The following is a 144,179-nucleotide window of genomic DNA, read 5'->3' as shown; positions in this document are numbered from 1 at the left end:
AGCGCGTTCACCTGTTTTCCTCCCAGTCCTTCTCCCTGCCGCCCAGCAGGTGCTGCGGTGGGGGCTGAGACAGCGCTGGGAAGACGGGGCGTGTCTGACTGTACCAGTTAGTAACTCAGCTCTCTCGGGGACACGCTAGTGACATGGCATCGCCTGGCTCTGGCTCCCGGCCGGGACTTCTGCCCACAGACCCCACAAAGGGGAGGGCAGTCAGGCTAATCCCCAGTCCCTGCTCGTCCCGTCTTCCCCGCCCCCAAAGGCGGCAGCCTGGCTGCTCCGTGTGGGCGGTGGCTCCGTCCTCCAGAGGCCTGGGGCCAGGTGAGCCAGGCCAGGACTCACAGCAGGGCCAGCTGCCAACAACCTCAGCTGCTGCTGGGCCCTCTGGAGGGGCCTCCGGCCCAGGCCTCAGCCCAGGGTGGCTGTCCCCTCACCGCTACCCTCTTTCCTGCCAGTGAGCCCACAACTCCCTGAGCTCCGCACGGCGTGGCCAGAGATTAGCTCCTGCTTGTGTGCTGCGCCCCCTGGTGGCGACATGCACACTTCTGGTGATAGGGGAGTTAGGATCACAAACCTGCCCCAGGCCAGAGGGTAAGGGACCTCAGTGATGGCAAGGCCTGACCCTTATTTGGTTGGCTGGTTTGTTTGTTTATTTGTTTAGTATATTTTTATTGATTTCGGAGAGGAAGAGAGAGGGAGAGAGAGAGAGAAACAGCAGTGATGAGAGAATCACTGAGGGCTGCCTCCCGCACGCCCCCCACAGGGGATCCAGCCAGCGGTTCCCAGCTCTGCTGACAGTTCCAGCCCCAGCGTAACCTTCATCCCTCCACACACGCCCGGGGTGCGGGGCCGGGCCGGGCCGGGGCCTTACTTTGAGATGCGTTCCTTTCCGCGGGCCTTTGTCCAGCTTGGGCTTCTCCACGTACAGAGGGTTTTGGAGCAAGGTCTGGGCTCTGGGTTCGAACTGTACCGACCAGTCCCACACGGTGAGCAGGTGCAGAGGCGCGCTGGGCGCATCCCGGCCTTCCCCGCCCTGCCGAAAAGCACAGGTCAGGCCGCTCCGGGCAGGCGGGGCGGGGCGGGGGGGGGGGGGGCAGGGGGGCGCGGACCCAGGCGGCGGGCGCGGGAAGGCTCCTGCCGGGACCAGCACCCACGCGCCTCGCTTCCCAGGCTCCTGCTCTAGGCTGTGGGTGGGGGAGGGGAGAGGGCACGTGCCAGTCACTGTCCTGGCACTTCCACAACCACCTGTGAAGTCCATTATTTTTGCAATTTTACATTTGAGGAAACGGAGGCTCAGAAGACTAAGTGCCTGTCTGAGGTCACGAAGCTGGGGCGGCAGGGCTGTGCCCACTTCACCGTGGGATCTGGCAAAACCCTCCTGGAGGGCGGGCTGGAGGGAACCCCGGGCCGCAGAAGGCTGCCAGAGCTACACCCCGCGGCACGGCTCGGACACTAGGGAGGCCCAAGCCTCGCTGCCTGGCGCTGCCCGGTCTCCGTTCCCCACAGGGGCTCCCCACATCGCGCGAGTGGGAGACGGCTCGGTCTGGCCGTGTCACGAAGGACGGCGTTTACTTTGGTTCACTCCCAGCTGCAGCGTGTGCTCCCGCTCCGTCCTCCTGTGCGACGAGGCGAGCGACGGCTCCTCTCTGCGCCCCCTCGGGGACCACAGGGACAGCCCAGGTGCCGGGGTGCCACCAACTCCCAGCAGGCACTCCGCGCAGCTCGCACTGTCGTGTGAGTCCGCAGTCTCCTCGCGAGACAGATCCTCCCACGGCGCCTAGGAGGGACTCTTACCACATTCGTTTCCTTCTGATGAGGCGAGTTGAAGAGGAAGGTGCTGAAGATGGGGATGTACAGGCTGTCGGACAGGACCGTCAGGTACGTCTCCGTGAACTCGAACGCGGGGGGATGCTGGTGCACCAGCTGCCAGACACAGTCCAAGAAAAGCAGGAACACGGGGACCTACGTGAACACAAGACACGCGTTACTGAGCGGCACGAAGGGCCAGAGCCGGCCGGCCAAGCGCAGGGGCAGCCCTCCCGACGGCTGCGGAGTAACCGCTCTGAGCACCGTCTGCAGGCAACAGGGCTCCGTGCCACGCGAGCGGGAGGCGCTCAGCTCAGTCGCAGGCCCGACGGGCTCACCCCGCAGTGCGCCCTGTGGCAGGCGGAGCCGCCCTGTGCGGAGCCTCACGGCGCTCAGCGTTAGCGGAGGAGCGTCCGCAGTCGTTCTGAGGACGGAAACACTGACTGACCGAACCCTGACCAAGTGAAACGTTACTTCCCCTGGAAGAATCCCATTCTTCTCCTTAGTCTTAGCTTTTATTTAAAAAACTGTATTTAGTTATTTTGAATTTTGATAATCCTCCTTCTCCACCCCCACAATGAGAACCCAGAAGAGAGAGAACGGGAGAAGGTAGAGGCAGCAAAAAGAGTTTCTATTTTTCATAATTATATTTTTTTAACTGACGGCCTCCTTTATTAGCAACCGAGAGGCAAGCCCACTATTAGCAGATAGTAGTGTCCAAGGGTCTCGTCACCCACCCGTGCTCATTCTGAGCCACCTGTGCCGCAGGTGGGCAAGACAGGCCATCGACAGCCTCTCCCTCTCAGGGGCTGGCCCATGTCTCTCACAGCTCACGGGAGACGTGAGTGTGGAACCACTCAGCTCACGGGAGACGTGCGTGTGGAACCGCACAGCTCACGGGAGACGTGAGTGTGGAACCGCACAGCTCACGGGAGACGTGAGTGTGGACCCGCTCAGCTCACAGGAGACGTGAGTGTGGAACCACTCAGCTCACGGGAGACGTGAGTGTGGAACCACACAGCTCACGGGAGACGTGATTGTGGAACCGCACAGCTCACGGGAGACGTGAGTGTGGAACCACACAGCTCACGGGAGACGTGAGTGTGGAACCGCTCAGCTCACGGGAGACGTGAGTGTGGAACCACACAGCTCACGGGAGACGTGCGTGTGGACCCACTCAGCTCACGGGAGACGTGCGTGTGGAACCACTCAGCTCACGGGAGACGTGCGTGTGGACCCGCTCAGCTCACAGGAGACGTGAGTGTGGAACCACACAGCTCACGGGAGACGTGAGTGTGGACCCGCTCAGCTCACGGGAGACGTGAGTGTGGAACCACACAGCTCACGGGAGACGTGAGTGTGGAACCGCTCAGCTCACGGGAGACGTGAGTGTGGACCCGCTCAGCTCACAGGAGACGTACGTGTGGATCCGCTCAGCTCACGGGAGACGTGAGTGTGGAATCCAACATGTGAATCCAAGCCCAGCGCTGTGCCTTTTATATCACAAACAGACCACCCAGTTTTCCTTTAAAACTTGAATACGTCCACGTTGAGATGCTGAGAAACCATTATATTGCACTTTTATTTCACACCTCATTTTATGCTCCTGACCATTAACCAGATGCAGACTACCTGACCTTGCGTGCGCTCAGGACCTGGGTCAGAAAGCACGGGGCCTGCGCCCAGGGCTGCGTGAGCGGATCAGAATTCTCTGGGGCTTTTTCTCCACTGGGCACGGTGCCTGTCGGTCCTCTCTTCTCAGACACGAACACTCTTCCCCCAGTCTCAGCTCTCTTGCCCATCATATTATTTGAGTCCCATAAGCTTTCAAACTAATTTCCCAGAGAGGCAAACTCCACTCCAAGAATGAAGACAGTGATCTCCATTCGGCTCAGTGAGACCCAGCCCAGGCCTGAAAGGAAGGAACTCCGGGCCCAGTGAGAGGCCCGGCCCCGGGAACACGGTGCACGCAGACAGACATGCTTGTTATCTGGAGTGAGAAAAACCACGAGGCATGCTACTAGCATCTGGCAGCTCTGCAGGCGATTCAGTTCAAGAAAGGACCCATTTCCATTTTTCCTTCCGTAATCATTAATCATACCGCCACGGGCTGTCCCGCAGCAGCGAGACAAGGAGAACCAAACTCTAATGCTGACGCTCCCGCACTGCCCTGCACTGGAGCAATGCACAGGGCCAGGGGCAGAGGCCGGGGCCACTCACAGACACACCACCAGGGCCCTGGCAGCAGGTGGCGCTAGCGTCACCCTCTGCTTTACTCTGGACAGGTTTACATGCAAGGAAAATGGATCCTGTGTCACGTGTTTTCTACAGGAAGCTTACACCTGAGTATCCATCATTTTGCAAAAACCAACTTGGCAGGAATGATAGGAGTCTCTCTCACTGAGCCAACTTTTATTTAAGTCTTACACATCAGTATTCCTCCCACCATGAAATACCTATGCACCCTCAGTGTACACCCTTCAGCGCTCGCTAACATTAACACCTCTTTCCTCTGGGAAGGGCTTCAATGTTGTTTAAGCCTTCCGAGACACCACACGGCGAGCCACGCACAGCATTCCCGCTGAGCGGCCCAGTGCGCGTCCGCACACAGCACCCCGCCCTGACGGGAACGAGGGCCCCGCGGACACTCACCTCCTCCTTGTCGCTCTGCCGCAGGTGGTTGCAGCGATCCAGGAAGCAGTGGCCGCCCACGACCCACTCCTTCTGGACGAGGCTCTGGAAGCCGGCCCTGGTTCTGCAGTGCGGGTCCATCATCACTTGCACCAGGGAGGAGACGAGGCAGCAGAGGTCGGAAGCGTTCTCCTCTGGGAGCCAGGAAGGAGGGGGCAGTGTTAGCCTCCAGAGCACTCGCACTCGCGTGCAGGAGCAGGTCCCCAACACCCAGGCCCGCCATGGACAGCCCAGCTCTCATGCCTCAGAACAAGGGCAACAGCAAACAGCGACGTTCAGAGAGCCAGAGGGCGGCTTCGCCGGCCAGCAGGGCCCCGCACACACTGGCACTGAGCACGCTGTGCTCGCTGAAGGAGTGGACGCAGCACTGCAGACCCCGGAGCATGTGGGCACCCCGTGGCCGCCTGGGAGGCTGGATCACACACGCAATGGTGACCTGCTGGGCTCTGCAGACCAAGCTCACCACCCGGGGTGCGTGTCCACGTCCCCGTCACTGAACCCACTGCTCCCAGGAGCTGCTCTCGGACCCGCCCCAGAACTCCCTTCCGGCCCCAGCCCCTCCGGCCTCTGCTCGGAGGACGTGAGTTACCGGACTGCGCCCAGTGCCCACGCTCGTGTGTCTACGGGGTGGAGGGCCTGCGCTCCCTGCCTGGCCGGGATGGCTCCCCGTGGCCGAGTCCCCCGGCCCAGCCCTGAAGGGCGCTGCACAAAGCCCACTCCATGACAACTCCACGCAAACATGTGCTTACACTCACGGCCCACAGCCAATAGAAACACATCTGCATCTGTGCGTTTGTCTTGGAGTGCTTTAAAATATTGAAAGTCAGGGTCTAACACCCCAGGGTTTCCTCTCCATAAAGAGAAGAAGTGCAATTCCAGTTGCTGTTTTAAAATGTCCCACGAAGACGATGGCGCTGGCATTAGGGGTCAGAGACAGTAAGAAGGCACTGAGAGCAGGGAGAGCAGTCTGGCCTGGGACCTCCACCTCAGACCCGCCTTCACCCCACCTCCTTGCCGCCGTCAGGACTGCTCTGTCGCTGTTGGGTAGGTCTTTTTCAGGAACGTGCTCCCCCAGTGGCTGTAAGCTCCTCAAAGGCAGAAGCATGGAGCTCTGCACGTGGAAGGTGCTCAGTAAATGTATTAGAACCCAGGCCAGCGAGCCAGCGTCACACGGGGTGGAAGCCACAGGCAGACACTTCTCCCAACCGGCCCATAAACGCTAACGCTCAGCCGCCAGCAGCGTCAGAGAAACGGTAGGAGCTTGAGGGCAGGAAAGCATGAGGCGACCTACGCAATGTGAGATGTAGGCGCTGTGAGACCCCAGTGTTCTCAGCAGCAGACCGTGCGTGGCTCGGGCCTCACCAGTCCCAGCAAGACGCCGTGTGGCGGCTCACACCTGCTCTCACACACGTTGAATGCCTAGGCCTGTCCTACACACAGCAGGCTAACCCCTGAGGCACAGGAAATCATGCGCCACAAAGTTCCTGTGGCAACTGCACAAGGTTGTTGAACAGAAACATATAAAGACAATAATTAAACCTTCCCTGGGTCTCTTTTTATAAAAGGGATTACCCAAAGGTTGTAACTTTACCCAAGACGAGTTAATATAAAACAAAACCCCAAACATCAGAAAGCGAGCTCTGGGAAAGACCCGGAACGATTCCATGCTGGGCTGCGAACAGCTCTGCCAAGCTCCGGTGAAGGAGTTCATGTTTAGCTGACCACGGAAGCCGCGCCCAGGACCGCCAGGCCAGGCGGAGAGCGGGCAGATGCCCGCGCTGGTCGTTCCTTCCAGGCGCAAGGGCTGTGCCCACAGAACCGAGCCTCAAGGAAGGAAGGAACTGGAGGCCAGGCTCATACCTACGAGGAGGACGTTGGTGTTCTGTGCGTCCAGGCACTCTGTGACCTCGATCGCCTTCTTCAGGCAGCGTCTGCGTGAAGAGACGAGGAGAGAGGCATTCGTTCTGGGCTTGGTATCGAAACAGGAAGATTTAGAGACAGTCCACGCTGATCTTCAGTTTTCTGTCTTACTCACTTTTGCTAAAACCCTCCAAAAGAAACAGGTCCTGCAAGACACTCGTTTGCCTATTAGAAACGTAAACTTTTCGGAAGGGAATCTCAAGATGGATGTGAAAATACTCCAGGTGATTTCTAAACCAGAAATCCTCAGTGAGAACTCGGACAGAGGCTGCCGGAGGGTCCCGGTGAGACCTGCCAGGCACCCCCCACCCCCCCATGCTGCACACACGCCCACCCGCTTCATTCCAGGTCACTGCCCGGGGTCAGTGTGCGAACCGCTCCACCACGCCCAGAGGTCTGCGTGTCTCCAGATGCACCATTCCCTCCGCGACGGCGGCCGCTGCGGGCAGCTTTGCCTTTCCTCATCCCCAGGGCTTCCCGTAGGCCAGTGGTCGGCAAACTGCGGCTCGCGAGCCATATGGGGCTCTTTGGCCCCTTGAGTGTGGCTCTTCCACAAAATACCACGGCCTGGGCGAGTCTATTTTGAAGAAGTGGCATTAGAAGAAGTTTAAGTTTAAAAAATTGGGCTCTCAAAAGAAATTTCAGCCGTTGTACTGTTGATATTTGGCTCTGTTGACTGATGAGTTTGCCGACCACGGACGTAGGCGGTCCCCTGCCCAGCGGCACTGCCCCACCCCGCCCTTCATCGGCTGGCGGACACGCACCCTCCCCTGGCCACAGAAAGAGAGGCCTTGCTGACACGTGTCGCTGCCGGCAAGAACACACTCCAAGTCTGAGACATGCAGCCCGCGCTTCGGACCGGACCTGTTAGAGCGTGGGAAGGAGGCTCCGCCCACAATGCGTGGCCCGGCTGAGAGGACGGCGGCTCTTGCCCACGCTCAGCCCGGGATCAGAGCAAGGTGTGCAGTGCACCATCAGCACCCCTTCCCCGCCCCCCCCCCCAGGCCGGCACTGCCGCCGCCGCAGGATTCTGGCTGCCTCGCCCGTCGCTTCTCTCAAGGCCTAGTCCACAGTGGAGAGTCTGCCTCCTGGGGAGCAGGCAGCATGTCTGCACATTCTGATCCAATGTGCACAGATATAATGAATAACAAGTGTAAAACGTTTAACTGTGAAATATAAAACACGTCAACTACCTGTCAATTTGCTTTACGACAGTTAGAGAACTATCAAATCACGAGCAAAACAATGGCTTCAAATACCTGATTATGTCGAGCCAGCTGCTACTTTCCAGCAGAGAAAACCATTTGATATCCGTGTCCCAAAACTCAGCGCTGTTGTCTGGGGGAGAGTAGAGAAGTCAGGTGGCTCACTCACGCCGGCCACAGAGCCTACGCGGCTCCCACGCTGCTCGCGGCGCCCAGGCACCGGTCTCCGTGTCCCAACGGCGCCCCCAGGCTTCAGCTGGCACGGCCCTGAGCTGAGGCCCTGGAGCGTGTGGCAGTCACACCGGGCGCAGTGCCGAAGGAGAAGGTGCCGGCCATACCCAGAGCCACGCCCGCCCGGCGCGCAGGAAGGAGCACGGCTTGCTCTGGTGGACACGGCTGATGCCTGGGAGGTGTCCTCCCACTTCCCCTCACCTGCGACCGGGGAAGCACCACAGGCTGCTGCTCCTAGAAGCGGGTACATCTGGTGCCAGGAGGGCCCAAGGGGGAGACCCGGCCTCCACTGGAACCCTGAACACACCCATACGGTCACCTCGCACACCACTAGCCCTTGCCCAGCCCACCTGACTAGAGCCCCGCATTCCACAGGCGTCTGTCTACTGCTTCAAAGCTGCAAATGCAATCAAAGGCTGAGGCCCGGCAGGCCCCGGACGGGTAAGCTCTAGTGGACACGCGCAGTCCTGCATCGGCGAGGGCAAGGCCCCGGGACAAGGCAGCACCTCCCACCTGACCCGCCGGGGGTCTTTCCTCCGGGACAGACGCCTTTCCCAGCATGCCTCTCACCTATCAGAAACAGCTGTTTAAACTTCGAGTACGCAGTCTGGATGTCCGGCAGGGACAGGAAGTTGCTTGACAGGTCTTCAGTTTTGACCATTTCGTAGGGTGGCCTGTGGATGACCCTGTAAACTCTAGGTGTCAAAAGTAACGCGTGATCAGAAAGGCAGACATGGACTGAAGGGGCGGATGTGTCCCGGGCACTGACTCCGGCCGAGACCTGTGTGAGCGCTCTGCAGGTGCCCGCCCACGTGACCCTCACCTGCGAGCGAGGCAGGCACCCAGGCCCCAGTGCCAGGCAGTGCGCATGGAAATGAGGTGTGTGCGGGCAGCTTCCGGCCCGGGATTATGCCGTTTAGACACTGATCGAGCCATGGTTTGAACTAAGGCCACTTAACTCCCAAGTCTATGTCTTTTCTGCGTTGTTTTGTTTTTCAGCTTTATTGAGATATAACGTACACACAACACTGTCTGAGGAGTGCAGAACCTGACCTACAGCTACTATGAAATGACTACACGATAACGTCCATTATCTCAAAACGTTCTTTTTTCTTTCCATTTTGTTTTGTATTGGTTTCAGGTGTACAGCTTAGTGGTCAGACAATCATATACTCTACATAATGTTCCTCTTGATATTTCCAATATTCACCTGGAACCATATAGATGTACTGCAATATTATTGATTATATTCCCTCTGCTTTACCTATGTCAACGTGACTATTCTATAACTATCAATTTGTGCTTCTTAATCCATGTACTTTGGGTTTTAACTTTATTTTGAAAATTTCAAACAGTGACGTGCGGTGTGACCTCAACTGGACAGCTGTGAAGAGCAGACACCCCGCCACTGCCCCCTAGTGCTCAGCGTGCGTCATTAAGATGGCCACTGAGGTTGCACCCGGCAGCGCCACGCTCTCTGAGGTAAACAGATACGGAGACACTGCTGGGAACTGTCCCTTGCCTCTCGGAAAACAAGAACAGAGCTGAACAATCACAAAACGCTGAGCAGCACTCACCCGTCCAGGAAGCTCCTGTGGGTTTGCAGAATGCCATCGTCCTGTTCCTTGGGCAGCGCTGACATTTTCAAAAGGGCACATCCATTGTGGTAGGACCAGCACCATATCTGCAGAGGGAAGGGAAGGTTTTCTAAAATAATACTCCGACCAACAGGGAACAGGTAAGCTTAGCCTTTAAATTCAGTCAGGGAAAAATGTATAAGTTCAATACGAAATGGCTGGATATATCCAACTTTGCTAAGTTAAGGAAGAGCTACAACGAAAAAGACTGACTGGCTTAGAAAACAAGAAGGTCCAGGTGGACACGCGCAGACCTGCTTGTGGTCTGACACACACCTCCGACCGGGCCTTCGCGCTGGAAGCTAGAGGATGGCGACACCATCGCTGTGATTACTGCGGTGCGGCTCCTGCTGGAGCGAGCTGGCTGCCAGGACGGCACCTGAGTCAGCGCACTCAGTCCTCGCACTGGGGCAGGTAGGACTCTCCATGATCAGCTCAGTCCTGGCACTGGGGCAGGTAGGACTCTACATGATCAGCTCAGTCCTGGCACTGGGGCAGGTCTGATTATCATCCCCGTTAACAAGAAGAAACTGAGGCTTGCAGACCAACTAACTTCCCAAAGTCGCACGGACGGCCACAGCAGCCTGGCGGTGAGGGGTGTGCTCTGGCAGGAGGGGCAGCTGCTGTCAGCAGAGAAAGCTCGCACTAGAGAGAATGGCAAGTTGGCCATTTAACAGACATGGATACGAGACCTGCATGTGCAAGACACGGACTGAGGTTGCGAGAGGATGCACAGGGGGCTGAGACACTGGCTACCAGCACGGAGCTCACCCTCTAAAGCAGGGGTCCTCAAACTGTTTAAACGGGGGGCCAGTTCACTGTCCCTCAGACCGTTGGAGGGCCGGACTATAGTTTAAAAAAAACAACTATGAACAAATTCCTATGCACAGTGCACATATCTTATTTTGAAGTAAAAAAACAAAACGGCAAAAACACCCGGCGGGCCGGATAAATGTCCTCGGCGGGCCGCATGTGGCCCACGGGCCGTAGTTTGAGGACACCTGCTCTAAAGGGACAGGAGGGGGAGATCCAAGATGGCGGCGTAGGTAAACATCTGGGCTGCTGCCGTCCACAACAATTTCCAAAACTACAACTAAAAGACAGAACATCCATCACCCAGAACCACGGGAAAGCTGGCTGAGTGGAACCTCTACAACTAGACCGAAAGAGACAGGCGCAATCAGGGCACAAACGCTGAGAAACTGAGGTACAGGGGAGGGCGCGCGCGATACGGGCTGGCGGCGGAACCCAGCTGGCGGCGGCGTTGCTTTCTTCAATCCGAAGAGAGACAAGCCCCCAATCTCTCTGAAATCCAGTTTCTGGGGAGAGACTGGGCTGTCTGCCATCGGGTTGGAGAGTGAGGGTGGCTTGCTAGCAGAGCTGCGTGGAGGTACAATTGTTGGCTGCGCTGGGGCACGAGACGCAGGGACGCGGTTGGAGGCGGCTCACTGCCAGTCATCGCTGTATGCCACGGCCTAGCCTAGTGACGCCCTGAGACTCCACCCCGCACAATCTACAAACACACCCAAGCTCCTAGCATCGGTTTTTGCATATGAATGGCCTTCTCTATTGTAGTTTAAACTAGTAAACTTGCAACCTGGTGCAGACAGCTCCAAAGCCTCCAAGCTCCAAGCAGGGAGAAGAGGATGGCAGTTCTCGCTGTAGCTCCTGCAGGGTGGCCTCAGACAGTAGCTGAACTGCACCCCATTGGAGATCCAGAAGCCAGTGTACCTAGTGGTCAGTGTGAGACACCAGATTTCAACTCCTCACATCCATAAGTGACACATTCGGGAGGCGGACTCAGTGAGCACCAAAGCCCCAATGAAACAAGGCCTGCACCATAAGTGTGTCTCCAGCGCAACAGTGCTTCCATTATAGACACAGCGGGTCCTCACAGCCAATTGGCCTGGAGGTCAATTCCTCCCAGTGTACCAACAGCAATCAAGGCTTAACTACACCAAGACTTTGCACTCAGCCCACAAAGGGGTGTACCAAGAGCGACCACCTAGGGCAGTGATGGGCAACCTTTTGAGCTTGGTGTGTCAAACTTCGCCAAAAAACTGAGCATAACTCGGGTAGTGTGTCACTTTGAGGAAAAAACTAACTCCAAGACTCTAGTCGCAAATGTTTCATCCTCAGGAGCAGCAAATGTTTCATCCTCGGCATGCGGCCGCGTGTCATCAGAAATGGCTACACGTGTCAGTGCTGACACGCGTGTCATAGGTTCGCCATCACTGACCTAGGGTGATTGGGGAAGCTGAGCTACCAGCCCCTATAGGTCACTGACCACACAAAGCCACTTCATCAACACAGGGAGGCAACCAAAATGCGGAGACACTGAAGCATGTCACGAATAGGAGAGATGGAGGAAAGTAAACTACTGGATGACACAGTGTTCAGAACCACATTTATAAGGTTACTCAAGAATCCTCTAAAAACCGCTGAGAAACTTGAAGAGACCTCCGAGTAACTTAGTGAAACCTTCAAGGACCTTAATGAGAATGCCAAAAAAATGGAAAAGGACCAGTTAGAAATTAAGTATACACTGTCTGAAATAAAGAATATACAGAAACTCAACTGTAGATCACCGTACCCCAAGAGTCAAATCAAAGATCTGGAATATGAGGAAGCAAAAAACAACCCAACCAGAGAGGCAGAAAGAAAGAAGAATCCAAAAGTGTGAGGATAGCGTAAGGAGCCTCTGGGACAGCTTTAAGCATACCAACATCCGAATTTTTGGGGTGCCAGAAGAAGAGAGAGAGCAAGATACTGAAAACCTATTTAAAGAAATAATGACAGAAAACTTCCCCCACCTGGTGAAAGAAATAGACTTACAAGTCCAGGAAGCTCACAGAACCCCAAACAAGAGGAATCCAAAGAGGACCACACCAAGACACATCATAATTAAAATACCAAGGGCAAAAGACAAAGAGAGAATCTTGAAAGCAGCAAGAGAAAAACAGTTAGTTACCTACAAAGGAGTACCCATACGACTGTCAGCTGATTTCTCAATAGAAACTATGCAGGCCAGACGGGAGTGGCAAGAAATATTCAAAGTGATGAACAGCAAGAAACTACAACCAAGATTACTCTACCCAGCAAAGCTATCATTTAGAATTGAAGGTCAGACGAAGAGCTTCACAGACAAGAAAAAGCTAAAGGAGTTCATCACCACCAAACCAGGATTACATGAAATGCTGAAGGGTATTCTTTAAGAAGAGGAAGAAGAAGAAAAAGGTAAAGGTAAAAATTATGAACAACAAAAAGATATCAAATACCTACCTACCAACAAGTAATCTAAACATCAAGTGAATAAAAAATCTGAAGAACAGAATGGACTGGTGAATATAATAGAATCAGGGACATAGAAAGGGAGTGGACTGACAATTCTCAGGGGGTAGGGGGTCTGAGGGGTGCAGGAAGAGATTGGACAAAAATCTTACACCTATGGATGAAGACAGTGGTGGGGGGTAAGGGCATGGGGTGGGGTGGGGAATCAGGTGGAGGGGAGCTATGGGGGGGGGGGAAAAGAGGAACACCTGTAATAATCTGAACAATAAAGATTTATTATTAAAAAATAAATAAATAAAGGGACAGGAGTTTACCAACGTAAGGTAGGATGCGGTCACCCCAGGAGAGAACGCCAGGACCAACAAAGGGAGGGAGGGTAGAGAGGGGGAAGTCCTGTGAGCAACCAGGGACAGTCTCCTGTTGTTCTGGACACGCCGCCATTCTCCTTGGCTGGTTGGTCTGCTGTTTTGCAGGAGCAAAAGCAGATCAGCAGTGCTCGGGGCACTGATCTGCCAGGAGGGCCTGGGAGGGAGGCAGGCGAGGCCGGTTGGGGCCACTGAGTCCATGCATGGGCTTTGTGCCTGGTACACGGCCTGGCTCAGGGTTCGAAGTGGCTAAAGCCCAACCTCTGCTCTGCTGCCCGGCATCGGGCCCGGGCTCACAGGTAGGCCTGGAGGGTTCCAGCTGCCACTCCTCTGCGACACTCTAGGCATGCCTGGTGACGGGTTCTAAGGAACCGAGTGCTCTTCGTCCTTTTCCTCTCCGCTCCTGCAGCAGAAAGGCTGGCTCCCGGCGAGTCACCGTCACTCGTTTTCTGCTGGGGCACAACCACGCTCTAGCTCAGCTGAGGCGCTAAGACGCAATTCCCTGACTCTCCTCTACTCGAAACAGTAAATGAAAACAAGCATATTCCTGGACACAGCGACTTCTCAGGAATTTAGCAAAAAAGCACGCCCTCCCCCATTGTAATGTGTACTATTTCTGCCTGGGAAAGGGCTACAGGGTTCTTAGTGTGAATGACTTGTTAATCCTGTTTACCTAAAAAAAGGAAGGGGAAATTCTTATTTCATACATCTTACAGGGGCTCTCTTAACAGGGCCAAAACCAGAGTTTTAGGGGCCCAGTTGGAGGCCAGAAAGCAGGGTGAGGAAGGAAAGGAACTATTGAGGAGGTCAGAGGACCAAGACAGCACGGTGTTCCCAGAGCCACGGCAGGAATTGAAAAGGGAGACGTGCGCAGTGCCAACGCTGCCGAGAGGGCGTGGGGCGTGGGGCCCGGGGCGGGGCACGTGCCTTCCGGGGTGAGTGGCGGTGTGGGAGCAGGGAGGCAGCAGGGAGTGAGCTCAGACTCGCCCTCTGCTGGCAGCCGTGGAAGGAGAGTGGGACAGGAGCCTGGCTCTGCAGGAAGAGCCGCTGCGGTGGGGGGGGCCGGGAGGCCTCACTGAGAGCAGGCACCGCGGAAGGGTTACAGGGATGGGAAGACTGGGGCGCAGGTCCCAGCCGAGCCAGGGCAGGAGACCCAGAGCCCAGGCAGAGGCCTGGGTTCGAGATGAAGGAAAGGAGCACATAGAAGCAGGAGCAGGAGAGAAGGAAGCTGAGGGAGGTGCGGTGATTGCCGTCCAAGAGCCCGCTGAAGGAGGGCAGCGTCCCCGAGAGTCAGAGTTCAGAATGTGTCAGACACTCAGAGAATGAAACACGCTGACCGCAGCCCAGGCAAGAGTGTAGGCACCAGGAGGCGTTAATCGACAGACTAGACGGCTGAGCAGAACGAGGACCCATCCAAGGCAAGGCGAGTTCTCTGTATCCCATCGAGAGTGCTGTGCTGTTGGCTGTGAATGATCTATAGCCCACAGGAAAAAAAGGAAAGGAAATACTCTGGTTGGAGGCCAGACTCCAGAATGGCGGCAAGAGAATGACTGAAATACAAACCATGGAGGCCTCCCTGAGAGGAAGTGAAGGCAGGAAAGACGACGGGGAAGTCAGGGAGAAGCAGCGGAACGGGATGGTGGTGATGGTTATAGAGACTGTGAATGTACTAAGTGTCCCCATGGTACAGTTCTGTCATGTGTACTGAGCGCTGTGTCCCCCGATTCCATGTGTCAATTCCATCTGGGTCATGCTTTGCTGTCCATTCGTGCTCTCAGGACTGGCGACCTGTGTGGCACTGGCACTGCTGGCGAGTGAGGCTGCCGGGCCCGGCACCAGTGGAGGCCTGGCCCCAAAAGGCCCTGCCCCCTAAGCTCGTCACTGCCACGTGCTGGCAGAGAACACACTCGGTTTCCCCGGACAGCGTCCTTGATGAGGGACTGAAGTCATTAACATGAGATGGAATACGAGGCAAGCACCACAGTACAATGCCTGTCGCAAGGAAAAGTGCTTATGCGACTGAGCTGAGAACCCAGCGAGCTGCTTTTCCATGGAATTGAAAGAACGTCTGATTGGCAAACTAGGGGTGTTCAGACTTTGGTAACGGGCAGACAGCCGTTCTTTTAAAAATAAATAAATAAATAAAGGGAGTTTATCACTTCAGGGAAAATAACTGACAACTTGTCGCCAATGGCTAAAAATTGAACTTTCAAGTAAAAATTAAGATTCTGGAAAAACTAGTCTCTGCCTTTTTAGCTGGGCAGCTTCCAATAGTTAAAGATTTTGCTGATGAAATGGGGTGATATTAATGAGTGTGGTTTTTATAGTCTATAAGAAAATGTCACTATCTGGACAATCTATATTACCTAGTGAGCCAACATTTCCCAGATGAACAAGTTTCATTCAAAGTACAAGACAGACCAATGAGTTTTAATTTAGAGAATGAAAAGTTTGATTATGTTTTCATCAGATTCCTTATTGCAATTAACCTTTATGAAACTACCACTGATCATTCTTTGGTGTACCATCAAAGAACAATATTCTCAATTATGAGAAAAGGCTATTAACTACGCCTCCCTTTTCCAAATACAGATGTACTAGGCTGGATTTTCCTTCATGTCCTTCAACCACAGCCTCACATACACAGCAGACTAAATGAAAGGAGCATACGGAAGAACACGGCTGTCTTCTATTTTCTTTTCTTTTTCTAATATGTTTTTTTGGGTTTCAGACAGAGGAAGGGAGACGGATCTCCCTATTGGAGACCCAGCCGCAACCTGGGCATGTGCCCTGATTGGGAATCGAACCTTTACCTCCTGGTTCGTAGGTCGATGCTCCAATGCTGAGCCACGCTGGCCAGGCTTCTATTTTCAAAAATGTAAAACTGCTTTTTTAAATTTTGGACAATATCGCTATTTTTTCATAGAAATGTGTTATTTCCATTAGCAGATAATGAGTTTATTACTAACATAACAATGTTATTGAGATTTTTAAAAATTTTTTTATTGATTTCAGAGAGAAAGGGAAAGGGAGAGGGAGAGAGAGAAACATCGATAGGAGAGAGAAACATTAATCGGTTGCCTCCTGCATGCCCTCTACTGGGGATCGAGCCCGCAACCCGGGCATGTGCCCCTTGACTGGAATGGAATCCGGGACCCTTCAGTCTATCCAATGAGCCATACCAGCTAGGACACAATGTTTTAATGTTTCAGTTTTATATTTTTAAAAATATGTTACTGATTTTAGAAAGAGAGGAAAGGAGAGGGAAAGAGAGAGAAGCATCAATGTGAGAGAGAAACATCGATTGGTTGCCTCCCATATGCACATCCAACAGGATCAAAACTGCAACCTGGGTGTGTTCTTGACTGGAAATCAAACCAGCAACCTTTCGGTGCATGGGACGATGCTCAAACAACTGAGACACCCTGGCCTGGGCCAGTTTTAGTCTTTAATATGGCAAATATCAGTACATGCAACCACAGAAACCAAGACTTTTTTGAGATCCTCACTAATTTTTAAGAGTGTAAAAAGTCCCAAGACCAGGAAGTCTGAGAATTGCTGCTCTAAATTTAAGGTTGCAAATTGGTGGGACATGAACCAACTCGGGCCCAAAGACAAGTTTTTTAAACCTTCGAGTCAGACGCGTACATTTAGAAATCAGGAAAACGCACACAGAGATCCCTACCTGCGCTTTCTCCTGAGGAGTCAGAGCACTGGCAACACCAGGCCCTACTCCCCCGGCACAGCCCGGCTGGCACGAGCAGCACCCTGGCCCACGGTCAGGCCACACTCATGACGCCCGGCCTGCACGTGCCTCTGGGCAGGGCAGCCCAGCGTCCACACCCACCTCCCCCACAGGAGAGAGTGGCCTTTCTGGTGAGGCAGCCATGCACACAGCAGAGCACTTACTTGCACTTCTCATTCCTCACAAATTCCTGCAGGCCTGGCCACTCCCAACCGCCCATTAGAAACGAGAGTCACTGCCAGAGTCTGGCTTTCCTTGATCAGTGAGACTTTAAATATGGCTCCCATCCCAGTCGTTCTGCGAACACTCAGTAAGCTCTTCATGTTGTCTCTGGGGAAAAGACGCCCGCCCCGTCAAGATGAGTGGTGGGAGCCCAGGAGGATCTCAGGCTCAGCCTCAGGTTACTTAGGTGTCGCATCAGGCCGTCTTTCGTAGCGCTTCCTTTACAGCCCTAAGAGCTTTCGAGGGCGTCTGCTGAGCACGCCGTGCAGCTGGGAGGACTGCAGAACCCCGTCCCGGGAGCCTCAGGCCTAAGACACTGCCCTAGGGAGTCGCTAAGCTATTTCTGGATCACTCTTGGACTGAAGACAAACTCTTTGGTACTAAAGCCAAAGGCTTCAGGCGAACAATCTGCCAAGACGGACCGATGAGCAACCGCCGGCTGTCAGGGTTTCTGGATGCACTTACCGGGACGCCGTGGCCCTGGAAGCGCGACACGCTCTCTTCAGGAAGAGGGGCGGGGACGACGAAGTACGCCGGCAGCCTGGGGGAGAGACGGCGTCAGTGTTAGTGCTGAGTTAGTTCCCCACATCTGAAAGCTCCACTTCAATGAGCACAGGAGGCTAAGCTGAGGTAGGAAGTGGGACCTATTCCCTGTGAAGAATCAGCGCAGATGAACTCTCCAGTCAGATCCATCAGGAACCTAAGTTCAAAGCCGAGCTCTGCCCGAGTCTGTCACCGCAGGTCAATGACCCACCTTCTGGGCCCGAGTCTGTCACCGCAGGTCAATGACCTACCTTCTGGGCCTGAGTCTGTCACTGCAGGTCAATGACCCACCTTCTGGGCCTGAGTCTGTGTCACTGCAGGTCAATGACCCACCTTCTGGGCCTGAGTCTGTGTCACTGCAGGTCAATGACCCACCTTCTGGGCCTGAGTCTGTGTCACTGCAGGTCAATGACCCACCTTCTGGGCCTGAGTCTGTGTCACTGCAGGTCAATGACCCACCTTCTGGGCCCGAGTCTGTGTCACTGCAGGTCAATGACCCACCTTCTGGGCCTGAGTCTGTGTCACTGCAGGTCAATGACCCACCTTCTGGGCCCGAGTCTGTCACCGCAGGTCAATGACCTACCTTCTGGGCCTGAGTCTGTCACTGCAGGTCAATGACCCACCTTCTGGGCCTGAGTCTGTGTCACTGCAGGTCAATGACCCACCTTCTGGGCCTGAGTCTGTGTCACTGCAGGTCAATGACCCACCTTCTGGGCCTGAGTCTGTGTCACTGCAGGTCAATGACCCACCTTCTGGGCCTGAGTCTGTGTCACTGCAGGTCAATGACCCACCTTCTGGGCCCGAGTCTGTGTCACTGCAGGTCAATGACCCACCTTCTGGGCCTGAGTCTGTGTCACTGCAGGTCAATGACCCACCTTCTGGGCCCGAGTCTGTGTCACTGCAGGTCAATGACCCACCTTCTGGGCCCGAGTCTGTCACTGCAGGTCAATGACCCACCTCTGGGCCAGTTCTCACCCACAGAATGAGGGACTGGAATTTGTGATCTCTACAAGTGCACAAATGCCGAAATTGGGAGTGATCTTTGTCATCACATTCTGACAATATAGGCAATTATGTTGCTTTCAGTCAGATTAATATGAAACCAGCAATTACGATGACTACTGCCCATTTTACCAAGGGCTCTCACAACACCTAAGTGCTCTCCCTATGCCAGGCTCTCTTCTAATTACCGAACATGAATTATTTATTTCATCTTCCCAATAGCACGATGAGGCATGTACTATGGTTATTTCCATTTGGCAGATAAAGAAACTGAGACAGCACGGCTAGGGCCTTCCCAGGCTACACAGAAGTGAGCATCAGCGGAGCTAGGACCTGACCCCAGCACCATGACTCCAGTTCCCACGGGAGAAAGTCTACAACTAACACACCTGCTGGGAAGGGACGTGGGAAAGAGGGTTCAGAGGGGCAGAGCGCAGAGCTCCGCGGGCTCCAGGCCTCCCGTCAGCAGGGGCAGCTTCTTCTAACGAGGCTGCCCACGGGCTACGGCCCTTGGGCTACGACCCTCGGGCTACGACCCACGGGCTATGACCCACTGGGCTATGACCCACGGGGCTACGACCCACAGGCTACGACCCTCGGGCTACGACCCTCGGGCTACGACCCTCGGGCTATGACCCTCGGGCTACGACCCCCGGGGCTACGACCCTCGGGCTATGGCCATGGAGCTGGAAGCTCTTTCGCTCAGAGCTGGAGAGAAAGCCTCCCGGGGGCAGGCAGGCTGGGGGGAGGGACCCAGGGCGACACCCCAGAGCAGCAGTGTGGCCGGGGCGTCTGTTCCCAGGCTCCTGCTCTACGTGTCCTACGGGGCCAAGGCCGCCGACACCCTCCTGGGAGGGGACGAGAAAGCTGAGGGGAAGCAGCAGGCTGTGGTGCTGGAACAGCCAGCTCTGACTGACGGGAGTCCCTCTCACCACCGGGGCCTTCATTAACGTACCCCCCCCCCTCTCCTCCCTCCGCAGGCGCCCTTCAAGCCAGGCCCTGCGCGGCTCCGAGGGCCTGCGGGTGGGGCAGAGGCCGGCCGCAGGCCACGCGGTCCCCCCTGAGCTCTCCCGCCCTGCGCGCTCCTCTCTAAGGGAGCCCTGACGGCTTCTCCGCACGGACTGCGGCGGCATCACCGCTCCGCACTGAGGCCATGTCTGAGGAGGAAGGGCACTGTGACTCCACGACAGGCAGTCTGAGAACCGGATGGCTGTGAGGGCAGGGGCGTCTGCGGCAGGGCACGCGGGACAGGGGCGGCGTGAGTCACATCCTGGGTGGGACGCAGTCGAACAGCATGCGGTTCCTCCATGCTGCTCAGAACAGCACCCGACTTCACTCTTACGAATTGTTTATTTCTGGAATTTTCCATGTAATGTTTTGGCCTGCAGCTGACCACAGGTAACTAAAACCATGGAAAGCAAAACTGTGGGTGAGGGGAGACGACTGTACCAATTTTATGCAACTGTCAGCAGAGTGCTGGGCGCTACGTTCCAAAATGATAAGATGCAAGTTTCTAAGAGAGAATTATGCAGAGTCATCCCTTAAATGTAGGTCAGAGCACATCCCGCCTCCGCTCAGACTCCTCCTCACTGAACTACAAACCTCGGAAGCCTCCCGGGCAGTCCCCGCCAGCCGCTCCCTCCTCCCGACCTCACCGCCTGCTGCTCTGGCCCTGCTCACTCCTCTCCAGTCCGACAAGAGTGTCCCGCAGGCCTGGTTCCTGCTGACCGCCCTCCCTGCCCACCTCCAGCGCTCCCTCACCTGCCCTACCCTCAGCTCCCTGCCAATGCCCGCCCACTCCGCCACCTCTCCTCCCCGCAATGGCAGCTCCCGAGGCGGGATCTTTAGCCGCTCCCTGCTGTCTTCAGGGACCAGGACACTGCCTGGCACAGAGGAGGCACTCAGAGATTTTATTGAGTGAATAAATAAATTGAAATGTTTGGTAAGAGGAAAGCAAATACACAATATAAATTTAGAGATGCCTCTAAAACTTGTACACTTCGATTACAGATACAATAATGGGGAAAAAGACACAAATTTGCATTTGAATGTTTTAAGGGACACTTCAAGGGTATTAGTGTGGAGAAAGGGGAACCCTTTGATGGGAATGTAAAATGGAGTAGTCGCTGTGGGAAACAGAGTGGCAGTTCCTCAAAAAGGTCAACTTAGAGTCGCTACCTGGCCTAGCAATTCCACTCCCAGGTATTTACCCAAGAGAAATGGAAATATACATCCACACAAAACCTGGACTCAAATGTTCACTGCAGCATTATTCATAACTAGAGGCCCGATGCACGAAATTTGTGCAAGGGGCTTGGCCCCCACCACCATGGCTTCATCGAGAAGGTCATCTGGAAGGATGTCAGAAGGACATCCGGCCTAATTAGCATATTATGCTTTTATTATTATAGATAGCCAAAGAGTGACAATAACCCAAATGCCCATCCACTAATGAATGGGTAAATAAAATGTGGTTTACACATCCATTCCATGAAACACTATTCAGCAATAAAAAAGCATGACATACTAATGCATGCTACAACATGGATGAGCCATAATAACATTATGCCAAGTGAAAGAAGCCAGGCATAAAGACCACGTGCTACATGATTCCATTATATGAAATGTCCAGAGCAGGCAAGTCTACAGAGACAGCGAGTAGCTGAGTGGCTGCCTGGGGCCGGAGGTGTGGTGAGGATGTAGGGAGAGAGTCCTAATGAGGATGGAGTTCCCTGGGGACCGATGAAAACTGACTGGAGTCATGGATGCACAACTTGTGAATATATCTGAAGACACTGTATGTTTCAAACAGGTGAACTGTGTGGCATGTGAATTAAATCTCCAAAAGCTGTTTCTCCAAAGCGCGGCGCTGAATGCTTACCTCTCACAGACTTTGTAGCCTTCGTTGACGCTCACTGCCTTGTACTTCATGTTGCCTTTGGTCCGCTCCAGTTCCCAGCACCAGTCCTCCCGTGTGTCAAACATTACAGTATGGTTTTGGGGATTGGTGGCTAGCAAAATAAATTTAAAAGACAATACACTCTTAGCATGAAGCACTAGTACGTTCATGATGTGAAAGTGAATCCTCAGCTCCCAATTTCCTCTACTACGCCCGTTATTATCCAAGCAGAATGATGCACTGCTTAATCCTAACCTTGTTCCTCCTTTTTGTCATTATTCCAAAATGATGACTGAGGCTTTTTTTTAATCCTCATCTGAGGACATGCTTAGAGAGATGAAGGGAGAGAAAGGAAGGAGGGGGGGGGGGGGAGAGAGAGAGAGAGAGAGAGATAGAGAGAGAGAGAGAGACACTGATGTGAGAAACACAGATTGGTTGCCTTCCGTACTTGCGCCCCAACTGGGGATCAAACCTGCAACCCAGGCATGTGCTCTGACCGGAAATCGAACTGGCAACCCTTCAGTGCATGCGTCAATCAACTGAGCCGTTGCAGCCGGGTGAGGCTCTCTGTCTTTTTATACTGTAACAAAGGACTTGTTCTCATTCCTTTCCTTGCAAAAGTCATTACAGCTCCATTTTCAGTCATCTGGCCGTGAGATAATTTATGTGACATAAAAAGATCCTGAGAGACGGGGCGCAGCACAAATGCTAAAACAGTGTCTTTAGCCCTACCAATATGTGCACAGGATGCAAACTCATCTGATAGCACGCCAGGTTCCTGGGTGTAAATCCTCCTTCACTTTGAAGACACCTTGCTCCTGAAGGCCACAAACAACTCAGCCAAGGCCGGCCTGCCAGCAACAGCTGCGTCCCGGTGACGACACCTCCGCCCCTGCCCTGCCCTGCCCTGCCCTGCGACCGCCTGCGGGCAGGCACGCCCAGGAGCACTGCTTCCATAGCTCAGCCCGTGTCCCTGGCCCCGCCCAGGCCACAGCACTGCTGGTTGGGGGAAACGCACTACAACAGTTTGGGGTATTTACACAATCGGTTAGTTTAAGCCTTTACACATCTAAAAAACGAGCATTCTGGGGAAAATAAAGTGTTTGATAAAACTCCCACCTGCTCTTTTTAATAAAACCAGATCATTGTACAAAGGATAACAAGAAAAATGATTTTAAAAACACAGTAGTTAAGTATATAGCACTTGTATGTGCTAGGCACTGTTGTGAGCATACTACATGAATGAACTAAATCCTAATAACCCTACATGTTAGGTGACATTATTTCTTCCAGTTTACAGATGCAGCACAGAAAGGTCAAATAACTTGCCCAAGGTCACAGAGCTAGGCAATGGCAGAACTGTAACTGAAACCTAGGCAAATATTTTTTAAAAGTCCATAAAATAATAAATGCAAAACAATTTCCCCATGGACATAAACAATAACACTCCAATTCAAGCATAACAGATCATTTCCTCCACAATATAGATAGGTCCTCCCCCAAATGCCATCATAAGAATTTAGGAGTACCTTCCAGCCAAGCACACTGATGAATTATTCAGCCTGAGAATAGTTAACGGTGTTCAGATTGCAAAGCAGCCAGCTCTCCACACCCCTACTCAGTGAAAAGGCTAACTGGTCAAGTCACAATTATCTGTTATAATCTTTACTTATCAAAAATGTGGGGTTAGAAGGAGGAGAAAAGAAGCTGGAATTAAAATAGAGTAAAAGATGCCTCGGACCCTGGGCCTCTGGCACAACAAGTCACCACAAGGTACCGAAACTGCCGGGGCTTCAGCACACAGCTGGCATGTGCTCGCCAGCTGAGAAACTGCCCTGCGCTAGGTCCGGACCAAGAGTCAGGTATGAGGAAGAAGCCAAACTCCTAAACACAGAGGAGGGTTTTTCACGTGTAAACCCAATACAGGTTTATCTAAATTATAGTAATCAACAATACCTTATATTGCAACCAGCAGTTGTAAGCCAGCACCTAATCAGCACTTGTACATACATCTAAAGTGAAAAGATGGCCCCAGCTGGTGTGGCTCAGTGGATAGAGCGTCAGCTTGAGGACTGAAGGGTCCTGGGTTCAATTTCTGGTCAGGGCACATGTCCAGGTTGGGTGCTCGGTCCCCAGTGGGGGGCATGCATGAGGCAGCCGTTCAATGATTCTCTCTCATCATTGATGTTTCTCTCGCTCTCTCCCTTCCTCTCTAAGATCAATTTTAAAAATATTTTTTTTAAAGTGAAAAGATGAACTTATTGAATGAAGAAAAATTTTATGTTCAGCCTAATAGTCGTGCTAACTACATTTTATGTCAACGTAGTTCTCTGAACATAACCCGTCCTGTATAATATGCATTATACTCTCATTGAGCCCTCATTTAATCACCGTCCCCCGTGTCGCACACTTAATATTTATAATCTCACACTTCAAAGGAGGCATTAACACTATTGGTTTTAAAATGAGGAAACAGAGGCCCCAGGCCCCACAGCTTCTAAGCAGCTGAGCAAGGATGTGAGCTCGAGTGGGACAGACCCCGAGTCATGCCTTTCCACTACATCACCACAGTTCCCTCAACGCCACCTGCTCTCCCAGCTATCTGCAGCTCTGCCCGCCCCTCTGGGCCACCACACACTCCCACGTCCTCCGTCAGCTCAGGCACAGCCTGTGCCCTCGGGCAGCCTCCCCTGCGCCCTCCCCAGGTGGTCGGGCGTCCTCCTGCTCCTCGGCCCCTTCCAACAGAGGCCACACCCTCAGCTGCTCCCGACGCGATGCTCTTGGGCCAGGGGCTTAGTCCTGTTCACCCCCAGAGCCCCTTGCCTGCCCCTCAGCAAGCACTGCACAAGTGACAAGCACTCTGCGTTCAGAAAGCCTGAGACGGCGTTAAGCTAACATGCCACGCCCCTGACGAGAGGCACGGAGCACGGGGACCACCAAACATCGATCTCCCGTTAGGAGCAAGGGGCGGAGCGAGGGCACCGACGGAGGGAGAGCCCGGGAGCAGGAAGACAGCCGTGTGGGAAACGCGACAGCGCGGGCGGGGCCTTACTAATAGCTAATTCAGACGACCCAACTTTCTGAGTTAAACGACCGCTCTCTTTTCCAGGGAGCTGAATGGAAAATATTTAAGTTTTCTAACCAAGCTGGTTTTCTGATGTGTTCTTTTAATAATGCCAACTGCAAACCTTCTGAGTACTTCACCTATATTCCCTAACTTAATCTGCCAAACATCTCAGTGAGGTAGATACTATTATTATCTCCATTTTACAGATGAAGAAACTGAGACACAGAAAATGTAAGTGATTTGCTCAAGATCACGCAGCTAGCAACTGGTGGACTTGGGATTCAAACCCAGGCATCCTGGGCCGATGTCGACACTGCCTCCCGAGCTATTCCATGAGCCTTCTGGCTGTCGCCCGATGTGTTCTTTTATGTACAGCTGTCCGCTCCCCCTCAGGTGTCTGCTATCAAGCATGTTCTGGTTGTTTAAAAACTTTCAGCTCTGGCTAGTGTGGCTCAGTTGGTGTGCCTACCAGATAGTCCCACATCGACCAAAAGGGGGTGGGTTCGGTTCCCGGCCACGGTGTATACCCAGGTTGCAAGTTCAATCCCTGGTTGGGGCACTTTTAGGAGACAACCAATCAATGTTTCTTTCTCTTTCTCTCTCCCTTCCTCTCTAAAGTCAATAAAGACATATCCTCAGGTAAGGATTAAAAAATATAAATATTTTTAAAAACTTTCTAGAATGCAAGGCATCCTCTAGAGTCTTATGAAATGAAACCAAGTGTATTAAAGTGGAAAAAAGAATCCAGGGACAAACAGGACAATTTTAAACTTGTCTCAATTTTCTTTCTCTATAGTCTCACATCCCCAGTTAAAATATATTGATTTTATCTTTCATAAGAAACAATCAAACCAATAATCCTTCACAAAATGACAGCAAACCTAAAAGATGAGTTAAAGCAACAGAGATCACAGGAAAAAAAACAGAAACTTTTTTTATTTAAAGAATCCTGCAAGTGTCATCCCAGCAAAGGTGACCAATTGCTAGAGCAGAGGAGAAAACGCCCCACGGATGGGTTTGCTCCCACCGGTTTCAGGCAGAAACTGGAAGCTCCGCCCCCTACAAACTACGGCCCACAAGACACTCACGTGTGTTGCTGTGCACAGCGGCTGCATAGGAGAAGAGAAACAATCGCTTCAGCCGTTTAGGAGCCAGGGTGTGATGGATGATGCCACTGACAATCTGGAAAAGAAACAAGCAATGGAGGCAGTCATGTCTTTGGCAGAAAGCAGAGTTATCTAAGTTTTCAGTCCCGCTAATAGGCACCTCGGGCAGCATGCGACAACGTGCTGAGGTCTGCTTCCAGAATGCTATCCTATCTAATAAGGAGGGAATATGCTAATTGACCATCATGCCCTCACAAGATGGCAGTGCCCACAGCCAATAAAGAAGGAATATGCTAATTGACTATCATGCCCTCACAAGATGGTGGCGCCCACAGCAACAAGATGGCGGCGCTCAGTCCCCTCAGTCCTGCCTCATCCAGCCAGAGTCCCCCAGTCCTCTCAGCCACACAGGGGAAGGCAGTTGGGGGTGATCAGACTGGCAGGGGAGCAGTTAGGCATCAATCAGGCCAGCAGGGGAGCAGTTAGGGGGCAATCAGGCAGGCAGGCAAGTGGTTAGGAGCCAGCAGTCCTGGGATCAGGCCTAAACCGGCAGTCGGACATCCCCCAAGGGGTCCCAGATTGGAGAGGGTGCAGGCTGGGCTGAGGGACACCCCCCCCTCTGTGCACGAATTTCGTGCACCGGGCCTCTAGGCTCTTATAATAAACCCCAACAAACAAAGGCTAACCATTCTTTCGGGTTTTCTAAGAGCTTTGAATTTCTAGGGAAATTTTTTAAACACAGTCAAATTTCTCAAAAACTAAGTGATAAGAAACCTCAAGGGCCATATTTAGATACTCTAAAAATCTGACATTAACAACATATGGCTGATATCAGATAATAAACAACACACGGAGTTATCCTGACCCATTTCTGGCCTTTAGGACTTCCTTCTAGAAGATCAGAAGACATCAACCAATTGTGCTTTTTTGTTCGAGGTTCCCAGCCAAAGTAAGTTTGGGTAGATGACTAAATTGTTGTTCAGAGCGAGTTTCGGCTTCTCAGGGAACTTTCCGTGTCTACATCACTCTTCGGCTCGGAGAGATCCTGGGGCCCTGTTCTCTAGTCTGACGGAGAGAATATCAAGGACTTGCCTGTCAGTGTGCATAACTCAGGGGCCAGAGACAAAGATGAACTGGGTCTCGCCTGGCTGCCCTGGTGCATGTGGTCAGGAGTGGCAAGTCTGACCCCTTCAATATCTCAGTAAGAGAGAGCTTAGAAGTCACAATGACCACTGTAACCAGTTGACCCCGTTATTCACCTTATTTTGCTGTGGCAACTAGATGGAGTCTACTACAGTGTCCCAAAGCACAGGGTCACCCGGTGACTCGGCTTTGCTCATCTGACCTGTGGCCTCCTCCTCTCTTCCCAGATAGACGCTCATCTACCCAGGAGCTGGGGTCCCTGCTACTGCCTCCCGGAAGGCTGTCGGGGGCCAGGTGAGAGGGCTGCTTTAGCTGTTCCCCTTCCCTTTCCCTGACTGCCTCCTGACCCCTGCAGAGGCTCCAGGAATAAAAACATTATGGACTAAAGAACTAAGGTGGCATGTGCCAGGATAATACACAGGCACGCTTTACCAAACGTCTCTCAATTCTGATCAAAGCCTATGGGATTATAACCAAGTTCAACTTCGCAGAGTAAAAGGCACCCCCCAACCTTCATGCAACGTAAGCAAACAGGAGTGGGAAAACCTGGTGGGAAATACAGCCCGGAACACAGGCAGCTAGTTACCCTTTTGACTTCCTCTTCCTTTGTGTACCTCAGACAGAAGTGGAATACCCGGAGGTCTTTACAGTGGATGATGAGCTTCTCAGGGTATTTCTTCAGTTGTCCAAAGAGGATTTTTTTTTTCTCATCAAACACTGCACATATGATAAGTCAGGAAAGGAAATGATGTTATAAGGCAACAAGCTAATGCCAAAGAAACAAGATGTACTACTGACTTATTGAGTAGCAGCCAGCAGGGTCCCCACTCGCACCCCCGCAGGGCCTGGCTCTGAGACGCTCAGGGCCCCTCATTCCTCTGGAGGGAGCACTAGATTCAAGGGAGCGGCCACTGTCGGGAGAGCAGCCTCCACCGACCAGCAGAAAACCCAGCTCCGAAAGCTGAGATTACAAACGACAGACGGGAGGCCCTAGCGACAAGGTTTCAGGACAGTCAACTCCTGGCGTGTGGCTGGGCCCTCTGCCGCCTCCCTGCCTGTCCCAGAGTTTGACTGCGCAGCTCCTACTGCTGTCAGAAGCATCACAAATGACTGCTGCATGGTTTCTGGAAAAGCCCTGCTCACAGAAATAGAGGAGTGGAGCCGAGAGGCTTGACAGCCACACGCAGGACACGGCCCTTCCCCAGATTCCCCTTTACAGTAAAACCTACGCTAACGGCGACAGCCAAAACCTACACAGTGGCACTGTGGGTACTGGAAAGATCGGGTTCTAAGGTCAAGTCCGAGCTCCTCCAGCTAAGTGACCCCAAACAACCACTTCATATCTCAATTTTATCAACCACAGCACTGATTTAAACAAGATAAACATGTGAAGAAATTTTAGTAAACTATAGATGACCATAAAAACATTATCAGCTACATTTTCAGAAGCCGGCAATCTCCCGGGGAAAACAGATACTTACCTCCATAAATCTGATCAACACAGTGGAGTGTAATGTCATTTTCTCCTATGATCTTATTCTTAAATTGGGTTTCCTAAAGGATTCAAAAGGGAACAACTGTGACTCCTTTCTATGCACTGCTAGACATTAACATGGAGCAACTCGCTGTTCTCCATGTGCACGTTAACAAACACAGGGAAACGCAGCCACATGCCTGGGAAGGGGACAATAAAACGTGTGAGAAGAGCTGCGATCCCTGGTTTGTCAGACCCAGGCCGAACGTGCCGCTCCTGGGCCGCTCGTGGGCAAGCGCACAGGAGCACCGTGAGCGGTGCTGGAAGTGGCACGCAGGTCACGATCGGTCCACACAAATGCAAGTAGGGGAGAGAGCTGCAGGACGAAAACATCGCAGGCTCGTTTCTGTAAACGCTCTTTCACAGGACTGGGACCAGCCTGCGATGGCCACGGAGCTGCTGCCCACGCAGAGGGCGGCCGGGACGGTGTGGCGCTCTCCGAGCGGCGTGGCCAGTCCTCTCACTGCGCTGCTCATTCAAGACACCACCCCTCGGTGCAGAGTCAGCCCAAACCCAGGCTGCCCTGGGCATGTTTCATAAGTGAGCTTAGTCCCGAACTTAAGGAAGAGCTCAGTAGAGAACACCGGGGGGGGGGGCGGCGGACCGCATATTGGGGAGACGGGATTCCGGTGAGTTGTTCACTGCGGTGACATAGAGAAGAAAATAAGAGAGAGCGTCAGCCTCCAAAGTCAAACGCAAGCCCGCATGCAGGAGGCCCGAGCGGGAGGTCCAGGAGACCTCCCCAGGGGACACCTGAAGGACAGAGAGCGGAGTGGTGAGCAGGGCCCTGTCGCTGTGTTGTACGTGCTGGGGGTGCAGGGGCTGGGGAGCCGGGAACAAAGACTTTGGGGCCCCGACTGCACTGCCCCCTCAGCCAAAGGCGGCGCGGACATACATCACTGTCCAGCGCAGACTCGTCGTCGCCCAGGAACGCGATCTTGAAGTCCGTGCAGACAAGCCTCCCATAGACGCCTCGCTGGCACGAGTCTTCCTGGACGCACTTCAGGACCGTGCTGGCTTCGCAGAGCAGCTGCTCCCCTGGGGACACCAGACCAGTCCTCTTAGTCCCCGGGAGCATCCAGCTCGCCGGCAGCCAACGCTCCCCGGCCTGCCCTGTAGAGACCAGCACTCGCACCCGCAGCCCTCACACGCCTACCCTCCGACAGCAGCTGCCCAACGGGAAGCAGACGAGGCCGAGGGGGGGCCCCTGAGGAGTGAGCTAAACGCTCAGACACCCCTTCACACAGGCGCCCCTCTGTCTCCTATGAATCCTGGACGTTTCCCCGGGGGGAGGGATGACCTCAGCTACACTCGCAAGCTAAGGTCTCGGTGTTTCCTTGCTTGGCCCGAGCAGAGGCTCCACGAGCAACACCCTCCTGAGCGACGGCACAAGGCTTGCCCCCCGCGGTCCCCGCTCCACTGGGACGCAGACCGCCCAGACCCCGGGCCAGGGGCTGCTGCTCGCTCCGGAGCTGCGACAGGAGTGGCGTCCCCCTGGCCGCAGGCTTGCCGGCAGCTTCCTCTGCTGCAGCGGCTGCAGCAGGACCGCACTCAGCCTGCCCCGCAGCCCAGGACGGGAGGAAGAGGGAGGTCAGCGGTTTGTGGGAAAGAACGGCTTCCTCTCTTTCTTCGCTGAGATTACTTCCTCCCGGTGTGTCACCTTTCCTGCTCTATCTGCAGGCACCGCCCGCCGGGAAAGCTGCACTTCCTGGAGCCAGAGCAGTTCTCTGACAGTCAGAAAGGTGAGGGTGTAGGGGTAACGGTCTCTGCTCCCACAGAAGCCCATCAGGGCTGGGTGTCTGGCTGAGGGCAGGAAAAGAGAAGGTTATGGGGGAATGAAGTGTAAACACTTTGCAACAAAAAGGAGAAGGAAATTCTTCTCCCCCATCAGTAACCCCCAGAATCGCCCTCTGGATACTTCCTTCAATGCCTTGAAATGTACTGTTTGGCTCGAAATTCATTTAGCCTAACCTTCAACCTGTGCACGGAAAAGTTACAGACACTGAGGCGATCAAGGGACTCACTGGTATGGCTTTCGCCTTCCAGGGGCTAATTACTAAGGAGACACTGGAAGATGCTCAGTCAGGTCCGCCTCCAGCCGGACCACAGAGCTTGAAGAAAACAGTGAAGTCAGGGCCGTTAGGGTTTAAATAGTCCCAGAAAAGAGTGCCTCGTAAGTCCGCGGTGGAAGACCTGTGAGCAAGGCTCCCTGAGCTCTCGGCTCCTGGGGTGGGCCTCCCCCAGACCAGGCGCCACAGCCTGCCGTCGTGCACCGGAGACTGGACACTGGACGAGTGGCCGGCAGCACCGGTGAGGCTGTGCAAGCACGGCACGCAGCGCGCGGCGCCACCGTGTCAGCCTGTGCGTGCAGAGGGTCTCGGGTGGTGGGAGCTGGACAGGATCTTAGTCTATCTCAGAAACGGGGGGACTCAGAGCAGTCAGCTGTGAGCTCTCAGCCGCTCACCCAGAAGAGACCAGCAGGTAAGCAGGGGATGGGAGAATGCATGTAACACTCAGCTTAAAATAAAGTATTTTTCAGAACCTACAATCCAAGAAAAGGAAAGACTACAGGGTATATGGATTAAGATTTAGGCCATTATTATGGGAAAAAGCCTTTGAAACTTAAAAGCATTTTTTTAAAAAGTTATAAAATTCCAACATATTTACCAAATAAGGCAGACCAGCCAGAAACCTGTGCACACTCACATACTCCCAATAAAATGTAATATAATAGAAAGTACCAGAACAAGCCCCTATTGTTTTGGGAAAATGCACCTTTAAACACTTATTTTAAAAAGCTATTTGGGTTTAAAAAAGAAAGCGGAAGAACTGAATGCACAGCTTGCTGGGCAGCCCCACACATGAAGAGGACACGCCATCAAGGAGTTTCTGGTTCTGAATTCAGAACTGACGAAGGCTTGACTCAAGTTACAGAGTCACTCTCCCTATCTCAAAAATACCCACCAGCCCTGGCAATGTGGCTCAGTGGCTGGAGCACTGGCCCATGCACTGAAGGGTCCCAGGTTTGATTCACTTTGGGCTCGATCCCTGGCCCTGGTCAGGGCACATGCAGGAGGCAACCAATCGATGTGTCTCTCTCACACCTATTTTTCTCTCTGTGTGTCTCTCCCCCTCCCTTCCACTCTCTCTGACAATCAATGGAAAAAATATCCTTGGGTGAGGATTAGCAACAACAAAAAACACCCAACCAACCCCTGCTCCTTGGTGATGACCAGAGGCAAGTCCTGGTAGCCCTGGTGGCCTGGGATGGTGCGGGTAAGCCACAGCTCACCTGGCACTGGTGCTCACATGACCAAGCAGAGACAACAGGTGAGGCCACTCCCCAACGCCTGCCTGGGGAAGCCCCGGCAGCTACACTAGGTAAGGGCAGCTACACTCGGTAAGGGCAGCTACACTCGGTAAGGGCAGCTACACTCGGTAAGGGCAGCTACACTCGGTAAGGGCAGCTACACTCGGTAAGGGCAGCTACGCTAGGTAAGGGCAGCTACACTCGGTAAGGGCAGCTACACTCGGTAAGGGCAGCTACACGTGGGCAGCAGGCAGAGAGAGTGGGCAGGAGGGCTTTGTGGGGGACCAGGGCTGTCCTGACCGAGGACCGGCCCAGTGAGGCGACCTGACAAAGGCCCCCTGTGCCTGTGGAAGAGATGAGAACTTCCAGGTTTACCTTTATCTGCATGGGGGGGAGGGGGGGGAGGAAAAGAAGAAAACCTTTACACTGCTGTAATACTCACACCCAGGTGAGTAACTACGGAACTAAAGACCTTGATGTTTTGTCCAGCTCACAGCTGTTACATTTTGTCTGGACGGAAACAAAGGTACAGATAGTGACAGAAGGAATGACATGACTTGTCACTGGCTTTGAGCTGTACATGATGCTAACATGACTGTTACCTGGCAACAAGTGAAGCGTTACTTCCTTCTCTGCTGCTTCCTTTTCGTTTGTGTGAATTTCCTAAAGACAAGAGCAAAGGGGAATATTTTTATTTGTTTAGGGCTCAAAATGAGTAACATAAAGCCATGCTTTCAGAAAATTCATGAAAACATATACCCGCAGGAATTTTTTGTTTATTTGACAAGCTAATTATTTTTTTAAGTATTTTATAACTAAAGGATGACAGAAAATTCCAACAAATTAGTTCAATGCATTAAAATCATTATTTAGGACTGACAACTATTCGTCGCCCGGAGCGAGCGAGCGGAGCGGAGGGACGGGGAGGGGCATTCGCTATCTAAGGATCAAATGTCCCAGAAAGCAAGGCATCCCACAGAATGACCCCCCTCCAGGGGAAGCAAGGGTGAAAGGCAAACGATGGCTGTCCTGGAGGGCGTAACGGTAAGACAGGAAAATATGAATGTGTCAAGTCAATACTCCGATTGTAAAAAAATAAAACAGCAAAAACTCAAACAAGCCAATGCTAATGCAGCGGCTCTGTGGCACCGCAGGACCAGGAAAGACAGCTGGGGACGCCAATGCCCCTTCTAATTACCCAAGACCCCAAGACAGTGCACCGTGTCACTGTTTCTCAATGAGAACGTCTTCAAATGCCTCCCTGTTGGGCTCAGTGTTTACTGAAAATTCCAAGATAATCAGCAATCCTTAATGAATTAATGGACCAAAGCAAGTCATACATGGCTGTTACCTAACAAGAGAGGCCTGGGGGGCCTCCTAATGCAGCCTCCCACACCACCCATGAAGCAGTCCTGCCAAACAGCTCGTCTCCGTCTGCGTGAGCATCTACGTTAACCCACCCACTCATAAGAAACACGGGGGCAGAGAAACGTGTTCAGTGACAGCACGCGGATGCCGTCAGTCAAATCCTGACTCTGAAAAGTTCTGCGACACACAACCAGTTTGTCAGCAAATACAACTGGAATTTGTTTCGTTTCGTTTTGTTTTTGACAGAGGTTCTGGGTAGTTTTCTGAAGTTGTTAATCCCGATTGAATTAGAAGAAACTTGTACAGCTGAGACAGGGAGAGGCGAGACAGCCCACTGAGGCTCAAGTAGAAAATCGTGGCTGTCTCAGAGAACCCACTTTGAGCGAGCTAGTTACTTTTGTTGGTCTGATTTTAAACAGAGGTTAAGCCCTGGCCAGTGTGGCTCGGTTGGTTGGCAACGTCCTGAGCACCGAAAGGCTGCCCGTTGGATTCCGGTCAGGGCCCATGCCCAGGGTGTGGGCTCCATCCCCACTGGGGGCCTTGCAATGTTTCACTCTCACATCATGTTTCTCTCTCTTCCTCCCTTTCCGTTCCTCTCTCTCTAAAAATCAATTTTAAAATCCTTTGAAAAGCCCTAGCCACTTTGGCTCAGTGGATAGAGCATCAGCCTGTGGACTGAAGGGTCTCAGGTTCGATTCTTGTTCAAGGGCAAGTACCGTGGTTGTGGGCACATCCCCAGTAGGGGGTGTGCAGGAGGCAGCTGATCGATGTTTCTCTCTCATTGATGTTTCTAACTCTCTATTCCTCTCCCTTCTTCTCTGTAAAAAAATCAATAAAATATATTTTTAAAAATCCTTAAAAAAAAAGAGGACAAGCCCTGGCCGGGTAGTTCAGTTGGTTGGAGCACTGTCCTGATATGCCAGGGCTGTGGGTTCAATCCCTGGTCAGGGCACATACAAGACTCAACCAATGAATCCTATCTAATAAAAGAGTAATATGCAAATTGACTGTCACTTCAATACACAAGATGGCTGCCCCCATGTGGTCAAAGATGGCTGCCCCCATATGGACACAAGATGGCCACCACAAGATGGCCAGCAGGGGAGGGCAGTAGGGAGGGACCAGGCCTGCAAGGGAGGGCAGTTGTGGGCGATCAGGCCAGCAGGGGAGGGCAGTTGGGAAGGACCAGGCCTGCAAGGGAGGGCAGTTGTGGGCGATCAGGCCAGCAGGGGAGGGCAGTTGGGAAGGACCAGGCCTGCAAGGGAGGGCAGTTGAGGGCGATCAAGCCTGCAGGGGAGGGCAGTTAGGGGTGACCAGGCCAGCAGAGGAGGGAAGTTGGGGGTGACCGGGCCTGCAGGGAAGGTCAGTTGGGGGGGACTCAGGCCTGCAGGGGAGGGCAGTTAGGGGCAATCAGGCTGGCAGGGGAGCAGTTAGGCATCAATCAGGCTGGCAGGGGAGTGGTTAGGGGGTGATCAGGCTGGCAGGCAGAAGCGGTTAGGTGCAATCAGGAAGGCAGGCAGGCAAGCAGTCCTGGATTGTGAGAGGGATGTCCAACTGCCCATTTAGGCCCAATCCCAGTAGGATTGGGCCTAAATGGGCAGTTGGACATCCCTCGAGGGGTCCCAGATTGGAGAGGGTGCAGGCTGGGCTGAGGGACACACACTCCCATGCACGAATTTCGTGCACTGGGCCTCTAGTACATAAATAAGTGGAACAGCAAAGCAATGTGTCTCTCTCACTCTACTTCTCTCTCTCAACTCATAAGTAAAAAAATTTAAAGAGGATAAGGGCATGAGAAACAAGTCCTCCAGTTTCCACGTTTTACCTCACAGATCACAAGGAACAACATCTCTTCCTGCTCCCACTGCTAATATCAACAATCCCCAGGGCCCCACAGCTGCCACTGCCACCCATTATCTAAGAATCTCACCCAAAGGCTACGCCTGACAAGAGGTGAGACTGTCACACGTTCCTCAGCAAGCTTATGGCCAACGGAGACCACTCCTGGGACCACCTCCCACAGCTGGCCCAGCCTTACAAGCTGCTGATCTGCCGGCTCCTCGGAAATAGGGTTCTGAGAAAGGGTGTGCCCAAAGCACAGGGCTCCGATGAACCCGAGGAGCGGAACCCGTGAGTCAACACTCAAGCTGTATGCTTGGTTACTCACAGCTGACCCATCTCTAATAGAGACCAATTCATTCCAGCAAACAGCTCCCGACTCCCCTAAATATCAAATGCTGAGGATAAAAAGACGTAAGAACTGACTTCTGCCCTCAGGAAGCGCAGACATACAAACATAATTGGAACACTGGGTGATCAGGCACTAACTACTAGAGCCTGCAAAAGATGACTTCTCGACTCATCATCTCATTTAGTCCTCAAACCTTAACTGCCATCACTGTCCTCCTTCTGGAGACGAGGAGATGAAGCTGGCCCTGGTTAAGTGAAGTGGGACTCGAGCCTCAGTTTACCTGGCCGGTCATACTCTTGACTACCACACAACCTGCCTGTCCCTGCTGGCCACATCCTCCCCGGCTTTCACACTGAACTGCCACTGCACATGCACCGCTAACCCAGCACCGCAGGCCCAGGAGGGAGCCCAGCACGGAGCTGCGCCCCCCAGAGTGCCGGAGCCACGCAGGGCAGCGCCGATGAAGACCGGGCCACGCGCTCTGCCCGCGGAAGGCCAGGCTCTGATGGGAACGCAGCATCGCGGAGCTGCAGTCAGAGGGCAGGGAGGCTGCCCCTCAGGAGGGTCACTCATCCTGAGACTTGAAAATGAGCAGAAATGAGCGACAGGCCAAACAACAGACACTCTCCGGCTGCTCTCCTCAAGTCTCCTTCTGGCGGGGTCTGTGCTCCCTGGGTGGGCTCTCCCACTCACAGCACTGCCAACAACAGACGCTGATGACCCCAAATGGCTCTTCCCTCCAGCTCTCTCTTCAGAGACCTGGGCATCCCAACAGCCTCCGGGCCACCTGCACTGGAATGTCCCTCAGATCCTCCCAATGCACATTTCACAGCCAGTTGTCACCTCCCCCCTGTACCTCACCAAACCAGTTCATCCTCCTGGACTCTGGCTCAGTAGATGGCCCCGCCATCCACCCAGTTAGCCACACAAACACCCAAGAGTCATCCTAACCACTAGTACTTTCTGCCCTTCACGTTCCGTTTGCTCCGCTTTAACAGCCCAGAACTCATCCACATCTGCCCATCCCTCTTGCTGCTCTCTTACTTCAGGCTACCGTTAGCTCTACCTTGCATGCTTCGGGATTACGGTTGCACTGCGCCCATCTAGCCCCCAGTGCACCTCTGGGGACACCAGTCCACTGTCCCCCATCCAATGCGACAGAGAAGCAGCCTGTCCTGGCAGATAGGAAATTGTCAATAAGAGTCTACCGAAAGAATGAATAAATGAAAGCATGCAAAGAGACAAATAATTTTTGATCCTGGTGCTATTCTTTAATCCTAACAGTTAAGACAGAAACAACTGTATTACCTAAGTGTATGATGAGTGCCAGGTGTTACGGAACTTCTGTAGACCTCCTCAGTTGGCTTTCTGAAATGCCCTCTAGCCCAGCGGTCACCAACCTTTCGGACCTCACGGACCCCCGGTTGGTGACCGCTGCTCTAGTCTCACCAAGGGGGTAGGGGCATTCTCAAAGCCAGACTCCAAATCTGAAGCCTTAGCACTGAGCACAGGGACTAGGGACTCAGTGACTCTATCACTGTCCAGGTCCAGGAAGCTAGAAATCAGAACAGGATCTGTTTCCTGGAACTGACTCCTGGGCCGCTGGCTCCCTGCTCCTGGGCCGAGGGCTTCGCTCCCTTCCCAGCCGGCATGACCAGCAGGCTCACGCCCCTCTGAGAGCATGACCAGCTCGCCTCAACGCGACCCACTGGGCACTGGCTCTGGCAATTACTGCAACAGTTCCTCTGCCGATGAACAAGCAAACAGCATCTGAAGCCAGGGAAGCAGACATGCAGTCCGAGGCGAACCGAACCCTGTCTGCGCTCCAGGTGCCAGGCCGCAGCCTGCGCTTGAAGGACTCTGCTATTTGCCCAGCACGCAAACCAGTTCTCAGCCACCGCAAGTGCTCATTTCACAGGGAACGCGCACGAGCATTTGGGACTAAGCATTTATTATCCACAAAAACATATGTCTAACTTCAACACGCAAATGTGTAATCTGCAGGAGGCTTTACTATGTCCACTTTCACAGGCCCTATGTCTTTACCCTGACAGCAATCCTGTAAGGTACTCCCACCCCCCACCCCCACCCCCTTTCCAGGTAAGGCCAATGGAGCTCCATGAGGGTAAGCACTGGGCCTGGGCTCACACAGCTACACACGTGTGACCAAGTTCAGTGCTCTTGATGCAGGCTTCGTTTTTGTACCAGTTTATTAAGACATACTAGTAGTTCGCATAAGACACAAGTCACCTGAAGTGTACAATTCAATGGTGTTTAGTATATTCCCAGAGTTGTCAAACCATGACCACAATCAATTTTAGAACATTTCATCATGCCTAAGAGAAACCCTATACCCGGCCCTGTGGGCGGTGGCTCAGTTGGTTGGAGCACTGACCAGTACACCAAAAGGTTGCAGGTTCGATTCTAGTCGTGTGCGTACAGGAGACAACCCGATCAATGTCTCTCTCTCCTCTCTCTCTCTCTCTCTCTCTCTCTCTCTCTCTAACAACAAAAGAAACCCTGTACCCATTAGCATTCATCCCCTCATTCTGCTTATCCACCCCCCCCACCCCTAGCCCTAGGCAACTACCAATCATAAACTTGGTTCCGATTATAACACTACACCGTGGCGTGTCCTTTCAGCTGTAACCAGGCTTCGGCAGAGAGGAGCAGGCAGCACCCTTGGATGGTGCGCTACCCTAGCAGCTGAGCAATACCTACTCGCGTGTCCATTTTTCACATTTAGACTGCTTTTCCCCTTATCTCAGATCCTTTCTCTTTTTAAGGAAGGAAGGAACTGCTCACTAAGACCCAAACCAGAGCCCTCACCGTTCTGACAGCTCAGCACTTACTGAGGGCAGTGAAAGTATTACTCAGTCAAGCTTCTTAGCAAGGATCGCTCTTACCAGACATCCCCTGGCCTTGAACAATCCAGACGCTTTATCACACTCTCCCTCGGAAGACGCTCAAGCTACAGAAGAAATGTGAAGACCCAAATGCCAGTGGAGCCTCCGAACCACAGATCTGCCCTCACCGAACAGTTAGCCGGCTCGATTCCAACTCAGAGGGCTGCTCCCCCGACGGACTGGGAAGCTGGCTGAGGAAGCAGACAGAAGCGGGACACCACAGAGAACAACGGCTTCAGGCATCCAGGCCAAGTCCCCGGCTTAACACACTACAAACCCTGGTGACAGTGAAAAGGAGTATTTTAGGGCGAAGCACCTCATGCCAAAGCCGCCGCTTGGGGCAGAAAGACAGAGTAGTCAGCGATCACACGGAAGGCCTCGTACAGTTCTGAACCCCAGCCTCCGGACCACGGCGGAGGAGACACTCGAGAAGACCTGAGTGATGCTCTCATCAGCCACCTCCGAGCCCCGCTGGGACGGCCCAGGATGCAGTTCCCTCTGCCCCACCTGAGCCCCACCAAGCCCCACTGAACGGCGCCCCGGCCCTGCCCGCACCGAGCTGCCGGCCCTGCTGGAGAAACAAGAGCGCAGGCACAGAGCAATCACACACCGGGAAGCCAGAGCTGCCGGCCCTGCTGGAGAAACAGGAGCGCAGGCACAGAGCAATCACACACGGGAAGCCAGAGCCGCGGCGGCCTGCCACACTGGCCCGGCAGAGACAGGGCGGGTGTCGGTGAGTGCAGACGAGAATGGAAGAGGCTGTGACAAGGGCTTTCGAGACTGCCTGGCCAGTGCTTTTCAAACTAAACCCGCACCCTTTCTCCGCTTTCCTCTCTCTGTTCTTGGGGTTCCGCTGATTCCACGGGAACAGCCGTCTCAACAAGCACGGGGATCACGGCGCCCGGAAGAGAGGCCGAGTCCCACCGCGGGGCCCCTCCCGCCCTAAGGCATCCGCGAAGCCCTAAAGCAGGACGGGGAACAGTGTGGTTTTAAAAGGTCCCCCACACAACCATGTTGTTTAAAAACAAAATAAAATAGAAGTTCCTTGCACAAAGCAGATTTAAAAACACTCCCCTGACCCAAGTCCTTAATTCAGGAAGTGAGAGCCACTCAGAAAGGGAAGGGCCGCAGGCCGGGCCGCCCTGAGCCAAACTCACGCTCTCAACAAGCCGGAGGCAGAGTGCAGGGGCCTGCGAGGGGGTCCAGACTGGGACCGGGAAGGGCCGGAGTGAGAACTCCAACGGCAGCGGCGCACGGAGCCTGCCCCCGGCCTGGCCCTGGTGCCCGGGACTCGGGGCGCCGCAGAAGGGAGTGTGGTGTGCGGTCCCCGGCTCAGAGGAGATGCTAGCAGAGATGGCGATGGACATGAAGACAGACCCCCTCCCAAAGGGCCCCCGGGACCACGCCTGGTGTGGGCATGGCGCCGGGGAAGGGGCCGCTGCCGGTCCTGCTGGAGGCCTGAGACAGGAGACAACATCGTTCAGGAGGACAGAGGAGGCCCAGGAAACGCTCACTGAGAAGGGAAACGGCGGGAGGCAGGCCCTCCAGGTAGATGGACGGGTGCCTGTTGGCATGGCAGAGTCCCACAGACGGACAGCACCCCGGCTCCAGACACAGCCCCTGCGAGCGCCAGGGAGAACAGGGCTGGAAGGGACTTGAGAATTTAGGTCCAGTCTTGCCTCTATTGGGACCTGCACTGGTGACCCAAAGAACATGTGAACATAGACACACACACACACACACACACACACACACACACACACACACACGGCTGCAGCTTCTGGGAGGAGTAACAGCCACTACAGCTCACGTTTAGTAAGTGTTGACTGCGTGCCAGGTACGTGAGAACAACTGCCCAGGATGCCTTACTGAACCAACAACAATCTTAAGGGCTACATACTACTATTTTCATTCCCATTTCACAGGTCAGGAAACTGAGGCTCAGAGAGTTCAACGCCCAGCCCAAACCCACAGCTGGCCGGCAGCAGAGCTCTAACTCCAAAGCCACGCTCTTGGCCACGTTAGTTTACAGAGGCAGCGCTGGGCTGTGAACAAGTGCCCAGGGAAAGGGGCAGGCGGCAGCGATGGGCGGTCGGGGTCTCACCATTCCAGCTGACTGATGGACCAACAGCAGCTGCAGAGACACATGGCCTTGCCTTGTGGCCGCCCTGCCCCTCCAGGATGGCTCCAGAAGCCCCGCGTCAGCTGGAGAGCTGTGGGAGCCAAGCCTGGCAGCAGGAGCTGTCCAAGGGCTCGGTGCGAGAGGAGCCGGGGGCCAGGCCGACCGAATGGGAAGCAGCCTCCAGAGAGGAAGACGGCCCTGCCCGTCCTCGCGGCGGCGCCCGGGGTTCCACTCTTGAGGACTTCTCTGCCTTGCACCCCACGCACATGCCTTACGTAGGGGATGAGGACAGATGCTCCAGCCACCTGGTCCCAATGCGCCCAGGAGCCTTCCGAGTCGTCCCTCTGGCCTGCCAGCTACAGCAGCCCCCTCCCCGCCAGAGCCCCTCTAGCGCCGCCCTCTCCAAGTCCTTCCCGCACCGCCTGCGGCCGAGGCTGTGCTGCAGCAGCCTCCTGAGCTCCTTGGAACCCTCCTCCCCTCAGCAGGCAGCACCCACTCCGAGACAGAGCCACTGGCAGAGCAGAGCCATCTGCTGACTGGCCGTCTCTTCAACAGAATGTGCACATGCTGCGTGCTCAGGCTGGTTTTCTGCCTTCCTAATTCTAGCAAATGGTAGGCATGCAATCAAGAATTCTTCCGAGGCGTCATTATTAACAACCACAGCATCCAGCCCGTGTTGAGTGTCCACCGTACGTCAGGTCCTGAGCCGGGTAGACATGGTATTTCTTCTCATGCTCCAAATAAGCCTGCAGGGCAGACGGCCATCCGAGGGTACAGGTGAGGAAAGGAGGTCAGAAAGCCCAAGTCCCAATGGGAAACGGATCTCATGGATGGAAGCAGAACAGGAACTCAATTTTACGTCTGGAGAAAAGGTGGGAACAGTGGACTTTTCCTCTGAAACACTGGCTCCTTTCCTTCGAGGTCTCTCAGGAATTCTAAAACTCTCCTAGCCAAAACAAAAGCCTCAGCAGCGCAGGGCCACTGTCTGGAGCCGGGCTGGCATTCTGTCACCGGGAGAGGCAGGCTCAAGACATCTCTCCACTGCGGCCTGGGCTTCCAGACACGTCTGGCTTTTCTTGTGGCTCCACCTCTCCCTCCCCAAAAGCACAGGCGTGAGGCCGTGCAAGCAACGAGGACAGGAGGGGGAGGGACGGTATTATTTTAGGAAAAGCATTTACATATGAAATCAAAACAGCAGGGTCTAGCAACTGCCTGTGAAATCGTTATTAGTCCCAGAGGTCATTTGATTTTACTTACCCAGATCTTATGTGAACCACTGACCGGACGTGATAAATGGACAGAATCTGCCCTGTGACAGACAGACGTAGAAGCGAGGAGAACGAGAGAGAAATAAGCACACGGACTGAAACTAGCAAAATGTCAAAGGCCAAATGTGAACAATGGAAAAAGTCAACTACTAAGTGTTCCCATTCGGCTGGAATTTTAGATGTAATCACACCATTCTCAAATATGAAGGAACAAAGAAAGAGGAAAAGGAACTCTTAGAGATAGTGAAAAATACTGTACGAGTTACCACAGTGGACTTTCCTGGCAGGATGCCATGGCAACCACCACCACAACCACCACTCGGCTTTCATTGAGACCCCAGCTGGGGAAGATTGCTGTGTCCTGAGATTAATGGTCAAGCACTTTCTGAAACCACCCAGGTGGCTCTGACCCACAGCTCCTGAAGGCTGACCACGCGCCTGGACCCTGCGAAGGGCTCTCCCTGCAAATCACATTTACTATTCATAAACACTCACACACACTTCAGGTAAAAGGAGTTATTATGATTCCCGTGTTTCATGTAGCGATGCAACTGAGACACAGAGAGCGAGCACGGGAGAGCGACTGGCTGCTGGCTTCCTGGAGCTGCGCACGCCAGGCAGGCAGGCAGGCAGAGGGGACTCCAGGGCCGGCCGACCCTGCAGCGCTTCCTGCAGCTTCACTCCCTCCTCCCGTCCCACCCCACCCCCACCTCCTCTCCTCCTCCCTCAAAACAACAGAGGATTAGAGGTTACCTAAGAATTAGTCCAGTTCCATCCTACTTCCCAACCTATCTTACAAAGTGTTTTTAAATGATACATTAAACTGCAAACCTACTGGCCTTATGGTCTTAAAAAATAGCACATCAGAAGTCAGGAGCGGAATGTGAAGAGAAACTGAGGGTGTTTTCCTGCTGGAGAAACAACTCCCAGTATAAGCTCTCCTGACACAGACCAGCAGTACCACGGTCCAACCTGACAACCACACGCAGGTTATAATTTGTACACATATGATCGCAACCATGTAAGATAGACACACACACACAAAGCCTGGGCAGGCTAGAAAACAAGTGCTTTCGTTAGGGTAGCATAACTAAGGGTGACTTTATTTTTCTAACTTGTAAAGTCTGCAACTTTATTACACTGTCTTTACCATAAAAATAGGGTGTACATCTCTTATAGTGATAAAAACATTGTGGCCCCCCAAAATCTAGGTTTCTCTAAAGTACGCTACCATACAGGATGGTTTAATGTGGAAGTAGCCCAAGACCATTAAACGTCCTGTTGAGGATATTGAGAGAAAAATCTAGAACTTTAGATTTGTAAGCCCGGGTTCCCCAGAGCCCAAGACTCTGACGGCAGTCAGCGCCGGAAGGCGGTCCAGAGGCGTGTGTGGCCCTGGCGGCGGCGGCTGTCCGGGTGGCCGCGGTGGTCAGGAAGCGCTGCCTGGCACAGCCTCAGGGCGCGTCCTGGCGCTCCCTCCGCAGAGGCACAGGCAGAGTCCGCAGGAAGCACATGCAGGAGGGAAAAAGCGGAAGCCTGGGCCAGATCATCAGGCTAAAGCCACAGCTAAGAAAGTGATCATTTCAGGAAGAACTGGTAATGTCCTTTAGTGGCCTGTTAAACCATTAGCAATGACCTCTACAAAAGGAAAAAATTCTGCCATTAACAAAGTCATTTGGAAAAAGAAAAAGTTATAATCGTTAAAAAAAAGGTAATGGATCTAGATTTTGCTTTTAACGGTAATTTTATTGCTAGGACTGGGGAAGTAGAGCTATTTTAGGATAAAACAATCTCTTCTTGTCATCGATCCATCAGAGTCATCAAAATTAGTGGTCCAATACAGTAGTATTTTACCACAAAATAATCTCAAATATTTCATCTGTTTGTATCCCCAGTGTTTAGAATAGTGCCTGGTACTAGAAGGTGCTGAGTAAATACCTGACGAACAAATTAACTGTGTCTCCATGGAGCCTGTATCCCCTCGGTCACCTGGTGGGTAACCTCACAAAAGCCAAGGAAGAAACTGCCACCGAGAACACGCGTGAGAAAGCACTGTGTGTGTGCGTGCTTCCCGGACAATCTGCCCCGCGTTCACAAACAGAGGCTGAAGAAGGGCCCGCCACCCTTCGCCAGCTGGGACCCTGACGACTCAACTCCTCTGGGCCTGACTTTCCGCCTCTAACCACAAAAAGGGAGGTAACAGTAGCCGGGGTCCACTACCGAAGACAGTGGGAAGGAGGAAACAAGGCAAGTGCAGTTCCTGGAACACAGAAGTACCTAATACCTATCAGTAATCATTGGGTTTTTTAACTTTGATCTATACCCACAGTCCCATCTCTGGGAAGAATACAGGACCACAGGTTTACCTCTCCCCACCAAAAGAAATAACCTTAAATGAGGACTAAGCAATGGAATGGATTCTTTTCCCTAAGAGATAAATGGAAAAAAAAAAAAAAAAGTCAGCTCTTGAGTCTGGATTTTTGTTCTGACCCTCCCGTCTCCCTCTCTCTTCCTGCCTTTTCTCCCCACGCCTTCCTACAGCCCTCCCTGCGCCCCTGTGGCCCTGGCCTGGCCACGGCCACGGCTGGCTTAGGCGACAGTGCCTAGCGCTGCTCCGCAAGAGTGCTGCAGCTGCAGGGAGGACACTGAGCCCGCCCGCGGGCCTCACTCACACATCTGGGTAACAGAGGGGCACCGGATCAACCGGATGATCTTCAAATTCTCTTCCAAATCTACATCTCCACAAAGACGACGTTGACAACTATTATTACTAGTGCACTCAAGTCAAACACTGGCCTAAATTCTACTGGAAAGTACATTTTGGCTGTATCTGGAATATTGCACAAATATGGGCACAAGTACAGCAAACTCTAAACACACAAGTTCCCCGAAGTTTCTATTCCACTTCCTTACCACAATGGAACGGACTATTATTAAATCCCAACTTTCTCTTAGGACCTCTTAATGCTCCTTTACTTATAAGCTTCTGGTTACAGACACTAAGATTTCTTTTTTTTTAAATTACATGTATATTTTTTTAAATATATTTTTATTAATTTCAGAGAGGAAGGGAGAGGGAGAGAGAAATAGAAACATCAATGATGAGAATCATTGACCAGCTGCCTCCTGCACGCCCCCTACTGGAGATTGAGCCTGCAACCTGGGCACATGCCCTGACGGGGAACTGAACTGTTACCTCCTGGTTCATAGGTCGAAGCTCAACCACTGAGCTATACCGGCCGGACAAGCATTTCTAATCACTAGAAATTACCAAACCAGTGTTTATAATTTCAAGGTAACTGAGCAGAAAGCTGACAGTTTTGAAGAATCAGAATTGTCACTCAGCACCAGAGAAGGTGACTAAGTAGAAAAACACTTAACAATCATATTACGTTCTTGGTTCTTTGTGCTACCTAACATCTCCCCAAGACACTCTATGTCTCTGTTGAAGAAAAGGGGTCAAATTAAAATGAGGTTAACAAATGACATGGAGCCCTAACCAGTTTGGCTCAGTGGACAGAGCGTCGGCTTGCGGACGCAAGGGTCCCAGGTTCGATTCCGGTCAAGGGCATGTACCTTGGTTGCGGGCACATAACCAGTAGGGGGTGTGCAGGAGGCAGGTGATCGATGTTTCTCTCTCATCGATGTTTCTAACTCTCTATCCCTCTCCCTTCCTCTCTGTAAAAAAAACAAAACAATAAAATATCTTTTTTTTAAAAAAAAGACATGGAAAGACATTTACAATATACAGTATATTTCTTGTGAAAAAGGCAGATTACAAAGTAATATAATCAACAATATCAATCCCATTTTAGTAAAATATATATATATGCATACACCTACACACATCCAATAGGATACACTCCAAGTTGTTAATAAGCTTATAACTTTTCTGTAAAATGTTTGCATATCTATATTTTCTTATTATTTTTTTAAAATATATTTTTATTGATTTCAGAGAGGAAAGGAGAAGGAGAGATAGAAACATCAATGATGAGAGAGAATAATTGATCAGCTGCCTCCTGCACGCCCCACACTGGGTATCAAGCCTGCAAACCCCGGCACGTGCCCTGACCAGGAATCGAACCGTGACCTAGTTCATAGGTCGATGTTCAATCACTGAGCCTCGCCGGCCGAACAATTTTCTCATTTTCCTACAATGAACACTTATACCTCCTGAAATAATTCAAACATTTTATGTAACAAGAAAAATGGATCTGGCACTCAATCAACAGATGCCTCCCTGAAGCACAGCTCAGGGGGTCCCGTACAGGGAGAGGCCCAGCATCCTTTGCACACTGTACCTGGGGCTAAGCTGGGGTGGGGGCACTGAGATATTTTAGGTACCAGCCATCAAGTACCTCCAAGACAGGCCCAGATCTCTCCTTCCTGCTCACCTCGATTCCAGAGCCATCGGCTTCCCCTCGCAAGCTTCACTGATTGTCACCCTCTGGGCAGAGCTCACCAAACTGACCAAAGGTCCTACATGACAGTTCAGGATTCTAACTTTCACCCTCATCGGCTTAAGAGGATCAATAACAGAAGAACACAAGTTACTCTGGCAGAGATCCAGTTTTAGAAGTTGGAGCTAATCTCTACCCCTCATGTTAAGCTGGCCAATGCCAAGCCTTTTTTTTTTTTTCTTAAAATATGTTTTTATTATTTCAGAGAAGAAGGGAAGGGGGAGAGAGAGGTAGAAACATCAATGATGAGTATTATTGATCGGCTGCCTCCTGGGGATGGGATGGAGCCTTAGCCTGGAATCAAACCATGACCTGCTGGTTCACAGGTCAACACTCAACCATGAGCCAGGCCGGCTGGGCCAATCCTTTCTGATAAGAATAAAAAATAAGCCATGATGTTGAAAAGCATCATCGTCAAATACATTATCCAGTTAAACACTTCTGCTTTTAACAGAAAGTGCCGACTCCTAATAGATTGCTTGGCATTTCAAAAGCAGCCGCCGCTGAATCTCCCAAGGTCTGATCGGCCAAGAACAAGTTCATCACCAGGCTCAGGTATCACTGTATCAGGAGGCGTGCAGGTTGTCCTGGCAGCTCAGAGACCGACCAGCAAACCCAGGATCTCCCGGCTAACAAAAGGAACGTGCATACAAAGAAGGGCCAGGAAGACAGGCATCACAGGCAGCAAAGGTGAAGGCAACCTAAGGGAAGGAGGAGAGACAGCAGGATGCCCATCTTCAGAGAAGTGCCTGGAGCTCCGCCCACTGAGTGAGCCAGAGAATGCCACCAGGCCCCATGCTCTCCGAGGCACGCACGCCGGGCCTCAAAGCGGCTCTCCTGCATCTCCGATGTGGTATCTGGCAGAAGCTACACACACACTTCAAAACCAACTGTCTCCTCACCCCCTCACTCGCGTTGTCTCTTAAAAACCATCCACAATTTACATCAGAGCCTTACCCTCTGTCACAAAACATTTTTGGAGACTGCTTACAACAAAAAAAGGGTAGTGTCTACACAAGCACTATTTTCTTGCAAGAAAACAAAACTGCCAACTATAAGGATCTGAAAAAAACTGCCAACGATGGGGATGTGATCACTTCAGGCTCCTTCCCTGGCCACCCCTCCAAAGAAAGGGAGCCGGCGCTGCGGGCAGAGGGAAAACAACCCTCATTACAACATGTGCACTTGGCGGGTGAAAAAATCTGAGCATTCTTGAACGCTGGCCACATTTCAGAAGAGTTTCCACTTGCAGTTTAACCTCACTCAGAAGGAAAGGTTAAAGATCAGTTGTACTGCAACCAGGGCGCAATAAAAAAATCAAAAGACGCCCAGAGAGACAGCGGACCCCAGGATGGCCCGGGACAGGACCAGGGAAGCCAGCTGGAAACTCAAAGTGACCCTGACTCCTTATCAAGCATTGACAGGGGAAGGGGAAGTGGTTTTCACTTTATTTTTAAAATTAGGTCTAACCATAAGACCCAGGGCAGGAGCGGGCTCCCCCGGAGACACCACACGTCTTGAAATTGAAGATAAGAGACGGAGATGCAAAGGCCCGGGGGTCTCGCCGCCCACCTGCCCTTCCCCTGCCGCAGAGGTGGAAGGCGGCTGCAGACAGAGCTGGCAGGGCCTCCGCAGGCTGCTGATGACAGAGCCCAGGAGGCTTCTGGAATCCAAAAGGAGGGGTGGCGAGCTACTGCTCCAGAGGCCCTCAGCACCCACGAGCTGCCACCTCGCCAAGCCCCTCCCTAGGCCCTTGCCCCTCAGACTCCAGGCCGGCTCCCTGGGTGCTCCCCCCACACCCAGGCCTGTCCCCCCACCCCAAGCACCCTTCAGGCCTCTGCTCCGATGCCACGGCTGCACCGAGGACAACGGGGGGCGCTCTCCCCCAGACCCCGGCCGCCTGCGGCCACACCACGTGACGCCCGGCCGTCTGGCCCACAGCTCACTCCGCTCTCGGACACGCTTCCGCAGAACCAGATGTCCTTCTGTCCACGGAGGAGGTCCCGGCCGCTCAGGGCAGGGCCTGGCACAGGGCAGGAGCTCAAGAAACAGGTTCCGAATGAATGAATGAACTTGACAGGCACACTCCGGGAGGGCAGCACGCGGGCGGAAAGGTGCCGGGGCGTGGGGGAAGTTGGGGGGGGGGGGTGGAGGCAGCGATGGGTGAAGTTGGGGGGTGGGGGGCGGGCAGCGGAGACAGAGGGGATTCCCCGGGGAGAGGCAGGCTGGCGGGCCGGGCCGGCAGAGTTCCGCCCGCAGAGCTCATGGGAGGTGGGAGGCGGCGGGAGGCGGGAGGCGGGAGGCGCGCACCGGGTCCGCCGGCGGCACCGAGTGGCGCTTCGGAGCGGCGGCGGCGAAGGAGCGCCGGGGACGCAGGGAAAACCCCGGGGCAGGGCCGGCCCCTCCCTCGGAGCCCCGAAGCCCCGAAGCCAGCTCCTCCCCGACGTGCCCAGGGGCGCCCCGGCCGCAGGACCTCTGGGCTCCGGCCCTCCACCTGGTCCACCGCGAGCCGGGCCCTGCGCTCGGGCACCTGCCTGCCCGCCCCGGGGGTCCCCGCCCCGGGCCCCGGAGACCCCAGCGCGCCCCTGCGGGCGTCACCCCGCCCGGCTCCCCTCCGGACACGCCGGCCGCCCTCTCGGCCGCGGGGAAGGGGCCGCCCCAGCCCGACGCCCGCCCGCGCGGCGCCCGCTCACCTCGGGGCGCACGTAGGACACGAAGGAGGGTTTCGGCGCCCGGGGGCCGCCGCCACCGCCGACCACCCCTTTGCCCAGCATCCCCCCGCCCTGCGAAGCAGCGACGCGCGGGAAGAGGCGGCGGCTCGGGCTCCCGGAGCGGCGGCGGCCACCAGCACAGGCGGCCGGGGCTCCGCCCATCCCCAGGGCCGCGAGGGCCGCAGCGCCGCCCGCATCCGGCTCCGCCGCTCCCTCCACCCGCCCCGCCCCGGCCCGCGGGCCCCGCCCACTCCCCCGCCGGCGGGGAGGCCTCGCCCAATGGCCACGCCCCCTCCGCTCGCGGCCGGCGCGTCTAACCGGCGGAGATTCGCCGTCTGAGATTGGCTCTGTTTCACCCTCCAGCGGAAAAGCCCGCCCTCCTGCTCCTCTGATTGGCCAGAGACGCTCTCGGCCCACCCCCTGCGCCGAGCCCCTTTTTGAATGCACCTGGAGAGATGTTTCCTCTGACCAATCCAGAGAGCGTTCTCTCTGGACTCCTCGGCGATTGGATAGCAAGAATGACGCCGTCGTCCAATGATCCGGCGGTCACTAAGTTAGGAGCAGTCGTCTTGTTGCCTGTCGCTTGTTGCTTAGAAATAAAACTTCCCAGAAGTATGGGATGTGGGATCTCCGCGTGTGAGTTCCAAATCCACATTAGTGGCTTCAGATTTTTTTTAAAAGTTGAAAAAAAAATGAGATAAACCAAGAGTTAACAGGCACTTGGGAATAGGTTTAATGTTTTATTATAAAAGGCCTTGTCGATCTCATTTTCCAAAATTTTTTTGTTTCTTTGTGTTTCTGACAATATCAAAAGACCGCAAGAGACTTCTCTTAACCACTCTCCCAAGGTACCGATAAAACCCTCATTTTTAGTGAAGATTGCAAAGAAAATTCATTTAAATAACACATTTGGCTTCATGCACGGTTAGGCACAGATGAATGAATGATACAGGGCACAGCTTTCAAGAAATTCCGTCTAGCCCGAGCCGGTTTGGCTCAGGGGATAGACCGTGGGCCCAGCGACGGAGTGGTCCCGGTTCGATTCCGGACAGGGGCAGGTACCTGGTCCCATCCTGGTCAAGGGCATGGATCGGCTGCAGGCTCAATCCACATGCGGGAGGAAACCATTGGATGTGAGATGGATGTTTCTGTCTTTCCCCCTCACGCCCACTCTCTAAAAACCAATGGAAAAATGTCCTTGGGTGAGGATAACAACCACCAAGAAATTCAGTCTAGTGGAAAACACTGATAAATATTTGCAGTTAATTTTTTCTATGTCAAGGACTAATGCTCTTGCCTTCTTCATTACCATGAGTGCTCCCCACCCACACGCTTCCAAGCAACTCCGAATAAACACAGAATCTAACGGATAATGAATGTGCTTACTTTTGCAAACAAAGTTTTAAGACAAGTCCTGTAGCCTTGTTCCCAGACCTTGAATGCCAGGTCTTGAGTCTCAATCTCATAGAAATGGGCACTGAATTCAGTACAAGATCAAGCAGCTGGAGTGTATTCGTTTACTGAAAAGAGCTTGTGGCCCTAACTGGGTAGCTCAGTTGATTAGAGAGTTCTCCTGATACGTAAAGGTTGCAAGTTCAATGCCCCTGTCAGAGCGGATACAAGAATCAACTCATCTATAATAATAAAAGTGTAATATGCTAATTAGACCGGACATCCTTCTGGACGACCTTCCGGACGAAGCCAGGGCTGCAAGGGAAGCCCGGGTCCCGGGTGCCAGAGGGAAGCCAGTGCTGGCAGCCGGGGAAGGAAGGCCTACTCTTGCACAAATTTCATGCATCGAGCCTCTAGTGAATACATAAATAAGTAAACAAATCTGTGTGTGTGTGTGTGTGTCCCTCTCTCTCCCTCTCTTTGAGCTCCCTGGGGGGTTCTTGTGGGTGGCTTCTTAGGAGCCTTGGGGTGGGTGCAGGGCTTGGGAATGAGGAGGAGGTCAGTTGTCCCTAAATCATCCTCTGGGGGAGGTGATCCCGGGGGAGTCACAAGATGTTGTCCATGTCATTGGGCCACCCAAGGGCCTGTAAAATAATGCTTGTGCAAATATTCTCGTTACCATTTAATTGACAAGACAACTATTTTGCAGAACACGATGTTACCATCATAGATTCTTTAAGGATGTGGTTGGGTAATTTTAAATACAGAATTTTATTGAGAGGAAGTTGCCTTAGTCAGGCCTCGAAGATGGAGTTGTTTCAGTCAAGATGGAGTCCCATGTTACTCCTGTACTGTCTCAGCCTCATTTCCAACTAGATTGCCATCGGTAAGCCTACCCACTTTTCAGCACTGTCGCCACCACTGAGCTGCATTATCCCCGTTTGCAGGTGAGAAAACAGATGTAAGTAATTTGCCCAGGTCCGACAACTAGTTACTGACAGAACTGGGATTCCAGCCAGGTGTGTCAGATTCCAGAGCCCATGTTCTTAATATTATAATTATCCACACTAGGAAAGAGCACCATGAAAGAGTGTCCATTCTACTGGGGAAGGCCAAGTCAAGCTTCGTAAAGAAAGACTCTCCTTCAGGAGGTGTTGAAGAATGAAGTTCTTTGTCAGGACAAAGAACACCACTTTATAGGTCACAACAGCTTTTTACTTTTCATAGTGAAATGGCAGCCCCGACCAGGGAACTGCAACTAGGTATATGCCCTGACCAGCAATCAAACCTACAACCTTTCGGTGTACGGGACGACGCTCCCAACAACCGAGCCGCCCAACCAGGGCTGACATTCTGAGCAAAGTTTTAGTTCCTTACTTTTCAAATAACTTTGATTTTCCGTCATCTTCCACCAGAGTCGGTATGTTAGCGTGGGAACCTATGGCCAGGGCTGGCTTGTTGGACATGCAACTGGTGCGGTCATACAGGGCCCACACTGAGATAGAAGGGCTTGGGATCTAATGCTCTGCGCTTGCAGCCTTGAGATTCTGAATCATTGTATCTCTAATTCGTGGTTTTTGAGTGAAGTGTGAATGAGTAGCCATCCCTGCCCTAGAGCCTGGCCAGAGCCTCTCACCCACTCCCGTCCTGATGCCCTGGTGTGGCCAGGCACTTAGGCACCAATCCCTTGGGGGTCACCCAGACCCTGTGGGGAGGGAATTGACTTCCTTGCCATGGGCCAGGACCCCACATTTTCATTTTGCTCTGGGTCCTGCAAATTATGTAGCTGGCCTTGCCTACCCTACATCTTTTATCTGTGTCCTTGGGCAAAAACAATAAAATAAAATAAAAATAATAAAAAATAACATTAAATGCAAACTGTAATTGAAAAATAATATTTTAAAAAGAGTTTTTACTTTTTACCTCTGGATTTTGAACCATGAGCATTGTCACCTAGCTCAACAATAAATAAATTAAAATGTATACACACATACCTATCTCATGTAGATTTTTTAAATTAAAGCAAAAAATCACATAAGGTAAAAGCCATTTTAAAGTGAACAATTAAAATACCTTGAAATTTAATTTACAAACAAGAGCCTTTAACAAGTCCTTGCCATTTTCTGTCTCTGCTTGTCTTGGCATTCGCCCCCATCCATGAGGGTCTCCTCCCAATGCCACACCTCGTTGGCATCTTCCTTAGAGACAGTTGGGACCAATCTAGACTCTTCTGAATTCTAGGCACCAGAGCCTGCACGCTGCCTTGGCTGTGACCTTGAACCTGGCTTGGAATCACTGCAGTGGGTCCAGGCCTTGGTCTCCTTCCCTAGCGCTATGCCCGGAGCTTCTCACGGTCCGAGGACGCCCTCCTGCGCTTCGTGATATTCCCTACAGCACAGTGCTCGGTGCTGTGAAGAGATGATCGGATGGATGGATGGGTGATGGGTGATGGGTGGATGGATGGATGGATGGGTGATGGGTGGATGGATGGATGGGTGATGGGTGGATGGATGGATGGATGGGTGGATGGATGGATGGATGGATGGGTGATGGGTGGATGGGTGATGGGTGGATGGATGGATGGGTGGATGGGTGATGGGTGGATGGATGGATGGGTGGATGGGTGATGGGTGGATGGATGGATGGGTGATGGGTGGATGGATGGATGGGTGGATGGGTGATGGGTGGATGGATGGATGGGTGATGGGTGGATGGATGGATGGGTGATGGGTGGATGGATGGATGGATGGATGGATGGGTGATGGGTGGATGGATGGATGGGTGGATGGGTGATGGGTGGATGGATGGATGGGTGATGGGTGGATGGATGGATGGATGGGTGGGTGATGGGTGGATGGATGGATGGGTGATGGGTGGATGGATGGATGGATGGATGGGTGATGGGTGGATGGATGGATGGATGGATGGGTGATGGGTGGGTGGATGGATGGATGGGTGATGGGTGGATGGATGGATGGGTGATGGGTGGATGGATGGGTGGATGGATGGATGGGTGATGGGTGGATGGATGGGTGGATGGATGGATGGGTGATGGGTGGATGGATGGATGGGTGGATGGATGGATGAATGGGGGATGGATGGATGGATGGATGGATGGGTGATGGGTGGATGGATGGATGGATGGGTGATGGGTGGATGGATGGATGGGTGATGGGTGGATGGATGGATGGATGGGTGGATGGATGGATGGATGGATGGGTGATGGGTGGATGGGTGATGGGTGGATGGATGGATGGGTGGATGGGTGATGGGTGGATGGATGGATGGGTGGATGGGTGATGGGTGGATGGATGGATGGGTGATGGGTGGATGGATGGATGGGTGGATGGGTGATGGGTGGATGGATGGATGGGTGATGGGTGGATGGATGGATGGGTGATGGGTGGATGGATGGATGGATGGATGGGTGATGGGTGGATGGATGGATGGGTGGATGGGTGATGGGTGGATGGATGGATGGGTGATGGGTGGATGGATGGATGGATGGGTGGGTGATGGGTGGATGGATGGATGGGTGATGGGTGGATGGATGGATGGATGGATGGGTGATGGGTGGATGGATGGATGGATGGATGGATGGGTGATGGGTGGGTGGATGGATGGATGGGTGATGGGTGGATGGATGGATGGGTGATGGGTGGATGGATGGGTGGATGGATGGATGGGTGATGGGTGGATGGATGGGTGGATGGATGGATGGGTGATGGGTGGATGGATGGATGGGTGGATGGATGGATGAATGGGGGATGGATGGATGGATGGATGGATGGATGGGTGATGGGTGGATGGATGGATGGGTGGATGGATGGATGGATGGGTGGGTGATGGGTGGATGGATGGATGGATGGATGGGTGATGGGTGGGTGGATGGATGGATGGGTGATGGGTAGATGGATGGATGGGTGATGGGTGGATGGATGGGTGGATGGATGGATGGGTGATGGGTGGATGGATGGGTGGATGGATGGATGGGTGATGGGTGGATGGATGGGTGGATGGATGGATGGGTGATGGGTGGATGGATGGGTGGATGGATGGATGGGTGATGGGTGGATGGGTGATGGGTGGATGGATGGATGGATGGATGGGTGATGGGTGGGTGGGTGGATGGATGGATGGATGGATGGGTGATGGGTGATGGGTGGATGGATGGATGGGTGATGGGTGGATGGGTGATGGGTGGATGGATGGATGGATGGATGGGTGATGGGTGGATGGATGGATGGATGGATGGATGGATAAGCCTTCAGAGCTGACACTCCAGCCTCTGGGACAGGGACACTGTGCCCTCTGCAGGCTGTTAGAAACGTGGCGAGCCGGAAAGGCACTCTCAAGCCCAGGCTGGGTACAGGATCAAGAATAACGGAAGAGGAGGCTGCACTGCGCCTCCCCGTCCTCCCTCACCAGGCCGCCTCTGGGCACACTGACTGGCCCAGGGGCGGGCGCATGAAGCGTGCACTAGAACTTGGCTTGCGTCAGCGCTGAGCCCCCCATAACTCCCACAGCGGGGCACCAATTCACTGTGGAGAGCCTGGGGGGCGGGGAGGGGGAGTCGCAAGGCCCAGAGCAGGGGAACAACTCGTCCAATCTGGTTTCTGAGCATGAACTCCAGTCCAGTGTGGTCTGACGTCATCGGATTGCTTCTGAGCTTTAGCTTGGCCGCTTGGTCTTCTGAGGCAGTCAGTCCCTTCAGAAGGCCTTCCTTCTGTGTGCTCCCCTGCCCTGGGCTGCCCCAAGCCCCGCCAGGCCTCGGTGGGAGCAGGGCCAGGTCCCACCCTCCTGACTTGGTCCCAGTGCTTGTCCCATGTGCTTCTGGGCAGGGAAGGTGCCCCCTTGGGGCCTGCGGTCACTCTGTCCTGCCAGGCCCAGCGGGCTGGATGGCGAGGCCTCAGAGCTGAGCGGAGTCCTCCTCCCGGGCTGGTCTGTGCGTGTCCTCCGCTCGGCAGCCTCCCAGGAGCACCTCGGCTCACTCTGATCACTTTCTGGGTCTCTCAGGGGCCATGAAAAACGGTGGGTCATGTTCACCCCCACCCCAGGGAGACACAGAAGAGCAAAGGGGTTTTCGCAAGTTCTGGGAAGGTTTCAAGTTCTCTGTGCCTCAGAGCAGGGGGCGGGGTGTCAGAGAGAGAGAGAGAGAGAGAGAGAGAGAGAGAGAGAGAGAGAGAGAGTGTGTGTGTGTGTGTGTGTGTGTGTGTGTCTCGGGGGTGGGAGGAGGAGTGGGAGGGTGGAACCAGCAGGCAGAAAAACCTGTTATTTTGGTTGCCTCATTCCAGGAGAACAGCACCAAGATCTGGCCTCTGATTCCAGGCGGGTGGTCTCCAGGAGAGGAATGAGAAAGGCTTGCTGACGTCTCCAATGATCAGGGTTGACGTAACCTAGTGCTTTCCATGTCATTCAATCATCCGAAGGCCGAGTGTCGCAAAATAAAAATAACGTGCTCTTCCTTCTAGAGTTTTCACTGCGAGGGAAGCATCCAGTGTAAATCTCTGACCTTCTGGTGGGACGGAGCTGGCTGGGGACAGCGGGGACCTGGCCTCGGGCTGTTTGTTCGCTAATGGGAAGGGGAATGGCACGGGGAGGCCCTCTCCTTCCCTGCCAGTTTGGCTGGAGGCTGAATCTGGTGAGAAAACCTGGCGCAGGAGCGGGAGGCCGCTTCCCCACAGGGTGTGGCGCCCATGGGTGCTGACGGGAAGAGGGAAGCTGCTGCTGTCCCAGGGCAGGGAGAGCCTTCTCGGAGGAACAGGCCAGCATGCCCCCCACCGGGCCATCCGCTGGCTCCAGCAGCCGGCCTGGGCCCTCCTGAAAGGCTCCTTGTTCAGGTGGCTGCGGACCGGCCCGGAGGCGGTGAAAGGCCCGCTGTTCCACGTCTGAAACGCTCGTCTGTGCCGAGGTTCAAATGGATTCAAAACTGTTTTTCCAAAATCCTTCCAGTCCAAAGGCAGAAAGAGAATTCAAGGAGGGGCCATGGCCGAGCCCGGAGCCACGTCTCAGGCTTCTTCCCAGGCAGCTTCCCGGCTCCGGCCCGACCGGCCCTCCCCTCCCCGGACCCGGCGTCCCCTCACCTCTCACTCACCGGGGCCGGAGCGGTCCCGGGCAGCCAGGGACAGCACCACACCAGCCCATCTCACACTTGGCAAATTCCTTGCGCAGGTTTAAGAAGTCGGGAAAGAAGTTTCGTGGCTCAGCTCAACTGGGGCCCCAGAAAAAGAAGGGGCGGGGGGACCCATTCATTCTCTCCTCCCACGTGAGACAGCAGCCCAAGGGGAAGTGCTAAGAGAAACTGAGGCTGGAAGCACAGGAGGTCAGAGACGAAATCGATGAACTTTCAGGAAAACCTCTCTCCGCCTTATTTTTGATCCTGGTCTCCTCCAATGCCAGGGCCACACCTCCCCGATCCCAAAAGAGAGGCGCTGCCCCTCTGGTCAGTGAAGGGCACCCCCCCCCCCCAGGCCTCCGACGCTGCCCCAGGAGCGGACAGGCGGTGGAGAGAGCGGTGCTCTGCGGGGGCTGGCACCGCACGGTCCCGCAGCGGCTGGCAGGAGAGGCGGGAAGAGCAGGTGGAAGGGCAGTTGTGGAGCCCTGAGTGCCAGGCTAAGGATGCTTCAGGCCTGTGGAGATATTGGGCGGTTTTCACACCATTTTTTCTTTTTAAAGACGTATTATGCTGTAATTACTGAAGAACTATTCGGTAGTCATTATGTGGTGAAATATATTATAGGAACAGAGATTAGCAAACCTCCTAATCTGATAGAAACAAAAGCCCCAAAGCGAACAAGCCATCGTCACACTACAGAGATGAGCTGCCCGCGTCCACTGGAACATGTGGGAGAACGGTGTGTGTGTGTGTGTGTGAGTGTGTGTGTAAAGCTTCTCTATGAAAAAGGGATACTACTTTACAGGTTTATAATCTGGTTTCTTACTAATCATAAAGTAAATTTCTTCATGTATTGTTCTGCTACATAGTTATTTTCACCTTCTTTCCAAGGTCACGTTCCTGAGGGAGCTGACGCCCTCAGGAGTAACGGGCTGAATGACGAGGATGTTTCAGGAGGGAACCCTCCCGTTGGGATCACTGGTCTCTAACGTCATTAGATGGCTGAGCAGTATTTCAGTCGAGTACTTACTGGATATTTCAATTGTTTCTAATCTTACACACTTGCCAATAGTGCTTCAGTAAAAATATTTGAATTTATAGTTTTGTATACCTATCTGATTAGATTTTATTAAGATAAAGTCTTTGAAGCTCAGTTGCTGGGTCAAAGAGTCTCCCTCTTTATTTGTATATATCCTATATAATAAAACCCTAATATGCAAATTAACGAATGGCAGAACGGCCAGTGGAACAACAGGTTACACTGACCACCAGGAGGCAGGCGCTCCTGCGTTGAGCATCTGCCCCCCGAGAGGGAGGTGACCGGCGGTATCGATCAGGGGGCGGGGCCGGCCAGCGAGCACCCTGCTGGTCGCCTCCTGCAAACCAGCAGTCAGACATCCCCTGAGGGTGCAGGCTGGGCTGAGGGACACCCCCCACCCCCGTGTGTGAATTTCGTGCACCGGGCCTCTAGTAATTTTATTTTATTTTTTTAAAAAGATCTTTCTGATATACGCACCCCTATGTTCATAGCAGCGCAATTTACAACAGCTAAGATCTGGAAACAACCTAAGTGCCCATCAGCAGATGAATGGATTAAAAAACAATGGTACATCTACACAATAGAATACTACACCACTATAAAAAAGGAACTTTTACCATTTGCAACAGCATGGATGGAACTGGAGAGTATGATGCCAAGTGAAATAAGCCAGTTGGAGAAAGATAAATATCACATGATCTCACTCATATGTGGAATATAATGATCAACACAATTTGATGAACAAGAATAGATCCAGAGACAAATGGCAGGGAAGAGGGGGGTGGTTAGAGAGCAACCAAAGGACTTATATGCATGCACATTAGCATAACCAATGGACACAGACACTGGGGCGGTGGGGGCTTGCCCGGGGTGGGAATGGCTGAGCGGGGAGGGTGTCCATCGGGGAAAAAGGAGACATATGTAAAACTTTAGACAATAATAATAAAAAAAAAATGTCCTTCGATGTCGACTGAGCTAGTACCTCTTGCCTTTGCAATCTTGGTTTTACTAGTTCAGACCTGATTATTTTCACAACCTTTATCAATCTGGTTGACAAGAAGTATATTACCCTCATTTTTTAAAAATTTGTATTTATTTGATTACTAGTAAGGTTGAAAATTTTTCACATGGCTATTGGCCATTTCTATTTCTTTTGAGAATATATACTTCTTTTGAGAATTGTCCATCCCTGTACATTGTCATTTACCCTTTTAGAGGGAGGTTTTTGGGCTGAAATGACCGCTGAAAATGGTTCACTATTCACTTGACCCAGAAACCCCCATGAAATCAGGCAAATCCAGAGGTTCAAGTCGTCATGTTCACTCTAAGAACACCTGTGAAAGTGCCTGGGCCATCAAGGGCGTGCCTATTGGAAAAGCCACCAAGTACCTGGGGGTGTCACCTGACGGAAGCCACGTGTGCGGGGGCTGGATGCAGAGTGCGGCATTTCCTGCTGCACATGCTTAGAATGCAGAGCAGTGCTGAGCTCAGGGTTCGGTGTAGACTCCGGTCACTGGGCAGGCAGGTGAACACAGCTCCGAGATGAGGTGCAGAGCCTGAAGCTCACGGGCGGATGAGCCCGCACACGCGCGCTCCCTGCCCTCTGAGATGATCCTTACTGAAAAGGAGCAGAGTGTTCCTAAACCAGAAGAGGAGGCTGCACAGAAAGATATCCCAGAAGAAACTGAACAAAAACGTGTGGCCCAGGAGTAAATCCAGCATTAAAAATATGCTAATAAAAGTTTTTATCTTATTACCAAAGTATTTTTTGTTCAGTCAAAACATCTGAACCAGTTGAAAAAGTCATCCAGGATCTCGTACCCCAGAGTAACCAATGTCAATAGTTTTGTTAGGACTTTTCCTATGTATGTGTGTGCATATGCATACGCATGTATCGCAAAAGTGATGCTGGTTTCGCACATGCTATTTGTGAACGTCTCAGCTTGCTGATACATAGCTACATCATTATTTGTAGAGATCCACTATATGGATGTCCCATTTTCCCAATTTTTAAAAAATGTTCTATTAATTTCAGAGAGGGAGAGAGAGGGTGATAGAAACATCAATGATGAGAATCATTGATTGGCTACTTCCTGCACACTCCACACTAGGGATCAAGCCCTGAAACCCAAGCATGTGCCCTGACTGGGAATCGAACCGTGACCTCATGGTTCATAGGTCAACGCTTAACCACTGAGACACACCAGCTGGACACATTTTTCCAATTCTTGACTATTTAGGTAGTAAATCTTTATGCCTATGTCCAATTCTTAGTGGAATCAGATTCAAATGATTTGAACATCTTTATCAACTTTCTAGTCTAGTATGTTGTAATGGCTTTCCCAATTATTTCTTTAAACTTTATTCTAGAATAGTTTATTAAAATTATAAAAATTCATATATTGATTTTCACATTGAATCAGCCTTGCATTTCAGGTATTTTTTTTTTTAACTTTCCATCTGTTTTCTTTTTTAAAAATCTTTATTGTTGAAGCTTTTCTTTTTTAATCGTGTGTCAGGGTAATGTTAGCCTTACAAAATAACTTGGGTTGAGCCCTGGGAAAAAACTTATTATAAAATTACTCACAAGTAACTTTACGGGGTCACTTACCCTCCCTCCTCCCTCCCCCCAACCTGCAGTTATGTTCCAGTTCCCAGGGGCTCTTCTTTTGCATCCTCTGGCCAGAAATCTGGGCTTTGATTACCACACACTGCCATACTCCTCCATGGCTGTGCTCGTGTCCATGCTAGGCAGGGAGTTCACCTCTGGAGGGTCAACTGTCAGTTTGATAGTCCACTTGTGATCCTCTCCAACCTCTCTGCCACTAATTACGTCCAAGTCCTCACACTGCTGCTCGAAGCATTTTATCCAGATTTTATAGTTGCATTCAGAGAGACAGGGAAGAGGGTGCTTACTTCATCTTATCCAGAGCTGTAACTCAAAAACTGGGTCTCAATGAATAATTTAGCTGCCTCTCCCTTTCCACTTTACCATAAACCAAGCCCTCTCCATTTCATCTCTTTTGATGTCCACTAAGATTTCAAAAAATAAAAAAATTGAAGCACCTATGCAACTAAGAATCTTGCCATCTGGGAAGTCTTATTTTCCTTTTAGCCCATCTTGTTCTCAACTCCCACAGCCTTTTCTTCTCTTTCTCTCAGTCCAACCAAAGTGCAGGCAGGAAGACGGGCAGGCTGCTCCGAAGTGAGATCTTCAGGAGATAGGTTTGAGTCTCTACTCTGAAAGACAGACGCCCTTCAGGCTGCAGCTTGCTTGACTTTCAGGCCTCCTTCTGACATTTCTCTGCAAACCATCAATGAGGGAAGTGAAAGCGTTGCTTTATGACTGTCCTTTACATTCAACGAGGTAACATCAAGTGTGCTAGTGCAGGCAGCACAGGATGACAGAACTGAAGAATTTTGAAACAAAGTAATTTTAGAGATTCTCTGTGCCTCAGTTTAACGGATGTGGTTACACACACAGACTGGGAGAGTCCACAGGCAAAATGGCCGGCATCTGCACTGTGACACAACTAAATGCCCACAGGGCCAGCCTGGTAGGAAAACAGGGAGCAAAGGAGAAGGCTGTGGTCCACTGTCCAGAAGAGGCTTTGTCTCAAATCTGTCCTCCAGGGAGTGGCCATTACCCTCAGCTTTAGCTAAGTAATACCATGTAGTAACATGTCCTGTGTCATCAGATCTGCCAATGTTTCAAGAGAAGTCAAATTAGGATTTCTTTGTTTAAAATCTTTAATATTGGCTCGGAGTCTCTAACAGAATTTGGGACAAATAACACCCATCTATATTCTGTATATAGTACATACAATATCCTTTCTGACTTCTGGCTCAGGAAGAGGTAAAAATGCAGAGCAAAGGAGATGAGATTCCTTTATTTTCCCATCTTTACGTAACCACTGACCTTAGAAACAGATATAGCTTTGTAAGTTCTTTAGAATAAAGAGGGGTGGAAAAGGTTGATGGGCAGGCCTGTGGAGTAGACCAAAATTGGGATACTTAAAAAATCTATTTGCACGCCATGTCTTGAGCATTTAAATTCTACAGAAAGAGGGTTGGCTAAAAACACATCTATAGGACGTACATGGCATAAAGATTAAAAGCTCAGGCTTTTAAGTCAATAGAACTCTGATGATCTGACCCAATTCAAGAGACTACAGTATATTGAACCAATACAGTATTGAAAATTATAAAATTTTCTGGAAATTATGTGCTCAGGCAACAAAACATTTGTCAGCAATAACAAAATATAACTACTCAATACTTTTGAATATAGTTTTACTAAAGCATAAGTCATTTCAAAGCAAAAGTAGTTTATGTCAATTCTAACATATAATAGATTTAAGTCATAATATGATTTAAATTTTTATTTGTGTATTTCACTGTAGTGCTGTGACAAGAAAATGACACCTGTGTACCAGAGCATACACACATCAACAGTAAGATGTAACTTTTCATTACACCACTGCTAGAATATTTAGCTTTTTGTAGGACACATAAGCATGTAAGATGGCCACACCAAATAATTTTTCTGTTTTTTTTTTCCTTAGATAATCTTAATTTTTTATCAGTAATACTTTATCAACCTCACTGTTAATAGAACTGTAAATTCTCTGGGAGATAGGGTATGGGGACAGGGGAAAGGAATCATTCAATTGTGTTATACTGTAATATTCGCTAGAGTAATCTCACACACACCAACAAGGAACTGTCATCATAATTAAGGGCTAGTTACTGTTGTTAGTTGCACAATGATAAAGTTCTTTTCAAAATATTGGTTAGCCCACTTATAGTATGAAAAATGCCCTCTCCACTTATGCAGAAGAAAAAAATATTCAGAAAGTTATTTTTGGCCTTGCTATGTCAAAAAGTCAACTGTACAAAGATCTACGTGTCAAACCTAAAATTATAATTTTAAAAGTCTATTAAAAACAAAAATGTCATGCATTTTTATTAATTATGCAGAGGCTTTAAAACTGTTGCAAGACCATAGTATATATTAGCTTTTATACTGCTAATGCACAACTAACAGCAAACTTGATTAGATTAACAGAAATCTGTCTTAATTACACCTTTATATATCACACTAGAGAGACAAATGCCACAAGATCTGCAGAAACATTCAGTTCTGAGCACTTAAATGGCAGGATAACTTTTTGTGTTATAATTCATCACATATAGAATAACAAAACAAACAGGAAAAAATTATGCAGTCTCACGTTACAAAAAATATACTGCTGTAAAATAGTAAGGAGTAAAGGACATCATCTATAACACAAACAGCTAGTGTCAAAGAACAAACAAAACCTCTAAATAAACATCTCAAAGTACACATAGTAACTGAAGTACAAATACTGCATTAAATACAGTGAAGATTTAATAAGACTAGTCAATAAAAGACACAAAAATAGAAGAAACTAGGGCAACCAGTAAATGTAACTAAAATAATGGAAGGGGGGGGGGATCTGAACCATTGTTTTTTCCCCTAGTTGGAGCACAATTTTTGGGGGGTGTCTTTCCATTCATATAACACCTAACACTGTACATGAAGATTTTAATGTCACAGAAAAACTTGGTTCTTCCATGAAATTCTTGATAAATTTTTTAAAGTAGACATTATTATGAATGAAAAAAAAGCCAACAAATGGGCACCTATTATTTTTAACACTGCAGATTTACAGAAACTTTCTTTAAAAGTTATCATAATCTTTTTTGTCCTTTTTCCCCTCGGCTTCAAATCCATCAACTCCATCACTATCCCTTCTTCGTTTTCTGTTGCTGTGGATGTTAAAACGTTGGCTCATTTGGGGTAACGGGTCCATGCCTAGAACTTTGTGTATCTGGCGGAATGCAAGGAGTCTCAATGCAAACTGGAACAAAGAGTCAGAATGTAGGATTAATTAATAATTCTTATTCGGTTTATACCCCCATATGTAAAAACGCCTGTTTAATGAAAGAAATACCGTGAACAGTATTAGTTTCATAACTGAAACCAATTCATCCACCCAGTCAACAACTGATGAACATTTGGGATGTTCCCACTTTTTGGCTATTTCGCATAATGTTGTTATGTACATTCATGTACAAGTTTTTCATGGACATGTTTTTAGTTCTGTTGGGTATAAATCTAGGAGTCACACTGTTTTTCAAAATGGCTGCTGTTTAGACTATTCTTAACCCCTCTTTATTTTCTTTAGCCAGAATAGTATATTTTTGGGATAAAAAAAAAAGGAAAGCTATAGCAGTTTTTGACTGATCAATTTTTTTCTTTCATTCATTAGGTTCACATACTTTTCCCTTTTCATAATTCTTCTCATAGGACTGATAACTGATAATGACAATGATGATAGGCAACAGAAATCTGGACAGTGAAAGCTGGTAGCAAAAAAAAATGGTTTCATTGGAAATATGATGTTGGAGGAGAGCTCGATGGATACTCTGGACCACCAGAAAGACAAGTCAGGGGGTCCTAGAGCAAAGGAAGCCTGAAACACCGCTGGACGCAAAAGTGACAAATGGAAGCTGTCCCACTTTGGGCACATTATGAGAAGACAGCAGGAGAAGAGAAAGACCAACAGGAGAGGGACTGGTTGCATAAAAGCCACAGGCATGAGTCCAGAGGAGCGAGGCTGGGCTGTTGAGGACAGGGCGCTGTGGACATCACCTGGGTCAGAGCTGACTCGCTGGCACATAGCAAAGCACATTATTAGTTACACACATGAACTCATTCAGTCCTGCCACCAATCCTGCTTGAGGCAGACACTGCTTTTAGCCCCATTTTACAGATGAGATGGCAGAGCTGGTGTTCAAACCCAGGGAGTCTTGACTCCAGAGCCCACACTTTAATTACATGAGACAGCCTTCCCAGTGGTAGGACAGGCTAAATTGTAACAATAATTACCACAAACCACATCACTTCTGTAAAAGCAGATGATACCGTTTCTCTACTGATTCTCATATATAACCTAATACTCCGATTTAACAAGACTGAAAATACTGCTTTATTTTTATATTTATGTAATATACTTTAACTAGACATACATAGAGTTAAAATAATAAAACTTGATTGTAATAGTGAAATCTAGTTCAAATTCTATTACCCTTTAAGAACTTAATGAACTTAACTTAAAAATTTCAGTATTTTAAGGAATCAGCTTCAGTTTTCCAAACAACTTAATGAAGAAACAGAAGAATGAATCCTACACAGTATTTCTTCTAAAGCACAGTTATAAAGAAACAAACCCTGAGGCAGCAGCCACTAAAGCTTTGGGATTAGGATCACCCCCTCACCTGTGCACTGGATGTGATGTCCTCACGCTGCTGGTCAGTCATTGTGGCCAAGGTATCAAAGGGGTCCTTCTCACAAGGATCCAGAAGGCCAGGACTACCTACAGCAATCACCACAGTGAGAAAAAAACATTAGCTTTTCGTAAAAGCAAGAAGAGTTCTGATTCAATGATCAAACATACACATCAAAAGTGAAGTAAAACTTACCTTTAAGGATAATCCCTGAAGAAATGCACTCAAACACTCTTCTCAGTGCATCTCCAGGGCTCTGAGGACTAGAAGCACTACTGATCGCTTTCTCCACTAGCAGCTCCATAGCCTACAAACAAACATACAACATGTGTTCAACAGCTTACCAAACAATAGAATGATCAACCACTTGATAAAAACTAAAATTTTAAAGACTGAAAAAGTTACACACAACAAATAACAAAAACAGAAAATAAAAATTGCATGTAATATAAAAATAAAACAAATAATGAAAACAAAACTCACAATATAAAAATTACATTTAAAAACATTTTTATTCTTTTCAAAAATTTTTATTTACTGGTTTTAGAGAGAGAGGAAGAGAGAGAAAGAGGATGGGAGGGGAGGGGGTGACAGTGAGAGAGAGAGAAACAACATAAAATAAGTTGTTGTTCATTTATTTATGCATTCATTGATTGATTCTTACATGTGCCCTGATTAGGAATTGAACCCTCAACCTTGGCATAGGGACAACGCTCTAACCAACTGATCTACCTGGCCAGGGCTACAATTTATTCTTAATGAAAAAAAAAAAATAGATTAATAGTTTTTTTTTGTATTTTATTGTTTAAATTATTGCTATCCTTTAGATATTTAGGGCTCACATACATTTGTTCTTTAAAACCTACAGACTGATGATACCAGGGAGTTACAGGAGGCCAATCTTCTACTAAGCAAAGAACACTTTTGTTTTTTCTTTACAAGCAATCAATGTACATTATCTAAATTTGCATTTAATTCACAACTGAACTTATATTATCCCAAAGGAAAATACAAATTATGCTTTCACTGTAAATTATATTTGAGACTTAAAATCTAAGCCAATGAATAAAATACAAAAGTAAAAAGTATAGGTTTAGAAAGCAGCTAATCCAGGAAGTATTTTGAAGGGCTTATTAGAAAATTTGCTTTCAATTAGATTTTTAAAAGTGGGATATCATTCCCAGAACATTCACTCTTAAAGTTTACAATTCGGTAGTTTTTAGTATACTTACAAAGTTGTTCACCATAACCACTATCTAATTCCAGAACACATTCATCGCCACAAAAGAAACTCCTTCCATGGCCATTAGCAGTCATTCCCCATTCTCCCTTTCCTCTACCCCTGGCAATGACTGAATCACTTTCTATTCTGAAGATTTCTTTGCTCTGGGTATTTCATACAAATAAAACCATGAAAATGTGGCTTTTTGTGTCTGGCTTTCTTCACTCAGCATAATGTTTAAAGTTCACCCATGGTGTAGCTTTTAACTTATATTTTAAATAAAACTACCAATAACAATTCAGAGAAAGTAAAAAAAAAAATTGAAATACAATGAAATCCCTAAAATAATACTGAAGTTGAAAATACCTTAGTGAGAATCCATTTTTAGTTGTCTGCTTGAAAAGCTCATAGATTTATTAATCAGAGGTAAAAAACTATATAAAAGTATTCACTCCAAAGCTACTACTCAGGTGTTTTAAATAAGAATTTTAAAATGTTTGGACATGTGAAGACTGGAGTCCCAAACAAATTGGGAATAAATTATAAGAGAGAGGGGAATTTAAAGAGACACATTTAAGTGTGTATGTTAACAACAGTAAAAAAATGACTACTGCTGGCAACAGCAGGAGAGATTGGGAAAAATTTTTAAGTGAATGCTCAAAATGATACATGTAAATAACAACTAAAATAAAATCATGATTTTCAGTTTATCCAGTTCAAGAATGAAAAATATTCAAGAAATTTTAAAAGGATTTTCATTTTAAAATTTCAGTATTTTAAGGAATCAGCTTCAGTTTTCCAAACAACTCTATGACTGTATAATAAATATCTCCTTGCCAAACAAAGTATTATTTTAAGATGTCCAACAGACTGTGAAATTCTGAGGGATAAGGTCAATGTCATATATTTTGAACCCCTCCACCTATCATAAATGGCCAGTATATAGAAAATACTCAATAAATATTTGTGAAACAGAATACCTTTGGAAAGAATCCTATCTAATAAAAGGCTAATCTGTAAATCAACCGAATGGCAGAACGACCAGTTGCTATGACGCACACTGACCACTAGGGGGCAGATGCTCAACCGCTCAGCCAGAAGCCCTGAGCCGTGCTCATGGCTGGCGAGCACAGAGGTGGTGGCAGGAGCCTCTCCCGCCTCCGCAGCAGCACTAAGGATGTCTGATTACTGGCTTAGGCCCGTTCCTAAGCTGTCAGTCAGACATCCCTTGAGGGCTCCCGGGCTGCGAGAGGGTGCAGGCTGGGCTGAGGGAACACCTCCCCACCCCCTGCCAAGTGCACGAATTTCTTGCTCTGGGCCTCTAGTGTAATAATAATCCTGCTGATAAAAGGGGAATAAGCAAATTACTTACTGATGCTGTGCTTAAAATATAAAATTGAGTAATATATGCAACTCTCAATAAATACCTAAACTTCTACTAAGTACCTTTAGATAATGTTAAGAGAAAAATAAGTATTAAATAATCACCTATAACCTATATGTCAAGATAGAGAATGTGTTTCAAGTAATACTAAGCTTTTTCAAAATCTGCTTATTGACTGATCATAAGTAGTAGGAATTTGTTATACTTGCATACAAAGGTAGATAGAAACTAATTAAGAATCAATAAAGAAATGAATTATTTAGGAAAAACAGTAAGTCAATATATTTAAACATACAATGAAACTAAGCCAACAATCTAACTTCTGAGATCATTTGCTATGAAACAAGCAATTTAAAAATATTAATTTTCACCCAGCCGGAGTGGCTCAGTGCCTGAGCATGTACCCACTAACCAGGAAGTCACAGCTCGATTCCAGGTTGGGTCCATGCCCAGGTTGCGGGTGAGATCCCCAGGAGGGGGCATGTAGGAGACAGATGATCAATGAGTCTCATCATTGATCTCTCTCCCTCTCCTTTCCTCTCTAAAATCAATTGAAACATTTAAAAATATATATATTAATTTTCTACAGAAAATGGCTATTCTCCATGCAGATACCTACGATTAGTAAAGCAACAAAAGTACAACATACGTGGATTTATAACTCTGAAACACATGCATTTACTAGTAAAAGGACAACATCAAAGAATTAAATTACAGAAATAATATCTAGGCTGTAATGTAAAGGATCTTGGTGGCTTAAGTTATTTAAAGAGAAAAGGTCCCCATATTAAATAATTTGAAATCAATAACTTCAACATTTGTTTTTAAAATGTCATGAAGCGGTTCTAGTTTTTGCCCATTATGCAAAATGTTGGCTGTAAGTTTGTCATATATGGCCTTTATTGTGTTGAGGAATGATCCCTCTATTCCCACTTTGTTGAGAATTTTTACCAAAAATGGGTGTTGCCCGGCTAGCGTAGCTCAGTGGTTGAGCACGACCTATGAACCAGGAGGTCACGGTTCAATTCCTGGTCGTCCAGGGCACATGCCCAGATTGCAGGCTCCATCCCCAGTGCGGGGTGTGCAGGAGGGAGCCAATCAATGATTCTCTCTCATCATTGATGTTTCTCTCCCTCTCCCTTCCTCTCTGAATTCAATAAAAATATATTATTAAAAATAATGGGTGTTGAATTTTGTCAAATGCTTTTTCTGCATCTACTGATAAGATCATGTGGTTTTTATCTTTGAATTTGTTTATGTGATGTATCACATTTATTGATTTGCAAATATTATACCACCCTTGTATCCCTGAAATAAATCCTACTTGGTCATGGCGAATGATCTTTTTAATATATTGCTGAATCCGGTCTGCTAATGTTTTGTTGAGGATTTTACTTAGCATCTATGTTTATCAGGGATAGTGGCCGGTTAATACTCTTTCTTTGCAGTGTCTTTATCTGGTTTTGGAATTAGTATAATGCTGGCCTTGTAAAAAGAACTTGTAAGTCAGTCAGAGAAAGACACGTTATCACTTGATCTCACTCATATGTGGAATCTAAGAAATAAACTGAAGAACAAAATAGATCCACAGACATAGAAGCATGGAAAAGACTGACAAATCTCAGAGGAAAGGTGGGAGTGGGTGGGTGGGTGGAGAGAAATTAACCAAAGAACTTGTATCCATAAACCATGGACACAGGCAATAGTATGCTGAAGGTGGGGTAAAGAATGGGGGTGTTAGGGTGTGGCTAGAGTGGGTCAATGGGGAAAAAAGGGACATCTATAGTACTTTCAACAATAAAGACAAATTTTTAAAATAAATAAATAGATAAAAAAGAGTCATGAAGCATACTTTTCCTTCCCATCCCTGGTAATAATGCTTACTAAGTGGTAGGCACCCGGCTAAGCACTTTAAATACATGATTTCATTTAATTTTTATAACTAGGTATTATTATATTACTAGAGGCCCAGTGCACGAATTCGTGCACCAGTGGGGTTCCTCAGCCTGGCCTGCTCCCTCTCACAATCCGGGACCCCCGGGGGATGTTGGACTGCTGGTTTTGGCACAATCCCCGCAGGCTGGCCGAAACCTTCAGTACGACATCTCCGAGAGATGTAGTCGTGTGTAAAGCGGCAGGCTGCCAGAGAGGAGCCTGGGCCTGGGCCCGGCGCCGCTGCACCTGCCGCTGCTTGGTAGCGCTGCCGCAGAGGCGGAGGGGCGGAGAGGCTCGTACCACTGGAGCTGCTTGCCAGCTGTGAGCCCGGCTTCTGGCAGCCGTCAGCTGAGCGGCGCTCCCACTGTGGGAGCGCACTGACCACCAGGGGCAGCTCCTGCGTTGAGCATCTATCATCTGGTGGCCAGTGCGCATCATAGCGACTGGTTGACTGGTCATTCGGTTGCTTAGGCTTTTATATCTATAGATAATTTTAAAGATTAGAAAAAGAAAACTAAAGTCATACAATTATAGCACAGCTGGTGTTGCTCAGTGGTTGATTGTTGAACTATAAACCAGGAGGTCATAGTTTGATTCCCAGTCAGGTCACATGCCCAGGTTGTGGGCTCGATCCCCGGTGGGGGCCATGCAGAAGGCAGCGATCAATGATTCTTTCTTATCACTGATTTTTCTCTCTTTCTCCCTAACCCTTCCTCTCTGAAATCAATAAAAACTTTTTTTTTAAAAGAAAAAAGCTAAAGTTAAAAAAAGGCATCCTCTCTAATAAAATGGTAATATACAAATTAACCATCACTCCGCTACATAGGCCATGCCCACCAGCCAGGCCACGCCCACCAGCCAATCAGGGCAAGTATGCAAATTAACCCCAATCCAAGATGGCTACAGCCACAGAGAGCAAGGTTTCCCAGGTAACAGAGGAAGCCAAGCTTTCCACAGCCGTTGCAGGCCTAAGCCTCCACTCAAGCTACAAAGTTTCAATTATAGAAGGTAAACAAATTCAAACAAATGGCGGCAGAATGGAGCTTGAGAGAGCAGGCCAGGGTTGCCGGCGGCAACAGGGGAAGCAAAGCTTTCCGCACACCCTGGCCGGGCTCACCCGCTTAAGGCTACAAAGTTTCAATTGTAGAAGGTGAATTAACTGCCACAAAAATGACTGCCGCCCTGGAGGGAGCAGCAGGCTTGGCTCCGCTCCAGGCTACAAAGTTTCCATTGTAGAAGGAAAATAAATTCCAGATACCAGGGCTTCCCCTTGGGTTGCCACGGGGCGTGGCCGGCCTGCAAACCACCACAGGCCCCTCGCTCAGGCCGCCCCACACCCCAAGGGAACCCCCACCCTTATCTGTGACACCCTTCAGGGCAAACCAGCTGGCCCCACCCCTGTACCAGGCCTCTATCCTATCTAATAAAAGAGTACTATACAGATTGATCATCACTGCAACACACAATATAGCTGCCCCCATGTGGTAAAGATCCTGTCCCCATGTGGACACAAGATGGCCACCACAAGATGGCCAGCAGGAGAGGGCAGTTGGGAGGCACCCGGCCTGCAAGGGAAGGCAGTTGTGAGGGACCAGGCCTGCAAGGGAGGGCAGTTGTGAGGGACCAGGCTTGCAAGGGAGGGCAGTTGGAGGTGATCAACCCTGCAGGAGAGGGCAGTTAGGGGTGACCAAGCTGGCAGAGGAGGGAAGTTGGGGGCAAACAGGCTGGCAGGGGAGCAGTTAAGCATCAACCAGGCTGGCAGCGGAGTGGTTAGGGGGTGATCAGGCTGGCAGGCAGGCAAGCAGTTGGGAGCCAGCAGTCCTGGATTGTGAGAGGGATGTCCGACTGCCCGTTTAGGCCCGATCCCACCAGGATCAGGCCTAAACGGGCAGTCGGACATCCCTCCAGGAGTCCCACATTGGAGAGGGTGCAGGCTGGGCTGAGGGACAACCCCCCGCCGTGCACGAATTTCGTGCACCGGGCTTCTAGTACAATTATAAGGTAAAAAGACTAGGATTTGAACCCAGGTCAGTTTGACTCAACTTATGTTTTGTCTGTGCGTGTGTGTGCGTGTGTGTGTGTGTGTGTTTGTGTGTGTTTAAACTATATTTCAGTAAATATCCTTTTCTAGTACTGGTAGATATCAAGAGTAAAAAAAAAAAAAAAAAAACCCACACAAAAATCGGTGAGATTGTGGTGACATAGGTATGTTCATTTAGTAGGAATATAAACTGGTAAAACCTGTTTTAGTACACAACTGGAAAGCTCAAAGGCATACACCAGCAGTGTCAGTACTAAAGATTTACAATTGGGCTATTATACTTACATGAATGCATTAAAAAAATTTTTCAGAAAAAAAAAATTCAGTGCAGCTGTTTATCTGTAATGGACTAAAACAACAGAAATACCTAACACTACGAATTCTGGTTAAATAATAGTAACAGTAACAATTATCCTCTTCACCATTGTAACTGATTATATACTAAGCACTATTCCGATCCTTTACGTACATTAACCAATTTTAATCATCATAATTACTGTTAGGAGATAGATATGACTATTATTCCCATTTTACACATAAAGATGTTTATGTTATTGAAGTAGAATTTTGAGTACCGTTACAACAGTTAATTGTATATACAAAAGCTATTTGTATATTCCAGTTGACAGAGAGTAATATTGATATATGCATGACAGACTTCTATTCTTAAATCCATTTGCAGAATGTTATATATATGAATTATATTTATGTATTATATTTATGCACAGCACCTTACTTTATACTCAAAGGTTCTTTATTTTAACACTTTAAAGTATATATATATTTTTTTATTACTGACTTCAGAGAGGAAGGGAGAGGGAGAGGGAGAGAGAGAGGGAGAGAGAAACATCAATGTAAGAGACAAACATTGACTGGCTGCCTCTTGCACACCCGCTACCCAGGATCAAGCCCAAAACCCGGGCACATGCCCTGACCTGGAATCAAACCAGCAACCTTTCAGTGCGCAACAAACTGAACCACACTGGCCAAGGCTAAAAATTTTTAACATTTGCAGTTATAATGATTATCATTTTTTATATTTAAAATTGATTGAGAATTTATGTGAATTCTGATCACAAATAAATACTGAAATACCCATTTGTCATTGCTTCTATATGGCACTGCTATTACTGGCTAGTCTAATCAAACAAAGAAAAATTAAAACCAGAAAAAGTTATAATAAATATGTTGCAATATATTTTTCAAATGTTAGCAAAACTCTACTATATAAAAATCTGAGTTATCTGGCTGAATTGGTTGATTTTTCTAGGAAAATGTAAGTTACCAAAATTAACTCCAGGAGAGAGAAAAATTGATTAATCACAATAGAAGAAATAAACACACACACACACACACACACAAACCCTAAAAAGATTGGAACAGATGATGTCACATGAATTTTATAAACTATAAATGAACAGATAGTTGTGATACCACTAAACAGTTTCAGAATTTAGAGAAGAACAAAACTTTCAAATTGTTTTTGTTTTGTTTTTTTTTTAAGAGAGAGGAAGGGAGAAAGAAACATCGATTTGTTGTTGCACATATTTATGCATATTGGCTGTTTCTTGTATGTGCCCTGACTGGAGATCGAACCTGCAACCTTAGTGCATTGGGACCATGCTCTAACCAACTGAGCTAGCTGGCCAGGACCCAAATTGTTTTTATAGTTAGTTTAAGGCTGTCATATACTATTTAAGACTTAACTCTGAAATGCAAATGTAGCTAAATATGAGAACACCTATTTGTATAATCCTATCTAATAAAGAGATATGCTAATTGACCCTCACGCCCTAAAAAGATGGTGGTGCCCAGAGCCAATAAGGAGGAAATATGCTAATTGACTGTCATGCCCTCAAAGATGGCAGTGCCAACAGCCACAAGATGGCGGCACCCAGGCCCCTCAGCCGTGCGCCTGCTTCCGGAGCCCCCAGTCCCCTCAGCCCCCCAGCCGCCCAGGGCTGGCCCGAGGCACAGGCAAGCCTCGGATGGAGGCTCAGGAAACCAGGGCCAGCTGAGGTTTGCACTGGCGGCAGTGGCAGCAGCAGAGGTGTGATGGGGGCGTCACCTTCCCCTGATCGCCAGGTCGCCTCCTGCCCCTAAGGGCTCCTGGACTATGAGAGGGGGCAGGCCGGACTGAGGGACCCCACCCCTCCAGTGCATGAATTTTCATGCACCGGGCCTCTAGTACATAATACTAACAGATTAAAAGAGAAATAACTATGCATTCATGTCAATAAATCTTGTTAATTTACCTGATAAAGTTCAATTTCTATTCCTGATTCAAAATTACTTAACATCTAGGAAAAAAATTGATACTTCTAACATGACAAAGCTAGTATCTCAAGAGTATACATCATCCTAAATACACTTAACACACTAGAAGCATTTTCAATACAATTAGGAACATAACGTGCATAGGAAAGTATTATTTCTTTAATTCCATATTTGTTGTAGACCAACCGATTTAAGTTAGAAAAAGAAGGCAAAATATCACTTTTACATGATTCCTTTAAAAAAAATGTATTGATGGATTTCAGAAAGGGAGGGAGAGAGGGAGGAGGGAGAAAGTGTGGATTTGTTGTCCCAGTTATTTCTGCATTCACTGGCTGTTTCTTCTATGTGCCTGACCGGAGATCAAATCTGCAACCTTGGCTTTTCGGGATGATACTTGAACGAACTGAACTACCTGGCCAGGACCTACATAAAATTCTAAGACAAGAAAATCACAAGGGAATCACATGAAAAGAATTATTACAAATAAAGGAATGCAGCTAGGTGGTGGGTTATAAAATTAATACCCAAAGATAATAGCTTATATATCTATGAACAATAAGAAAATACAATATGAGAAAACACTGATAAAATACTTAGATACAAAGTAACAACAAGCACAGATCCTATTCAAATCTAAATAGGTACATAAAATTAATATCAATAAGTAGGATATCCCATATTCTTGGCTAGGAACAGTTAATGTTATAAAAGTGATATTCCCGAAATTAATCTACTAATTCAATGCAGTCCTACTTAGAAAACATCAGTAGAACTTGGAAGAAAATGAACAAAATGGTAAGTCAAGTTCATTTGGAAAAACAAACATATGAGAGCCAAAACATTCTTCTGTGCAAGATGGTGTTTATAATGGGGGTTCAAGAACCGAGAGGGAGGAATGCGATGAAGAGGACCATCTGAACTGTAAAGCTATGGAGCTTCAATAATTAAAAGCGTAGTACGAGAGAAGACGACAAACTTGAGGAATAAAAGACAGCTGTAGAAACAGGCCCACGAAAACGAAACGTTGGTTTCTGACAGGGTTTCTCAACCTCAAGCTGCTGCTGACCAGTTTGGACAATGGTGCCAGGCATCTGCCAAATGTCCCCTAGAGGACAAACTGCCTCTGGCTGAGAACCACTGTTCATGATAGTGATGATATTTCACAGTGGGGATTGGGAGAACAGATAATCATTACTTTAAAAATTGCTAAATAATATTGAAATGACCCCTAACTGGTTTGGCTCAGTGGATAGAGCATCGGCCTGCAGACTCAAGGGTCCCAGGTTCGATTCTGGTCAAGGGCATGTACCTTGGTTGCGGGCACATCCCCAGTAGGGGGTGTGCAGGAGGCAGCTGATCGATGTTTCTCTCACATAGATGTTTCTAACTCTCTATCCCTCTCTCTTCCTCTCTGTAAAAAATCAATAAAATATATTAAAAAAAGAAGAAGAAATGATTGGCAACTGGTCTCATAAAACATGAAGCTGAATCCATCTTTAATCCATTTGTAATTTTAAATTAATTTTTAATTTTATAAACAATAGATGTATAATTTATCCTGGTAAAAACCAAACATTACAGTTCTCTATTCTAATCATCCCTTCCACCTACTCCTCAGAGGCAACCACTAGTAGATTGGAATATATTCTTCTAGGAGCTTTTGCTAGGTATTTATATATACACATACACTTGTAGAAAATAAAATTTGATCGGGAAAAAAAAAGGTTCTGGAAGAAAGCACTGATTTATGACCAAAAATACATGAGGAGTTTATAAGCAGAACAGAAAACCCAGAAGTCATAAAAGATTAAGGAGTTAGAAGTTGTAAAATTTTTAAATTTTTTATATAGCAAAAATTCTATAGTTGAAAAGCAAATAAAAAGACAGAGAAAGTAATTTTCCAATACAAACAAGAGACAATTTCTTAAAAAAAGGACATAAATTATTAAGAAAATGTTGAGTAACAAAGGAAATGGCAGTTAAAGAGAAAAATAATTACAAATGCCAGCAATCACTCAAAGAAATGAACATTAAAAAAGGAGACATGGTGCTTTACTTATTATACTAGAGGCCCGGTGCATGAAATTCGTGCATGGGAGTGGGGGGGGGTCTGTCCCTCAGCCCAGTCTGCACCCTCTCCAATCTTGGACCCCTCAGGAGATGTCCAACTGCCGGTTTAAACCGGCAGTCGGACATCCCTCTCATAATCCGGGGCTGCTGGCTCCTAACCGCTTGCCTGCCTGCCTGCCTGATCGCCCCTAACCGCTTGCCTGCCTGCCCCCTAACCACTCCCCTGCCGGCCTGATAGACACCTAACTGCTCCCCTGCCGGCCTGATCGCCCCCAACTACCCTCCCCTCCCCTGCAGGCCTGATCACCCACAACTGCCCTCCCCTGCCAGCCATCTTGTGACGATGTCACATGAGGGCATGACACCACCTAGGATTTTATTATATAGGATTGTTAGTAAGTATAATGACATCCCACAGTGAGTGAGGGCATAAAGGAAACCCCCATCTAACAGTGTTTGGAAGTTTTAGCACATGTTCTTTGACCTTGGAATTGCAGCCCTAGTAATTTATCACGTGTATGTTGGTAGTACTTACAAAAGTTTGACAAAATGAACATTTAATAGCAAAACACTACAAACCCAAATGTCCACTAAATAGATACCAGTTAAATAAAATATGGCATCTCCATACAAAGGAATACCATGTAGTCAACACAGAAAATGAGGTGTCCTTCTTAAAAAGCTCCAAGATGTATTTTGTTAAGCATGCTGCAAATAATGAAAATATCATGATCACTCCTGTGAGAGGGAGGGAGGGAGAGAGGGAGACTGACTTAAGGTAACCCTGGCTATTCGACTCTCACAAATCCAATCCAATTGTGGAATCAAAGGGTTCAATTATATTTTTGAATGAATCCCTCTCTATCTGAATTTGTCCTATTCAGGAACCAAAGAGGTTCAAATATCAAAAGGGATACTTGTACATATATAAAAGCATATGTGATGTGTATGCATGCCCTTTATCCCTGGAAGAAATCACAACAAACTGTTAAGATATAACCTGCCTTTAATCACTTCCTATTTTGTGCCTTTCTGCATTGTATGAACGTCCTACCATTATATACATTACTAGAGGCCCGATGCGTGAAATTCATGCAAGGGGCTTGGCCCTCGCAGCAGCCCCGGCTGCCTCATGGCCCCACTCCCCACCCACTGGTCGTTCCGAAACATTGTCCTGGAAGATTGTCCCAGAAGGTCATTCTGCCGTCCGGTCTAATAGCATATTAGCTCTTTATTATAGGATTTCTGAATAATCTATATATCTGAATTTTTTAAATTCCTAACCTTTACCCATTATTTAAAAGAAAAATGTCAACACAACCCTGCAAAGGGAGATTAACAGCTCATTTCTAGTCTTTGTACTGCTGTTATATAAAAGCCAATTAATAACTGTCACTGTGAGACCAGCAGAAAAAGGAAAATGCAAAAAAGAAACATTTAAGTTCAGTTTTTTAAATACTGAATTCTTAGAAAATTAAAAACGCTAAGACCTCCAGGTTTTTTCACTAAAAGAGGAAACTACATTTATGAAAGGAAAATAAAGTTAAGTATCCTATCTAATAAAAAGGTAATATGCAAATTAACCATCACTCCGTCACAAAGATGGTGGCGCCCAGTCCTCTCAGACCTGCTGGAGTCCCCCCAGTCCTTCGGGGAGGGGGGGGGGGGGGGAAGGGGCGCACGCGGCCGCTGAGAGTGGGCAGTGTGAGCGGCCTGGCAGAATGCTTGCTTCGTCGTCACAGCAACGAGGCAAGTGTTCCGCGCCCGGCCGCGGAGCAGCCAGGCCCGGCAGAGAGCTACTGGCACACGGATTCGTGCACAGGGCTACTAGTGAGACTATAAACACTGAACACGTATTTCCTAAATATTCATTTTTGACACCATACAGTTACATACTACTTACCCAGCTTGGAAAATCAGACCAAGTTGGAACTCGCTGACAAAGGTCCCGGAGAATACGTATGATAATCACACAGGACTGCAGACCATTAGCTCTAGCCTTGAGAGCAACACAAAACCAATTGAATTAATCTTAGAAATATTGAAAATATCCCTTGATGAAAAAAAGTTAAAATACCGCTGTTCAATGGAAGCTCAGATAAAAATGAAACAAAAATAATCACACTTGAAATTCGATTCAATGAGCTGCCATTTACAGCAGTATTTTATGCCAGGGTTAGTATTTAAAAGCTGGTATTTTAGGTCAAAGTAAACAGATTATACAAGAATAATATTTCTTGATACCCTGTGAACCTTGACCTGCAATCATTTAAATCAATAAACTTAAAAAAATCTGCCTACATTAGAAATAAAAGAAAAAGTAAAGAGCTAAAAAGTTTGTCTAGGGACTGAAAGGTTAAAGAAATCTGTTTGGTTTCCCTTCTGTGCCTTTGCATGACTGCAAAGTCACTAAACCAAACAGCTGCTTCCTCACCTTTCACTCCCTACACGTATTCACTTAGAGAAAGAGGGGTTGGGGGGAATCTTAAAACTATACACAAAGCTTTAAACACATATTCCATTATGTAAAGCAAAGTTAATCTGCAGCCTTATGGAATATAATATATATACACAAACGTGATGTTCCTACACAAGTTAACTTTAAATATAGCTACTAAAAATAAAAATAAAATAACCCAAACTACAAAGCACCCCCAAAACCTAAGTTCAATGTCAAATAATAGTAACTGCAATATGCAGATCTTTAAACCCAGCTTTCTATGTCAACATATTTTCTGAAATTTAATTTAAAATAGTGTTGCTTGGGCAATCTTTCGAAATGTTTAAACACAGTTAAACATGTTGTACTGAACTACTCTCTCATAAGGCTACAATAAAAAAGTAAAATGATGTTCCGAACCTGGAACCACTTAGCGTGGCGGAGAGCAGCCAGAGCGTCAAGGCATTTTTGCCTGTCCAAGACGTCCGGTGGGTCTTTCACCATACCCGAGGTTACATCTAAAATGGATTGAATTGGCAAAATGCAGTGAGGAATGGGTGTTTGACCAGGTGAGCAAGACACTTCCTTAAAGTAGCATCAGTGTCACACGAGCCATTTGAGAGTTTATCAGAACGTTAACGTATCCAAGGGAATTATTTTCAACAAATTTACATATTCCAACATGACGATCAAACGGAGACTTAAACTCTTAATTTCGAAATATAATAATTTCTGCAAATATAAACCCTACCCACCAAAACAAAATCAAAAGGAAGGATTACTGGACACAGTGCACCAGCACAAAGATGACAAGACAAGAGGGAACACAAAAATCCACCTTAATAAATGAGAATGTACAAAACACTACTGAGTTTGTTCAGTATTTTAAATGGTCATAGGTTATTCTGGGGCTAATATAGCAAAGAATTAATGATAAATATGGAATGACAACACAGTAATGATCATAGAAAAAAATAAAGAGGCAAAACTGGCATTTCTAAGAGTTTAATACTGCCTCCTCTACTACAAGGAGATTTTTAGTTGTAAAGGAATACAAAATGCCTTTTAAAAATTCAAAGTTCCCAAAAGGTGTTCCAGAGAGTAACCGGAGAGAAACAATGGGTAACATAGAAAACAGCAATAGAAAGTAGCATGGTTAAATAGAGTAAGCATAGAAATAGAAGAATGGAATAAGCAGAGCACTTTGATGATAATATGTAAGGTCTAAGGTTATAATAATTGATTTTAATAAGATTATTGTATTAAAACATAAATGAGCTACATAAAACTTGAGAAGGAAATCTGAACCTAAACCAAGACAAGAGGTTAATTTTACATTCTCAAAAGTAGTTGGAGGGCCAGCTTCATATTCACCTAAACATATCTGTAAAATGTGTTTAAATATAACAGTAAATTTGCTGATCAAACTATTCACAATAGCAATTATGCCCATCAAATTCACAACTCTTGATGATTTTAACAGTATAAATATTTTCTAAATTATAGAGAAATTAAATACCAGGCAAATAATCTACTGAATTTAACAGTCTTCTGGCAAAAGAGCACCAGAAGGTGCTTTTAGGATATAATTTAATAAATCACTGAGGATACCAAATGGGTGAGAGGAAAAGAAATATGTGATAAAAGAAACAGTTAAACGATGATTTCATTTTAAGAGTACCATTGCAACTCTGGGCAAGTTACTTGATTGCCTATTTTATATGACCATTCAGAAATCTTCAGAGATACTTGACCGTATTTTGAGTAGATAACATATAAGAAAGTGTACTTTAAGTGATAAAGAATTATATTGCCTATTGTTAGTTCCTGCTCCTAAAATAATCAGATGGCACAGATTTCTCCGAAGACAGTTTAGAAGGGAGATTTACTGATAATCAAAGAACACTGTGTCATATCCTAAGAATGAACACTAAGAGGAATCTGGGTACTCAAAAGAAACTATCAAGACAAAAATATTAGTTACTTTTTAAAGGTAATAAACAATCTCAAAACCTGCAAGACCAACTACGGAATCAAGAAATACACTGAACCTAAGAAATGGGCTGTTCTGAGACAGGAAACACAGGAAAGCACGGCTAAGGAAGGAAGGAAAGAAGGAAGGAAAAAAGAACCAATCAAACCCACCCACTCCTCAACGCAGGGTTACAGAACATGCTGAAAGACCCTCTTTCTATGTCCCCAATTACTTACATTATTTGCTAAAGCTAGAATGCAAATAGGTGACAGTGTGCAATCTCTTTCTAAAAATGTTTCTAAATTTCTAATGTTAATTCTTAATGTTATAATTTCCTCTAATATGTAAGAAAAATTTTCTTTTTGGATACAAGCATTCAAAACTTTGAAAATTTCAATTACAGATATAGTTTCAAAGATGCCAAGACGCCTACTGCAATTTAAAAACAAATTAAGAGCTAGAAAATTTCTGGGAGAGTGTGGATTTTTGCACCCATTTTATACTTCAAGTGGATTAACCCCTTAGATATACTGTACTAAAAGCATACTTGTTGCCTAATACCCAGTTAAAACAAAACAAAAATGGGTTAATTTATTTAAAAAAAATTCTTACCCTACATGGATGTATTTCATAAAATTTAAGGGGTTAATCACTAGTTAGAAAACATGCTGTGTCCACACTATTTTATGATTAAAAGTTAATAGGAATATATTAATTTAAATTAACATGGTTATGTAAAATATATAATCCACCCAACCGTTTAAAAACTAGTGTGAACACTGCTCAATTCTAGAAGACACAAAGACAAAACAGAACAGCCACACAAAGGACAATAAATGCCAGGCTCTGCATCCAAAATCTCTTCTTAACCAAATGGCAGGTGTGACACTGAGCTTTTGAAAACCTTGGTCAAAAATCCTTCCGATGTCTTGGCAGCAACCCCTGACAGGAATCAATCCCCTCTGCTAGAAGGCTTTGGACCGGGCCTGTTAAGCTACAGGTGAAAAAAAACACACACAATACTTGACTTGCTGCAGAAAACACTCTGTAGCAAGGGTTAGAGCATTTTGAACATTTCAAGCTTCAAGTCAATTAAACGTTTACTTAATATTTAACTGTCAAACACTGTACTGCAAAATAGATCTAACATGCGTTTAACAGTTATTTGGAAAATTTAATAATTTCCTTGAAATAATTTTTGGCATTAAATGGGATCATTACGCATTAAAGAGGCTACCACGCTATGCGCAAGTCTTAAGTCTTGTGATTTACAATCACTCTTCCGGCAAAGCCTTCCTTAACCCCTGTACTAACTCCCCAAAGCAAGCTATAGGCTTTACATGATTTTAAGACACAGAGCATTGGGAGCTGCAGTGAGAGAATACATACCGTTATTCTGCAGCAAGAAAGAAGCAATCTTCATAATGAAGCTAAAGAAATGGTTTACTGCACTTATCTGCAGCAAGAACACCCTACCAATGTTTCCTCACTTTGGCACATCCAACTGTTCAGCTCAGTGTCTTGAAGTAAAATCTTTCAATTTTGGACTGATCATTTCTCTCAGAAATTCAGAACAATAATTCTAAATCCAGTCTGGGTCAGACAAAAATATAATTTTGTTTCCTTTAAAAGGGATAGGTTATTAAACATTCTACTACAACTATGATAACTTGACTTTAGACTCTTGCAACATAATAAAATGACTTGATACTGCACAAGTTAAACAGCCTAAATATAATTGAATAAAATATGCTCTAAAATAAAGCTAAATGGCTATACAAGTATAATTTCACCCTAAATATAGCACCCTTTATTTATAACATAATATATTAGAAGATTTTCCCCCCGATCCCTAAGAGTCATTGGCTGCATATGAATTGACCAGCTTGACTCAGGAACTGTTTCCAGTAATGTCCACAGCCAGACCCTGAGTAGAAATTCATGTTCATATAAAAGATCCTTTGTATAAAATCCATTTATTTTTAAGATGCAAAGCTTATAGAACATACAACTCCTGATATGGTCTATATACAAAGTATGCAAAATTAGACAAGTCTCCCAATGACGTTTCAATGAAATGTTCTTTTTCTGGGTAGTAAAAAGCCCAGTGCTTTAAAAAAATTGCTTTGCTGTAAGAAAACAAATTTAAAGTGACAGTAATTGAGAGCCTACTGATGCTATTTTAGACAAAATTTAACATTCAATATATAGTATTCTTGTCTCCTACACATATATCACAAAGAACTACTAGTGTAGACTTTTTAACTCCATAATTAACAACAGCATGAAAGGAAACAAAGTAAATTTTATCTGACCCATAAAACAACAGAACCAACATATGGCAGACACTGACCATGCTTTTTGGCTTAAGCTTTTGAAGCTTTGAAAATGTTACAGAATAGTCCCTAAAGCAACATTGCTGGCACCAGCAGGATTTCATATTCTACAATTGTAAAGTAAATCCTGAACTGTACTAGAACTCACTAACTACACCTACCCCATTTGTTTTTCAGCATCTCTAGTATAATAGAGGGCTCAAATGCCCATATCTACATGCAAAGGATACTCTGCATTTATGAAAGTGCTCCAAACCAAAGAACAACCTCAGAGAACTAGAAATATTTTTATCACAGGACAAGCCAAATCCATGATTACATATATAACAATGTCTCTAAAAATATAACTTATGAGTGTTTAACCAATTTTACTTCTGAAATGCTTGTCTTTTTTGTAGGACAAGGCAAGAACAAGAACTTCTTAAAAGAAGTTAAATTTGTGGCCCCTTACAAGCAACATTTAATTTTTTCATGTGTTGCGACTATGCCAGTAAGAATAATTTTGAACTTTTTTTTCCAGAAATCTGAGGTTAGCAAGAAAAGAAAAAAATCAAGAAAATCAGTAATACCATGAGTGTTTTATATAAAAGTACATTACTAAAAAGAACATTTACTTTCTGCGAAATGATCTTAAGTAAAACTGATTGCTATATTAAATCAAATCCATCAAATTCATATGTAATGCCAGCATGTTGCCTTCCAGGGCTTAATGCCATCTCAAAGAGTAGGTAAATGAAAAAAAAAAGTTAATAGAAAAATAGAATGTTTAATGGCTTTCCAACCTCCTTCCCTCATGTTCTCTTCTCGAATAATTGGAGATGTTAGGGTGATAGTGACTTGCATTTTGGGTTCCACACATGAATTCAAAATGATTGCCGCTTCAGACACAGCACATTTTATGTCATACTTCTCAGGACTTATAACCTGTGATGAAGAGTACAATAATTAGCTGGACCTTTTACATATCAGACAAAGCAGTTTCATCACGGCTCTTTCATTTTCTCACTACCACCACCATTTTATAAGGACTAGATCATATACTGCTCCCCTGGAAGCCTTGCATTAAATGAAAATATTAAATTATTGCTCCACTTTCATTTTTTTAATTTTTTAAAAATATATTTTATTGATTTTTTACAGAGAGGAAGAGAGAGGGATAGAGTCAGAAACATCGATGAGAGAGAAACATCGATCAGCTGCCTCTTGCACACCCCCTACTGGGGATGTGCCCGCAACCAAGGTACATGCCCTTGACCGGAATCGAACCTGGGACCCTTGAGTCCGCAGGCCAACTCTCTATCCACTGAGCCAAACCGGTTTTGGCTCCACTTTCCTTTTAGAATTGTTTGGATTTCCTTACACCTGTTTCTGTAAAATGGGGACAGTAATTCTACCTTATAGGATTGTTGGAGGAATAAATGAATTAACTATATAAACACTTAAAGCAGGACCAGCCTGGTACATACATAAGAAGTGCTATATAAACGTTAACTATGACAATGATGATGAAGAATTCTATTTCCCTTGCTTATCCACTTGAACAATAGTTACAGATTGATTTGGAAAAAATATTCTTCTTTTCGCTTATTTAACTGTTAAATAGTTAAGATATAACATTTTCTGCTTGTGGTTTTACTAAGCACCACAATTAGAGTCAAGATGTTTCTTGCAAATTTACATGATTCTTTCAAGGACCTCAAACCTCTTCTTCGCTCTCCTCATTGTTCTGGCAGTCTCAACAGAGTAAGAAGGAGACAAGGCCCATTCTGCTGGCTCCTGATACTGAAGAGACTCATCCACAATAAGAAACTCCATCTCTGGCACAACGGTAATACAAGCAGACAACAGCTGAAGCTCCGTCGTGTGCTTCAGTATTCCTTGCTATAGTTGCTCTGCTGTGGTCAGGTACTATTTATTCTGACTCATTACAATATCAATAAAATGCCAGTCCTTGGACTTAGAATCCTAATTAAATTGCAAGGTTTTACACATAAAATTATTCAAGCAATCTGTATTTTAAATCTCAGCCTGAGATTTTAACAAGTTAATGTATAAATATTAAAAAATTCAAACAATTGCTTTTGTAGAACCAAAAGGGGATATTCTATTAAATGTATATTGCCATGATTTAATAAATGGACACCAGGGGAGGAATTCCTACTGTTATAATATGTAGAAAACTGAAAATAACTACAATAAACTAGGGAAATTCAAATAAGAAAGCTTATTTTCTTTATTATATTTTATTAAAAACATGCATTCAAGTACATAGGCAAGAGGTTCATGATTTTTAAAAAGTTAAGCTTACTATACATGGCCTTTGTTTAAAAAAATCACTTTCTGTTCTGAACAACTGCCTTCTCTCTGATGATTCAAATCTTAGAAAAAGAACACAAAGAGGACGTGCAATTTTACATTTTAGAATAAATTCCTAAGATGGCTTCATGCCCATTACAAGCACTATAAAACCTAAAAAGACAAAGTAGAAAATAGCCCTACTAATTCGCACAACCAAGAATAAAACTCAATATGGAAAGTGAAGCCAAAAACTTAAAGGCTGGATTAGGTTTAAGCTGAAACAGTAAGTTAGTTCTGCCAAAAACATTTGAACCAGACAAGGGGTAAAAATGAACATTTCCATAATACTTACAGCAAGCTGTTTGGGTAGGTTTTCTGCAATACGGCTTAATAATGTCTTTGAAGGTTTCTCTGAGCACAGCAAAACAAGGTTGACATTTCTATCTCCTCGGAGAAGTAATCCTTTTGCCAATACTCCCACTCGCAAAACTCCTTTTAAAGCTCTGCAGTAAAATCAAATTATATTATGACATTTCTTAACCAGAATCATGATAGTCTTTGAACACACACAGTAAATTAAATAACTTTCTATACTATTAAATTTTCCATCAACTACAGTATAAACACATTCAATATTTGTAGAAGTACCTTTCATTTAGACAAGAAATATAGATAAATAAATGAAGAGTTATCATAGGGAGAATTGAAAAACAAAGAACATTAACACTTCTGTGTCACATTTTACAAATTAGAATAAGAGTCATTTCTAATATCATACAAAAATATTTCCAAATAAAGGGAACATGAAAAGTTAATGTAAAACTGAAAGTCGCAAAAGCTTGAGTTTATTCAGGCTTTATGGTCAATGCATTAAGGAAAAAAGGTGATAAAACAAAGGCTGAATGTAAGACAAATGCAATAAGTAAATAAAAACTAATAGCAGATGAATGCAACTAGAAAACTACAAAGGCAGCTTTGAAAACAAACTCAAAATAGTTTTATATATATTTAAACAAAATGTGTAAATTTAGAAGGCTGGAGATTGTATGGAATTGTGCATTTCTCATTTTGGCAAAAAAGAGGTGAATATACTAGGTATCTAACCCAAGCACGATAAGCATGTAGATCCACACCAGAGTTTTCAGTCTTTGTAACTTTTAATTCAAGTGTAAGTCCATGTAAGGAAAAGCAAAAATATACAAAGTAGATAACTCTGAAGACACACCTGTCTTTACCTCCCTCTTTCTTATCATCTCCTTCTTTGTTCTTGCTCTTCTCATGTTCAGACAAACTGTCTGAAACAAGTTTTAAAGCACGTTCAGTGATAGAAACAATTTTCTGAACTGCCTGTAATTCCTCTTCAGTTGGGTAAATGGTTGCATGTTTTGTCATTACATAACGGTCATCAGATGAGTCAGGACGTCGTAAAGGCTACAGAAAAAAAAGTTACTTCATTTAAAAAAATGTTTCCTGAGCAAAAGTAAATTATTATTTTAAAAATACACATATTTTCATCATATCTTCTCAATAACAAGGTCGATTATGCAAAAATGTCCATTTAAAACTATCTTCTCTTTTTTTCCACTTCAGTAAAAACAAAATGCAAACTATGGAAAGTTATACTACCTAGAATATGTAAGTATATACACATACATTGCCTAAAAACAAATAAAATGATAATACATGCCATCTCAAGTTACAATACTTTTTTACTCAACTTTAAAAACCAGCGATTCAGAATTTTTTTGCTTTTAATAAAATGTTTTACTGCTGCTTATTCTGTGTAAAGACAAATGAAAAAGGTTAAAAAGGAGGAATTGGCTGTTTTCTTCTAAGTGCTCTCCAGAAAACAAAACAAGCAAAAAGACCCTCTTGTTTTCTCTAGTCTGAGCTTCTGTGAAATGTTCCTCACCCCAGAGGTCTCTTCTTTTGTCCAGACTCCACACACTCTGAGGTGCAGGTCTTTCCTCTACCTTTCCTAATGCACCACCGCGGTGCTAATCTTGAACTAGTTATGTACTACGCCTTATTCTGCACTCAATTCAGACGTAGAAGTAGCTTTTAGATCGTCAGGATTGAAGGAAAAAATATTCTAAACCACTGGTAATGGAAAGATAATCAGTTCCTGTTGATCTCATCTAAACAACAAAGGCAAGACAATCTCTTATGTTGGCAAAGAAGCTCTACTCCCATTTAGCTTATGTTGAAAGAAACGACTCATGGAAATTCTATGAAGTCCTTATACATAAAGACAGGTGCTAAGAACCTGTAATAAAGGGTAGGGGGAGGATTCTAAATCTGATGAATTTACATTGAGATTACAAGATTATTAAGTCTAAGAACTGGCTCCCCCAAACTGTTCTCCTCTAATGCTGAACTAGTCCTATGTTTTCACCCCCCATAAACGAAGTGGACACTCACTGCAGGCCCCTGTGGCTGCGGAGGCATGCCTGGTCGGACTCCGAGAAGGCCTAGCGGGCCTGGGGGACCATGAGGATAGCCACCATCAGGCATACGGCGGCGATCGTCCCAATGATGTTGTTCCTCCTCCATTCTTCTCCAGTACATATCCTCTTCGTAACGTCTGAAACACAGAGTGACATTACAAGCCTGTACGAAAATTACAACCCACGAACTTACATTAATGACATAAAAAGCTACTAGAAACTCCCAATCAGCCTTGCTAACAACTTTCTTTTTCCCCTCTGATTTCCTTTATATGCTTTCACTTAAGTAACAGAAGTGAATACAAGTGAAAAGAGATAGTGAGAATACAAAGAGAAACGCAAAACAAAATTTCAGTCTAAGGTCAAAGTTGAAAGAACAAGCATCCGGAATCTCAGTTCCTTCCAACCTCTCTCTCTTCTCTTCAAGGGAGAAATTGTGAACTTAATGCCTGCCTAAAGGATCCAGACCAATAATGTGTGTGAGTGAAAGATCCAAAGCAAACATTTAGGAATTTCTTCATGTATCCAAAAAAATGCGCTCTCTCCTATGTTTGTTTTGTTTTTCTATTTAGAGAGAACCTCTTAAGACTACATTTAATTTTTCCCTCTATGTTACAGGTAGAAACAAAGACATTTCTCTACTACGGTCTTTCAGTGTTAGTTCAGATTTAAAAATACCATGTATACCAAATAAAACACCCATGGGCTGAACTTGGACTGTGGACAGCTAGTAGATAGTCTCTGCTTTTTTATTTTTTAATATATTTTATTGATTTTTTTACAGAGAGGAAGAGAGAGGGATAGAGAGTTAGAAACATCGATGAGAGAGAAACATCGATCAGCTGCCTCCTGCACACCCTCCACTGGGGATGTGCCCGCAACCAAGGTACATGCCCTTGACCGGAATTGAACCTGGGACCTTTCAGTCCACAGGCCGACGCTCTATCCACTGAGCCAAACCGGTTTCGGCGTGGCTTAATTTTTTTAAAAAGTTGATATGTAGTGTGGCCGGTGTAAGATACACTTAACCACATAATTTCTAATACCAAGGCCATAGTCAAATATTAGAATAGCCAATAACTTAATTTAATGCATTTCTTTCCTGCCCCTAGGATCTTCCTGAGAAGTGAAAATTAAAAAGTACATGAAATAAATCTGGACCGCTTTGAATGGGAGTCACATACTCAGAATAGCAATTTTTTTAAGAAGGCTGAATCACTTATGCTTCTAAACATTAAAGAAATCACCTCATTTCCATTCTCCAGCGCTCTTCTTCTTCTCGTCTCCGCCAGTACTCCTCTTTCTGCATTTGCTTCCTCATTTTCTCTTCTTGAATCTTTCTTGCTCGAATACTGGGCTTTACTTCTACTTGCAAATCTGGATTGACTTTTTTCTGTTAATACAGACAAAGACATTTCAAAAACTAGCACCCCCTTCCAACAATCTACACATACAATCCCACATATTCTTCATCATAGAGATTTTTTTAGTTACAAATTTCCTATTATATAAAAGTAAATTCAGCATGTAAGTTGAATCAGAGGAAAGATTCAGAACATGTTAATATTCATTTTCCCCCCACCCCTAAAATTCTTAATTATATACTTAGTATGTAAAAAGTGCATGCCTTAGTGCTGACCAATAGAAGAGATCCTTAGGGGATGAATGGATATTTAACTTTCCTTTATTTTTTTATAAATAGATAATTCTAAATGTCTAAGTGTGGAATTAAAAAGTTTCTTTTCATAAAAAAAGTATTGCCCTTTAACAATTTAATTTTCACCACCCCTGTGTTTAAAAGAGAAAACATGGATCTAATGCATTAGATTAGTCCAGCCTAAGTAAAAACTTTACATATAATATTTATATTTAACTCAATGCTTGAAATGTTTTCAATGAAGAATTCCTTATCTCAAAATTCATTTTAGTGGGAATTCTACCAAGATAAAGTAGGTAAATGGAGACCTGACACTTCTTTCAAAACACTTCATTATGTGAAAAACTTACCTTTACATGATTACTTGATCCAAGCAATGTTATAATTTAGCTAGTCACTGAGAATGATGAATATGGTTATAATCTTCTTTCCTAAGTATAACAAACTGATCAGAAAAATCGAACATCTGAATCTAAGTGAGACATAATGTGCTAATCTTGGAGTGGGAATTCATGGACTCAGTGAGTTATGTTTAGAATCTTTATTTTACATCTAGAATGTTCCAAGCTGTTTAAAAAAAAAAAAGTTGAAATTTTTACTCACTTTATATTGAAGTCTGTGTCTTCGCCCTTTTAAGTGCATTTCCTTCGCATTGGGATCATTAAAGCTGCACTCGCATAATTTACAATGGAATCGAATTACTTTTCCCTCATCGTTTCGTACCTTGATGTAGGGGGGGAAAAATCTAAGCATTATAATGGAAATGTTACAGTTGAATATTTCATTCATATGGCCTCCCAGATTCGCTGATAAAAAAATTTTGTGAAAAATTAAGAGTCTGAAATGAGGGGAAAAGATAGGCAATGTCTAAAATTTTTTAAAAGGATGATCTATAAAAACAAACTGTTAGAATTTTCTAACTGTAGCATTAGCATACAAGATGTTAGCATGCATTTGCTTTTGTAATTAACTGTAATTTTAGTACTTCTATCTGTATGTAAACATTTAAAAACAATTAGATACCTTAAATTCTCTAAAAAATAGTTACTGAGTATCAGGTACTGTTATTGGAAATGAAGATAAAGATGATTAAAGATAAAGCTCAAGATTTTATACAGGTAACTTTGTGGGAAATCAATGTCAATTGTTTCTAACGGTACAACCAGTTAGGAAGGCAAATAGACTAGAATCTTATTAAGAAGTTTATGATGAATACTATGTTCAAATTGTTAGGGCAAGCTTTAAAGACTGGCTTTGAATGCATCTATCTGAAGTTTGGAATTACTTAACTATTATCATTGGAAATTATGGCGTTCTGGAGGCATACATTTTTTCAGATAACCACATCTTACTCTTTTAAAATAAATTGTATGTGAACTACTGATAAATTGCATAACCCAGTTTTCTACCTTGTAAATAAAGAACCCAACATAACGTGAGAGAAAAAGGATAAAGGAACAAGTATTTACCAAAAATCTACAATATGCTAGGCACTTTATTTCATTCAATCTTCACAACTTTGTTGGGGAATAGCCAAATTTTATAGATGTAGACACTGAATTTCAGAGAACTTATATATGTTCTACAATAAAGAATAAAGACTAGTGAGTGCTACATCACTCTATGTTACAGTCTTTCCACTAACCGCAAATATTTATATCAAGACTCTCTGATGTTCCCTCATTCCTCTATTTACTGAGCTTACTTTTCTATAAAACGAGAATAATTTTTTAATCAGCTTGAAAAACCAAATAAACAGGATCTTTTAAATTAACAACCCTGCCCAGCCAGTGTGGTTCAGTGACTGAATATCGACCCACGCACCAAGAGATCACTGGATCAATTCGTAGTCAGGGCACATGCACAGGTTTTGGCTCTAACCCCAGGAGGGGATGTGCAGGAGGCAGCTGATCAACGATTCTCTCTCATCTTTGATGTTTCTCTCTTTCTCCCTTCCTCTCTCAGAAATGAAAAAAAACATATTAAAGTAAATAAATAATAAATTAACAACCCTAATTTTACACATGAAACTAAGTGATTGTTAGAAAAAAAAATACTGGCTTTCTATATCAAAATTTTTGGTGCTCACAATTTTTAAAATTTTATGTTCAGGGCAGTTGAAAGATATAAGAATGTCTACCAAATAAATGGAGAGTTACTTTGCTGTTTTAGCAGGGAAAGAGATAACAAAAATATTGTAATGTTACTTAGACAAGCTTAAAGGGCATGCTTTTTAAAACCCTTAAAAAGATCCCTTTGATATCCCTTCACAAGTAACTTAAACCTAATTGAATATAATTTAATTTTACATGAAAAACATGCCTACAATAAAGCGACACCCTTGTCCCCTTTATCTAATCTCATAGCAATAGTCTTCTTGAACCAATACCTCCTCCACGTAATCATGGCCCACTGGCTGCACATCACTCTGCAAAGCAGCCAGAGATGCAGGCGTGACTGGTTCTGGCACTGTGTCTGGCTTTACTTCTGGAATCTGTACAGAAGTTACAGGAGTGCCTTTAACACATTCTGTTCCTTTTAAGTCTTCTGTTTTATTTCCTGTTGATTGCAGCTTATTACCACCTAGAAAAGCATAGGAGAATTACAGTAATTTTAACTTTCTTTTTGTGTAAATGTATAACCTGATACAACAAAAACTTCAGACAAAATTATCTTTCCTACCAAAAGTCAAACCCCTGCTTGACACACAATAGATGAGAAATTTGAAGAACCACATAAACCACTTGGCTTTTTTACCCTACTGAAACACACATCTGGATTTTCCCCTTCTCCACCACCTACATCCAACACTCCTCTCCGTCCCCACTATGGTTCTCGTAACATCAAGTCCCTAAAAGTCAACAGCAAATACCTGAGCAGCCTTATTCATGCTGGTATCCCTAGTTCTTTGCCAATGGAACTGGGCACTGTCCTACATTCTGGTAATATAATAAGAATAAAAGAAGGTAGCTGCTTTTGAGGTGCCAACAATTAAGGGGAAACAACTAACTATAATACAAGGTGATAAGGGCTGTACTAAGTATGAACAGAGTATTGTGGGAATGCAGAGCAAAGAAACCACTACCCTTGAACCTGATCCAGTTAGAAAGGATTCACCAAGTGTGTGACACTTGAGCTGGGCTTTGAAAGAAGAGTAACGAGTATGAACTGGCCAGGCAGAAAGAAGAGAATAATGTCTAAACAGAAAGAATAGGATGTACAAAAAAGCACAACAACATCAAGTTAAAAGGACTACAGTAAATTTAGGGAAGCTTCAGTAATCCACTATGACTTCCTACCTAGGTAGAGATGATGACCGATGGATGAGGCAGGAGCCCGAATGGGAAAGGCCTTGGATGACATAATTAAGGAACATAGAGGTGAGTGACACAGAAAGCTTCTAATCAGGAGTCTAATATAATTTGATAAGTATTTTCACAGAATGACTTCGACAAGTGTCGGAGAGACTGGATGCAGTAAGAGACAAAGCTCTGAGGAGCAGCCTTTTTTAAAGGAGGGTTTTTTTTAATGTTTTTATTGATTTTTAGAGAGAGAGGAAGGAAGCGAGCGAGAGATAGAAACATCAATGAGAGAGAAACACCATCGATGGGCTGCCTCCTACATGCCCCCACCCCCACTAGGGATCAAGCCTGCAACTCAGGCAAGTGCTCTGACCAGGAATCGAACCCGTGACTTCTTGGTTCCTGGGTCGACGCTCAACCGCTGAGCCACACTGGCCGGCTGAGGAGCAGACTTTGAAGGCCTGAAAACAAGGCAGTGACTATGAAGATGAATTTTCTTGGGGGATAGAAATATTGTAGTGATAGAAACAAAAGGACTAGGTAAACAATTAGAGGAGGCAATAAAAAGGAAAAAAATAAAGTCAGTGAAGTTTTCCAAGTGAAAAAGCAGCAATTTTATGAGATCATTTCGTGGTACTCTTGTAATAAGACAATGGGTTAGAATGAGACACTTGTAGGCATCTATAAAGCTGTTCAGATAATGACCAGGGATACCTAAAATATGGCTCTAGGCCCAGATGGGGGTTTTGAGTTTGCCCAAAAGATTCTAAAGTCACTGTACACACTGGAATGGATGAGACCACTCATGAATACTGGATGAGAAGATTAAGATAAGAATAGAATCAGAATCTTAGGAATACCACCATGCAGTGAACATGCAGGCAGGAGACCAATAAAGATACCTGAGAAAGGGGTGGGTAGACAGAATATAACTAGAGAGACAGAGACTTATCTTAAGGTTTATAGTATAGCAGTCAACTAAGTCAAAAGTTAGAGAGGTCTACAGAATGAAACCAAAAACTGGCCACTGAATTTGGCTATTAGGTCTTTGGTGATTCTTGAAAGCAGTTTCAGAAAAGGGTAGAGTGGAAACACTATAGCTGACTGGGGACTGTGTAAGTATAGAAAGAATTAGTTTAGCAGCTTGAAAGGATGACTGGAATGGGAAAAGATCTTTTTTAAAATTTAAGACCATGAAAGATAAAGGTATACCTGCATGGCTGAAGGGAAGAGAGAAGAAACCACTAGAGGACTGACTAAAAATTCAAGAAAAAAATAGAGATAGGTGATTCAACAAGGTCCCAGAGAAGAAGGGAGGAGGTGGGTACAAGATCATAAGCAGAAGGGTTAGTCCTGGACTGGAAGAGAAGCGTTACTTTGACAGAGTTGGGGAGAACATAAAGAATCTTCAGTACTTGCCAACAAAGTTTATTTTGGGTGTAGATGTCTTCTTGGCAGCCATACTTGTAGGCACTGCTGACACTTTAGTGTTGGATGTGCTATTAAGAGACGAGTTTCCTGTAGCTGTAAGACCTTTCACTGAAGAAGTTGCAATTGATGAAGTATTCACAGTACAATTGCTTGCTGTAATGCTTGAAGGAGAGGCAGTCGGCTTTGTAACAGACACAGCTGTTGAAGCAGTAGCTTGGCTAACAACGTTTGGTTCTGTTGAAGGAATGGGTTTACCAAGTTTTGTGTGTAATTTAACCACCTACAAAAAAATAAATAAAAGCACATTTATTTGTTGGAAACTCAGAATATAGATTTCCAAGTTCGTCTAAAAGACATTATAAAATTAAAATACAAATGATATTTTTTGCTATATATTTTCATACACAAACTCAGTATTTTCCAAATAACCTCTATGAAGCAGATAAGGAAACATATTCCACCTATTATCAGTAAGAAAACTAAGGCAGAGAGAGATGAAATGACTTGGCCACATGCATACCAACCTAGACTTAAGCATGACAAAAGGAGGAAAATAAACATACTATTTTCCAATTGATAGAATAAATGATCTAGTCCAGTGGTCGGCAAACTCATTAGTCAAGAGCAGCAAACCGCGGCTCGCGAGCCGCATGTGGCTCACGAGCCGTGGTTTGCCGACCACTGATCTAGTCCAATTTAAAGAAAGGTCTCTAGTCTTCTTTTATATATATGTTAGCACATAAACAAGGCTTATAACACAAAGTTTTGAAGCCACTTTTGCTTTACACCGCTCCCCCTCGCTCCCTACTAAAAAGGTAAGACAACAGTAAGACAGAAGGCTGTGTGGGAAAACACCTACTTTCTGATGCTTAGCACCACGAATGTGGGCAGCATAGGCATCTGCTCCTGTACAAGACACATCGCAGAGCTCGCAGCGCAGCTGATTCTGAGTCCCGCGAGCAGAGTTGCTGCTGCTGCTGGTATTTTGTGAGGCTTTCAATGCGGCTTCTTTTTTTTTATGTTTCTGTCCTTCTAAATGTTCTTTGTAAGTCTGTTTCAAACAAAAAGGATACATTTTGTTTTATTAATTTTCTAGATACAAAGTCATTTAAATTATTCAATTCTCAAATCTCTAATCTCATTTAAAAAATGAGCACCAAACAATTTTAAAAGCAATTCAAGAAAAGCACGTGGGACTCCCTACACACGTGATACATCTGTGGTTCTCTGTACCTTGTTCATCAAGAATATATTTGTCGATAACACTTTGATTCACAAAGGACTTTCACACAGAGCCATAATTCCAATAGAAGGTCACTGCTTTCAGTTTCAAGAATTTGTATCTTGCTCTGGCTAGGTAGCTCAGTTGGTTAGAACATTGTCTCCAGGTACCAAGGTTTCGGGTTGGATCCCAGTCAGAGCACATTTAGGAATCAGCCAATGAGTGCATGGATGGGTGGGACAACAAATCCATCTCTCTCTCAAAAATCAATCAATAAATAAAAGTTAAAGAACAAACAAAAAAAGAATGTGTCTTTTATTGATTATGTATAATGTTGAATAAAGAATACTAGACAGTGATCATTATAGTGAAGCTAGAGGCCCGGTGCACAAAATTCGTGCACGGAGGGGGGGTGTCCCTCAGCCCAGCCTGTACCCTCTCCAATCTGGGACATCCCTCTCACAATCCAGGACTGCTGGCTCCCAACTGCTCGCCTGCCTGCCTTCCTGATTGCCCCTAACTGCTTCTGCCTACCAGCCTGATCACCCCTAACCACTCTGCTGCCAGCCTGATTGATGCCTAACTGCTCCCCTGCCAGCCTGTTTGCCCCCAACTTCCCTCCTCTGCCAGCCTGGTCACCCCTAACTGCCCTCCCCTGCAGGCTTGATCACCTCACAACTGCCTTCCCTTGCAGGCCTGGTGCTTCCCAACTGCCCTCCCCTGCTGGCCATCTTGTGGTGGCCATCTTGTATCCACATGGGGGCAGGATCTTTGACCACATGGGGGCAGCCATATTGTGTGTTGGAGTGATGGTCAATCTGCATATTACTCTTCTATTAGATAGGATAGAGGCCTGGTGCATGGGTGGGGGCCAGCTGGTTTGCCCTGAAGGGTGTCCCGGATCAGGGTGGGGGTTCCCTTGGGGCATGGGGCAGCCTGAGCGAGGGGCCTGTGGTGGTTTGCAGGCCATCCATGCCCCCTGGTGACCCAAGAGGAGGCCCTGGTATCTGGAATTTATTTACCTTCTACAATTGAAACTTTGTAGCCTCGAGCAGAGCCACGCGTCCTGCTCGCTCCGTGGCCGGCAGCCATTTCTTTTGGGGTTTGTGTACCTTCTATAATTGAAACTTTGTAGCCTTAAGCGGAGGCCTGGGCTGGCCAGGGTGTGGGGAAAGCTTTGCTTCTTCCATTGCCAAGGGAAACCCTTGCCTCCTGCTCATTCCAGCTCCGTAGCTGCCGCCATTTCTGTTTGGCTTTGTTTACCTTCTATAATTGAAACTTTGTAGCCTTGAGTGGAGGCCTAGGCTGGCAAGGGCAGGCGGAAAGCTTGACTTCCTCTGTTGCCGGGGAAACCCAAGCCTCCCTCCCGCTCTGTGTCTGTAGCCATCTTGGTTGGGTTTATTTGCATATTTGCTTCTGATTGGCTGGTGGGTGTAGCGGAGTTAGGGTCAATTTGCATATTACTCTTTTATTAGGTAGGATTATACATTAAAAACTGTCTTGAATGCAGACAATTAAGAAGGCAGATTTATTAAAATGAGAGGAAGTAAATATGGATTGCTGGTTAGTTTGTTTATTCTTGAGTAGGGCCAAATAGTTACTCTTCCATATTTTATTTTTAGAATTGTTTTTGAGAGAGACATAATTACCATAAAATTATATATTTATCATAGAATTTCCAAGCTGGGTGGAACTTTAGAGATTACCCAAAATAATAACTTTCTAATTTTCAAACAAGAGAATCCTTCCTATAAATAATATGCACAAGTAAGGAAAATTGCTGTTTTTGAAACAAGAGAGACCTAAGACCTAGCCATTTGATTCTTCTCTAGTCTGTGGCAGCTTGAAGGGTTCTCTGAAGCAAGTAAAGCCTCAATTATTTAAAACAAGTTCCTATTATAGAAGTAAAGACACAAAAGCCCAAAGAAGTTAAGGGCTCTGACTTGCCCAAGGCCACAGTAAGTGACAGAACCAGGACTGAAACCTTGGACCCTTAATCCTGAACCAACTACTCTCCCTCCTTATGTTCACACCTACACTCTCATAATCTCAACATTTTTCTCTAAGGCTCATTTCATTAACCCCTTAAGGCACTGCATCTGACTTGCAGAAGTACCCTTGGCCTGTTCTTGTGTAACCATTCAGATACTCCAAATCAATGGTCAGCCATGTACATACTCATTCTAAATATTGCTGTTAACCCACCACCCTTTCATATGGGTGCCACAGATTCAGTAAATCTCTTAGGTTTACATTTGTCACTCATAGCATCATCCTCTCTAAAAAACCATCATAGAGTAGGATACACTCCTCAAATACTAAGACCAACATCCTTGTTCCCTTTCATGTTTAATCCTGGTCACTGTAAATATTCTTCACCTATCCCATCTCCTCTAACCATGCAATCACAATGAAACCATTTCCTATCACACTCAAAATAGGGAGAAAAAAGGTTTTATGTAACTAGCCACATATTAAAATATTCCCTAATTTGATGTAATTCAGGGAATGATGGTAACTTAAAAAATAATGTATACAGATGGGGCAGAGGTGAGAGACAGAAGAAATAACTAGAGTCAAAATCTGGTCTCAATCAAATAATATACCTATTACCGGCCAAACAGCTTACCAAATTTTTATATAAAAACTAGACACTCTGCCCTGGCTGGTTTGGCTCAGCGGATAGAGTGTCGGCCTGCGGACTGAAGGGTTCCAGGTTCAATTCCAGTCAAGGGCACATGCCTGGATTGTGCGCTAGATTCCCAGTGGGAGGTGTGCAAGAGGCAGCCGATCGATGATTGTCTCTCATCATCAATGTTTCTATCTCTCTCTCCCTTACTCTCTGAAATCAATAAAAATATATTAAAAACCAAAAAACTAGACACTCTTGCCCTAGCTGGTTTGGCTCAGTGCATAGAGCGTTGGCCTGTGGACTGAAGGGTCCCAGATTTTATTCCATTCAAGGGCACATGCCCAGGTTGTGGGCTCGATCCCCAGTGTGTGTGTGTGTGTGTGGGGGGGGGGGGGGGCGGGGGCGGGGGAGGGTGTGTGCAGGAGGCAGCCAGTCAATGATTCTCTCTCATCATTGATATTTCTCTCCCTTCCTCTCTGAAATAAAACACACACACACACACACACACACACACACACACACACAGAAAAAAAACTAGATACTCTTAAGGAAAGTATTAACAAATAAAGTTGGGAAGGGAGTTGTACTAATTAGACTCATGCCTAAATCATATATTTTAAGGTGTAGCAACCAGAAAAAGACCAAAAAAAGGGGAGAGGAGGAAATAAAGGTTCTGCATGCTACATTAGTCGGTATTTTTGAACACTTCACTTCCCTACACCTTTCTTGTTTCCTGAATGCCTATTCCCTCATGGAGAAGATTATACAGAAATAAGTAATACCTTATAAAGCATATATAAAAGTCAGTCTTACTAGAAACATCCCGAGAATTGTATATTATTAAAATAATTTATTTTTTTTAATTCCAGAAAGACAATTTTTCCTGCTAGTTATATGCTCCAAAAACTAATACATTTGACAAAGTTCTTTCATCTTTTTTTTAAAAAAAATATTTTATTGATTTTTTACAGAGAGGAAGGGAGAGGGATAAAGAGTTAGAAACATCGATGAGAGAGAAGCATCGATCAGCTGCCTCCTGCACACTCCCTACTGGGGATGTGCCTGCAACCAAGGTACATGCCCTTGACCGGAACTGAACCTGGGACCCTTCAGTCCGCAGGCCGACGCTCTATCCACTGAGCCAAACCAGTTAGGACAAAGTTCTTTCATCTTTAATATAAGTGTGTAAACAATTATCTCTATGATCATTTTTTTTCAGCTGTAAAATTCTATATATAGACTCAAATATAGACCTTGAAGAAGAGATAGGAAAGTCAAGAATTTTGTATAAAGGCTTTTAAAAGCAAGTTATAAATGCTAAAAAAGAAATAAAAATTCAATCTTCCCCCAAAAACCCAATTAAGTCAAATATAAAACTTTTTAAGCTAAATTTAAGGTTTAAAGAGCAAAGTATTCTTCTTGGGGAGATCAATTTGCCCATTTTTCATTTACATTCATAATCATTTTTACAGGTTTTTAAAAAAATTATCTTTATTGTTGAAAGTATTACATATCTTACATTTTCCCCCATTAACCTCCTCCACCTGGCATCCGCCCGCCCTATGGTTTTTTCTTAATAGAATTCTTATGTCTTAATACAAATACCTTTTCAAAAATTGCCATTTAATGAACTATGTATGTATTAGCTAAACTCTAAAGAGAAGAAAATGGAAACCTTCTTTGTAAATACGAGAGTTACATTATCAACCATATTTCACTGTTAAAAAATAACCACTGAAGACTTGTGGTAAAACATACAAGGTAAGTAAGTACCTGTGGGCCAGCACAGCTGATCTTGCAAACATCGCAATAGTGAATCTGGGGCGGTTTGGGAGGCTGTTTTGGTTTCAGTTGCTTATTTTGGAATGGTGCTTTTTTCGTGAAGGTGGTCCCTGTCCAGGCAGCTGTGGCAGCAGCAGCAGCAGCCGCTGCCGCCGCCTGCTTCTGTTGCTGCTGCTGCTGTTGGTAGTAGGAGGATGCAGCTGAATACACTGCTGCTTCATAACCTGAATAAGACGTACCTTACAAACAAAATAACACAAAGATTTTGTTACACAATTATACAAGGCCAAGCTAAATGTTACAAGTTTAAATTTCATAAATTCTGTTAATAAAGGTAGGTTTACACATGCATATTTACAAATAATGTATCCTTCTTGAAAAACAAACCTAGAAAACATTTATCCTCCTTTTATATATAAGTCAATCAACAAGTATTTACTCAACACCTACCAGGTGTTATGGAGTATAAAGAATGTGTAAGGTATGAGATTTGGTCCTTGTCTTAAAGAAGCTTATAGTTCAGTTGGAGGAATGTGACAGAATATTTGGTAACTTATGTGGCTACAGAACGGGTTACTATTCACAGTGAGAGTGAAAGGTAGATGAAAGGGAAAAGGTATCTTTACAAAGGAGAGATTTGGCAGTCACCACTTTAACCAGTGATTTATACTTGGTATCATCAATAAAGCATAAATTGACATTATTTACTATGTGCTCCTAATATGATGAAATGGGAAGTTTGTTTTATTGGCTAAAAAGCTGCTAGAAACTAAGCATAAAGAAATCAGATAAATCCAGATTCTACAACTAGCCTAACTCTTTAAGACAGCGGTCCCCAACCTTTCGGACCTCACAGACCACCAGTGGTCCGCGGACCACCGGTTGGCGACTGCTCCTTTAAGAAATGTCAAGGTCATGAGAGAGAAGATAAAAATAGGAGATTATTCTACATTAAAACAAAACACCCTCAAACTAACAACACATGACAACCAAACACAATGCATGCCCCTTGACTGGATCCTGAATTTAAAACAAAGCACCAGCACACAGAAAGCCCAGCCATAAGAGACATTTGTGAAAAACTGGAGAAATTTATTAGACAATCCATGTTTAAATCCTTTTTCGGACATGTGCAATGTGGCTATTTAAAAGAAAGCCCTTCTTGCTCTAGCTGGTTTGGCTCAGTGGACAGAGCGTTGACCTGAGACCAAAGGGTCCCAGGTTCGATTCCGGTCAAGGGCACATGCCCGGGGTTTTGGGCTCGATCCCCAGTGGGGGGCGTACTGGAGGCAGCCGATCAATGATTCTCTCATCATTGATGTTTCTACCTCTCTCCCTCTCCCTTCCTCTCTGAAATAAAAAAATATATATAAAAAAATAATAATAAAAATAAAAATAAAAGAAAGCCCTTCTTCTTAGAAAATACATGCTAAAAAATTCTGGGCAAAGCACCGTGTCATCTTCCATCTGCAACTTTTATATATTTCTGAACCATTTGAAAAGATGTTTTTTAGAGGAGAGATAAAGTAAGTGTGACAAAAATATTAATAAATCGGTGAATCTAGGTAAATGGTATACGAATATCTGAACTATTTTTTCAACTTTTCTGCAGAAAGAAACTTTTCTAAAATAAAGCTAGTGAATAACATTAACCAAAGGAATGATAGATATGTCTTCGTATTTAGTGACATGAAAAGACATTCACAATAAGAAAGTAGTTTACACAATAGTATGTATACGACAAATTCTTTTTTATAAAGAAACCATGAGGTTTAGATATGTATATTCCCATGGAAGAAAAGTATATGCAGTAAAATGTTAATGACAGTGTCTAGGAGTAGGCGTCCAGTGATTTAATTTTTTCTCCTTTTTTATCTATAGCTTCGTTTTAAAATAATGATGTATTATTAATGTAATATAAAGAAAAGGATACTATCATACTCCGTATTCTGAAGCAAATGTGAACATTTAAAAACAACTATCCACTCATATTTCATTGAAATAACTCCAGTACAGTTATAACTGGTTAATCAGATCAAGAGAGGCAGAAAAGCTGTATCTGGGAAATCCTAAATGACAGATTTAGGAGTAATAACATCTCCTCATTCCAGTTCACTTCCACACGATTGTCATGGTTAACTTAAAATCTGCTCCCATTGCTCCCTTTCGTAAGATCTCCTCTTGGCGCCCTTTCTACCCGCAAGATAAAGACAGACTCCACAGCCCTAGCCAGTGTGGCTCAGTGGTAGAGTGTTGGCCTGTGCACCAAAGGATCATGGCTTCAATTTCGGTCAAGGGCACGTACCTCGGCTGCAGGTTTGTTCCTGGGCCCTGGTGTAGGGAGGCGTGTGAGGAGGCAACCAATCGATTTGTCTCATGATGATGTATTTCTCTCTCTCTCCCCCTCCCTCCCTCCCTTTCACTCTCTGAAAAGCAATGGAAAAAATATCCTCGGGTGAGGATTAACAACAACAAAAAGACACTATAGCAGAGCCTACAAGGCTTTTTCACACTTACATTTCCAGCCTCATCTCCTGGTATTATCCATATATCCTGTATTCCAGGCACACTGAACTCTCATTCTGCAATACTCCATGCCTGCCTAATTCACCACTGTACTCTACCAACATAGCATTTGGCATAGAGTAAGAGACCAAAAAAACCTCTTAAGAAATTAAATAGTTAATTAAATAGCTAGGATTCTAACACAAAGTATCAAGAGGTAAGAACTGAAATTACCAATGTCACCTTAAATCCTCCACAGAACAAAATAGGGCATTAAGGAATAAATAAAATGCAAAACAATAAACCATACAGCAGTACAAGAAGATTAAGTGTCTACAAAAAAGTAATGTGTGATTTAATTATGAAATACTGAGGTTACCTCAGCCAGAAATTAGCAAGAGCACTGGACATAGTAAGGCTTTAGTGATTATAGTTCTCCAAGAAAAATATATGATTATTTAAGGAAAATGAAACTCCTCTGTCCTTCTAAGATGTGTTCTATAACCATTATCTTATGAATGTTTACAAGTGCTAACCAGTATTGTCAAGATTACTTATTCCTGATAATAAATATGAAAATAAATTTGAGGGCTGAACTAAAGAATGTAACTTGTCAGCAATAATCTTTTAACTTTTCAAACTCATTTGGAAAAGTCAGAAAGAGAATAGAATACTATCAGTAGAATACTGTTATTTTTTCTAATTGCAATGCTAGGCCCAGGACTCATGACTAGCTTACAAATGTCCAAAGAGAATTAATGTTCTGCTAAAATCTTCCTGGCTTAAAAAACAACAACAAAAACCCACAAGCAAACCACACAATGTAGAAAGTCTTTCTAATTTCTTTCTTTATTGAAACACTATTTGTCAGCTTACCAGAATAAGTAACTGCCGTGGTACTGTAAGTAGCACTCTGGGTGTAGGATGGCACCACAGTAGCTGCAGCTGCTACTGGCTGTACGGTGGAAGATACAGGATAAATGGAGAAAGTAGTGGTAGCTGGACTCGGTGTCGCTGGTTTTATGGCTGTCACTTGTCGAGTTTGCTGGGCTTGTGTATACTGAGTTGCACCTTGGCTATAACCTGCTTTGGGGGCTAAATTGAAAAAGAGACATCAGAAAATTAGAAGGGTAAACCACTTATAATACTCACCTTACTGTGGTGGTCTGGAGCCAAACCCACAATATCTCCAAGGTATGCCTGTAGTTACTATACCAACATCTTGGAAAACTAGAAAAAGTAGGTTAAATGTTAACTGTAAATTAGATGCCAGCAATTTTTTCTTGGCAAAAGGAGTGAAATTCTTATACCAATTGAACAAAATATAACATCTACTAATAATAAATTACTATCCCATCCCAGATGCTTTCCATATATTTCCAAAATAATACTTTGTAAAAATTTACAACTAACTGAAATTGCAGTACTACTTAAAACAGGTATTAATAAAGTTATTGAAAAACGTGTGTGTGTGTGTGTATTTAGGCTAGCCTACTTGAAAGTTATGCTTAATACTGGGAACAGAAGAGAGAGGGCCTCAAAGCACATATTTCAATTCACAGTAAAAATTTCAATGTTTAATTATATGGAACTTGTTTATATACCAGCCATCACATTTTACTGACTTATCCACAATTCCAACTCACAAGGTGCTAACCATCCTTCCAATGCAATATCTTGAGGGCAGCTGTTCTTTTTTTATATATATAAATATATTTTTATTGATTTCAGAGAGGAAGGGAGAAGAAGAGAGAGAGAGAAACATCACTGATGAGAGATTATCATTGATTGGCTGCCTCCTGCATGCCCCACACTGGGGACCCAGCCCGCAACCTAGGCATGTGCCCTTGACCGGAATCGAACCTGGGACCCTTCAGTCCGCAGGCTGATGCTCTTTCCACTGACCCAAACTGGCTAGGGCAAGGGCAGCTATTCTTAAATGGTTACCATTAGTGTCTCTGCTAAACTTTCTGCTGCCTTTGACCATATTCAAAACAAATCTTATGAGCTTTAGTATCAATCAATAATTTAATAATTAATCACTAATTAATGATCACCAAAGCATAGAAATGTCATTTCTAAGAAAGGCCCAAATACCAACGGGGCAAACTAATTTGATGCTTGATTACCTTAAGGTAGCTTAAATAAATAGCACCTAAGAGCATAAAACCATTTTTTTAGAGAGAGGAAGGGGGGAGAGGGGGAGAGGGGAAGAGGGGAAGAGGGGGAGAGGGGGAGAGGGGAAGAGGGGGAGAGAGAAAGCGTGCACATCGATTGGCTGCTTTCCACATGCACCCCGACTAGAGATGGAACCTGCAACCTGGGTATGTGCCCTGACCAGGAATCAAATCCACCATCTTTGGTGTCAGGATGACGCTCCAACCAATTGAGCCATACCATCCCAGGCAAGAATTTAGAAAACTAAAGCTGTGTAGTTAATGTCAGAACTTACACTAAATCAAGGCCTTTTGACTCTCAGATAACTCAATACTTTTAAGCACAATCTAATTTTGATAATTAACCAGGAAATTCACAATAGACTGCTGTACCTGCAAATCAGAGATGAGACTATAAAAAAATTCAGGGCCATTTTAATTCAAAATCTTTTAAACCACTTTTAAAAACACATAATATCTTAGAATTAGAAGTGCCCTAGAGAGATACAGGCCCACTACTCATGTACACGTCAGAGAACATACAGTGTAAGCTAATTCTACTCTTTCCTACCCAAGGTTCTACCCACACGCTCATGCTCCTTCAAAAAGAATGAAAGTAAAGGAGCTGCCTACTTTCCATAGCCCAGAGAGCTTTGTTTTAAAAGCTGTCAAATCTCACCCTGGCCAGGTGGCTCGGTTGGTTGGAGCATTGTCCCATACACCTCAATGGTGACGGGGTCGATCTCCGGTCAGGCACATGCGGGAAGCGGCTAACCAATGTTTCTCTCTCTTAAAAAATCAATAAAAACTTATCTTTGGGTAAGAATTTTTTTAAAAAGAAAACTGTGAAACCTCTATGAAAAAATCCATCTTTTAAAGACTCCCAGTATATAGGGTTCTTTGCAAACGAAATACCGCCTGCATTTGAGCCCACTGTAATATCCGTGGCTGGTTACAGAATCAAGTGCCATTACAGATCAGGGAAAGAGGATTTAAAGATATGGGCCCACAAAGAGTCTTTACTGGTTAGAAAGGCAGTCAGCAGTATGTCCTGGGCATTTCTGGCAAAGATAAGAAGGTGGCCAGAGTTACCACCACCACTTCTTTTGTAAAGCTTATTTCAGCAGGAAGTGAACTGTAAGCTGAAGACCAGAAATGAAATGCATTTCCAGGAGAGAAGGGCATGATTATGAATTGCTTCCATGGCCTTCTCTTTGGGACTCAAAGGCAATCTAGCAGAGGAAGGGAAAGACATGGCTAGAACCTGTTATATTGTGTAATATAACACAATGAGTTTAGATTGACTCAAAAGCATACCTTCATTAAGAAGACTCTAAGTAATATACTTCAATAGTTTAGAATGAAACCATGAAAGTTAGTAAAACCCACCTGTCTGATAGTAGGTTTCAGCAACAGAAGGCTGAGGCTGGGCAGCAGCAGCTACAGCAGCAGCAGTTGCTGTTGGTTGTTGGTAGTACTGCTTACTATCGTAAGCTACAGCAGGAGCTGTGGATCTTACATACGAGTATGAGTCCTAAGGAAAAAGAATGAAAGAAAACCTTGCTATGAGGAAGAGGCAGTAAATGCTCCTCATCTTTACTATATAAAAGTATAATAAAGAAAATTAAAAAACTAAACATATACTTAAACCTAGACATGAGTCAAATTCAATCACAAAGGGGATACATTTTGACTTCATTAAATAAGGTCAAAACCATTTCAAGCATCATGTTTAACTTTTAAAATTAGAAAAATTAGCAATGCTTTTTAAAAAAATTAATTTTATTTAAAAACTCATGGCAGTTTTTCCTTAAAGATGGATCCCATAGTAAAGAACGCCTATGTGAACTAAATTTTGCATTTGCTCCAACTTTTTCATTATTCCTTATTTACTACTAACATTAACATAGTAATGAATAGGAGCTTCCAGATGGAGGAGAGGGGAACGGAGGTGCCAGAGAGAAGACACATCTACACTAATAAAAGAGAAACATGCTAGTTGACCGTACCTTAGGATGTCCACCAGCCAATCAGGAGTGAGTATGCAAATTAACCCAAAGATGGTGGGTTAATTTGCATACGCAGGCGCTGAGCGGCTGGAAGCGCACGCGTTCCACACCACCCCAGCCGCTCAGGGCCTCTGGGCAGCGTGGGAAGGCGGACAGGTGGCTCCGGCCAGAGCGAAGGCAGTGCCGGCAGCCAGGGGAAGGAAGGCCCATTCTTGCACGAATCTTTGTGCATCGGGCCTCTAGTTCTATATAATAAAAGGGTAATATGCAAATTGACCCTAACAGCAGAACGACCAGAACGACCGCTGGACCAGTCATTATGAGGTGCACTGACCAGCTCCTGGTCCCTTTCCCCAGCCGGCAGGCACCGATCACCTGATGGTGAACAGGGAACTGGGGGTGGGGGGCAGCGTGGGGCGGAGCTGGCTGCAGGCAGCTGGGGAAGATGGCCCTGATCGCAGGCCAGGCCTAGGGACCATACCTGCGCACGAATTTCGTGTGCTGGGCCTCTAGTTATATATAAATCTCCAAAGCAATAAAGATCAAGGTGAACTAGGTATGAATTCCTGTGCTGCATAAAGTGAGGGATGAAAAGGCATACAGATAGAAAGGCTGAAGAAGTAGGCAGGGTGCAAAAAAAAAAAAAATGGGCTTCATACACCCTATTAAAAAAATGAAATTTATTATATTCTGTCTCTGGACATAATGAAGACTATTGCAAAAGTCAAAAGGAATTCCATGTTAATAACTTGCCATATATTATAGCACATACTAATACTGTTAATTCATATGTCAATTTCTTAATTCAAATTCCTATAATTAAAAAGAATATAGAAAAACCAGGCCAAGTCCAGAAGGATCAAAGTTTAAAAAACAGACCCTAAAGAAAACAAACCAAAAAATGGGTTAATTTGCACAGCAAAGGAAACCATCCACAAAATGAAAAGACAACCCACTAATGGGAGAACATATTCGTGATGATACATAGCCTGGGCTCGTAGTTCTCAAAATAGAAGGCACAGCTGTGTTCCAAGTGGACAAATAATGCCACAATACAAACAAGGGGCATTTTCCTTATTACCTTAATTTTTCTTAAAAACTTGGGGTAAAATTAAAATATTTAATCAATGTTAATTTTTCAAAATTAAAGCAAGCAGATATACTGGAATAGACTGGGGGAGATTATTAATATAAAAAGCACAGCCCGGCCAGTGTGGCTCAATAGATAAGCATCGATGTATGAACCAGGAGGCCATGGTTCAATTACTGGTCAGGGCACATGCCCAGGCTATAGGCTCGATCCCCAGTAGGAGGCGTGTAGGAGGCAGCCAATCAATGATTCTCTCTCTTCATTGATGTTTCTATCTCTCTCTCTCTCTCCCTTCCTCTTTGAAATCAATAAAAATGTATTTTTTTAAAAAAGAAAAAAAAACTTACAGGAAGGAAACGTAATGATTGGAATATACCCCTAAATTACCTACGAATACACATTTACTTTTTTCTTTCATTACAGGTACATTTTGAAAGATCCAAGTTTGAGAAGCACTGGCTTGGACAGGATACCATGCACTGAGGACGCTGAAGCCTGCATGTTAAGGCTATTGAAACTAATCGTTTTCTTACCTGGTAGTTTTGTGTAGTAGCGGGAGGTGGCGGGGGTGGTGCTTCTTGTTGTCTCTGGGTATAACCATAATCCGTTGCGGTGTGTGCAGTGGGGTAGCCTCCATAAGCAGCAGCTGTTGCAGCAGCTGCAACAGCTACAGGAGCAGGCCTGGCAACTGCAACTGTAGCAGCTGCTGGTGCATAGGCAGCAGTGACTGTGTGAGCAGCTACCGGAGCCTGATGGACAGTGTAGCTAGCAACTGTAGTTGGATGAGAGTAGGCTACACCCGAAGCTGGCTGCTGGCTATATTGTGGAGTAGAAGAATAAACATAATACAATTTATTAAAAATCTAGGAGCTTAATCAACTTAAATAAAAAGTGCATTTTCAAGGAATTTACTCATGGACTGCAAAAAACCCAGTATTTTATTTGAACTTAACCTCCCAATCAATACCATATTTGTTGTTATACACTTTTCATTGCTTAATCTCAATACATTAGATAATCACACATTATGTTTCAGATCACAGATTAGATCACAAAGCAGGAATGACAAACTGGGATAAGAAGCAGTATTAGGAAGAAATGAAGTTGCTCAAACTTGAAATTAAAAAAAATATTTGTTGTACCTAAAGTTCTTTATTATGCTCCAGTTTTTTTAAAAAAATCTCCACAAAGAGATGTTTAAAAAAATACTGTATTCTAACTCCAATTATGGAAAACATGTAAGGTAAAAACTATTACCCAGTTGACTTAAGAAATACTTCTCCTGCTCTATCTAGGGCAGTGGTTCTCAACTGGGGGAGATTTTGCCGCCAAACCCTCTTGCCCTCCACCCCGGGGACATTCGGCCATGTCTGAAGGTATTTTTGATGGTCAAACTGCAGAGAAGTTGGTAGTGGGTGATGAGTGCTACTGACATCTAGTGGGTAGAAGCCAGTGATGCTGTTACATATCCTACAATGCACAGGATAGCTACTCACAACAAAGAATTATGCAGAGTGTCAATAGTGCTAAGGTTGAGAAATACTGCTCTAGGGTACAAAATCTACAATGCAGAATCTATTATTTTAGATAAATTTTTCTAGATTATAGACATAATTTCATTATGCACACTTATTTTTCTCTTTAAAATGTAGCAGATGTTGCAAAAGAAGATCTAAGTCAGATGTTTTGCAATCATAACCAGTTAAATCTCAAAGAGGCAAAATTTTTCCAAAATCGTAAATCAAAACATTTACAGCCAAAATTCTTAAAATAATTTTTACTTTAGCCTTTACATTGAAAGCCTATGTCACATACTAATAAACCAAGGCCTAAAGATGTTGGCATATTAATAAGTTTATTTGTTGTCCTATGATCTCTGAATAATATAACTCATAATTACGTACTAAAGCTTTATTACCAAGACAGAACTGCCTTCTTAAAAAAAATGAGAGCTCCAACAGTTAGTTAGCTGACCGAGTTTAGCTGACCATAGCTATAATGAGTCAAGAATAAAACACAGTGCCGAAACCGGTTTGGCTCAGTGGATAGAGCGTCGGTCTGCAGACTGAAGGGTCCCAGGTTCAATTCCGGTCAAGGGCATGTACCTTGGTTGCGGGCACGTCCCCAGTAGGGAGTGTGCAGGAGGCAGCTGATCGATGTTTCTCTCTCATCGATGTTTCTAACTCTCTATCCCTCTCCCTTCCTCTCTGTAAAAAATCAATAATATATATATATTTTTTTAAAAAGAATAAAACAGAATTCTTCACTGGTGCTCACAATACCATAGAAACATGGCATAGAATTAAATTTTGAGACCATCATATTTTAACTGGTATTATGGAAATCCACTGATAATTAGGAATTATTAAAAGGGAATCAATATGAAGCTTACAAGTTCATGTAAAAAGTGGAGGAGCTGGGGACATTCAGTCTAGAAAAGGTGGTATGACTAGTTGCCTTCTAATAGACGAGACTTACTCCACGCTGCTCCAGAGAACAGAACTAGAACCAATGGATGGAAGGGTGGCAGAATTCAGCCCAATATGAAAAAGAAAACAAAACACACACAAAACTTAGAACAGAGTTCAAAGAAACTCTTACAATTTCTATTTGGATGAGGTCTTCCACATTTTGATGTTAAAATTAGCTGACATTTTCTACATACATGCCAATTATAAGACAGGCAAAGGAAGTTTCCATTGTAATAGTGGGAAACTGGTTTGGGATTGACATTTTCTATGGATAATTCCACATCCTTAAGAAAAAATGCCAGCAACAGCTTCTTCAAAACTCCTAGAACTATGAAAAAGAATTATATTTAAAATATAAATACACCAGTTCTGTGAAGCTTGTATTTAACATTTACTAATAAGATTTTACACATCCAGACTACACTGCATACATAAAAGGGATTCTGATTATGTAAAAATTCAGATAATCTTGGATTCCTATATTATTTCCATTCATCCTACTATTCTTTATCAAATATCTGTTCATATTTCTTTCTCCCCTATATTTGTCCTATTGGATAAAAAGCAGGGTGGGGATAGAATAGAAATGTCAAGTCAACTAGGCAGGCAATTTTCTTATACTGTCTCTTATATAATTAAGAGTCCCTGTGACTCAGGATGAGATGACCATATGCTCTGTCCCAGCATAATTATTAGTACTCTCTTTCACTCTCCTTGTGTCTCAGTATGAACAATAGATTTTACAAGAAACCATATAAAAAGATGCCAGTGCATTTAGCAATTACCATATACATCTGTAAGGCTGCTTAACCTAACTCTACTCTGGATAGCCAGGTCCCTACCCATCATCTGGACCGACCATATCCTCCACCAAAAGCATCATGAACCATGATAATCCAGTCCCAGTTCCCAGGGGAGTCAAGGCTAGGGCAGCTGACTGCTTGCTGTTCAGAATAAAGATCCTCTGGGCTGTTGTCTTAGACACATCTGGGAATTTCTCTTTCAGTTTCAAATATCCTTAGAAAATCTGTCCTTTACATGACGTAGATGACCAGACTGGACTCTACCAATTCAATTAAGTATCCAGTGATAAGTCTAAATAAACAAGTTAATTTTTTAAAAATCCAGGTCAAATCAAGTTCAAATTCATTTAAAATTTGTCTAAGTGGAAATAGTTTAAATCAAGGGTTTGTGTTTTTTTTTTTTGCCTAGCTTTGGATAGAAGAAAAGGTGTTAAAATTATATCCCTACATAAAACGTAAGACTTACTATCTTTAAATTATTTCTTAAATAAAGAGAATATAAAGTAAATAACCCAAATCTTGTGCCATAAAAATACATTTATGGCCCTGGCTCATTGGTTATAATATTGGCCTGTGCACCAAAGGATCTCAGGTTCGATTCTCAGTCAAGGGCTCGTATTTAGGCTGCAGGTTCAATGCCCAGTCGGGGCACATGCAGGAGGCAGTCAATCAATGTGTCTCTCTCACATTGGTGTTTTTCTCTCTCTATCTCACCTTCCCCCTCCTTCCCATTCTATGAAAATCAATGGGGGGAAATACATTTGTGAAATATGAGAAGACTTTCATTTACTAACCATCCAGTACAGCGGAAGCTTCTATTTAGATAATTATATCCTTTGTGAATAAATTAAATCTAATCAGCCTCAGTTTTTAGCCAGAACAAATAAAATAATAAATGATGAAACAAACAAAAAAAGTGGGTAAAAATGGTTAAGAAGACTTGGGGTTTGGGTGGTGGGTCCCTGCGTGTGTTCAACATGCATCAGGGAAGTGTTATTTCTCCTCCGGGCCCATCTACCTGGGCCACTGCATGATGTTCACCCACAACAACTGCAAGGTGTTCAGGTTTTGTAAATCCAAATGTCATAGAAACTTTAAAAGGAAGTGCAATCCTCCCAAGGTCAGGTGGACTAAAGTATCCCATAAAGCAGCCGGTAAAGAGCTTACAGTGGATAATTCATTTGAATTTGAAAAAAAAAAAAAACACGTAGAAACAAACCTGTCAAATACCAGAGAGCGCTGTGGAATAAACGAATGATGCAATGAAGATCTGAAGAGATTAAACAGCAACATCAAGCTAAATTTATAATGAACAAGTTAAAAAAAAAAAAAGAACTATAGAAAGCTCAGGGCATCAAAGAAGTCAAGCAAAACATTCATCTCATCCGGGTCCCTTTTGCATGCAAAGGAAAACAGCTAAAAGACAAAATGATAAACTACAAGAGGATGTGGACATGCAAGTTGTTTCTGATAATCTTACTGTTTAACTATTTCTATGAGCACATTGGAAAATCTCCTTTAGAGACTTAGATGCTCTTAAGTTATTGATTTATTTTTTACATAAGGTGACTCGAATAAAAGGTGATTAAAAATACATCTGCATTGCTATTTACAGATCATATGGATGTTACACTGCATCTCAACGTTAAACCTTCACTGACATACTTATGTAAATAATGAATATTTTGTAAATACTAAGTGAACTGTGGTCATGCCACTTAGATAATGGCATCAGACACATTTATGTAATAACTAATGACAAACATTCATGGCTAGTGATATATAAAATAAAATTTTCTTTGCAGTTAAAAAATATTAAGAAATAACTGAGGAAATGGGGGGGGGAAGGAGATATATGTACTACTATATGTAATACTTTAAACAATAAAAAATAAAATAAGTGAAAATTTTAAAAGTAAATAAAATGTGACACCTTGAAAAAAATAAAAGAAATAACTGAGGAATCAGACATAAAATGAAGGGTGTTTCTCTTGGAAAGAGAAAGAGAAAAAGAATTTAGGGAATTATTAATATTAAGGAATAAAACCATTTTATATTCTTGGACTTAACCTGGAGATTAATTAAATCCACCTGCTTACCAAAAAGTGAAGTCAGCCAGAGGGCTTACCAAAATAGATAGCCAACCAATCTGCCCTCACTGGTTTGGCTCAGTGGATAGAGCATCAGCCTGGAGACTGAAGGGTCCTGGGTTCGATTCCGGTCAAGGGCACATGCGGGCTCGATCCCCAGTAGGGACATGCAGGAGGCAGCCAATCAATGATTCCCTCTCATCACTGATGTTTCTATCTATTTCTCCCTCTCCCTTCCTCTCTGAAATCAATTAAAATACATTAAAAAAAAAAGAATGACCCTGTGGAAATAAGACTATTCAAGGCAACAGACAATTTTCAAAAACTCTAATGTGTATCCTTAAAACAAGACCTTTATACTAGTTAGAAGATAAAGTCAAGGGATACAGACAAGATAAAGATATGAAAACTATAAAAGGAGAGAAATCTAAGAGGTCCGATATTCAACTAGAAGGAATTCTAGAGAAAAAGAGAAAAAAGCAAATGAAAGAAATAAAATTTCCCTCAAAGGGAGGCACAAATTTTCAAATTGAAAGGGCATACAGTGCAAAGCAGAATGAAAGAACCACACCAAGAGACATACAGCATTTCACATCTCACAACAAAAAAAAGATCCTTCAAGTCTCCGGAGAGAAGAAAAACAGGTCACCTACACACACCTAAAAGTAAATCAGTCTCTTATTGAAGCTAGTAGCTAGAAGACAACAGGATGTCTTGAAAATTCAAGAGAAAATTATTATTAACTAGAGGCCCAGTGCACAAAATTCGTGCACAGGGTATGTGTCCCTCAGCCCAGCCTGCACCCTCTCCAATCTAGGATCCCTCTGATAATCCAGGATTGCTGGCTCCCAAATACTCGCCTGCCTGCCTGCCTGCCTGATTGTTCCTAACTGCGTCTGCCTGCCAGCCTGATCATCCCCTAACCACTCCCCTGCCAGCCTGAGTGATGCCTAACTGCTCCCCTGCCAGCCTGTTTGCCCCTAACTGCCCTCCCCTGCAAGCCTGGTCACCCCTAACTGTCCTCCCCTGTAGGCCTGGTCTCCCCAACTGCTCTACCCTGCAGGCCTGGGTCTCCCCCAACTGCCCGTCCCTGCAGGCCCAGTGGCCCCCAACTTCCCTCCTCTGCCGGCCTGGTTACCCCTAACTGCCCTCCCCTGCAGGCTTGATCGCCCCCAACTGCCCTCCCTTGCAGGCCTGGTCCCTCCCAACTGCCCTTCCCTGATGGCCTGATTGCCCACAACTGCCCTCCCCTGCTGGCCATCTTGTGGTGGCCATCTTGTGTCCATATGGGGGCAGCCATCTTTGACCACATGGGGGCAGCAATCTTGTGTGTTGGAGTGATGGTCAATTTGCATATTGCTCTTTTATTAGATAGTATAGAGGCCTGGTGCACGGTGGGGGCCAGCTGGTTTGCCCTGAAGCGTGTGGAAGCCCCTTTCATGTCCCGCGTGATTCAGGGTTCCGGTTCAGGGTTCCGGTTCTGGAGAAGGCCGCACAAAATGAAAAGAGACTTTAGAAAAGATTTAATTTGGGAAATGGGGGCCAGGCGGTTGTCCAACTCTAGTGGGAGAACTACTACCCACTCTGGCTTTTCCATCCCTTTTATTAAGATTAAAATTATAGGATACACCCATATGCCCTAGGCAAAAAACTCCAATAAAAGCCAATCAGTGAATTTAGGACTAACAGGTGGGGGCTTCTTCAACTACCAATCTACACTAATAAAAGAGAAAATGCTAATTGACCGTACCTTCGCTACGCCCACAGCCGACCAGCGTGAGTATGCAAATTAACCCAACAAAGATGGCGGTTAATTTGCATACGCTGAGGGAGGGGGGAGTGAAGACTGAAGACAGCATAGAAGGAAGAGGGAGGGAAAGCGGAAAGCAAGGCGGCTGCCAGAGGGAAAGCGCGGCAGGGGGTGGGGGGCGGCAGGCGGTTGTGGCAGTGCGCGAGGCCGCGGCGGCCGCAGTGGCGCCGGCGGCTGCGGGTGGGGCGGGCAGCGGTGGCGCACACAGCCGTGGTGGCTGCTTGCAGGAATCTTCCTGCAACGGGCCACTAGTATCTAATAATTAGCTCTGACCCGTTAGAGCAATTAAGGTTGACCAGCCCTCCGAATTCCCTGTCCACAGCTCTCTATTATTAAAACAATGATTGGCTTCCGGCAGAAGGGTGTCCCAGATCAGGGTGGGGGTTCCCTTGGGGCGTGGGGTGGCCTGGGCAAGGGGCCTGTGGTGGTTTTCAGGCCGGCCATGCTCCCCAGGGACCCAAGCAGAGGCCCTGGTATCTGGGATTTATTTATCTTCTATAATTGAAACTTTGTAGCCTTGAGCGGAGCCAAGCCTCCTGCTTGCTCCATGGCCGCAGCCATTTATGTTGGGATTTATTTATCTTCTATAATTGAAACTTTGTAGCCTTGAGTGGAGGCCTAGGCCGGCCAGGGTGTGCAGAAAGCTTGGCTTCCTCCATCGCCGGGGGCAACTCAAGCCTCCGGCTCTCTCCAGCTCTGTGGCTGCCGCCATTTTTGTTGGGATTTGTTTATCTTCTATAATTGAAACTTTGTAGCCTTGAGTGGAGGCCTAGGCCGGCCAGGGTGTGCGGAAAGCTTGGCTTCTTCCATTACCAGGGAAACCCAAGTCTCCTGCTCACTCCGTGGCTGCAGCCATCTTGGTTGGGTTAATTTGAATACTTGCTCCTGATTGGCTGGTGGACGTGGCTTGTGGGTGTAGTGGAGGTACGGTCAATTTGCATATTACTCTTTTATTAAATAGGATTATTAGATAGGATGCATAATTCTGTACCTAGATAAATTAAGGAAGAATACGTATTTTTCTTAGCATTCAAGGACTGAAGGAGTTTACCACCTCTATACCTTTTAGGGCACTAGATGATGATGTATTTTTTTAAATCAATCAATTAATCAAGAAAAAGATTGTAGAATCCTGCAAACATGGATCCAAACCCAGGAGCGAGATGAAAGCCCAGGTCAGCAGCTATGTAGCAGCCCAGAGAGGCAATGAGCTTAGAGTGGAATCAAAGGAAGGACAGAGCCTCCAGGAGCAAGACGTTTAGGAAAGAGGACTGGACAGTAGACAGTAGACTGGGAGACTGGAAATATCTTAAAATATAATCAAGACACTAACAAGATCGGGGGGGGGGGGGGGCGGGGGGGAGGGAGAGAAGTAAGAAAACACTTCAGGAAATATAAAACTGCTCGATCCCAGTAAAAGACATCACATTTTGAGCAATTAGTAGGGTGTAAAAAGGGAAAAATTCATTTTAATTTGAACCTAGGAAGAGGCTTCTATTAAGTGGTACAGGGCTATAAAAATGAAACATAGGAATTACAATCATAAGACAGTACTTGGCTTACAGTATGTACTATTTACACCGTCATGATAGTGAACATTTTTGCTTCAAAGTTTTAGAATCAAACTAATATACAGAAGGTAAACTATGATTATAGAACACAACGTAAATGGTATCCCAAGTAAAACTATAACTAAGTTGGGAATGGGATGGAGAAGGAGGTAAAGTAAAGCACAAGTTTCAATAATCTCTTCCTAAAATAGAAAGTACTGAGACACTATCTACCTTTGATGGAACTAGAAATGAAGTGAACTGTTTATACTAACAGAAATAGCTGTATCACTGAATTCTGAAAGAGAAATGAGAAGCAAGATAGAGTATGTACTAAAATTCCTAACTATAAGTGTAGAAAATAAAATTATAATGTATAAATTCAACAAATTAAATCCTAGAAAAGCATATTATTTAGTGATACAAAGGTTAGAAATAAAACCAGAATGCGCAGAATTGGGAGAAAAATAAGGGAATGCTGTTTTCATTGCAAGCCCTCCTACACTACTTTATTTTTTACTTATTTATTTTTGGTTAATCCTCACCCAAGGGTATTTTTCAATTGATTTTTAGAGAGTGGAAAGGAGGGGGAGAGACACACACACAGAGAAACATCGATGTGAGAGAGACACATTGATTGGTTGCCTCCCACATGTGCCCCAACTAGGACTGGGGATCAAACCTGCAACCAAGGTATGTGCCCTTGACAACCAAGGTATGTGCCTTGAAGGGTCGAACCCGGGACCCTTCAGTTTGTGGGCCGACAAACTGACAACTGGAATGACTAACAAACCCCAACTTGAAATACTTCTTTCTAGTTATTCCAATTCCATCTAACTTCTATGTTCTGGCCTCAACCCTTACTTATGTCCAACTCTGAATCCATTTTTATGCTTTCAAATTCCATTACCATGATCTGGCTTTACATTATACTAAATTTATAGTCACAACTGAAATTAAAATAACTTATGAACAAATAGCTTGCCATATAAATGGCATCTGGTAACAGAAAACATTTCTATACTTCCTTTAGTTTCTATACAAGAGTGGTTCTCAAAATGTGATCCAAAGACCACTAAGGGTCCCTAAGAGGATCCCTAAGGGACCTTTCAGAGGGTCGAGGAGGTTCTCCCTTCTTAATTCCTTCGGTCTGCAGGCTGATGCTCTATCCACTTAGCCAAACCAGCCAGGGCAGCATATAGTGATTTATTATTCTTACTTTAAGATGATTTGATAAATATTTTTTAAAATTTCTTATAGTATTACATAACCCATATAAACAAAAGCTCTTTGAGGTCTTCAATAAGTATAAGTATAGAGAGGTCCCAAAACCAAAAAGATTGCGCCCTAGCTGGTTTGGCTCGGTGGATAGAGGGCCTGCCCATGGACTGAAGGGTCCCAGGTTCCATTCTGGTCAAGGGCATGTCCATCAGGGCCCCGGGTCAGGGCGTGTGTGCTAATCGATGTGTCTACCTCATATCAATGTTTCTCTCTCTCTCTCTGTCTCTCCCCCTCCCTTCCACTCTCTCTAAAAATCAGTGGAAAAATATCCTTGGGTGAGGAATAACAAAAACCAAAAAGTTTGAGACCGGCTATTTCATGATACAAAACATTCACAAGTAGTCACCTTTCATTTTTCTGCTTTTTAATTACCTTTAAGCAAAACGTTTCCTTCTATCCAACAGGGAAACTGTTAGTTCCTAGGGAAAAGGGGCAGTGCATGAGTGACCAGAGCCCCAAGTCTGTCACCTGCAGCTGCAGTATCTTTATCCAGGGCTCCAAATCTCCCCGTTTACCCGGTATGCTGCTGTACATTAGCAGACACATGAAAGGCATATGGAAGTAATGGCCTAGAACGCGGGAAATCACACAAGAAACCAGCACATAGGGTGAATTTTAAAAACCTACTACTTCCCCTTTAAGGGAGCACTGTAAGAAACTCTTGTCTCAGTCCGGCTCTGGGTGGAGGAGAAAAGTCTCCCGAGCCCTCTCCCTAGGCTTGGGCTCTAGAATTCACATTATTCGAACAGGAAGATTCGAAGCCAAGAAGTTAATGTGTATCTGGGAAGGCAATGTTCCCAAGTGCCATAGAAGGCATATTCCTCACTAAATGCTACCATGTTCCAAGGAACAAGAGATCTCAATAAAAAAATTCACAACAAAACCTGTAAGGAAACAAGTCACTGTGAGAAAGAATTTGCAGAATAAAGGTTTTCTTAAAAGACTAAAAGTATTAGAATTATTGGATATAAAATAAGTACACGTGAAGAAGTAAAAGAGACCAACAACCAAAAGATTGATCAAAACAACTAGATAAAATTTTCAATCCTCACCAAAGGATGTTTTTATTGATTAAATTTAGAGAGAGGAAGGGAGAGAAACACTGATGTGAGAAAGAAACATCAATCAGTTGCCTCCCATGTGTGCCCTGAACTGGGGATCGAACTCGAAAACTAGGTTATGTGCCCTGACCGGGAATTGAACTCACAACCTTTTATGTACGGGATGATGCTCCAATCAACTAAGCCACCCGGCCAGGGCAAAAGAAGCAAACAAGCCAAAACCGGTTTGGCTCAGTGGATGGAGCGTCAGTCTGCGGACTGAAAGGTCCCAGGTTCGATTCCGGTCAAGGGCATGTACCTTGGTTGCGGGCACATCCCCGGTGGGGGGTGTGCAGGAGGCAGCTGGTTGATGTTTCTCTCTCATCGATGTTTCTAACTCTCCCTATCCCTTCCTCTCTGTAAACTATCAATAAAATATATTTTTTTTTAAAAAAGAAGCAAACAAAATGAAATACAGTATATAAAAATTATCATTAGAAACTCAGAAAGGTACTACATAACTGATTAGACATGTCTGGCAAAAAATTAGTGAACCAGAAAGTGTCTATAAAAATTAACTAGAATGTGCAGAGACAAAGAGATGAAAAATATTTTTATTGATTTCAAAGAAGGGAGAGAGGAGCAGAGGGGGAGAGAGGGAGAGAGAGGGAGAGAGAGGGAGAGAGAGGGAGAGGGAGAGGGAGAGGGAGAGAGAGAGAGAGAGGGAGAGAGAGAGAGAGCCGCTCAACCACTGACCCACAACAGCCAGGCTAAGCAAAATTTTATACTAGTCTTTTTGTAGCGCCAAATGATTCCATTCTAATTTTCCTATAGTAGCTACCCATTAAAATTATACCAATAATTTGATAACTATCAAATTCTTGATCCAATCTCTCTAAAGCCCTAACATTGCTGACTACTTCTCTCTTGATTTTTATGACATTACTTTGCTCCAGCTTTCTGCTCACCCAGTATTTCTTTCTCTGGCCCTGCTTTAAACACAGACATTACCACAGTTTGTAACCACAGCACTACTTTTTTCTATTTTTCATTCATTAAAAAAAAAATAAATGTTTACTAATGTTTGATGTATGCCAGGCACTGTATTTTATCATGTTTCAACCATACTTGTAAGCTATTTATGGTGGATCACCACCATATGAGTAATATCCAGACTTACATTACCAACCTTTATCCCTTTTCTAAGCTCCTCTATCCCTTTTCTATCCCTTGTCTGCTGAATGTAATACTAACATTGATGGGGATGTATATATGCCAGGAATTGTTCTGAGCACATTACAAATATTACCTCCTTTGATTCTCAAAACAGCACAATGGGGACTGTATAGGCCTCCCAGGAACACTGGTAAAGTTCTAATTTTTCAACTGGGTGATATATTACACTTCAACAAAGAATTTTAAAAAAACCTCAATCCCATGAGGTAAGAATCATTACCTCCATTTATAGATGAAGAAACTGAAATACCACGTGACTGCCTCAGATCACAAGGCAGGTAGTAGAGGGAACCAAGATCCAGCTGAGGTGGGCCGACTTCAGAGCCCATCCACTCAAGCAGATCTTACATTCCTGTCTTGGCTCAGGGCATTTCCTTTGTCTACAGTAACATTCCCCGGCCCTAGGTGGTGTGGCTCAGTGGACAGAGCATCGGCCTGCAGACTGAAGGGTCCCGGGTTCGATTCCAGTCAAGGGCACATGCCCAGGTTGTGGGCTCCATTCCCCAGCAGGGGTCGTGCAGAAGGCAGCCAATCAATGAATCTCTCTCATCACTGATGTTTATATATCTCTCTCCCTCTCCCTTCCTCTCTGAAATCAATAAAAATATAATAAAAAATAAAATGACATTCCCTGGATTTTCAGAAAAGCAGACCATGATGTCTACCTCAAATTCCTAGTCAGAATCCTCCAATTCCCATCTCATTATTTCATTAAACTTAGTTATGATCATTATCATGGTATAGTTATTTGTGGGTGTATCTGATCTGTTCCCACTCTCATCACTCAGAAGTGTAAACTCCTTGAGAGCAGGGAAAATGCATATTGTAGCTGTTCATTAAATATCATGTGAGTTACTCCCTACAAGTATATTTTAATATACATATCATACATATCAACATATCATACAAGACTAATAATAAAACAAAAAAACCCAGTGTTCTTTATTTCATCAATTTGTGCTCTATAAGTAAGAATTAAGAACTGCACTGCACAGCTTTCACAAAACACTAAGAAATGTTATCCTCAGAACAGTGACTCTAACTAATTCTGCCAAATTATGGACAAGCACAGTGGGTACACTCCTCACCTTTAATCATGCATCTAAGTGATCCTAACATACTTTGTCAATTACTACATTTATAAGCCTAAGAACTGTCTTGATTAACCTGATGGCATATTTCTGAATAATTTGGCTTATTTTATTTTTATAAATACCTCTATTTAAATAGCTATCCAACTGCCCATAAGCATAAATCTCTGGAATCTCTATCTAATTCAATGATCCTTTTGTCTCTGTATCAATACCACATTTTCCTGTTTAATAAAGTGTGGATACAGGATAATACAAGAACTTCCTTATCATACTTCATGACTACTTTTGGACCAATACTCTCTTCAAAACCAGTATTAGAAGTCCTTTATCAAGTTACCCCAAAAATCCTGTTGAGATTTTTATTGGAAATACATTAAATATATGGATTACTTAGGGGAAAACTGATAACTTGATGGTACTGATTTTTTTCACTCCATGAACATAGCTCATCTTCATTTACTTATGTCTTCTTTTATGACCTTTATATCCTAATATATTTTTTTCCTTAAAGTGTTTCATATCTCAGTTTTATTTCTACTTATTCAGTTAGTTTTGTGGCTATATATAAACAGGACTTATTTGACATTAAAATTGAGGCCTACCCATAACTCAAGTACCAACTTTTAAAACATTTTACTTTGAGATTATAAAGCGCTATATATTAAGTATATGATAAAAATCAACTAAGGAGTACTTTAAAAACCATTATAGTACTATTCAAATCTCTACTTTATAGAAAACTAGCAGTGGTAAAATGCCTTCTGAAAATCAGGCAATAGGCTAGTAAGTTTTATATTTAAATCTTCACCTCAAGGCAAGTTAGGCAAGGAAACTGAGTCTTAGAAAGGATAAGTGACTGAGGGACAGAGCTGGGATTCAAATCCCAAGTCTAGCTACAAATGCATGCCCTTTCATTCTAGTAATTTGTAAGGTAGCTTACGAAAGCACAGTAAAGCACACACCTTAAACAACATTCTGTACAGGGGTGCTCTGGCTCATCCTACTCTTAAAATTATTAGTAACATTAAAAAGGAAATATCGTCAACATGAACAGCAACAATCTTTTTGGAAAGAAAATTTTCATTATTTCAAACTCACTCATGCACTATGAATCCTAAGATCTCTGATTCAACAATGGAAGAGCTGATATAATTAGCAGTTGCAGTAAATTTTTTTTTTTTGGTAGAGCCAGTAAATTTCCATCACCATGATTGGTTTCAAAAACCTGTTCACCTGGTTTTTGCAGCTTCTCAGTTAGTGATTATTCCTTTTTTACATTACTAGTGTTACTTTTATTCTTTCCTTCAAGACACAATATTCGTACTAGTTACTTTTATCCTTTTCTTCAAGACACAATAGTCATAACACTACATTCAAATAAAAAGTTATAAAGAAAGAGAAGGGAAAATTGCCCCTGCTTACCCAATCAGCCTACCCAAGTTATCTTAGTGATGTGAGATAATTATAATTTAGGACCAGATTGTCCTAAAGACATCTCAAGAATCATTAGATGATATGCCTTCTTTTGACTAGCAGATTACTTAAACTAATGTCCAGAAAACAGTCAAAATCCACTTAAACATTTATCCCTTAGCATTTGCTAAGACTCTAAGAATATGGGGGTCAAGCAATTATTTTACAACCTTTATGCAATCTCTAAAGTCTTCAAATTCAATAAACAGTGGATACAAAGTGTAAAAAATGTTGCCAACTGATTATTTTAAATAGGTAACTATACTGAAAGGTAAAATAACATTCAGATATCAATGATGCACTAAGAATTATATATAGGACAAAGAAAATTAGTTTAATTAAACACACGCTAAAGATTTAGGTTATCCAGCTAAAAGACAAGTATCTTGACTAGCTAGAAAGATGACAAGGAACTGATACATCCAAAACTTTTCTAAAGAATAAGGGAAACTGCTGGTTTAAAGGTCTCAAAAAAAATGATTGTGTCTTATTAATAGTGGTATTTAATGAGATTACTTTATTTTATATTAAATATGCATATATCACAAATCAACTTCTGTATCAATAAAAAACTGGTAATGGTTTTGATCCTACAAAACTATTTAGAAAGTTTTTCCTTCCTCACATTTTTTTAAAAAATATATTTTTAGCTGAAACGGGTTTGGCTCAGTGGATAGAGCGTCGGCCTGCGGACTGAGGGGTCCCAGGTTCGATTCCGGTCAAGGGCATGTACCTTGGTTGCGGGCACATCCCCAGTGGGGAGTGTGCAGGAGGCAGCTGAATCAGTGTTTCTCATCAATGTTTCTAACTATCCCTCTTCCTCTCCCTTCCTCTCTGTAAAAAATCAATAAAATATATATTAAAAAAAATATATATATATATTTTTTTTTATTTATTTCAGAGAGGAAGAGAGAGGGAAAGATAGAAACATCAATGATGAGAGAGAATCACCAATCAGCTGCCTCCTGCACACCCCACACTGGGGATTCAGCTCACAACCCGGGCATGTGCCCTGACCAGGAATCAAACCATGACCTCCTGGTTCATAAGTCGACGCTCAACCACTGAGCCATGCCAGCCAGGCCTTCCTCACTTTCTTTGCTAACCTAAGTCCTTATAACTATTAAAATAGTTTCCAAGATTTATTATAAATTAGATTTGTCTGTCTAAAAGGAAGTCTATCTTCTCAAACCAAAAAGGTCTACTCTACGGAATGAAGTAGGTTACCTACCCAACCAAGTTCCCTTTCTGCCATGAAGTCATCTCTATTTTTTCACCGTGCTTGAGGTCTGCCTTGTCCTACACACCCCAAATTAATATTCTATCAAGAATACATACATATACATACACCAATATTTTTTTAAAATGTTTCTGATTTCTTCATTTCCAAGGGGGGGAACAAATTAAAGGTCAGAAAATGAAAAAATTACATCTGCAAGAGTGGCAAATGGCATAAGTTTATTTACTTGTCTTAAAAAAATAACACAAAGCAGGAAGAAAAACACTCAGCAGCTGATGGAACATGTAGCATAAGAACTGAACAAATGCCTATCACAAAAATGTTTCATATGCATACATAAATTTAAACCTTGGTTTATCCTAAAGTTATTAGTAGCAAAACTTATGAGATCTTCATAAAATATTTTTTAAAACCTTGATTTTTAGAATGTCATTATGAATCTCAAATATTAACAAGCAATAGTCTAAGCTCCAAATAAATTTAATCAAATACCTTACATAGCTGTAACAAAAATAGCTTAGAACCAGAATTAAATCTAGACTTAAGAGTTACTTTCATGTATCTGAATTCAATGACAGATGAAGCAACTATCCACAGCATCCACATATAACCACTTAAGATTTCCCTGACTTCGCATCCTTCAAATTAAAAAAAAGAAAAAAAAATATGTATATGTGTAATGTTTGCAAAGTAGGCCTTAGTCTTCCATGTTTAAAAGTTACATTGTAATGATTTCTAGACAGGAAGAAAAAGAGCATCCTTACTGCATTTTTTGCATATGCTTTTATTATTAATGCTACAGTAAGACCTCAATATAACGGACTAATTCAGGTGAGGGCATGTCCATTAAAGCCAAAAGTCTGGCCCAGCCGGTGTGGCTCAATGGTTGAGCATGGACCCAAGAACCAGGAGGTCATAGTTTGATTCCTAGTCAGGGCACAGCCCGGGGTTGTGGGCTCCATCCCCAGTAGGAAGTGTGCAATGGGCAACCGATTGATGATTCTCTCATCACTGATGTTTCTATCCCTCTCTACCTCTCCCTTCCTCTTTCTGAAATCAACAAAAACATTAAAAAAAGGAAAAGAAAAGGCCGAGCCCTAGCTGGTTTGGCTCAGTGGATAGAGCACTGGCCTGCGGACTGAAGGGCCCTGGGTTCAATTCCAGTCAAGGGCACATGCCGGGGTTTCGGGCTCGATCCCCAGTAGGAGGCGTGCAGGAGGCAGCCAATCAATGATTCTCTCTCATCATTGATGTTCTATCTCTCTCGCTCTCTCTCCCTTCCTCTCTGAAATCAATTATCAATATATTTTTTAAAAAGAGCTGAAATAGGCTTTCCAAATGTGTATGTTAAAAAATTGACAAATTAGTTCACCTGTAATTTATAGACACATTTGTGTAATTAAAATTAAGTATGTATGAGAAGTTCACTTTCACAGAAATTTTCGATATTACTGTAATTTTAAATTTATACTGAATATTTCTAGTAAATTCACCAGTCACCACTAGTAAACAAATGCACATGGCTGGGGCTGGCTTAGCACACATGGGAACATTGTTAAAACTGCTGCAGAAAGTCATGTAAAGCACAATAAAACCAATCACTGTGAGCGACACAAAGTGATCAAGTGATACAGTGTGACTGTGTGCTGATCATTCTCCGAACATTGTTTACCTGCAGTGATTCTGGGATTTAAATATGTAGACTAGAGGCCCAGTGCACTGGGGGGTGGGGGATGTCTCCTCAGCCTGGCCTGCGCCCTCTCACAGTCCGGGACCCCTTGGGGGATGTCCGCCTGCTGGCTTAGGCCAGCTCTCCTCTCGCAGTCTGGGAGCCCTCACTCCTTACCACCTGCCTGCTCACTGCTCCCTACCGCTGCTCCTTAGCGCGGCTGTGGAGGCGGGAGAGGCTCCTGCCACTGCCGCTGCGCTCGCCAGCTGCGAGCCCGGCTTCTGGCTGAGCAGCGCTCCCCCTGTGGGAGAGCACTGACCACCAGGGGGCAGCTCCTGCATTGAGCATCTGCCCCCTGGTGGTCAGTACGCATCATAGCGACCAGTCATTCTGGTCGTTCCACCATAATGGTCTCTTAGGCTTTTATTATACAGAGGCCCAGTGCACAACATTCGTGCACTCCGGGGGGCGGGGGTGTCCCTCAGCCCGGCCTGCACCCTTTTGCAGTCTGGGAGCCCTCAGAGGATCTGACTGCTGCGCCTGCCGCTGTGCTCACCAGCTGTCAGCCCAGCTTCTGGCTGAGCAGCACTCCCCTTGCGGGAGCATACTGACCACCAGGGGGCAGCTCCTGTATTGACTGTCTGCCCCCTGGTGGTCAGTGCATGTCACAGCAACAGGTCATCTGCCATTTGGTCAATTTGCCTATTACCCTTTTATTATATAGGACCAGAGGCCCGGTGCACGAAATTCGTGCGGGGGGGGGGGGCCCTCAGGCCACCCAGCACCCTCTCGCAATCCGGGACCTCTCGGGCGATGTCCAACTGCCAGTTCAGGCCCGATCGGACATCCCTCTTGCAATCCAGGACTGCTGGCTCCTAACTGCTCGCCTGCCTGCCTGCCTGATTGCCCCTAACCACTCGCCTGCCTGCATGATCGCCCCTAAGTATTCTCACTAGACATATGTATAGCAATAGTTGGATTGTTGTTAGTTTACAGAAACTATGAGATTCAAAGCCAAAGAAAAATTAGGTACAGATATTACTTAATAGTTTCCTATATTGGTATAAAAAACGTACATGCAACTATTTTAATTTTTACAATAATTACCTTTAAATTGGCATTTGCCCCCCTCATTTCTATCTGTAGGTTCGCATTAGAAAAATATTTCAAAACTGCCACAAACAACAAACCCACTACATTTTCAGTAAATAAACAGTAAATAAACCAAAAAGCTATCACTCTGCCCATTTTAACAGAAAAATACTGGGTAAAACAAGTAAAATTTTTAATGGTTAAATACAGCCTTGTCTAGAACACAAAGTACTTGGTAGCACTGGATTTATGACACAGATGCTGATTAGCTATCTTGTTTCCCAGAAAAAGAAAATAGCTAATTTTTTTCTCTCTCCACAATATTAGCCCTAAAAGCTTTTAACAAAGTAGCTGAGACTTGACTAATTTACAACTTGTAAGCAATGGATTTGTTAATTTGCCCCAGTAACCTGTCATCTCAGTCTGTCTTTATTTATTTGTTTGTTTATTTGAAACATAGGTGTCCAGATAAAAGAGACTTGTAAAAAAAAAAAGTCCAAAGGCATTCAATAATTAGTAAAATACCAATTTCATCAGTAAGTGGCATATTTATACATGTTAACATCTCCTAAAATCAGTGGTGGTAAGCACTGTCATGTTTTAATTGGTAGCACATTTTTAGTGATATAGAAAATAATGATACACCCCTTACAATAAATGGCATCTTAGAAATTCCATGGAATAAGGCAACTTTCTCAGAATTACAAATTTTAACCCCAAAAGATGACCGAGAACCTCATCTTTTTTACAAGAGGGAAAAAGAAAGCTCAGATAAAGCGATGACCCCCGACGTCCTAAAATCAAGAGCAAACAAGACTGGCACCCAGGCCTTCTGGTTCCCGATGATGCCCCTGGCAGGACGCCGCCCGCCCGCCGCCTGGAGTGATGAGATGAGGGGAGAGGGACAGTTAGCAGGCTGGCACTCCACGGAGACACGCTCATGGCCTGACTCTGAACCCTACCTGGTCCTGGCCTGCATCTGGAGAGGCCGTCTCAGACTGACCCGAAAGTAACAGCGGCGACGACAACAACAACAACAAAACACCCCCCCCCCCTTTTTTTTTTTGGTTAATGACACTTCAGACATTCAGGCTCCCCGTAAGGTGCGAGTTTCACACGGTGCACGGCAGGAACTCAGTGCAATCGCACCTGCACTTTCCTTTCCCCGCGGGGAAGGGCTCGCCCAGGTCAACACTGGCCCGCAAGGGGCCTCCACTCAGAAACGGACCGAGGCTGTGGGCTCGGGCTCCCCGCCCGGCACGGGGAACGGGGCCGCCGGTGCCGTCCCCCAACGCCACGCTTCACAGGTGGTTGGTGTGCGCATCCCTCCCGGAGGGAGCCGGCAGCGGCGCCCGCGGTTCGCTCGCTCGCTCGCAGGGCTCGGGTGCAGGGCCCGGGAAGCCGCAGGCCGGAGGGGAAAGCACCCGAGAAAACGACACGCTCTCCGGGCTCCGGGGGCCGGGCGAGGACCGATGCACCGCAGGCGTCGCGGGGCCGGCCGCTGCACCCTGTGACTCGGCACCCCCCCCCCCGGCGCCCACCCGCCCCGAGACCCAGTGGGAGGGCGACCCGCGGTGGGCGCGGGGCAGGCGGGAGACCGGCGCCTGGGCCTCGGCTCCCTCCGCGGCCCGCCGGGCGGGGGCGGCGGCCGGGCTCCCAGGCTCCCAGGCCGCGGGAGGCCATTTTAGCTGCGGGGCCGCCGAGAGCCCCAGCGGCCCTCCACGTCCCCAGCCCTCGGCCGCCCTCGGCCCGCCCCCACGGGGGCCGCTCCCCGCCGCGGGCCGGGGGAGGCGGGAGGGGCCGGGCCGGGGCCGCCGCGCCGGGGGCTCCGGGCCGCGGGGCGGGGACGGCGCGGGGGCGTCGCGCCGGCGGGCTGCGGGCGGAGGAGCGGGCTGGGGAGGGAGGGCAGGGGAGGGCGGGGAGCCGTTACCTATACTGGGCCGCAGCCGCCGCCGCCGCCGCCCCGCTGTGGGTGAATCCAAAGTAGTTGCCGGTCGCCATTTTGGCATCTTCCCCCAGCCGGCTGGGCACTGCGGCGGGCGCCGAGCGAAGGGTCCCATGGCGGCAGGAGAGGCGCGGAGGCGCACGGACGCCGAGGGAGGGGAAGGGAGAGAGAGAGAGAGAGAGAGGCGCCGTGAGAAGCCGCCCTCGCCGCGCCGGAGCCCCGGTGGCGGCCGCGCCGCCTCCCCCTCCCGCCTCGCACTCCCTCACTCACTCGCACGCCCCGGTGGCGGCCGCCGCCGCCTCCCCGGGGCCAGCCCCGACCCCGCGCCTCCCCACCGCCCCAGGCCGGGCCCGGGGCCGGGCGGGGGCCCCGATGGGGCACATTATACTCACCATAGGTGAAGGAAACTACAGGGCATATGGGAATCATGGGCTCGGGCTGCTGCTGCTGAACTCTGAACTCTCACCCGCTGCCTCCCTCCTCTGCCCTGCTCCTCCTCAGCGGAGAACAGACCGCCGCCTCCCGCCGCACTGCGCAGGCGCCGCCGCGCTCGGCACGCTGGGAGTTGTAGTCCCCGCCGCCCTCGCGGCTCCACGGGGCGCGTGCCTGGCCTCCGCCGAGGCTAACTTGGGGGGCCCGCCCCCGCCCGGGAAGGCCAGCCGGGTCTCCTCCAAAGTGGTCGTGCCGGCGAGCCGCAGTCCGGGCGGCAGAGGAGAGGGCGAGGAGCGCCTGGCCAGGCCGTGGGGGCATCGGGGAGAGAGGCCAAGAGAGTGACGTCTGTTACTCTTTTCTTCTTTCCACTCTTCTTCCACGGTTGCGTGTGCTTTTGTTCCCTCCCTTTCAGCCCTTCTGGCCTGTGCACTCGCCATCGGAATTTGAGCTGGATCCGTGTGGATTCTTCATCCTGTCCCGCATTCCCGTTTCTTGTCCCTGGCCTCTGAATTAGGGAGGGCAAGACGGGGGAGAGAAAGAAAAAAGAATGGCAGGTGTGCTATCCTGCTGAACTGGAAGCACCCCCCCCCCCCCGCCCGCCCCCACACATCCCTCTCGAACACGCCTCTGCTGCTCCTCTCCCACTGGCAGCCACTCCCTGACTCATTCGACGTCCATTGAGGCCCCCCTCCCTCCCAAAAGGGTCATGCTAGGCACTGGAGATCTAGCTTTGAACAAAACGAAGGCCCTGTCCTCATGGAATTTAGGTCCTGGGACAGTGGGGAGGGTGTTAGACAATAGCCACTTAAGTAGAGTGTGGGTGGCGATCGCCGCTTTAAGAATAAAGCCGGGTAGGAAGATAGAGAGCAGCGGGAGCTGCTGTTTTAAGGAGGGCGTGGAGGGGGCCCACCCTGAAGGGCGTTAGGGACCAGCTCGGGAGATACCTGGGGGAGGGGCCGCAGGTGGACGGTCCTAGAGCAGGAGTGCGCAGGAGCAGCAGGGACCCCTGGCTGGCTTGGCTCAGTGGATAGAGCGTGGGCCTGTGGACTGGAGGGTCCCGGGTTCCAATCTGGTCGGGGGCACATGCCTGGATATTGCAGGCTTATTCCTCAGTGGGGGGCATGTAGGAGGCAGCCGATAGGTAATTCTCTCTCATCATTGCTGTTTCTCTCTCTCCCTTCTTCTCTGAAATCTATGTGTATATATATATATATATATATATATATATATATATATATATATATACACACACACACACACACACACACACACACACAGCTAGGAAGTCAGTCTCACTGGAGGTGAGGGATAGAGAGACAGGATGGGAAGGGGCCTTGGTAAAGGTGACAGACCTTTCGTGGTAAGGTCAGAACTTCACTCTCCCCATGCAAGTATTTCATTCTTCCCTCTGCTTTCTCGCCGTTTTCTCTTTATTTTTTTCCACTCCTTTCCAACATTCTCTTTCCTCCTGCAGTCCCTCTTCTGATGGACTCTTTTCTCCCACCTTACCTCCTTCCTGCCTTCCATCTTTGCACAAGTTCTCCGTCTCCCCTCGGCCTCACTTTCCCCATGGCCTTCCCCCAGGTCCTCGGTCACTGGTTTCTCTTCAGTGTTAGATACGAGCATCAAAAAGAAAGGCAAAGGGTGGATCAGAAGGCACTCTGAAGTTAGGGCTTCATCCCACCTTCTCATACCAGAGCAGAAACAACACCTTACCTATTGGTGCCAACCCTGCTCCCCCACTCCTCCTGTAAAGGTGCTGGTTCTAAGAACCTGACTGATTTATCTGCTTATTCATGAGAGAGAGAGAGAGAGAGAGAGAGAGAGAGAGAGAGAGAGAGAGAGGAGGGGATGTAAAATGTTTGAGAAAAATCAGCAGCATCATTGTGAGAGTACTATGTTTCCCTAGGCTAAAGTTATCTGTGCTCCAAGTGTGTTGCTGGGGAAAGACATCTTCAACACATGGGCTGTTAGAACGGAACTTTAAAGGAATTTGCCTTGAACTTCTTGGGGCGATCAAGCCTTCACAACACCCACTGTTAAGTGCTTTGATGGATCGCACTATTCATCACCAGGCTATTTGAATAAAACTGGGGGACAAAAGACAGGTGTGAATCACCTGCCCAGAAGGTCCCTTTCCAGGCTAATGTTATGCTTGTTTGCTTGGCAGGCCTTTAGAGGATGGCGAGGGCAGCTGGCACGCCCCAGCAAGCACCGGTAACTGGAGAGAGGGAGGCGGGCCTCTGGGCTCCAGTAACTGTTCTTGGAGGTCAGCGGAGGCGGGGCAGCCCGAGGCGTGCTCTCCGCACAGGGGCCTGTGGGAAGGGCCTGCCCTGGCCCCTGCGGGGGGGGGGGGGGGGGGGGCGTAACCCAAAGAAGGGGTTTTGGAATGACTTTGGCATGAAGAGGACTTGGGTCCTTTTCCTGGGTATTTCGTAGCGGAATGACGTCATTGGATCTCTTCAAACCTGTATGACAGGAATAACACCACCTCTCGCACAGGGCTGTGGTGGGGACTAAATGAGACAGCATTTCTGTTCAGCAGTACCAAGCACAAGGCGTTTATGCACAAAGAACCAGGCTGGATGGTGGCAAGTCTTTTGAAAATGTACCTTCAGGTAAGTGAGTCTACTATGCAGGTCATGCACCTAAAACCAGAAAGTAGACGGCTCTGCCCCGAAGGGTTTATGTCCCAGGGAGTACCCAGTCTCGGCGACAGAGCAGGCAGTAGGCAGTCCTCTGGACCGGCACCGGGAGGTGGGAGACTTGGCTGGAAGCAGCCAGTTAGAATACCTGCCATCCTTCGCGTCCAGAAATGGCTGGCCCAGAATACAAACAGTTACACTGAGCAGTCACCCTCCACACTTCAGCTGGAGCGATGGGTTCCAAAAGCAGATCTGACCCAACCTTCTGTGCTGCCCTCCCCCCGAGGCTTAAGCACACTCCCCAGCAGCTTTGAGAATAAAGCAGGGTACGAAACCTGTGGCCTGGCCTCCGCCTTCTCAGCCCCTTGCTGCCCATGCTCCCCATCCCCGCCTCCTGGCCTGCTGTGTGCCATGCTTTCCCCCAGCCCAGAACGTCCTCGCCCTCACACTTCAGGATCCACTCCGGGGTCCTTATCACCCAGTCGGCTTCAGGATCCACTCCGGGGTCCTCAGCCGCCCCTCACCCCTTTGTTCTGCTCGCGGACACCAGGCCCCGCGCCTTCGTTGCCTGTGTCACAGCTGCGACCCTTCACTCATTGTGCGATGACTTGGTGAATACGTCTGTGTAAAAAGAAATAAAAGAAAAGGCCAGGAGAGAGTCACTGTTGCTAAGCCACATCACCCAAGCAAAACTTAACAACGAACCTAATAGCAGTTTTAGCCTCTTTCTGGGGTGAAATTGTAAACCAGTCGGTGGGACTGCCTGGTCAACATGCGAGCGGTAATCTGCCTGAGACCGCTGCTCCCCTCGAAGGCGGCGATGTTCAACCTTTAAAGAAAAAAAAAAAATCTCCTGGCACACAGAAGCTACTAAAATTCTGCGGCACACCAAAAAAAAAAAAAAAAAAAAAATTATTATTATTTTTATTTTTGTTGATCTGACAAAAATATAGGTATAATTTTGATTCATTCACACTGGATGGCGACTGTTGTGTTGGCTGCTGTCATTTTTTAAAAATTGACAATCTAAGGCAGTGGTTCTCAACCTTCCTAATGCCGTGACCCTTTAATACAGTTCCTCACGTTGTGGTGACCCCCAACCATAAATTATTTTTGTTGCTACTTCATCACTGTAATTTTGCTACTGTTAATGAATCGTAATGTAAATATCTGTGTTTTCCAATGGTCTTAGGCGACCCACAGGTTGAGAACCACTAGCAGGGTCGCCTAAGACCGTCGGAAATAATTTTACGGTTGGGGGTCACCACAACGTGAGGACCTGTATTAACGGGTCGCGGCGTTAGGAAGGTTGAGAACCCCTGCTCTAAGGGAAAAGAGGTCGGTGCCCCTGACTAAATAGTCAGGTATCGCATGTTTAAAAAATTCTGGCAGCACACCGGTTGAAAACCAGTGCTCTAAGGGGATGTGTCCTTGTCCGAAATAATTCACTCCTTTACCTTCTTTATCCCACCCTCCTTCGGCCTATAAAAACCTCCCATTTTGTACAGCTCCTGGGAGAGCCCTTCTGGCTGCTGGATGGGTTGCTGCCTGATTCATGAACCACTTCCTAAAGCCAGTGAGACCTCCCGGTTTCCTCGGGTGAACGTTGTTCTTCAGCATGTACTTCCCCCATCACACGGCCCATGGGGAAGGCAGGGTGCCTGGCGCTGGGCCCCCAGAAGTGCTGGTTAGTGAGGGAACCAGGCTGTGCACAGCGTCATCTCCCTGAAATGACTCGGGAGGCAGTTCAGGAGCTGCAGTGCCTTGGCCATCATTCGGAACCACCACAGCCTCCCAGGGCAAATGAGGACGTGCCCATTGGCTGACCAATGACCACAGGGCGGAGCTAGCCTGAGAAAGCCCGCCCCTAAACTCAAGGGAAAGTGTATAGACTCGCCTTTAGTCACACCTTTGAGTCAAGGCCTGGTACCCCCAAAGGCCTTGTCAAGACACAAGCATGTCAGCCAGAAAGGATAACTTACAAGCTATTCTGTACCAAGAGGAGCATGGCATGCTGAATAAGTATGGACTCTTGCCTGGCCGGTGTGGCTCAGTGGTTGAGCGTCACCCTATGAACCAGGAGGTCACGGTTTGATTCCAGTCAGGGCACATGCCCAGGTTGTAGGCTCAGTCTCCAGTAGCGGGCGTGCAGGAGGTAGCCGATCGATGATTTTCTCTCATCATTGATGTTTCTACCTCTCTCCCTCTCCCTTCCTCTCTGACATCAATAAAGGATGTATATTTTTGAAAAGAGTATGCACCCCGCCATGACCTCTCTGTGCCTCATCTTCCTCCTCTGAAAATAGGGTTGATGAAAGTAGCATCTGTAGATGCAGGGGGTTGTTGGTAGGGCTGAACAACCTCCAAAGGTCAAGTTTCTGGATCAGTGCTGGGCCCTTTGCAAGCACCTGTGTGAGTGTTGTTCTGTATTCTAACCACCACCCGGTTTTTAAAATGGTGGTTGGAAAGGAAAGGTTTACCATATAATACATGAATGTTTCAGTTAAAACCCAATTCTGAGTACATCTGATTTGCATACATCCTGGAAATATCGTCATTTGTACCCTAGCTGCCCCCACTTCCACCCACCTTGAGTCAGCTTTCCAGCTGCCAGTCAGCCCCCTCACTTCCCTTTCCTCTGCCCACTCCAGACTCCTCCACCCATGCGCAGCTCAGCCAGCCTGGAGGCCAGGAGCCTTTGAATAACCCCTTCTCTGCCTGGAGGGCCTTGGAGTTGAGTCATCCTCCCCCTGAGATGCCACGGGAGCCCCAGAGACTGCTGGGTGTGGACGTGACAGCCAACGCTTTCTCCTAGCCCTGGCCAGCCACATGCCTAAGCCGCGCTCAGCCTTGAGTACTTTCAGAAAGGTCTCTGCTGAGGTGCACGTTCCCACCTTCCTAGTTTCTCATAGCCATGTCTTAAAGCCACACAAGCAAGATGCTGTGCAAGGTGGGGTCAGAAGAATACATTTAAACAGCTAAACGGGAGATTGTGGAACAAGTAGAACTATCATAACTGCAGTGAGCATGCCAATTATTTCAACCACTTTGGAGAACTGTTAAATTAAAGCTCAACAAATGCATACTTATCCAATAATACTACTCCTTGTATACCTACAGAAGTTATATAAATATAATATATATGTGTTTACTAAAATATATGTGCCAGAATATTTGGAGGAACAACTATTCATATCGTCCAAAATTTGAAACCACCCAAATATTCATCAGTAGTCAAATGGGTAAAATAAATTCTATTATATTCACGCAATAGAATATTATCGGTAATGAGAATGAATGAATTATTGATACATGAAGCAGCATAGATGGTTCTTACAATATAACACTGAGAAAAAAAAAAGCCAGACATAAATAAATTTATATGATGTCATTTATATCAAGTCTTTTTACTTCTTTACAGCTTTATTGAGGAACTAGAGGCCTGGTGCATGAAATTCGTGCATGGGGGTGTGTGTCCCTCAGCCCAGCCTGCACCCTCTCCAATCTGGGACCCCTTGAGGGATGTCCGACTGCCTGTTTAGGCCCAATCCCACCAGCAGTCGGACATCCCTCTGACAATCCAGGACTGCTGGCTCCCAACCACTTGCCTGCCTGCCTGCCTGATTGCCCCTAACCGCTTCTGCCTGCCAGCCTGATCACCCCCTAACCACTCCCCTGCCAGCCTGATTAACACCTAATTGCTCCCCTGCCAGCCTGATTGCCCCTAAATGCCCTCCCCTGCTGGCCTGGTTGCCCCCAACTGCCCTCCCCTGCTGGCCTGGTCGCCCCCAACTGCCCTCCCCTGCAGGCCTGGTCCTCCCCAACTGCCCTTCCCTGCAGGCCTGGTCCCTCCCAACTGCCCTCGCCTGCTGGCCTGGTCACCCACAACTGCCCTCCTCTGCCGGCCCATTCACCCCTAACTGCCCTCCCCTGCTGGCCCGGTCGACCCTAACTGCCCTCCCTTGCAGGCCTGGTCCCCCCTAACTGCCCTCCCCTGTAGGCCTGGTCCCTCCCAACTGCCCTCCCCTGCAGGCCTGGTCCCTCCCAACTGCCCTCGCCTGCTGGCCTGGTCACCCACAACTGACCTCCCCTGCCAGCCATCTTGTGTCAGCCATCTTGTGTCCACATGGGGGCAGGATCTTTGATCACATGGGGGCAGCCATCTTGTGATGGTCAATGTGCATATTACCTCTTTATTATAAAGGATAACAGACATATTATGTTGTGTAACTTTAAGGGGTATATAACGTGTTGATTTGCATGTATATATTGTGAAATATTTACCACAATAAGGTTAGCTAATAGATCCATGACCTCACATAATTATAATTTTTACATGAAGTTTTAATTAAAAACTGGCAAAATTAAACTCTGCTGTAATAAGTCAGGACAGTGGGTGGGAAGTGATGAGACGAGAATATGAGGGAGAGTTCTATGGAGCTGATAATATTAGGGTCCATCAGAAGAGACGGGTAACGTGTAAACCTTTAATTTATAAGTATAAATTGGATAACAAATGGGTAATTTATAAAAATCCACTGAGTGATCCACCCATGTTTTATACATTTTTCTGCATATATGTTCATTTCCATGTAAAGTTTACTCAAAAAATCAGTCCCCATGAGCAGTGGTTCTCCACTTTTCCCCAAACACCCCCCTTTTATAACCATGTTTTATAACACTTCCCACACTCTCCTGAAATGAAAGTTGGAGACAATTGTATATGAAGGTATAAATAAAATATTTTCTTTTTAAAATAAAATGCTAATTTTATTACTTAAAAAATCATTATAATGCCTTAGTTGAATTATAGAGAAAAAAAGGAGAGGGGGAAAGACTTCATAATAAAATAATGCCTATTTCAGTATATTAATGTTCGGTCACAACTGCTCTAGAAGACACTGAGTACCTGAGGTTTGCACCTAGGATGACCATCTCTAGCAATGCAGTGGTTGCAAGTACATTCTAGCTAATGCCTAGGGCACTGGTGATATGATTCTCTGAAATGGTAAACAATCTGTGCTCAAGTCTTTTAAAATATATATTAAAATATATATTACAGAGAGAGAGGAAGGGAGAGGGAGAGAGAGAGAGAAACATCAATGATGAGGCAGAATCATTGATTGGCTGCCCCCGGCACACCCCCTACTGGGTGGGGATCCAGTCCAAAACCTGGGGATGTGCCCTTACTGGGAATCGAACTGTGACCTCCTGGTTCACAGGTCGACACTCGACAACTGAGCCACACCGGCCGGGCTGTGCTAAAGTCTTAAACAGGACACAGTACAATCATTCTTCCATTTGTGCAATAATGGCATTCCTTTCAAGTCGAGAGCATGTTAAAACTATGAAAATATACTTTGTGTTCATATGTCAAAGCCAACATAGATGCTAGGCTTAGATGATTATAAACAGGCTTTGCATGTACATGGATGTCCAGTTTGATATTATAAAATCATGTGCAAGATGGCAGCTATCTCCAAATAGGAAGAGGATCATCAACAGAGAGACAGGGAGAGGAAGAGAGAGAGAAAGAGAGAGAAAGAGAGAGGAGAGAGGAGAGAGAGAGAGAGAGAGAGAGAGAGAGAGAGAGAGAGAGAGAGAGAGAAAGTTCTTCATGAAGCAAGGACTGTGTCTTTTTTACCTTGGTATCTCTAGTGCTCAGCATAGTCGTTGAATAAATACTTGGGGAATGAGTGGAAGGATGGATCTTCCAGGACTAGTCTGATAGGAACCTATTTTCTCTAGAGAATGGGAAAGTGACAATACCGTTTATCAGCCACTTCTGTCCTCAGAATCCCAGAGAGAGAGCAGGCATGAGCTGTGGAGTTCGAGTGCATTTCCACATGGGCCACCAGGAACTGCTCTCTCAAAGGAGCCTGGCGCTGGGTGCACTGGGACTGACAGCTGGCCCCGGGACTATAAGCACCTTCAAGGAGTGAACATTCACTTGACCTTAACCTTGACCTTTACAGTCGTGTTCTAAAAGGAAAGCAACTCGCCCCACGAAGAGCAACCTGCTTGGCCCAGGAGTACTGTTTAGGTTGGCGAGGAGAGAGGGTTTGAATGCAGCCCTGAGTAGAGTCTCAAATGATCTTGAGGCCCAGCTCTGATGTGTCAGGTTCCTGGGAGAGGAGTCAGGTACGAAAATGAAAAAAGCAGTCCTAGCCGGCTTGGCTCAGTGGGTAGAGCAGCGGCCTGTGGACTGAAGGGTCCCGGGTTCGATTCTGATCAAGGGCACATGCCTGGCCTGTGAGTTCGATCCCCAGTAGGGTGTGTGCAGGAGGCAGATGATCAATGATTCTCTCTCATCATTGATGTTTCTGTCTCTCCCTCTCCCTTCCTCTCTGAAATCAATAAAGATACATATTTTTTAAAACTTAAGAGCTGTAGCCCTAACCGGTTTGGCTCAGTGGATAGAGCTTTGGCCTGTGGACTGAAAGGTCCCAGGTTGGATTCCGGTCAGGGGCATGTACCTTGGTTTCGGGCACATCCCCAGTAGGAGGTGTGCAGGAGGCAATTGGTGGATGTTTCTCTCTCATAGATGTTTCTAACTCTCTATCCCTCTCCCTTCCTCTCTGTAAAAAATCAACAAAATATATATTTAAAAAACAAACAAACAAAAAAAAAACTTAAGAGCTGTAGACAACAGCACAGGATGGCTGGCTTATGGCCTCAAAGGGGTTAACCCAGGTTGGAAGAAAGTGTGTCCCTTCAGCAGCAACTGGGGGGAGCTGTACTTGGCCTCTGACCCCACAGACATGGGAGACATTACGGGGGGGGGGGGGGCGGGGGGGACCAGCCACTGTGGGGAGCGTGGGCCCATGCAGCAAGTCACTGCGCGGGTCTGGTGAGGAGTGACTGTGGGCCGACAGGGAGCTCATGGAAGCCCTGTGTGCCAAGGAAAGGTGCTGGGTCGGCCAGGTGTTCCCGCAGGGATTTTGGGAAACAAACAAAAAATCTGACTTCAGTGGCTCACAGCATCAATGCCATGTTTCTGCTTCTCCCTGTAGGTCTTCAGTCCCCTGGGGCCAGGTTCAGGCCAGCCCCACCCACATGCCTTGCCCTGGGGGACTAGCATCTTCTCCTGGCAGGGGACAGAGACTCAGGAAGCCAAGACCAGCCATGCAGGGACGTTTAAAGCCCCAGCTCGGGTGACAGACAAATGTTCCGCTGGCAACAAATCGCATAGTCAAGCCCAGCATCAGGGGGGCACGAACATGCCCTGCAGTGGGAGACGCTGCGAGCCCCACGCAAAGGCTGTGGGGTTTCCTCCCACAGAGGGAGGCAGGGAGGGAGGGAGCCGCAGCCCCATCTCCCACAGGGCCACGGAGGCTGTTTGGAAGCACAAGTGAGTTACCATGGAGACACCTTGCGTGAGAAGAGTGAAATCGCAGTGGAAAAGGCAGGCTGCGGAAGATGGTTCCTTTATTACTGGCACTGTGACCTAGAATCCTTGATTTTGAGCCTCCAGGCTAAAATTTGAGCCTCTTCTACTTTTATCCCCAGGCTGAATAGGAGACTGCGGAAGCTCACATGACAGGGCCTCTGTGGCTCAGCTGATTCCAGCGGTGTCCTGTCCACCAAAAGGGGGCAGGTCCCATTCCTGGCCAGGGCACATACCCAGGTTTCCAGTTCGATCCCAGGTAGGGGCAGGTGGGGGAGGCACCCGATCCATGTTTCTCTCTCACACCCATGTTTCTCTCCCTTCCTCTCTCCCTTCCTCTCTCAAAAATCACTTAAAAAACAAAACAAACAAATCCCCAAACCTGGGTGGAAGCAATCAGACTGAGGAGCACACAGCGCTTGCAACGTGTAACATAACGGACTGCACACCCACGCAGTGCAACACAGCAGCCAGGCCTGACCTAGGAAAGACACACCTGGGTCTTCAGGTGTGTTTAAAAACACAGGTAAGAGAAAGATTTAAAAAAAAAAAAAAGATTAAAAAAAGAAAAATTACAAAGGAAAGTACAGGTAAGATCTTCCTTGCTTGCATTTCATGAGCTTGGTTCTGCAGTAACTTCTTTTCATATCTAAGAATTATATCAGTACTTACCCTACAGACATGATATGAGAATCAAGGTTCCACATAACTGATCTTTCTTTAAAAAAATAAAAAGTGTTTATTGATTTGAGAGAGAGGAGAAGGGAGAGGGAGTTAGAAACATCAATGAGAGAGAAGCATCAACATCTATTGCCTGCCCCTTGCACTCCCCCTACTGGGTATGGAACCTGAAACCTAGGCATGTGCCCTGACCAGGAATTGAACCAGTGACCTCCTGGTGCATGGGTTGATGCTCAACTACTGAGCCACACCAGCCAGGGTGATCTTTATATTTAATGGAAACTTGCTCCTTCAAGTGCCAAAACAGTGGCCCTTCATTTAACCACTTTTTAAAAATAGAAATTGTTACAAAATATATAATTTATTACCTGTCCTAAAATCAAAGGAGTCTAAACATAAGTCAATATTTTCTTAAAGACTCAGAATATTGCCCTAGCTGGTTTGGCTCAGTGGATAGAACATTGGCCTGCGGACTAAGGGGTCCTGGGTTGGATTCTGGCCAACGGCACATGCCTGGGTTGTGGGCTCGATCCCCAGTGTGGGGTGTGCAGGAGGCAGCCAGTGAATGATTCTCTCTCATCATTGATGTTTTTATCTCTCTCTCCCTCTCCCTTCCTCTGAAATTAATAAAAATATATTAAAAAAAGACTCAGAATATTAATTTATGTCTATTATTGTGCAATACAACACAGTTTCTCCTCTAATTTCCTGTGTTCTTTTTTGTATTCAACTTTTCCTTCCTTTTGCCTTCATTGGACGTGTTTCTTTTAAGAAAAATCCTACATTCATTGCCTCGCTTCCATTCTAAGGTAGATAAAGAAATTGGTTATCCAGTTTTATTAGAACCCTATGTTAAGACTCTGCAGTCAAGGGAAGTCAGTATTTGATAGAGATGAGATTTTTTTTCAAGCATCATCTTTTTATTTTTATATTTTTAAAAAATATTTTTATTGATTTCAGAGAGGAAGGGAGAGGAAGAGAGAGACAGAAACATCAATGTGAGAGAGACTCATTGATCTGCTGCTTCTTGCCTGCCCCTAGGGATCGAGCCTGCAATCCAGGCATGTGTCCTTGACTGAAATTGAACCTGCGACCCTTCAGTCCACAGGCCAAAGCTCTATCCACTGAGATTTTCAAATCAGTAGGGAACAAATGGAAAATTAGCTATCCATTTGGGAAAAAATAAATAAAATGACTTCCTTAATTCCATCGTAAGTTCCAGATGAATTTTTACATTTATTTCAAAAGCAAAAGAACAAAAGCATTTGAATAAAATGTTGAAGCATAAAACATGGAAGAAACTTGAAATGGTGAAGACCTTTTTATTTTTATTTTTTAACCTTTGTTTTGAGTTTATTCTCACAAGTTATCATTCTTTTTTTTTATTGTCTAAAATTTTACATATGTCTCCTTTTTCCCCAATTGACCCTCTCCCCCAGCCATTCCCACCCCGGGCAAGCCCCCACCGCCCCAGTGTCTGTGTCCATGGGTCATGCTAATGTGCATGCATACAAGTCCTTTGGTTGCTCTCTAACCCCCCCTCCCCTGCCATTTGTCTCTGGGTCTATTCTTGTTCATCAAATTGTGTTGATCATTATATCCCACATATGAGTGAGATCATGTGATATTTATCTTTCTGCAACTGGCTTATTTCGCTTAGCATGATGCTCTCCAGTTCCATCCATGCTGTTGCAAATGGTAAAAGTTCCTTCTTTTTTATAGTGGTGTAGTATTCCATTGTGTAGATGTACCACAGTTTTTTAATCCACTCATCTGCTGATGGGCACTTAGGCTGTTTATGGTGAAGAACTTTTTAATCAAAGAAACAAAATGCAGAAGCAAGGAAGTCAAAATAAATAAATTCCGACACTCTCATAAAAATAAAATTCTCTACACTACCAAAGATACACATTCGACTTAATAAACTAGCAAAAGGCTGGAAAGAATAATCGTCACCTGACCGGACAGGTAAGTTTTTACTCACTCGGGGGTGAAGTATGGCAAGTCCTTCTCGTTGTACCGTAAGCCATGCTTGCCGATCAGCTGGCCAACAACACAGGCATTTTCATTTCTGTCAGTTTTTTATTTATATCTGTCTGCCTCTATTGTCTTCTTTCTCCATTAATTCCAGACTCCCAACACTATGGAATAGTATGCAGCAGTTAAAAAGAACTAAATGCCTCCATATATATGCACAAGGAAAGGTTTATTGATAAATGAAGTCTTATCCATAATTTTTTTTTTTTAAAAAATCAAGCTGTGAAAGAAGATAGGTACTTGTTTTTCAAAAAAAGCTCCACAGGTTCACAAAACTCTCTATGTACATTTATATAAGTAAATATATATAGAAAGTTCTGGAAGGACATGCTCCAAACGGATATCAATGGCTTCTGTATGTTGTATTTGATATTTCCAAACAATAGAATGTATCTGTATTAAAAAAAAAATCTTATGTATGAGTCAAGTATCTGTCCAAAGGCCAACCCCCCCCCCCCTGCTTTTTAAAAAATTCTCACTTGAGGATATGCTTAGAGAGATGAAAGGGGAGGGAGAGGGACAGGGACAGGAAGAAAGGGAGACATCAGGATATGAGAGAGAAACATCGATCGGTTGCCTTCCGTATGTGCCCAGACCCGGGATTCAACCTGAAACCCAGGTGCACAGGACAACCCTCAACCAACTGAGCCACTCTAGCCACGCCAGGGACCCCCTCTGAGGGTCCAGAGGCCTTTTCCTGCCACTCTCTGATGAGAAGCTGGGAGATTTTTCCTTGACGAGGGTGGTGGGGATGGAGTGAACATGTGAGTCAGGTGGAGGGCAGGGGACACAAGGTAAATGCAAGCTCAGTCCTGGGGCATATTCCGGGGTCCATAATGAGGGGGGAGTGTTGGGTTGGGAAAACGGACCCAGAAGCTGGGCAGGTGGGCTGGGAATTGAAGCATGGGTGCTGGGGGGCTTGACTTCTATTGAGTGCTTTCTGTGACATGCACCGTGGGCCTGATTCGGTGTATAGAGTTGGGCCCAGCAAGAACTGCTTTTAAGGTTTGCTAAATGTCTGCATATGTCAGGTATGAAAGTGCCCAAGAGTTGAAGGTATGTAGAATCCAGTGTGAGGACGCCACCAGAGCTCTGATACACCTTTCTATCAAACAGCCCTGAGGCACCTTTGCAGAGGCCTGTACCTGCAGCTGTCCCGGTAAAAGTAAAGTGTAGTGTACCTGTTTAACCACCAGGGGGCACACGCATTTCGGGCAGAGACTGGGCTTGGGGCTGGGCAGGAGCCAGGAGGGGATAATTCCTTCCAGGTGTAGGAGACTCTGCATCCTTCCCCCCCATCCCTACCCCCTCCCCCTCGCCGGAGGCCATAGAAATGAACCCTTCAGTTGGCCAGTTGGAGTTTGTCTTCTTGACATTTGGTCCTGCCCTGAGGCTTTTGGCTCTAAACAGGTTCATAAAGACACGGCATTAATTCAATTTAACTCTTTGTCATCCCACTTCCATCTGAGAACTCCTCAAAGCGGGTGCTTCTTTCTCACGTGTTTACTTCTCAGTCCTAAGTAAATGTGGCACAAAGTGAGTGGGAGAGGAGATCATTTGTCCTCGTTTTTGTCATTAAAGACTAAATCACACCCACCCACACACAAAAAATCCCCTGGTAAACAGAAATAGCGGAGAAATCCCTCGAAGCAACAATCTGTCTTATTTGTCTGATTTGTTTTGAGGATGTGAGCAGATGGCCCAGCTGCATCAATAAGATGTCAGCGCGTACTAGAGAAGAGTTAGCTGGAGGTTCAGGGGGGCTGGCCGTGCTAGCAGCTCACCCCATCTCCCAGGGGCAACTTCTCCAAGTACAGTCCGGCTGCCACGGGAACCTGAGCCCCCCACAGAAGGAGGCTTGTAGAAAGGCAGCTTTCTGGGCTGCATCCCAACGTCCTCGGTCAGAATCTGTCTCCGAATCTGCATTTGACCCCTGGTTGACTTCTTCTGAATATGCATTACATTTGAGGTTAGAGGTCAGCCTCCATGGAGGAAGAGGGGAGATGGGGGGGGGGGCGGGGACAGGTAAGGGGGAGCGCATTTCTGTGTCAGGTTTCAAGGACGTTGCCCTGAGGTAAAGGTCACACGCCCTGTGGAAAACCAAGTGGCTGGCAAGCTGGGCCTGAGATGGACAGGAAAGGCTGGGTGGCCGTGGCTCCTGTCACTGCAGCCATCTGGAAGGAGAAATGTGGATTTATTGGACAACACAGGAAGGCTCAGACGCTTCCCTGAGGACTCCCATTTTCTGCCACTCAGAAGCACCCAGAAATTCAAAGCACAGTATCCACAGGATGGGTCCCATCTGCAGAGCACCTGTGAACCATCCCCCCTCCCCCCCCCCATGTCTCTCTTGCTTCAGGAAATCTCCCCACTTGATTGCACTTCCTGGAATGTCACCAAATGCAGCTACATTTGTGTGGGATTTTGTTTTGAAATCTTTTCAAATGCAAAGCCCTTTGGGAAAAAAGAAGCTTCTCTTCCGACACTGGAAGGAATTCGCTTATTACCGCTTGTTGCACAGTTGTGACCTCTTACAGGAAGAAGAAAAGAAATGTTTTTATTGAATCGAGAGGGAGAGGTGATTTCCGAGCCTGGAGAGCTTGAATGAAGGGAACAGAAATGGCTCCCAGGGACACTGTGGGCGGGAAAACTCCAAGCGTGGCTCCTGGTCCTGCAGGGCTTCCGGCCTGGAGGGGCCTGGTCAGAGGAAACCGGAAGTAGTGAGGACTTGTAGCAGGAGTGAGATCTTGGTTTGCAAATTCCAGGCTTGAAGATATAGAGCTTTCTTTATGCTTCTCTGTTACCCTCATATCTACTTTACCTCCCTGGACCCATTTATAAACAAATACCCCCAAAATCATATGGAGGGCAGAGGAACTAGACTTGATACTGTCACTCAGGAACCCAGGCCGGGGGCCTCATTTCCACCCGCCAAGGTCACGTGGCAGGGAAAACAGAAAAGGTGGTGAATTGCACAGAGGCTCTGCATTGGTCAAGGTTCTCCAGAGAACAAAAACCAGAGGACATGTGCATGTGCACAGAGGCGGGGGTGGGGGTAGGGTGGGGGTGGGGGTGGGTGGGAGACAGAGAGAGCGCAGACAGGGATTTATCTTAAAGATTTGGCCCACACGATTGCAGGGGCTGGAAAAAAACAAAATCTGCAGGGCAGGCTGGAGGCCAGGAAAGAGTTAATGTTGTAGCTAAAGTCCAAAGGCAGTCAGGAGGCAGAATTCCTTTTTCCCTGGGAGACCTGTCTTTTCTCTTAAAGCCTTTAACTGATTGGATGAGGCCCACCCACATTATGGAGCAGGATCGGCTTTACTCAGAGCCTACTGTTTTACATGTTAGTCACATCTAAAACACACGTTCACAGCAGCATCTAGACTGGT

The 144,179-nt window shown here is 46.1% G+C and overlaps 2 protein-coding genes and 1 pseudogene across 5 annotated transcripts in view; 1 reads left to right on the top strand and 2 right to left on the bottom strand.

Annotated features, from left to right (window-relative positions):
* Nucleotides 1–48,949, bottom strand: part of MTMR12 (myotubularin related protein 12) — a 50,052-nt gene extending 1,103 nt beyond the window's left edge. The window contains 15 exon segments of the mRNA XM_079793595.1: nucleotides 869–1,030; nucleotides 1,792–1,959; nucleotides 4,456–4,628; nucleotides 6,355–6,425; nucleotides 7,674–7,752; nucleotides 8,421–8,545; nucleotides 9,428–9,534; nucleotides 17,576–17,651; nucleotides 21,537–21,666; nucleotides 25,710–25,803; nucleotides 27,457–27,587; nucleotides 28,352–28,424; nucleotides 29,300–29,442; nucleotides 32,317–32,377; nucleotides 48,726–48,949. Coding sequence (XP_079649721.1) covers nucleotides 869–1,030; nucleotides 1,792–1,959; nucleotides 4,456–4,628; nucleotides 6,355–6,425; nucleotides 7,674–7,752; nucleotides 8,421–8,545; nucleotides 9,428–9,534; nucleotides 17,576–17,651; nucleotides 21,537–21,666; nucleotides 25,710–25,803; nucleotides 27,457–27,587; nucleotides 28,352–28,424; nucleotides 29,300–29,442; nucleotides 32,317–32,377; nucleotides 48,726–48,905 — 1,773 coding nt within the window. The 5' untranslated portion in view covers nucleotides 48,906–48,949.
* A 10,970-nt stretch (nucleotides 48,950–59,919) lies between these two features.
* On the bottom strand, nucleotides 59,920–128,128 carry ZFR (zinc finger RNA binding protein). Of its 3 annotated transcripts, XM_079782195.1 has the most exons (20): nucleotides 128,001–128,128; nucleotides 127,594–127,693; nucleotides 107,348–107,630; nucleotides 105,105–105,249; nucleotides 102,436–102,654; nucleotides 99,046–99,293; nucleotides 94,278–94,469; nucleotides 93,407–93,698; nucleotides 91,075–91,268; nucleotides 89,289–89,408; nucleotides 88,276–88,421; nucleotides 87,003–87,165; nucleotides 85,807–86,012; nucleotides 84,934–85,084; nucleotides 83,066–83,207; nucleotides 78,393–78,490; nucleotides 77,436–77,531; nucleotides 64,799–64,910; nucleotides 64,595–64,692; nucleotides 59,920–63,174 (listed from the first exon to the last, which is right to left on the bottom strand). In XM_079782195.1, exons 1-20 carry the CDS (start codon nucleotides 128,035–128,037, stop codon nucleotides 62,995–62,997), a joined length of 3,222 nt encoding a protein of 1,073 aa, XP_079638321.1. In that variant the 5' UTR covers nucleotides 128,038–128,128; the 3' UTR covers nucleotides 59,920–62,994. The 3 variants fall into 3 exon arrangements, with proteins under 3 accessions (XP_079638321.1, XP_079638322.1, XP_079638323.1); XM_079782196.1 differs by lacking the exon at nucleotides 127,594–127,693 and having other exon boundaries at nucleotides 128,001–128,096; XM_079782197.1 differs by lacking the exons at nucleotides 127,594–127,693; nucleotides 128,001–128,128 and adding an exon at nucleotides 109,207–109,400.
* On the top strand, nucleotides 110,724–118,501 carry LOC307109971 (putative ribosome biogenesis protein RLP24; annotated as a pseudogene). The gene is made up of 2 exons: nucleotides 110,724–110,730; nucleotides 111,024–118,501. The product of its transcript is annotated as a putative ribosome biogenesis protein RLP24 (transcript).
* Nucleotides 128,129–144,179: the final 16,051 nt, after the last annotated feature.

Source organism: Cnephaeus nilssonii, assembly GCF_951640355.1.
Source record: "Cnephaeus nilssonii genome assembly, chromosome: 2".
Lineage (NCBI taxonomy): Eukaryota > Metazoa > Chordata > Mammalia > Chiroptera > Vespertilionidae > Cnephaeus > Cnephaeus nilssonii.
This window is presented reverse-complemented; position numbering and strand designations above follow the sequence as displayed.

Coding starts and splice junctions, on each gene's coding strand:
- ZFR (XM_079782195.1), bottom strand. CDS start 128,037: ATGATTCCCATATGCCCTGTAGTTTCCTTCACCTATG. Junction 99,294..102,435: donor CACGGCAGTTACTTATTCTG/GTAAGCTGACAA, acceptor TTTGTTTGTAAG/GTACGTCTTATTCAGGTTAT. Junction 85,085..85,806: donor AAAGAGGGAGGTAAAGACAG/GTGTGTCTTCAG, acceptor ATTTTACTGCAG/AGCTTTAAAAGGAGTTTTGC.